The 144,179-nt window shown below is 31.0% G+C and overlaps 18 protein-coding genes across 18 annotated transcripts; 11 read left to right on the forward strand and 7 right to left on the reverse strand.

Moving 5' to 3' along the window:
- Positions 1–26: 26 nt before the first annotated feature.
- On the reverse strand, positions 27–7,416 carry LOC124923858. The gene is made up of 9 exons (XM_047463837.1): positions 6,428–7,416; positions 5,674–5,862; positions 5,231–5,323; positions 4,973–5,155; positions 4,792–4,894; positions 4,517–4,702; positions 2,050–4,343; positions 900–1,495; positions 27–445 (listed from the first exon to the last, which is right to left on the reverse strand). The coding sequence occupies exons 1-9, from the start codon at positions 6,653–6,655 to the stop codon at positions 436–438; spliced, it is 3,882 nt and encodes a 1,293-aa protein (XP_047319793.1). The 5' UTR covers positions 6,656–7,416; the 3' UTR covers positions 27–435.
- A 6,484-nt stretch (positions 7,417–13,900) lies between these two features.
- On the forward strand, positions 13,901–15,358 carry LOC124924884 (50S ribosomal protein L2-B, chloroplastic-like). Its single transcript, XM_047464869.1, has 2 exons — positions 13,901–14,183; positions 15,198–15,358. The coding sequence occupies exons 1-2, from the start codon at positions 13,901–13,903 to the stop codon at positions 15,356–15,358; spliced, it is 444 nt and encodes a 147-aa protein (XP_047320825.1).
- LOC124927905 lies at positions 14,839–22,192 on the reverse strand. Its single transcript, XM_047468410.1, has 9 exons — positions 21,327–22,192; positions 20,651–20,839; positions 20,204–20,296; positions 19,947–20,129; positions 19,766–19,868; positions 19,491–19,676; positions 17,033–19,320; positions 15,844–16,469; positions 14,839–15,397 (listed from the first exon to the last, which is right to left on the reverse strand). Exons 1-9 carry the CDS (start codon positions 21,552–21,554, stop codon positions 15,388–15,390), a joined length of 3,906 nt encoding a protein of 1,301 aa, XP_047324366.1. The 5' UTR covers positions 21,555–22,192; the 3' UTR covers positions 14,839–15,387.
- Positions 22,193–23,648: 1,456 nt separating this feature from the next.
- Positions 23,649–25,970, reverse strand: LOC124924885 (phospholipase A1 PLIP1, chloroplastic). Its single transcript, XM_047464870.1, has 4 exons — positions 25,365–25,970; positions 24,776–25,285; positions 24,284–24,700; positions 23,649–24,200 (listed from the first exon to the last, which is right to left on the reverse strand). The coding sequence occupies exons 1-4, from the start codon at positions 25,968–25,970 to the stop codon at positions 23,790–23,792; spliced, it is 1,944 nt and encodes a 647-aa protein (XP_047320826.1). The 3' UTR covers positions 23,649–23,789.
- An 11,160-nt stretch (positions 25,971–37,130) lies between these two features.
- On the forward strand, positions 37,131–38,593 carry LOC124926125 (abscisic acid receptor PYL9-like). Its single transcript, XM_047466298.1, has 3 exons — positions 37,131–37,360; positions 37,869–38,084; positions 38,168–38,593. Exons 1-3 carry the CDS (start codon positions 37,241–37,243, stop codon positions 38,381–38,383), a joined length of 552 nt encoding a protein of 183 aa, XP_047322254.1. The 5' UTR covers positions 37,131–37,240; the 3' UTR covers positions 38,384–38,593.
- A 1,339-nt stretch (positions 38,594–39,932) lies between these two features.
- LOC124927764 (histone H3-like centromeric protein HTR12) lies at positions 39,933–42,306 on the forward strand. Its single transcript, XM_047468234.1, has 7 exons — positions 39,933–40,076; positions 40,166–40,206; positions 40,301–40,322; positions 40,405–40,526; positions 41,344–41,418; positions 41,801–41,876; positions 41,958–42,306. Exons 1-7 carry the CDS (start codon positions 40,019–40,021, stop codon positions 42,011–42,013), a joined length of 450 nt encoding a protein of 149 aa, XP_047324190.1. The 5' UTR covers positions 39,933–40,018; the 3' UTR covers positions 42,014–42,306.
- A 1,057-nt stretch (positions 42,307–43,363) lies between these two features.
- Positions 43,364–44,017, reverse strand: LOC124924887 (21 kDa protein-like). The gene has a single exon (XM_047464871.1). The coding sequence runs from the start codon at positions 44,015–44,017 to the stop codon at positions 43,364–43,366; it is 654 nt and encodes a 217-aa protein (XP_047320827.1).
- An 8,787-nt stretch (positions 44,018–52,804) lies between these two features.
- Positions 52,805–55,429, forward strand: LOC124927186 (probable tRNA N6-adenosine threonylcarbamoyltransferase, mitochondrial). The gene is made up of 11 exons (XM_047467556.1): positions 52,805–53,089; positions 53,175–53,219; positions 53,425–53,499; positions 53,567–53,663; positions 53,788–53,878; positions 53,979–54,028; positions 54,190–54,380; positions 54,471–54,556; positions 54,631–54,706; positions 54,789–54,872; positions 54,958–55,429. Exons 1-11 carry the CDS (start codon positions 52,817–52,819, stop codon positions 55,309–55,311), a joined length of 1,422 nt encoding a protein of 473 aa, XP_047323512.1. The 5' UTR covers positions 52,805–52,816; the 3' UTR covers positions 55,312–55,429.
- A 113-nt stretch (positions 55,430–55,542) lies between these two features.
- LOC124926100 lies at positions 55,543–58,140 on the reverse strand. Its single transcript, XM_047466266.1, has 7 exons — positions 57,821–58,140; positions 57,616–57,738; positions 57,295–57,539; positions 57,069–57,212; positions 56,720–56,937; positions 55,865–56,123; positions 55,543–55,803 (listed from the first exon to the last, which is right to left on the reverse strand). The coding sequence occupies exons 1-7, from the start codon at positions 57,897–57,899 to the stop codon at positions 55,675–55,677; spliced, it is 1,197 nt and encodes a 398-aa protein (XP_047322222.1). The 5' UTR covers positions 57,900–58,140; the 3' UTR covers positions 55,543–55,674.
- A 3,302-nt stretch (positions 58,141–61,442) lies between these two features.
- On the forward strand, positions 61,443–63,903 carry LOC124926088 (LRR receptor-like serine/threonine-protein kinase GSO1). The gene is made up of 3 exons (XM_047466254.1): positions 61,443–62,049; positions 62,133–63,251; positions 63,333–63,903. Exons 1-3 carry the CDS (start codon positions 61,605–61,607, stop codon positions 63,818–63,820), a joined length of 2,052 nt encoding a protein of 683 aa, XP_047322210.1. The 5' UTR covers positions 61,443–61,604; the 3' UTR covers positions 63,821–63,903.
- Positions 63,869–65,938, reverse strand: LOC124926089 (probable protein S-acyltransferase 14). The gene is made up of 7 exons (XM_047466255.1): positions 65,490–65,938; positions 65,112–65,355; positions 64,949–65,040; positions 64,637–64,760; positions 64,476–64,561; positions 64,321–64,386; positions 63,869–64,214 (listed from the first exon to the last, which is right to left on the reverse strand). Exons 1-7 carry the CDS (start codon positions 65,697–65,699, stop codon positions 64,086–64,088), a joined length of 951 nt encoding a protein of 316 aa, XP_047322211.1. The 5' UTR covers positions 65,700–65,938; the 3' UTR covers positions 63,869–64,085.
- A 9,126-nt stretch (positions 65,939–75,064) lies between these two features.
- Positions 75,065–77,882, reverse strand: LOC124924888 (cytochrome P450 76T24-like). Its single transcript, XM_047464872.1, has 2 exons — positions 77,031–77,882; positions 75,065–75,700 (listed from the first exon to the last, which is right to left on the reverse strand). The coding sequence occupies exons 1-2, from the start codon at positions 77,880–77,882 to the stop codon at positions 75,065–75,067; spliced, it is 1,488 nt and encodes a 495-aa protein (XP_047320828.1).
- A 9,367-nt stretch (positions 77,883–87,249) lies between these two features.
- Positions 87,250–88,704, forward strand: LOC124925779 (vestitone reductase). Its single transcript, XM_047465872.1, has 4 exons — positions 87,250–87,427; positions 87,529–88,056; positions 88,141–88,342; positions 88,432–88,704. The coding sequence occupies exons 1-4, from the start codon at positions 87,298–87,300 to the stop codon at positions 88,571–88,573; spliced, it is 1,002 nt and encodes a 333-aa protein (XP_047321828.1). The 5' UTR covers positions 87,250–87,297; the 3' UTR covers positions 88,574–88,704.
- A 1,139-nt stretch (positions 88,705–89,843) lies between these two features.
- On the forward strand, positions 89,844–97,016 carry LOC124924889 (protein transport Sec1a-like). Its single transcript, XM_047464873.1, has 20 exons — positions 89,844–90,089; positions 90,317–90,372; positions 90,660–90,741; positions 90,956–91,034; positions 91,672–91,722; positions 91,807–92,056; positions 92,271–92,399; positions 93,424–93,603; positions 93,688–93,771; positions 93,868–93,966; positions 94,035–94,105; positions 94,630–94,726; positions 95,392–95,517; positions 95,595–95,690; positions 95,794–95,919; positions 96,014–96,091; positions 96,185–96,390; positions 96,585–96,678; positions 96,777–96,866; positions 96,969–97,016. Exons 1-20 carry the CDS (start codon positions 90,017–90,019, stop codon positions 97,014–97,016), a joined length of 2,115 nt encoding a protein of 704 aa, XP_047320829.1. The 5' UTR covers positions 89,844–90,016.
- A 421-nt stretch (positions 97,017–97,437) lies between these two features.
- On the forward strand, positions 97,438–102,355 carry LOC124927022 (transducin beta-like protein 2). The gene is made up of 10 exons (XM_047467357.1): positions 97,438–97,838; positions 97,924–98,029; positions 98,316–98,376; positions 98,449–98,744; positions 99,452–99,591; positions 100,113–100,187; positions 100,800–100,890; positions 100,987–101,190; positions 101,489–101,533; positions 102,264–102,355. Exons 1-10 carry the CDS (start codon positions 97,632–97,634, stop codon positions 102,338–102,340), a joined length of 1,302 nt encoding a protein of 433 aa, XP_047323313.1. The 5' UTR covers positions 97,438–97,631; the 3' UTR covers positions 102,341–102,355.
- A 1,444-nt stretch (positions 102,356–103,799) lies between these two features.
- Positions 103,800–104,347, forward strand: LOC124924890 (LOB domain-containing protein 18-like). Its single transcript, XM_047464875.1, has 2 exons — positions 103,800–104,099; positions 104,177–104,347. The coding sequence occupies exons 1-2, from the start codon at positions 103,800–103,802 to the stop codon at positions 104,345–104,347; spliced, it is 471 nt and encodes a 156-aa protein (XP_047320831.1).
- A 16,379-nt stretch (positions 104,348–120,726) lies between these two features.
- LOC124926969 (AT-hook motif nuclear-localized protein 22-like) lies at positions 120,727–122,039 on the forward strand. The gene has a single exon (XM_047467303.1). The coding sequence runs from the start codon at positions 121,019–121,021 to the stop codon at positions 121,856–121,858; it is 840 nt and encodes a 279-aa protein (XP_047323259.1). The 5' UTR covers positions 120,727–121,018; the 3' UTR covers positions 121,859–122,039.
- Positions 122,040–140,720: 18,681 nt separating this feature from the next.
- LOC124924891 (cytochrome P450 76T24-like) lies at positions 140,721–142,389 on the forward strand. Its single transcript, XM_047464876.1, has 2 exons — positions 140,721–141,581; positions 141,769–142,389. The coding sequence occupies exons 1-2, from the start codon at positions 140,721–140,723 to the stop codon at positions 142,387–142,389; spliced, it is 1,482 nt and encodes a 493-aa protein (XP_047320832.1).
- Positions 142,390–144,179: the final 1,790 nt, after the last annotated feature.

Raw genomic sequence — 144,179 nt, forward strand, 5'->3', positions numbered from 1 at the left:
TAAACCTCCCTGACTAGAGAACAGTAACAAAAAAATTGGACATAAAATCCTATATATCATCAATCAATCAAATGACCCAAACTTCAACAACAATTGTAGAAAAAACTTAAAGAACAACAAAATTAGTTCTACATTTACTATGATGAGAAATTACAGTTTCACCACCTTCCCTTCCAGTTAAAGGGTAAAATTATTATCATGATTTACTGGTTTCTCCCTTCATGAGGCTCTAATATTGTATGATGTTTTTGATTTTTACTTTACAGGCAAAAGGATTCCAGCCACCCATAGACCCACCATTCTCTTTTTTTTCTTCAGACTGCTTCGTTGTTATCACCCCAGCAGCAATGAGAAGCTCTCACAATTGTGTCATTTTCTTGAAATGCAATAAGCAGGAGAATCCTAATTGCTTTGGCCCTTCGTCTCGCAAAATACTTAAGACTTCCTGTTAACATAAAATAGCAAATAAGAAAGAAACATTACAATTTTGAGGTTTTCCACCATTCCATCAAAAACAGATGGGCAGCTGTGTTGGTTTGAGATGTGGGTTATAATTACAAATAACCTACTATCCAATTAACAATCTACTCCTCAATCATATTATTCCAATCATCAACCAAAATTTAAAAATAAAATATTATTTTTGATTATATATTTATATACCCTTAGATGTCTTTTTACTCAAATAACTTCATTTTCAATAACCCTACGCCAAACAAGTTTATTTGGAAATAACCACTTGGTTATTCAAATAACCGTAGATGAAACAAGGCACTAGATAGTAACATCTAATTTGAATAATAAAACCCATTTTGCGGAATAACCTAGTATGGGGTTTAGTATTGTTTCAAGTAAAGAGGAGCTACCTAATACCTTATCTTCACAAGAAAATAGTTTACCTTTGATTATGGTGTGGTGATGAAGGTTGTTGATCTAATGAAGATCGCTGCTCAGAACCTCCATGAAATCTTTGTCCATCCAGCTGCCCCCTAGTAGCTCGATGATTTCCTTCGTTTTGATCATTCAAATTTGAAACGCCCATTGGTCCAAGAGAGCCGAACTCAAGATGTTCAGGTGGCACACTATATGTACTGCTGTTTGGGTCATAAGGGTACACCATATATTGTCCAGTACTATTTGAAGTCACTACTCCATTCTGGTTCATGGCTGGCAAAGTATACATGTTATATCCTCCAACATCAGAAGGACCACTCTGATTGGAGCTCGAAAATTGAGGACCATTCTGAGACGGGTCATTTCTGTACGAGTTGTTCCAAGGACGATCACCCCTACTACTATCACCTCCACCAATCCGGTCCCCCCTTGAGCTTAATTTTTCAGATTGGTTGCGATTTTGTTGATTGCGGCCAGCACCTCGCGACTTAGAATTACCTTGCCAATGCCCTTCCCTGTAGTCACCGTTGTCACTTCTATCATGGCTGTAGTTCCCCCTCCTGTTGTTCCCAAAAGACTGTCGATCCCTAGGAGAATTTTTCTGCAACAACATATTTTAAGGATTTTATCAAAGTGAAGAAAAGATGGAGATCACAGATAAAAACCCATTGATTTGGGAAGAACAATACCTACAAATTAGATGTGAAGATTTTCTGTGATTTCTCTGATAAAACAGATTTAAAATAATGTCATCATCAAGGCGATGTTTGATGATCGATCTGAATAACCCCTTATCCCATCATCAACAAATTCATCGATCAAATTATCAACTAAAATGCCAAATTAACCTTACTCTTTTGTTTTATAACATTTTAAATATTAATATAAAGGTTATTTTAGTCATTTAAATAAACCAAATGACCTCAACTTATCAACTTTTTCGTCAAACAACTTTCTTTCCAGTGATTCTGTTTATTTAAAGATAAAACCTACATCAAAAAAACTCCTAGTCTCAAATGTTCAAATAATTTTACTGGAGAGAAGAACCTATTATTAGCTTTTCAACAAAACTGGAACAAAGTAACTGCAACTAGATATAGGCACAATCAACAACAATGAGGAATAAAGAGCATGAAAGATTATGAATTATCTTACTGGATTTGGCAAATAAGTTCCAGTCCCAGTACGATATCTTGGCATATCTTCAAAATATCTTTGATAAACATTAGGAGGCCTGTTTGGCATAGACTGCAAAGGAGCCATAGGTAAATAATGTGGACCATAGCCGCGCATAAGCTGAGTGATCAAATTCATGTTTGATGAAACAGGTCTTCCTGGACCATCCCATGGAGAATGCCCTTGCATATACATAGGAGGCACTACAGTTGAATGAGGAAAAACCCCTGGCCCATAATGTGGATTCTGGCAAACACGGCCAAATTGCAAATTCTGCCAATGGCTTTCAAAGTCACTATTCAAGATATCAGGATTGTGCTCAACAGATCGTGTAATAGCAGAAGCAGGCAGAGCCTTCCTGGAAGAACTGCTATTCAATTCCTCAGCATGATTAGGCCCTTCATGAGAATCTAAATTCTGACCAGAGTCTGAAGCATCTACACTATTATCCTCTCCACCGAAATGACTAGTGGATACATTAGAAGTTGTCTCAGACGAAATGCAGGAGAATGGAAGCATAGTAAGGAATGGGACGGGGGGTCCTGTAGCATAAAATGCAAAGGGAAGTTCACTAGAGTTATCAATTCCTCTTTGGCGAGAACCAGGCCCTAAAATCACTGGGGTCATAGGTACCATTTTGTCTGATCCAGTAGTTTGGGATTCATGCCCAACAATGTGGTGCCGCAGATTAGGCAAAGATAGGTAGCCAGAACCATTTTCATTCGCTTCATTTCCTGCAGGTGTCAGATGATACAAATCTCTTCCATCTTCTTCATCCAGAGCACCATGCTTTGTAGATGGTTCGGTAAGAACCATTTTCTTTCCCTTCTTTTCCTTTGAAACCTTTGATAAGCCATCCCAGGAACTCTCGGAAGATGTTCGACTCCTTATACTATCACTATTCGCAGCAGTTGCAAATCTTGAACTAGTGGTTCTATCATCAGAATGATCATTTACTCTATTATCTTGAAGTTGAAAACCATCTAACTGAGTTTCCATCGATATTCCCTCTTTGTTAAGTTTCTGCGGACCCCTTACCAAATTACTGGTACCACTTAACCACGATGAACGAACAAAGTTACTTGAACCTGGTTGTGGATTGACACTTGATTGTAAATTTACACTTTCAGATTCAGGACCACCATTATAGCCAGCATCATGCTCCGGCCAACACCCGTGATCAGTCTCCACAGAAGAAAAGTTTTCATTAACATGTTCAACAGCATCTTCAGAGTTTGCCGTCAATGCCATACCAGGAAAATAATGTGTTAGTGGCTGTGACATCATGCCTTGAGGAAATTGCATATTTGGAAACGAAGGATCAATCATCGGAATATTAGTGGGTAACATTCCACCAAAATTTCTCTGACCCATTGAAGCTAATAAAGAAGGTGGCACTGGAAAAGGTATGTGACCTGAAGCTAAGCTGAATGGCATGTGTATCTGTCCATTATGACCATGTAGCATGGAAGAAGCCATCAAGTTCACAAGATCCTGCTCCTCCTGATGCATCGCATGCATTCCGCTCATAGAAGAGTACTCTTCACCCATTGTTCCTAAGATGAAGTCATGGCGACTACTGTTTGAAATGTTGTCTGAATCAAAGGAAGCATCGTTACTTGGATTAAGAGGAGCATGCTTCATTACTGAAGGATTGTTCCTCCCGACATCATGTCTTGCTGAAGTAGTCTGAGTTTCATAACGTCTATTACGGGAAGAGGAATCAGTAAAAGTGTGAGTGAGCTCAGGACTGGAACGTGTTCTTGCAAAAAGATACCTTGCATTAAGATCATTTGGCAAATGATTGGATTTAACATTTCTCTGTCCTTTGTCTGGATTAATGTCTTTGTTAGAATTAGTTCCTCTTAATATATTATCAGTCATAACAGAGCTGCTTGAATTGACTAAACCTTTTGGAGCCTGAGAATGAATGGATCTAGATACCAAGGGGAAAATATCATGTTGGTGGGGAAGTCTTTGAGGATGGTTTGCATCAGCTACAGTGGCACAACCAGAAGAACTTTCAATCATCTTTTCACTACATGAACTGTTCTTCAGTTTTTCAGACACATTTAAGTTGTCCAAAGGAGTCAATCGCAAATATTCTACATTAACCCTTGGAGCATCTGGACGATTTCCACTGCCATGTCTATCCCATGTATTCATGAAGAATTGGTTTACTTCATAGAACAAATCTTCCTTTGGGCAATCAAGCAACCTGGCCAACCTCTTGGCACCAAAAGCAAATGCACTTCGTATTCTAAAGAAATTACCTGAAAGAAAAAAATGGATAAACCATAAATCCATAGCAAAACAAAGATCTCACAAGACTCCATTCATTAGAACAATTATTTAATTGTTTACACAATAATCATAAACTGGAAAGGTCGTTTACTATATAATGACAGAAAATCTTAACAAGAATCACTAACTAAAACTATTATACCTTTGCTAACACTGCGTCCAAGATTGTTATTCACACGTAAAGGGTCAATAACATTAAAATGTTTTGAAAGAAAAGTTTGTCCTTGATTTTCTTGTCCAACAGGAAAAACAGCATAGACTGAACTACAAGCATCAAGAAACAATTTGCTAAGCAATAACTCCCCACTGTCCTTCCGCGGAGGCTCCGCTGCCAAAATAAAATAACTAAGTATTAAGATCTCCAAATTGGCCAGGGAATTTTCAACTAATTCAGGACAGCATTAAAAGAATCCTTACCAGTTACATCAGGAAGGGAACTAATGGGTACAGGACCCCACAAACTGACACAGAAGTTCTCCCAGTCAAAGTTACTGAAGAACTCAAGGAAACGGTATAGAACCTACAAATATAAACCCAAAATAATGAGATGATAAAATTACTCAAAAAATAAATAAATGAAAGGAATCACGTAACTAACCTCAAGTGGCCCAGTAAAAGTGTTATTATAAACATGGAATATGTAAAGAACCAATGTTTCAAGTGCATAAGTTGAAATAAGTCCATGATGGGCCCCCAATATCCTGCTCTCGTAGTAACACCATGCCTTAATCAATATTATACTACGTTTGAATAAATGATTCTGATCTATCAAATGATCGACCTACAAAAAAAATACGTGTCATGAGTAAATTAGACAAATCAAAATGGTCGTAAATGATTTAGCGAAGGAAATCACCTCCTCCAGGAAACAAAGTGTGCATAGTCCACCAAGCTGATTAAAAGATATGTCAACTACAATGTTCTCCACCAAACATTTTATTAACTTGACCTGCACAAAAGAAGTGTGTAATCAATACTACCATCCAGCAATCATTATCCAAACCAACAAGAAAGTAACAAAAACAAAGGGAGGATTGAGCCTTTGCTCCTCTGGCATCTTAAAAACAATTCATTCTATCTAAAATATCTATTTAAGAATCCAGCAAAAAAATCCAAAAAAAATACCCACAGCTTAGCTATCATTATGGACTTATTTATATAAAATAATATTTGTTGGGTTCATAAACCCTAAGACAATATCAGTATTATAATCAGTCATTGCCCAAATTAGCCATGTGTCATATATATTTCCTAAACTACGATTAAGAAATATAAAAGATGACAAGTTAGAACACATACTTCAGCCTGAATGTACTGAACCTCTTTAACACGAAATTCAGCATTCTCATTCTTCTCCTCTTTCTCCAGCATGTCTCGAACTTGATTAGCCCATGAGTCCTTCATGTTCTGATTGTTACTGAATGATGTTAAGTCAATGTCCCCATCTGGTAGATAAGTCTTAAGTGGTACAGACCCAAAAGTGAACACCTATAATGAATTTAAAAATTAGATATCAATATTGGAATGAACATTATGAGGTGGTGATAGTGCTCTCCATACAGTTGCTTTGGATGATACAGCATAACAAGTTTTGGATTTAGTCGTGTTTTATACAGATAAGACCCAATACCGATAAAGTTTCATGCATTAAATACATTTAGATATAACAAGTAGCTATATCTATCATTGCGGTCTCCAGACCAATCAATGCTACTTTTTTATAATAACAATTAATCTTCAAGGAAACTGTTCAATGTCAAAATTAAACAATTCAATGTATCAGAAACAATGGCACACATTCAATTTGGTTCACACCAATCTTTAGAATGCATCAAACTCATAACTGGTATCAAACCCATCTACAGGTTGACAATGCTATTCAAATCCATCACATTTTAGAAACAAAGACAATGAAATAATTAGTGTGACTATAAGAAATTAAGCAGGTGCATGGCTAAAGATAACTTTTGTTGCTAAAAGTAGACATAAAATGCATCACAGGAAAATAATGAACCGCAAAAGAATTGCAAGAAACATTGGCAAAGAGCTAGACCTGGCATGGAAAACACTCCACAATGAGTCTCTGCACATAATCAGCAACAGCATTTCTGCGCTCTTCTGAAGGCTGATTGGGCTGAATGCAAGCAATAAGCTCTGCAGTCCTCTCTTCGGCCTTCAACCATCTCTCTGAGTCAAGGACTCGGATCAATGGACCAGCATTGGGCAATAAGCCATTTGGCAATAGGCCACTTGGCTGTGCCCAGCTCTCCTGTTCTCCCATGCACGGTTATGATTTGCTAACCTGGGTAGCTTCCTCCAGAGAGAGAGGAGAAACTAATGTATTCTTTCTCCACCCAGCAGCAATAGTAAACTGATAAGATATTATTAAACTTCTTAACCAGATAGTTTTATAGTATCCAAAACTTATCACACAATTAATCCTATACACATATCCATAAACATGAGTACTCAAAACAATGAACACTGGATCGACTTCCAACAAAGTCGGGGATCGAAATGGGAAGGACGGAAAAGAGTCAGATATTCTTCCTGACTCCTGATGAGTAAACACTAGATATCAAAGAAATGAAACCCTAGCAGCGGCAGCAAAAAAAAACCCAAAAAACACCTGAAATTTGGGAAATCCTAGGCAATCGCTGAGATCACCAAAAACCCTAATCGGAATGACTGAATCTTGAAAAAGTAATTCCGGCGAATTAGCGTTAGACACATGTACCGGATTGAAGCACCGGAAATCTGGACCCCGCGTAATCAATTGAAAGTATATCGAAAGATATCAAAGTAGATATCGTACAATCACGAAAGGATGAACTATAAACGCTATCCGAAGGGGTTGATTGGAGGTGATTACAGCAAATGGGAAGAGTTGTGAGAATCGGAAGAGAGAGAGAGAGAGAGAGAGAGATGGGAGACGGAAAGAGGCGGTTGAAGTTGGGATTCTATGGTTTTCTGCAGGAGAAGAAAAGAAAAAAAGAAATAGACAAGGAAAATATAAAGAGGGTCTCTTTTTGAAATTAGAGATCATGTAGTGGCAAACTTTGTATTGGAAAATTAGGGCAAATCTACTCCTAAAGCAATCTAGGGTTTGTGGGTTTCTTAGGTGAATTTTAGACACTTTTCAAGAAAAAAATTATTTAAGAAGAACTCGAATGATTATTGTAACAATTTCATTCACAGCTAAGAAACTTAAAAGATTCTTTTTGAACTAATATGGTATTATCCATTTTTCTTCAACAATTTTGTTCACAACTTGTTATAATAGTGATTCATTTAGTTTTGTTCTTGCATTATCTTGTGCATATAATCACATATACATATATTTGGTTTTCTAAATTTGTATAGCATTTTTCTTTATTGTATATTGAGTTATTGACTTGTGTGTGTGAGGGATGGTTATCTATTACTAGGGTTAAGGTTATAGGTTTCCCCATCGATATTATTTTCTAATAATCATTTGTTTCCAAATAAGAGTTTATATGTGAATAGAGCGAGGAACGCGACACCTCAAACGGAAAGAAATGACAACCTTTAAGAGTCGCTTCTTCACTCACGCGATGTCAAACGGAAAGAAATGACAACCTTTAAGAGTCGCTTCTTCACTCACGCGATGTCAAACGGAAAGAAATGACAACCTTTAAGAGTCGCTTCTTCACTCACACGATGTCAAACGGAAAGAATTGACAACCTTTAAGAGTCGCTTCTTCACTCACGCGATGTCAAATGGAAAGAAATGACAACCTTTAAGAGTCGTTTCTTCACTCACGCGATGTCAAACGGAAAGAAATGACAACCTTTAAGAGTCGTTTCTTCACTCACGCGATGTCAAACGAAAAGAAATGACAACTTTTAAGAGTCGCTCCTTTTGTAAGAGACTAAAGCCTACGCATTGAATACATCTTCACTCACATGATATTACTGGATCGGGCTTGAACCCATTGTTCAAGATTGCCCACTACTGCCCCCGCGAGAGTCGGAGCTTGCTTTTTGCACGTACTCACTTTTTTCACTTTTCAGCTCCCTTGCCTTTGCTCAACCTCTCTTTACTAAGAACTATGTATGTTCCGTTCCAAACCTTCTTTCTCCTTATGTAATATATTTTATAATGTTCAACTGAATAGTAACTCAACTCCAAATCTGTACTCATTTCATGAGTCATATAGATAGATCACATGTCATATGATCCATATTAGCTTTAACTAACTAGTGAGTAATAAGCAAAATTGAGATCTTACTCATTTGATAGGATGAAGTTATGATCCATATTAGCTTTAACTAACTAGTGAGTGAGTAAGCAAAGTTGAGATCTTACTCATTTGATACGGCAAAATTGAGATCTTACTCATTTGATAGGATGAAGTTATGATCCATATTAGCTTTAACTAACTAGTGAGTGAGTAAGCAAAGTTGAGATCTTACTCATTTGATACGCATAGGATGAAGGATAAAGTATGAAACGAGAAATTATTAATTTATCTCTTTTTAGTTAGGCTAAATATAATAACTAATTCATAAGTTTCTTATATTAGTTATCTTTTCTATTATTATTATAAAAAGATAAACTATTATAAAGATTACTAATTCAATCAATAATATTATTTCGATTTTTCTTTTCAAGAATTCAATCAAATAGTTCTTGTTTATATTATCAATTCTAAAAATTAAACTTGGTATCATAGTTTATAAGGAAAAACTTCCGAAAATTATTTCAATGGAAGAACAATATCACTTCTCAGTTCTACCAATAATACCTAGAAACGTAAAATATGATAAAGATAACTATATCTATTAAAAATCATAAGTTACTCACATCATGATAGGTTATAATTTTATGGATATAATAGAAGGGAATCTTGAAACTCCTCTCAAATTTTTTCAAGAAACAGATGATTAAAATAATACAATTCAAAATCAAGAATCCAAAATTTAAGCAATGGTGTATCCAATATCAAAGGGTACTTACATGGCTCTTTTCAACATTGACCGACAAGATTCGTCAACAAGTCTCAAAATCATTTTCGGCGCAAGAACTTTGAGAAATCCTAGAGAAAATCCATGTTTCTCAATCAAAGAACCGACTATTTCAGTTACTGAGTCAACTCTTAAACGCACACAAATGTAGTGACTCTCTTCTTAACTTCATTCAATATATCAGAAACCTGTCAGATGCACTTATCGTTGTCGGACAATATGTTTCTGATCAAAATCTGCAACTAACTTTACTCAATGGACTTGGAGACGAGTTCAAATCAATAATATGTGCTCTAACTTCTGGACAAGATCTATCGTTTAATGAGATGACAGACATCATTCTAAGTCATGAACAACGACTCATATTTAAGAAAAAAAATTAATTATGAAAATATTTCTCCCTCAAACGTTTTGGCGAATGTTGCTTATATTTATGGGTATGGAGACGGAAAGAACTAAAGACAGAACTGAGACAATAATCGTCCGCAATGTAATTTTTGTCATAAAATTGGTCATTGCTCCGAAAGTTGTTTTTATAATTTATCTTGTCAAATATGTAATGTAGAAGAACATAGTGTTCTTAAGTGCTCTCGTTTTAATCATTCTACAAATCCTACGACAATGTTAGTTATATCATCTACTATTATAGATCTAACTTGGTGTCCAGATTCAGATACTACAGGCTAGGCCTGTAAGCAAATCGACCAAACCGCTACGAACCGACCAAACCAGAGTTAACCGAACCGAAGCCAAACCGAACCAATCAAACCGAGAAACCGGTCGTCCAAAATAGCGTGAACCGAACCCATCGGTTCTTTGGTTGCGGAACCGTTCCACCGACCGACCAAACCAATCAGTTATATTTAAGCTTAAATGGAGTCTGGGGATTGAAAATGCCTCTTTATCTTCTTCGTACTCAGCTTCCTTCATCTATAATGCCATCATTAGTTGTTGCTCCATTCCGATACTTTTTTAGATTATGAATGAAAAAAATTCTCCAAATCTCATATGAGAGACTGAATTTCAATGTATTTTATGGCTAAAAAATTAGGGCTGAAGAAAAAATTAAACTTTAAGGTTTGAAGAGGAAGTTTTCACTTTTGAAGTGAGGGAAAACCGTCTAGTACTCTACTATTATAACATTATTATATATATTAGTATGACCCATTTGGGAATTTATTTTATGAGATGTTTATTGTTATTTGTTGCAGATTCTTAAGTATAATAAATTATGTTTATTTTTTATTTTAAATTAGATTAATAAAGTTAATTTTTTTAAATTTAGCTATTTTTTAACAGATTTCTAAAATCGACCAAACCGAATAAACCGACCGAACCGACTATCAAACCAACCAAATCGAACCAACTAGTATATCGAAATTGACGGTTTATGATTTAGGCAACCGACGCCAATGGTTTGGTTGTACATTTCGGTCTATAAACTGATCGAACCGAACCGCTTACAGGCCTACTACCGGCCATATTACTTCTTATATTAATAATCTACACGTACATGCTCCTTATACAAGTACTCAAACTATTAAAATCGGAAACGGTATGCCTCTTAATATTTATAATATTGATACTACTAAAAAATTAAATCAACAAAATCTCTCTACTTACGTAATATCTTACACATTTCGGATATTACTAAAAACTTGATGAGTGTCACGAGATTTTCATCAGATAATAGCGTATTTTTTTAATTTCACCCGAATATTTATCTTATTAAAGACCGAGATACGAAGATAGTGCTTCTTAAGGAATTACTCAAGGACAAACTTTATTGTATTGACCCTACTAAAAGTTCGTTTTAAACATTTTCTAATAAACAAGTGTTTATTGGTATTCGATCTCCGCCTAAATTTGGCATTCACGATTTGGACATCCTTCTAGCGCTGCTACATCTTTAGTTATATCACATTTTAAATTATCAGTTTAATATAGTAATTTTTTTTTGTGAATCATGTCAATATGAAAAACACATAAACTATCTTTTTCGGCTTAAAAATCTACATTTATGGCTCCTTTAGACCTAATTCATTCGGATGTTTAGGGACCTGCTCCTGAATTTTCGTCTACTAAATGTTGTTATTTCGTACATTTTGTGAATGACTTTAGCAAATTCACATGAATATATACGCTAAAGAAAAAGTTAGATGTTTTGAATACATTTATCAACTTTCTTTGACTTGTTGAAAATTTGTTTAGTCGTAAAATCATAATATTGCAAACTGATTGGGGAGGATAATATAGAAATTTTAAATCATTAACGGATAATCATGGTATTTTACATCATTTATCTTGTCCACATACTAGTGAACAAAACGATATTGCTGAACGAAAAATTCGTCATATTACAGAAATTGGTCTCACTTTATTGGCCCATGCATCTATGCCACTACATTATTGGAGTGAAACTTTTAAAACGACCACATATCTTATCAATTGTCTTCCTACTCCAACATTACATCAACGTTCACCATTCAAGACTATATTTAACTATTCTCTTAACTATGGTTTTTTGAAAATATTTGGGTGTTTTTGCTATCCACTCACACGGCCGTACAATCAACACAAACTCGATTTTCATACTACTGAATGTAGTTTTTTTGGTTACAACTCATCTCACAAAGGTTATAAGTATTTTCACATTCCGTCTAGACGAATATTTATCTCTCGACATATCACTTTTGACGAACTCACTTTTCCTTTCAAAAGTAAGGGTTTTGTGCACTTGTCTAAACCACAAGAAGATAATGAGACATCTCTTCCAACAACTATACTTAATTCATTAATATCACTTATATTATCTCATATCACTTCATCGTCTCCACAACATCAGCAAACAATATATCATCTTCTTCTACTACTATTATCGTTTCTTCAACACAACCAATTATCACAACAATTAATGCACATAAATCTTCTACTCATCAAATGATCACACGTAATAAAGTACGATTTATGTCCTCATCAGCTCTCACTGCTACTTCTTCTGCTACTATACCTACATGTTTTACCAAAGCTAATAAAGATCCGCAATGACGTCTTGCCATGACAAATGAATATAATGCTTTTATTCAGAATAAAACATGGTCTTTTATTCCTCGTACACCATCTCATAATCTTGTTGGATATAAATGAGTTTTCAAACTCAGACATAAAGTTGATGGGTCTATTGATCAACATAAAGCATGTCTTGTGGCTAAAGGATTTTATTAACAATAAGGTATTGATTATGAAGAGACATTCAATTCTGTGAAAAAACCCACTATTATTCGTGTTATTCTTTCTTTGACAATATCTTATCAATGGTTCATTCATCAACTTGATATTAGTAATGCATTTCTTCATTAGTGACTACAAGAAGAAGTTTACATGGCACAATCATCCGGTTTTGTTCATCCAGATTTTCTTAATCATATATGCAAACTTGATAAAGCAATCTAAAGTGTTAAACAGTCTCCTCATGCTTGGTATGCTACTCTCCGGATTACTCTATTATCTCTTGATTTCATAAAATCAAAATATGACACGGTTTTATTCACGTATCATGCACCTCAAATAATCGCATACTTTTTAATATATGCGGACGATATTATTCTCACAGGCAACTCTAAATCGTTTCTAAAAAAAAATTATACTTCAATTAAATAAATTATTCCATGTTAAAAATTTTGGTCAATTACATTACTTTCTTGGATTGGAAGTCACTCGTACCAAAGATGACTTATTTCTTTCTCAATCCAAATATATTGACGATATTCTCACTCGGGCTGATATGCTTCAAGCAAAACCATTACACACTTTCGTCTCTGTTGACTCGTCTCTTTCTAAATATGATGATTATCATTTATCTAATTTGTTTCTATATCGGAGTATAGTAGGGGCTCTACAATATCTTACATTAACTCGTCTTGAGTTAGCCTTTGTTGTCAATCGAGTTTGTCATTTCATGCAAACTCACACATTTTCTCATTAGGGAGCGGTTAAACATATTCTTTGATATTTTCGTCATACTCATCGTCATGAGATATTTCTTTGTCCAATTTCAAAATTCACTATTGTTGTCTACTCTGATGTTGACTGGGCAAGATGTCCTAATAATCGTCGTTTAACAACTGGATTTTGTATTTTTCTAGGTGATAACCTCATTTTTGGAATTTTGAAAAACAACAAGTAGTTGCTCGCTCTAATATTGAATCTGAATACCGTGCTCTTGCATATACAACTGTTGATCTTTGTTGGATTCAATCTCTATTTAGTGAACTTCGAGTTTCATTTTCTTCTTCCCTAGTTCTATGGTGTGATAATATTTGTGTCACATTCTTATCAACAAACCCGGTATTTCATTCTCGCACAAAACATATTGAAATTAATTTTTACTTTGTTCGAGAAAAAGTTTTTCGTAAACAACTACTCATCCAGTACATCCCTACTAAATGATATCTTCACCAAATGTCTTGCTTCTTATCGATTTGCTCTTTTACGTAGCAAGCTCGCTGTATGTGGCTTACATTTTTGCTTGAAGGGGATGGAAGAAGCTTGTACAGTTTGGGAAGGGGTTTTGATTGATCAAAAAGAAGAATCTACTTCAACCGATATGCCCTTAGGCACGACCATACATAACATAGAAATCACACTTGGAAAGGGTGGACAATTAGCTAGAGCAGCGGATGTTGTAGCGAAACTGATTGCAAAAGAGTGGAAATTGGCCACATTAAAATTACCTTCTAAGGAGGTCCGTTTGATATCCAAAAACTGCTCAGCAACAGTCGGACAAGTGGGGAATGTTGGGGTGAACCAGAAAAGTTTGGGTAAAGCCGGATCTGATAAAATATTAAACAAATGAGAGAAATTATTAATTTATCTCCTATTAATTAGACTAAATATAATAACTAATTTCTCATAGTTAGATTAATAATTCAATCACTAACTTAAAATATTCTGATTTATATTATCAATTCTAGAAATCAACTCTGGAATCATTTCATTTCATTTCATTCATATAGTTTTTGAAGTCAATACAATTTCAAAACATAACATACTAAATTCAAATAAATTAAAAAGAACAATCTAAGAAGTTAAGATCAACATGAAACTTTGATGGCCTGCACACTTTGAGATCAAATGTCATAGGTGAGTCACCCACTCAAATCAAAATAACTCAATATAAAGTTTTGAAGAAAAAACTATATTCAAACATCAAAGTGACACAAGGCTGAAAAATCTTAAGGCATTCTCTTTATAGGTGGACAACAAAAGATAAAGGATTGGAATTTTGTTATTGAAAGTATGCAGAAAAAACTATAAATCTAGAAATCAATTCCCATCATATAGTATATGAGACAAAACTATTTCCAAAATTTGAATGGAAAGAAGTTGATGCAATATGTTACTTCTTGAAGCTCAAATTGGCAGAGCTAAGAAACCAGCTTATGACAAAAGGGAATAAAAATACCACAAGGGAGCTTTAAGAAAATAATAATAATAATAATAATAAATCTGATAATATCTTATCTAGTAGGTATAACAAGTAAACATCCCTAGCTAGTAGTGCACAGTGACAAAAAAAAAAAAGGAACACAAAATCCTATATCATCCATCATCAATCAAATTACCCAAACTTCAACAACAATTGTAGAAAAAACTTGGAAGAACAACAAAATTAGTTTCTACATTTACCATGATGCGAAATTACAGTTTCACCACCCTTCCCCTTCAGGTTAAAGGGCAAAATTTTATTACCATGATTTTTACTGGTTTCTCCCTTCCTGATATTGATTCCAAGAGGTTCTACTACTGTATGATGGGTTTTTTATACTTTACAGGCAAAATGATTCGGCCAGACATAGACTCCTATCTTTTTCCTGCAAACCGCTTCTTGGTTCTCACCCCAGCAGCAACATCGAATGGACTTTGCAATGAAAAGCTCTCACAATTTGGTGTCATTTTCTTGAAATGCGATAGGAAGGAGGCAGGAAAGTCCTAATTGCTTTGGCCCTTCATCTTGCAAAATACTTAAGGCCTCCTGTTAACATAAGATAGCAGATAAGAAAGAAACATCTCAATTGTTGGTTTTCCACCATTCCATCAAAACATGGGAGGCCTTATTTGATGTGTGGGTTATTTTGATTAATTTCAAATAACCTACTATCCAATCTCATCCATCACATGATTTAAATCATCAACCAAAATTTTAAAATAAAAAATCACCTTTTTTATTATACATGTTAATAAGTTTGATGTCTTTTTACCCAAATAACATAATTTTCAATAACCTACATCAAACAAGTTTATTTGGAAATAACAACTTGGTTATTCAAATAACCGTAGATCAAACAAGGCTGTGGATAATGACATCTAATTAAGAAAAATTATTTTTCCATATTTGCAGAACTTTTACTGAAAAATTCAAACAAGTAAAGATCCTCATGTGGGGGGTAGTGTATTTCAAGACACAGGAAAATAGCATACCTTTGATTATGGTGTGGTGATGAAGGTTGTTGATCTGGTGAAGATCTTTGCTCAGAACCTCCATGAAATCTTTGTGCATCCAGCTGCCCCCTCGTAGCTCGATGATTCCCTTCGTTTTGCTGTGTTTGTTCGTTCAAATTTGAAACGCCCATTGGCCCAAGAGAACCGAACTCGAGATGTTCAGGTGGCACACTATATGTGCTGCTGTTTTGGTCAAAAGGGTACACCATCATATATTGTCCACTACTATTTGAAGTCACTAGTCCGTTATGGTTCATGGTTGGCAAAGTATACATGTTGTATCCTCCGACATCAGAAGGACCACTCTGATTGGAGCTCGAAAATTGAGGACCATTTTGAGAAGGCAAGTCATTTCTGTATGAGTCATTTCTGTACGAGTTGTTCCAAGGACGGTCACCTCTACTACTATCACCTCCACCATTCCGTTCCCCCCTTGAGCTTAATTTATCAGATTGGTTGCGATTTTGTTGATTGCGGCCAGCACCTCGCGACTTAGAATTAGCATGCCAGTGTCCTTCCCTGTAGTCCCCGTTGTCGCTTCTATCATGGCTGTAGTTTCCCCTCCTGTTGTTCCCAAAAGTCTGTCGATCCCTAGAAGAATTTTTCTGCAATAAAATATTTTAAGGATTTTATCAAAATGAAGAAAAGATGGACAACACAAATAAAAACCCATTGATTTGGGAAGAAATTACCAACAAATGAGACGAAGATTTTCTGTGATTTCTCTGATTAAACAGATTTAAAATTAAGCCATCATCTAGGCGATGTTTGATGAACGGTCAACCAACTTCATCAATCAAATCAAGTAAAATCCAAAATTACCCTCACTTTATTTTTTATAATATCTTAAAATATTAAATACAAAGGTTTCAGCAATTTAATCCAAATAACCTCAAATAATCCACTTATACATTTAAGCCATACAAAGTTTAATCAAACATGTTCTTTCTCCAAGATTCAGTTTATTTTAAATAAAAATAAAAACCTACATCAAACAAGCTCCAATTCTCAAATGTTAAAATATTTTTGGTGGAGAGAAGTTATTAGCTTTTTGAGACATTTGCAAAAGAACAATGTCATCAGAAACAGGAACAAAGTATACTGCAACTGGATAACAGAACAATAAACAATGAGAAAGAAGAGCATGAAAGATTATGAATTATCTTACTGGATTTGGCAAATAAGTTCCAGTCCCAGTACGATATCTTGGCATTTCGTCAAAATATCGTTGAAAAACATTAGGAGGCCTGTTTGGCATAGACTGCAAAGGAGCCATAGGTAAATACCGTGGACCATAGCCGCCCATAAGCTGAGAGATCAAATTCATGTTTGATGAAACAGGTCTTCCTGGACCATCCCATGGAGATCTCCCCTGCAGATACATAGGAGGCACTACACCTGAAGGAGGATAAACCGCTGGCCCATGATAATGTGGATTCTGGCAAAGACGGCCAAATTGCAAATTCTGCCAATGGCTTTCAAAGTCACTATTCAAGATATCAGGCTTATGCTCAACAGACGGTGTAATAACAGAAGCTGTCTGTCTTGAAGATCCGTTATTCAATTCCTCAGCATGATTAGGCTCTTCAAAAGAATCTAGATTCTGACCGGAGTCTGAATCATCTAAACTATTATCCTCTCCTCCGAAATGACTAGTGGATACATCCGATGTTCTTGTCTCAGACGGAATGTAGGAGAATGGAAGCATAGTAAGGAATGGGACGGGGGGACCTGTAGCATAAAATGCAAAGGGAAGGACACCAGAGTTATCAATTCCTCTTTGGCGAGGACCAGCCCCTAAAATCACTGAGCTCATAGGTACCATTGTGTCTGATCCAGTAGTTTGGGATTCATGTCCAACCATGTGGTGCCGCGGACTAGGCAAAGATATGTAGCCAGAACCACTTTCAGTCACTTCATTTGCTGCAGCTGACAGATTATACAAATCTATTCCATCTTCCTCATCCTGAGCAGCATGCTTCGTAGATGGTTCAGTGAGAACCATCATTTTCCCCTTTTCATTTGAAACCTTTGATAGTTTCACTGATAAGCCATCCCAGGAACTCTCTGAAGATGTTCTACTCCTAATAGTATCACTAATGGTTCGTTCATCAGAATGAACATCATTTACTCTATTATCTTGATGTTGGAAACCATCTAACTGAGATTCCATCGAACCTCGCTCTTTGTTAAGTTTCTGCTGACCCCTTGCCAAACTACTGGTACCACTTAACCGAGATGAACGAACAAAATTACTTGAATCTGGTTGTGGTATGGAACTTGATTGTAATGACCCTAAAGTACCACTTTCAGATTCAAGACCACCATTATAGCCAGCATCATGGTCTGGCCAAAACCCTTGATCAGCCTCCGCATAAGAAATTTTTTCATTACCATGTTGAACAGCATCTTCAGTGTTTGACGTCAATGCCATGCCAGGAAAATAATGTGCTAGTGGATGTGACATCATGCCTTGAGGAAATTGCATATTTGAAAATGAAGGATCAATCATCGGAATATTTGCGGGTAACATTCCACCAAAATTTCTCTGGCCCATTGAAGCTAATAAAGAAGGTGTAACTGGAAAAGGTACGTGCCCTGAAGCTAAGCTGAATGGCATGTGTATCTGTCCATTATGACCATGTAGCATGGAAGAAGCCATCAAGTTCACAAGATCCTGCTCCTCCTGATGCATCTCATGCATTCCGCTCATAGAAGAGAATTCTTCACCCATTGTTCCTAAGATGAAGTCATGGCGACCACTGTTAGAAATGTTGTCTGAATCAAAGGAAGCATCGTTATTTGGATTAAGAGGAGCATGCTTGATTAATGAAGGATTGTTCCTCCCAACATCATGTCTTGCTGAAGCAGTCTGAGTTTCATAGTGTCTATTACGAGAAGAGGAATCAGTAAAAGTGTGAGTGAGCTCAGGACTGGAACGTGTTCTTGCAAAAAGATACCTTCCATTTAGATCATTTGGCAAATGATTGGATTTAACATTCCTCTGTCCATTGTCTGGATCAATGTCTTTGTTGGAATTAGTTCCTCTTAATATATGATCAGTGATAACAGTGCTGCTTGAATTGAGTAAACCTTTTGGAGCCTGATAATGAATGGATCTAGATACCAAGGGGTAACTATCATGTTGGTGGGGAAGTCTTTGAGGACGGTTTCCATCAGCTACAGTGGCATAACCAGAAGAATTTCCAATCATCTTTTCACTACTTGAACTGTTCTTTAGTTTTTCAGACCCTTTTAAGTTGTCCAAAGGAGTCAATCGCAATTGTTCTAAATTAACCGTAGGAGCATCTGGTCGATTTCCACTGCCATGTCTATCCCATGTATTCATAAAGAACTGGTTTACTTCATAGAACAAATCTTCCTTTGGGCAATCAAGCAACCTGGCCAGCCTCTTGGCACCAAAAGCAAATGCACTTCGTATTCTAAAGAAATTACCTAAAAGAAAAATTGGAAAAAACATAAATACCTAGCAAAACAAATATCTCACAAGACTCCATTCATTGGTACAATTTTTAATTGTTTATGCAATAATTATAAACTGGAAGGAGCATTACTGTATAATGACAGAAGATCATAACAAGAATCACCAACTAAAACTATTATACCTTTGCTAACACTACGTCCAAGATTGTTATTCACGCGTAAAGGGTCAATAACATTAAAATGTTTTGAAAGAAAAGTTTGTCCTTGATTTTCTTGTCCACCAGGGAAAACAGCATAGACTGAACTACAAGCATCAAGAAACAATTTGCTAAGCAATAACTCCCCACTGTCCTTCCGCGGAGGCTCCGCTGCAAAAATAAAATAACTATGTACTAAGATCTCCAAATTGTCCAGGGAATTTTCAACTAATTCAGGACAGAATTATAGGAATCCTTACCAGTTACATCAGGAAGTGAACTAATGGGTACAGGACCCCACAAACTGACACAGAAGTTCTCCCAATCAAAGTTACTGAAGAACTCAAGGAAACGGTATAGAACCTACAAATATAAACCCAAAATAATGAGATGATAGAATTACTCAAAAAAGAAATAAATGAAAGGAATCACGTCACTAACCTCAAGTGGCCCAGTAAAAGTGTTATTATAAACATGGAATATGTAAAGAACCAATGTCTCAAGGGCGTAAGTTGAAATAAGTCCATGATGAGCCCCCAATATCCTGCTCTCGTAGTAACACCATGCTTTAATCAATATAATGCTACGTTTGAATAAATGATTTTGGTCTATCAAATGATCGACCTACAAAAAAAGACTTGTTATAAGTAAATGAGAAAAAGAAAAATGGTCGTAAATAATTTAGCGAAGGAAATCACCTCCTCCAGGAAACAAAGTGTGCATAGTCCACCAAGCTGATTAAAAGATATGTCAACTACAATGTTCTCCACCAAACATTTTATTATCTTGACCTGCACAAAAGAAGTGTGTAATCAAAAATACCATCCAGCAATCATTATTCACAACCAACAAGAAAGTAGCAAAAACGATGGGAGGATTGAGCTTTTGCTCCTTTGGCCTCTCACAAACAATTCAATCCATCTAAAATATTTATTCAACAATCCAGCCGAAAACCCAAATAAAGATACACATGGCTTCGCTATCATTATGGACTTATTTTTATAGTACAAAAAATATTGCTGGGTTCAAAAAAACTAAGACAATATCAGTATTACAATCTGTCAAAGCCCAAATTAGCCATGTGTCATATACATTTCCTAAACTGCAATTAAGAACTATAAAAGATGGCAAATTAGAACACATACTTCAGCTTGAATGTACTGGACCTCCTTAACACGAAATTCAGCATTCTCATTCCTCTCCTCTTTCTCCAGCATATCTCGAACTTGATTAGCCCATGAGTCCTTCATGTTCTGATTGTTACTGAATGATGTCAAGTCAATGTCCCCATCTGGTAGATATGTCTTAAGTGGTACAGACCCAAAAGTGAACACCTGTAAAGAATTTAAAAATTGGATATCAATATTGGAATGAACATATGAGGTAGTGATAATGTGCTCTATACAGTTACTTTGGATGTAGTAATGCTTTTATACATATAAGACTCAATACTGATAAGACTCAATACCAATCAATGCCTTTTTTTATAAGAACAATTATTTTTCAAGGAAACTATTCAATATCTGAATCAATAAAGGCTGAGCTTTTTGTTCTTATAGTTGCCACAATTAAACAATGTCATACATTCAATCTGGACCACACCAATCTTTAGAATACATCAAGCTCAAAATTGGTGTCAAACCCATCTACAGGCTGACAAAACTATTTAAATCCATCACATTTTAGAAACAAAGCCAAGGAAATATGTATTATGACAATAAGAAAGTAAACAGGGGACATGGGTAAAGATCATATTTATTGCTAGAAGTAGACATAAAATGCATCAAAAGTATTGCAAGAAACATTGGCAAAGAGCTAGACCTGGCATGGAAAACACTCCACAATGAGTCTCTGCACATAATCAGCAACAGCATTTCTGCGCTCTTCTGAAGGCTGATTGGGCTGAATGCAAGCAATAAGCTCTGCAGTCCTCTCTTCGGCCTTCAACCATCTCTCTGAGTCAAGGACTCGGATCAATGGACCAGCATTGGGCAATAAGCCATTTGGCAATAGGCCACCTGGCTGTGCCCAGCTCTCCTGTTCTCCCATGCACGGTTATGGTTTGCTAACCTGGGCAGCTTCCTCCAGAAACTAATGTATTCTTAAGTAAACCGATATAGATATTAAACTTCTTAACCAGATAGTTTTATAGTATCCAAAACTTATCTCACAATTAATCCTATACACATATCCATAAACTTGATTACTCAAAGCAATGAACACTGGATCACCAAAAACTAAGGCAGAGAGTCAGATAACCCGTCCTGACTCCTGATGAGCAAACACTAGATATCAAAGAAATGAAATTCCTACCAGCGGCTACAAAAAAACCCTAAAAAAAACACCAGAAAAATGGGAAATCCTAGGCAATCGCTGAGATCACCAAAAACCCTAAACGGAATAACTGAATCTTGCAACAGTAATGCCGGCGAATTAGCGATGAGTAGGAAATCTAGACCCGCTTAATCAATTGGAAGTATTGATAGATATCATAGTGGATATCGTACAATCACGTAAGGATGAAGTATAAGCGCAATCCAAAGCGGATGATTGGGTAGATGATTACAACAAATGATAAGAGTTGTGAGAATCGAAAGAGAGAGAGAGATGGGAGGCGGAAGGAGGCGGTTGAAGTTGGGATTCTTTTGTTTTCTGTAGGAGAAAAAAAAAACAAGAAAACATAAAAGGGTTCTCTTTTTTGAAACGATAGATTGATCAAATTGTGTAGCAAAGAACCAACCATTTCATACAATTCTTAGGCATGTTTGTTTTGCATATTAATAATAGTGGCTAACTTTTTAATGAAAAAAATTTATGTCTTTTTACAAACTTCAAGAATAGTTGCAAATTTATTTCCTATTCCTATTCTTCATGAAAATATGAAAATATTTGTCTCAAATAAGAATATATCAAATTCAAAATAATGTAATAAGGTCATTTGATTCAAAATGATTCATCTTCATAAATTGTGACCAATTTCTTAGATTTTTTTTTAAGTATTTATTGAGAAATTTGAATTAATACGACTAATATTATAGACCTACCTAATTAGGTTATCATCCCAATTATTTTTTGGTGTATTATCTGGTTGGAAAAAATTGTTTAATTTTCACTAATTATAGTTGTTCGATGCGTATCATTCATAATGTTATTATTATGATGTTTTTCTGATATTTAATCCGAAAAATCGATAGAGTCTTTGGGGGAGTTAATTGTTCTTCTTAAGGATTTACGAGTTCGATAACCTATTGAGTAACGTTTTTAATTTATTTTATTTTTCGTGTCATTCTTTTATCGTTGTGCTCAAACGATTTGTATCATTTTTAATATATACATGGACCTTTTAAAAAAAATGGTGACCAATCATGGTATTATATCTTTGTTGTTTTAAAGTTTTTGTTTATTTTTATGTTGGGTTATTTGATTTTTTTTATTAAAATGTTTTAAAAAAATATTGTCAAAACGCTTTTAGACGAAATTGAACTCGTGACATCTTTGTCTATTAAATCGAATTTTATCACTACTACATTAGTGGAGTAAAATATTTTAAGTAATAGTCTTACTCTAACCTAAAACGTTCTTAGTGAAAATCAAATGTAAAATATTTTTGTCTCGAAATCAAAATTCTTTAACTCTTATACTACTTTAATGAATTAGTTTTTGTTTTCAAGCTTGAATGCCTTAACTTAATTAATTAGTTTAGTTTTTATCATGTACATAGAGTTTTCCAACTTTTCAATGTTGTCAACAAATTTTGATACAATTATTATTATTAATAATATACCTAGTTGACAAGAGTTTTAGTTAAGAGATAAAATGTCAAGAGTTTTGTTTTAAAAATACAAATAAATTTAATGTTTTTATTGATAAATTAAGTGATTGAAATGATTAAAAAAATAAGATAGGATAAAGAAGGTTTGTAGTAAAAACAAAACTAATAGTGTAGATGGTGCCAAAATGCCAAAATTTTGCATAAGAGATTAAAAATCTTAAGTTCCATCTCAATACAAATAAAATTTTAAGTTCAAGCATGGAATCAAATACATGATTTGCCGTGAAAGACAAAAAACAATTTCCTAGTGATATTCATTTACATTATGTTCCTTTGCATTGTTTCTCTTTTGTAAAGCACTCAAATTACATTCAACATGTTATAAACAACATAAATTTTATATTAAACAACCTCAATTATTCACATGTTCCATATTCATTCATGCACAATAGTCCAAATCTCAATCTCATACCCTTTTCTTTTTACACACATCATGACCATGCATGTTAGTTTCAACTAGTTGACATTACCTCAGGCAACACCAGCCTTTTGTGTTTGTGGATCCAAATTTGTGGAGATTGTGACGTTATTATCGGTCTCAATGTGCTTCTATGCTTTCTCACTTTCTCGTACGCCTTCCCCGTTTGTTTATTTAGGAACCCGTTGATCGCCTTCAAGTAGTTTCCCGAGTGATGGTCCCTAAGGATCGTTCCATCCGTTCCATAAGCGGTTGGATCACTTAGAGTCTCCAAAGGGTGGGGAAAGTTAAGGAAGTCTCTTAGAGCTTTCTCTGCCAAATTGCACCATTGTGTATGTTCTAAGGCATAGAGTCCACTCTCGGGAGGGAGTAAAGGATGTCGTGGAGACGACTCATCCTCCGGTTGGAGAATGAATATCTTACCCAATGGAGTGTATAGTAGCTTCTACAAAAAGAAAGAAAAACGAGTCCAAATGTGAGAACCAACCCGAACATTTCAGACAAGACTTTTTTCACTTAAGCGCTTACATTCTTGTTAAGGCAAGGGTGTGACCGAAAATTGGAGTTCAACCTCTTGAGGATATGAGCTACATAAGGTGGATAGTTGCATGTGAAAGCCCGGGGAACGATATCTCTATGCATTATCACACAATGGACACAATCCTCGTTCAAGCCTAGCTCCTTGAGGATCCTCTGGCCACCGCAGAACACAAATGGCGAGCCGAAGGTGACTACGGGTCTAAGAACATTTGGCTTGACCACACCTCTTGTCAAAAGCATCAAGTGAACAAGAAGTGATAGACTACCCCCAAGTGAATGACCGGTGAATTGAAGCTTTGCCCTCTCGCCATACCTATTCAAATGATCCATAATATCATCCATGAATTGCTCATATATTCCCTTGGCAGCTTCATATATTCCTCTATGAACAAGAACATCTCTCCCCTGAGAAATCAATCAAAGGAATTATATAACAACTACAATAGCAGTAATATGTTGTATGTTTTGGACTTTGGTTACCTCGAATTGAGTAGGCTCGAAGAAGAGATTGGCCTGCCAAGAAGCTAAAGAGTCGGACCCTTGAATGATAAAGCATCGGGTATACGTGTTTGGATCATCACATACGAACCATTCGCACGGCGAAGAATGAAGAGAACGTAAATCCTTTGCAGCTTCCTGTTTTTCTTTCTCCCCTGCAGCCACCACAACCGTCATAGTTGATGCTGCTGCAAAAGCTGCAACCTCCGATTTGTGCACCCTTGGTTCAACTTCCTCAGTCTGGTTTGTCTGGCATTGCACATAAGACGCTGCTGAAGCAGCAATATTCTCATATGCTAAGGCAGGACGGCCTAAACGCTTTTGTTCCAATTTTACTACTTTCTTTCCATCCAATTTGATTGAATCCGATGAATCTCCATTTAATTCAGATTTAGATTCTACTCCTCCTGCTGCGGCTGCTTCTGCCGCTGCTTTCTTCTCCAACGAAGATGTTACCAATCTCAGGCCATATTTCCTTTTCAAATCTGTAGCCTACAAAGCCAAAACAGAGCAATCCATTCTTAGTAAAATTGAATATTGAGAATAATTCATTTTATGTACAAAAAAGAACCTTGAGATCATGAATAACATAAGCCGAGTTACTGAGGAAGGCCAACCGTGACAAAAACCGAGCATCAGACCAAGAAACAGTCGACAACAACTTAGTAAACGAATCACTATCGATCATAACCATCTTTCCATCCTCTTCAACTAACTCATCACCATAATCAACCTCACAAGTTTTTTCAAGTTCACCATCTTCATCTTCATCTCCTTTCTCATTCTCTTTCCGTTCTATCCATTGACTCCTAATTTCCATGAGCCGTTCAATCCAATTGGCGCGTTTCGTTTCAATCACTTCTTCATCTTCTTCTTCGGTCATCCCCTGGCTTGCCTCTGGATCAGACAGAATAGATCCAAATGTATTGGGAATCATCTGGAAACTAAACATACTAGTGGAATGACTGCTCTTTAGTTTTGCTTCAGCTCGATTACTGTTTATTGAATAACAGAGATGGTTGTCTGAGTAAGACCTCTTGATTCTTCCATGACATTTGAAATCTTTGTGGGAATAAGAATACGAATAGGAACGACATAAACTACGCTGCTGCTGCTGATCGGCGGTTGAATTATTGCCGGGAGAGCTGCTGGTAATAGATAAAGAAGCACACGCCATTGATGATGTAGTTCTTAATAATTAAGGAGCTGAAAAGAAAATCAAACAGACAGATCTTATTATAACAATCTCTGGTTTAATCCTAGAAACATGAATGTTTATTGTTCCTCAAGATTTCTTGAGGACCAGCATTGGAAAGGAGGGTTTAGATCATATAAAGCAGAAACCAAATGTGACAAAAAAAATCTACATAGTTTGTAACGACAACAAGGATATACCATGTTTCAACTTCCAATATTAGATGTTGTTAACATTTAGGACTCAATATTATTATTTTTATTAGGAAGATAAATCTGATCCCATATATATATATTTTTGTAAAAAACTAAGAATGAAAGGGTAAATAGTAATATAAAAATGACTCCATTATATTATTAGGTAAAGACATTATACATACATATAAATAGATAAAGATATAAATAAAGATTGCGATAATTTCTTGGTTGAATTAGGTTGCTTAGGAAATGGCGGTGGCTTTAACATAGGAAGATAAGACGGTTTAAAAGTAAATAAATAGATTTTTTTGTCACTTACTTGAAATAAAAAATAATAATAATAATTTTAATGTGGTCTCTTTTGTGATATGTACAGATAATAACAGTTTTAGATGATTATCAGCTGAGTTATTTTGATGATTTTAAATATGTAAACAAAATTAATTTTAAACTTATCTCTAGATATTTTAGCATATAAAAGTAATAAACAATGTGCTTATTTATTGGAAAGACTGAATGTTGGTAAAAACAAATATATAAATATTATTATTATTTTTAACATGAATTCTCTTTTAAAGTATTATCTTTTAGTTAAAATTTAATTCATGATATTTAATTTCTTATAATTTTTCTTGACACTTGAACTAATTTATTAGGTTATTATTTATTCATATTCTTAATAAAACTAGCATTTAGCCGTGCATTTGCACGAGTAATAATATAAAAACCGTGAAAAAAAAATACGGAAAACATTTTTTATTTTATTTTTAACCGTTTTAAGTTTATGGGTGAGTCAACCCACAATCCGACACAAGTATTCATTTACTCAACATCACTATATATTAGTTAATTAAAAAATTGAACTTATATTAATATAAAAACGTCCCGCGTTTATCAAATTTGGTGTTGAATTTAAAATATAAAGTCTTTGTAGCCTAGTTGGTTAAAGAGTTGTACTTGTTTTGTTAGGTTGCAAATTCGAAACATACCTCTAGCATTTTTAATTTTATTTTTAACCGTTTTAAATTTAAAAACGGGTAAACCCACAATCCGACCCAAGTATCCAAATTAACCACAGCTCTCGACCCGGAAATCCGGACACTTTAAAAATTAAGCATCATTATATATATATAGATTAGTTAGTTAAAAAGTTGAACTTATATTAATATTAAAACGTCCCGCGTTTATCAAATTTGGTGTTTGAATTTAAAATATAAAGTCTTTGTAGCCTAGTTGGTTAAAGAGTTGTACTTGTTTTGTTAGGTTGCAAGTTCGAAACATACCTCTAGCATTTTTAATTTTATTTTTAATCGTTTTAAATTTAAAAACGGGTAAACCCACAATCCGACCCAAGTATCCAAATTAACCACAACTCTCGACCCGGTAATCCGGACACTTTAAAAATTAAGCATCATTATATATATATAGATTTGACTGTTATATACTAATTATTTTTATAAAGTAATTTTGAAATTTAATATATATTTTCAATTATTGGCCCAACTAAAAAAACATTATGAAACCAGGGTGTCACAAGTCAGCAAGCTACCTATAAAGACCCATGTGGGATGGAGTCATGGAAGCCATCAAATTTAACCCAAAACTAATAGTTTATTTATTTTTTTATTATTTTTTTTATAAAATGGATATTTTAATTATTCAAAAATAATTAAATTTGTAATTGTAGATCATGATACCAAAATTTATTTAGAAACACCTACTATACAATGGAAAATTTTATTAAAATTTGTTAATATGTATATAATTAAGATATATATTATATAAATTAATACTTAAATTTTTTTAATAAATTTGTAAATATTTTGTTCACTATTTGGATTTGGGTGTTTTCAAATAAAAACAAGATGTGTATAAAAAAATTGAGATGTTTTAGAATTATTATTATTATGATGAGAATTGTGTTTAGAAAAAGAATTATAATTGTTATGTTTATGAAAAAGATTAATAATCTATAAAATAATATGAATCATCAATCAAATATATAACACTATAAATCGGAATTAGAGAAAGAAATGAGATTAGATTGAGCTGCGTGACTTACATTGTCTGATCGAAGAAGAAGAATGAGTTTCACCACCGTTTCTCTCTCTATAATATGAAGAATAGAAATCTGCATCAAATTATACACAGAAAACTTCACTTTTGAGATCTAAGAGGAGCAATCGAATCGAGTGGACTTAATTGCCCTTAATTTCCTTGCTGGTATATAGGTAGGGAGGGAAGGGTAGTTTTGTCAAATCATTTATAAATATTTCTTAGCATTTTCGAATAAGGCAGGAGTTACAGAGAGAAGGCGCCAAATGGGTGATTGCATGAGGGTTTTATCAGAACCTCTTGCCACCGGCGGCCCAATTGCGGTGGTGGCGTTAAGTGGAAAGGTGGGAAAAGGAAATTGAACACTTCTTTCATTCTTCATGAAACCAAACAAAAAAAAAACATCAATTAGATTCCTGCTTCTATGTTGATGATATATGTTCTTAATTATAAATTCATCTTAAAATATTCTTCTAAAGTTATTTTAATTCATGTATTGTAAATGGTTTATGCGATTAAATGAGACGAGTTCGGTTTGAAATTATTTGAATAGCTTGAAGAAAAAACAAATATAATAATTGATAATGATTTTGAAATTAATCATTTTAATTTTTAATTTTTTTTTTATAAAAAGGCATAGACCTTGTTTCATTAGGTTATTTGGGAATTTTAACTCAAACACAATTAAATCTTCTATCTTTTTATTTAGTTCATTAAATAAAATACTAAATTATCTTTTATTTAAATATATGTTATAATTTTATTATTTATTAAAGATGAGTATTTACTATTTAGGTAATATATACAAAATCTCTAATTATATTAAATTATGTTTTTTTTTATATAAAAAATTCAGTATTTATCTATAAATAATCAAAATCAAACGAACTTTTAGAATATTGATATATATAAATAAAATAAAAAATAATATTTTAAAATAAATAATATTTTAACATTTTAATTAATGAATTGAGTAATATAATAAATGAAAATATAAGTGGAATAATGTTTGAGTTTGTTATTTAACCCTAACCAAATTAGGCCGCTTTCAATTAATAAATACTGTTTTTTTTTCAATGATAAAAATCAATAGTACAATAGTAGTGAACCAGAATTTGGACTATTAATAATAGTCCATATGTTTACATTCCTAAAATTTATAGACTATTTATCTTCAGCCTTAATAAGCCTTAATAATGATGTTTTCACATCTTTCATATTTTGATAAATCTCAATTGGATGTTCTAACATAAAATCAATTTCACGTTAACATTTATAATTCAAAATATCATTTTTATAGTCTTACTCTTTATGAGACGATATTCAAAATATATATATATAATTTAACCAAACTAGATTGAAAAACATGGAACCTTGTTTAATAATGTACTAATAGCTAGGCGTAGAAAAAAATATATACTAAAAGTAAAACAAAAAAGTAGTATATAATTGCTAGCATTATAGATTTTTTTTTTTCTCTTTTTTTCATTTTTATCTTTCATTTTACGATTTGAAAAAGGACCAACCCTATTTTAAAATAAGAGCTGGTTCGGATTTAAGTTTTATAAAATCTAGAGGGAAAAAATAATGGTTAGTGATGATTTTGAGAAGATAGTGATTATTTTTGGTAAAAAAAAATTAAAATGTATTGATATATATATAAATAAAATAAAAAATAAATAATATTTTAGTATTTTGATTAATAAGTTAAGTGATGTGATAAATAAAAGGAGAGTGATGTAATGTTTGATTTTGCCGAACAAGGCTAACAAAATAACTTGTTAGGTTAGAAAACATCTAAAACTAGTTTAAAAGAACACACTATCAAATTTATTAATACATATATAATTAAAAAAAAAAATTAAACATTATTTAATCTAAATTAATAAAAAAATATATATTAAAAACAAATTAATTTTTTGCTTTTTCTCCAGCCCAACTTCAACTCTAGGAGTTAGGGTTTTCGAATAGGGCCATGTATTATATATTATTTGTTTTTTTTAATGAGCGGACTATTAAACAAATCCATGAACCATATTGAAATTTAGGAGAGTAAGGCCCAACTTGAGTTGGCATCTTATATCCAAAGTTTATACTTTACATATCATAAATGGGTTTTTAATCTTAATATTGACGTTTATATTATGAATTGATAATTTTGATGATGCTATTATGAACCATATAATATTTATTAAAAAAAATCACTCTCTAATTATCTAATATTAATTGATCAATCATCAATCACTATCTAAAAGTCAAAAGTATAAATTGTCTAATGCCTTCTATCTTCTTATTTCTGAAAAAAAATGGAGTGATGAGCTAATTTCATGTTGGTTTGATTGACGACACATTTATCCTTCTTATTTTTTTTTTCAATCAATAATTAATTAATTAATATTGAAATATTTTTAAATTATTTTATAAAATTTAAATTTAAATTTTAAATATAAAAATATATTATAATAATTCTAACTAATTAATTTTTTTTTTTTCAAAATACCTAATAAAAGTCTTAAATGATGAAACATCAAACCAGAAGAGAATATTCATTTTGGATATTTTTTTAATACATGTTAAATTATGGGTAAGAAATGTTTGACCTTAATTGTCTTATAAATGACATGTTTTATTTTTGTAATTTCTATATATACATTTGACTATTTGTTATTTAAATGATAAATGTAATTCTAATAATGTAATTTTTTTTTTAAATTTTTTTGAATATAGTATGATACCTTATAACCATGTCCATACTTAAACTTAAATCGCTTGTTTTCAGATTAAATTGACCCCGTGATATTTTTAGTCTTTTAAGTCAACTTTTATCGGTGGACTACATTGATGGTTAAATGTTTTGTTTTTGTTATTTATTTGTTTTTTTTTTTCTGCTTTTACCTTGAGAAGAGGCCCAAGTTTTATTATTTAACAAATTTAAAAGTAGTTTTTATAATCAATCCTAGTTTTTACTTTTATACTTGATTATTTAAATTGTAAATTTTGAAACACTTTAGGTTTATTTTTATGAATATGACATTTAGCTTTCATCATAAAATATCCACGCAGAATACTTTATTATTTATAAAATAAAAATAAATTTAAAAAGTGTCTACATTCTTAGAACCCATCCCTTTCATCCACCCCTTTATTTACCTGTTAGAAAATAACAAAAAAAATCAACTTTCTGTTTGTGGAGAGACAAAATTACATTATTAAATTCTTAAAATTATCTCGCACTAGTTTGTATATAGGATGCTTGTTTGATATGATTTATTTGAAAAAAATGTTTAATAAAATAAATGTTTAATAAAAAAAATGTTATTTGAGTTTTTAATTGTTAAATTATAATAATATTTTTTTATATTTAAATTTTTATAAAAATAAAATAAGAGTTTTATTATTTTTGTTTATAAATTAAGTGAGTGAATGATTTAAAAAATAAGATGATATGGAATAATTAAAAAACTTACAAAATTTAGTTAATTTAAAATTCGAAGTTTAATATTTTTATTAGATGAGGTTGGATTTTAAATTGTGTCATAGAAGTTCAAATTATCATAATTTTAACAATTCGAGACTTTAACTCTATATTTAATTTATCAATCAAAATATCAATTTATACTTTATTTTTTATAAAATTTAAGTACAATATATTATTACATTAGCTTAAAAAATTAAAAATTAAAAAAATTAATATTTTAATTATTTAGAAAAAACCAAGCAATCAAACAAGCTCTATTATATTATTTGCTTTCGGTTTTGGACTAAAGGAAATTGGAAGTTAATTGAATATGGTCTCAAGTCTCAACCAAATCCAAAAGACTTTTTTGTAGTTTTGTTACTTTTTTATTATTATTATTATTATATTACATACGTGTAACCTTTGTTTTTCTTTTAACATGTTCTTACCTAGATTGAGATATTTTTAATTTTGTTGTTTTTGTTTTTTTAAGATTAAACCACATTATTGTCTAATTTCAACTAAAAGTGTTTTAATTGAAATCTAATTTGTCATTGAAATTATACTTGTGACATTTTAATTTTTTAAGTCGAATTATACTATAGGTTACATGTTACATGGGTGAGTTAACCTAAATAATTAGAGTTGAAACTTAGTTTAATGAAAATTATTATTAAATATATGAATATATAATTAAAGTATGTCTAAATTATTATCTTATTAAATTAATATTTAAATTAGATACTTATAAGAAAAAATATCAAATAAATTTGTATGATTATTTTTGTTAAATTTATGTAACCAAAATATTTTGAAAATCGCAACTTTATTTATAAATTTTATAATTTTATGATTTAAAAAAAGATTAACGTGTTTATTGAGATTCTTTGATAAAAAAAAAATTCAATTTCAATTTTATTTAATAAGATTTTACAAGTCTATAAATAATTTTAAATTTATAAAAAATTATAAGAAAAAAAAATGAATTTATATTTATAAATTAAATAAACACAATAGGTCTGTCAAGTTCAATTTGTGACGAGCATGTAAAGTTAGCGTTTCAAGTATGAAAACTAGAAAAGCCTCAAAAATACAATTAAATTGTGGATTTACATGTGAAAAGATAGATTTATAGGTGACGTCTAATAGTGACATTTTGTTTTTATATTTCAACTTTTTCAGTATTTATTATTTAAATAAAAAGTTCAATTATAATTAAATATTATTTTATATTATTATTATTTTTTTAAAAGTCAATCTATATTAAAAATGTAAAAAAAAATAGTTTAAACAAAACCAAAAAACATAACATGAAAGGAAAATAAAAAATAAAAAAACGATATTAAATAAATTATCAAATAAATTCTCGAGAAAAACGATTAACTCTCCGACATAATCTACTACTGATTTTTAATCTAAAAAAATGTTATAATAATATTATTATGAATGATACGCATAGACAACTACAATCATTGAAAATTTGACAATTTCTCTCAAACCAGATAATTGAGATGATAATCCACTAAAAAAATAATTGGAATGATAATCCAGGAAATTTGACGAAATAACCCTAAAGATTGCCTTATTTTCATCCGTGGTCACCGCCTAATTTTAATTACTCTGGTGACCACTTTAACTTTTTTGACAAAAATACCCCCTCCGCGAAACGCGATGGCCTTCGCGTTTCATAAAGGATTTTTTTCTATATAAATACTCAATTTTTTTCATTTTGTTATTTTCTTTCTCTCTTTTCTCTCTTCTCGCGACTGCACGACGACAAAACCCTAAACGAACACATTATACAGATCGACGACGAAAACCCGTTCTAATATCAGGTGATTGGATCGATTTATGTTCTTATTTTCATTATATTCATCTTCAAACCCTAAAGCATGAGTTTTTTTTATTATTCATCTTATTGTTCATCTTGGTTGTTCATCTTGTCGATGATAATGTTTGCAGTTGATGATGCTCTGATTCGGTTCCGTTTCAGGGAAGATTCATTTGATTCTCGCGATTGGAATTCTCGCGAAGCGCCTTCCCTTTTCGCGAAGGACCTTCCCTTTGTTTTCTGAGGAATCGAGTCGAGCAAATTTAAAGAATGGGTTACCTAAATATTTGCCTCAAATGTATCAAATGGTAAGCCTATAGAAGAATTTTACTCTAGAAACTTAGCCTCTTCCATTTTCTTTTCTTGCATCTGAAAGTTCCTGAAACTGTTTTGCTTTCTTATTTGTACTAGCGTGTGCTGCGTTCAGTTCGACAACCAAGATGAACAATAAGAAAAACCTCATGGTTTAGGGTTTGAAATATTATATATTTAAAAATATTTATTTTAACATTATATATTATATATGAATACTCTTTAAACACTTTTTTTATAAATAACTAGGGGTGAGCAAACGGGTAAACCCAACCCGTATTACCCAACCCATATTCAACCCAAATTAAATTTACCCAACCCATAATTCAACCCATATTATTTACTAATATGGGTTGGGTATGGGTTGGGTTGAGTATGGGTTGGGTAACCCAAATTATTTTATTTTTATTTTTTTATTTAACATGTATTTGACTCATTTAACACATTATTATTCGTTTAACACGTTTTCACTTTTTAATATTTTTAATACGTTTTTCACACGTTTAACACGTTTTTGACACGTTTAACACGTTTTTGACACATTTTGACACGTTGAACACGTTTTTCATGTTTTTAGCATGTTTAACACGTTTTTAACACGTTTAACACGTTTTGACACATTTTTTCACGTTTTTGACACGTTTAACACATTTTGACACATTTTTGGCACGTTTAATACATTTTAACACATTTAACACGTTTTGACACATTTAACATGTTTTTCACATTTTTGACACGTTTCACACGTTTTTCACGTTTTTGGCATGTTTTGACACGTTTAACACGTTTTCCACGTTTTTGACACGTTTTGACACGTTTTAGACACGTTTAATACGTTTTTCATATTATTGACACGTTTCACACGTTTTTCACATTTTTGGCACATTTAACACGTTTAACATGTTTTGACACGTTTAACACGTTTTGACACGTTTAACACGTTTTCCACGTTTTGAAATGTTTAACACGTTTTTGATACGTTTTTCACGTTTTCGACACGTTTAATACGTTTTCGACATGTTTAATATGTTTTTCACCCATTCAACACGTTTAACACATTTGACATGTTGGACACTATTTTCATGTTTTGACATGTTTAACACGTTTTTAACACGTTTGACACATTTTTCACGATTACGACACATTTAGACACATTTTTCATGTTTTTGGCACGTTTAACACGTTTTGACATGTTTAACATGTTTTTCACGTTTTTCACATTATTAACACGTTTAACACATTTGTAACATGTTTAACATGTTTTTACACGTTTTTCACGTTTTGGCACATTTAACACGTTTTGACACATATTGCACGTTTTTGGCACGTTTAACACGTTTTCCACGTTTTTGACACATTTTGATACGTTTAACACGTTTTTGACACGTTTAACATGTTTTTCAAATTTTTGACACGTTTAATGTCAAATGTGTCAAAAATATATTAAACGTGTCAAAAACGCCAAAAACGTGTTAAACGTGACAAAAACGTGTTAAAACTTATCAAAATGTGTTAACGTGCAAAAAATATGTTAAACATGTCAAAAATATGTTAAATGTGTAAAACGTGTTAAAATGTCAAAACGTGTTAAACGTGCCAAAAACGTGAAAAACATGTTAAACATCTTACAAACGTATTAAACATGTTACAAACATGTTAAACGTGTTAAGAATATGAAAAACGTGAAAAACATGTTAAACATATCAAAAACGTATTAAACGTACCAAAATGTGAAAAACATGTCAAATATGTCAAAAACTTGTTAAACATGCCAAAAACGTGAAAAATATATTAAATGTGAGAAACACGTGTTAAACGTGTGAAAACGTGTTAAACATATCAAAAACGTGTTATAAAGTTAAAAACGTGTTAAACGTGCCAAAAATGTGAAAATCGTATTAAACTTATCAAAAACGTGTTAACGTGTTAGTTATATTAAAAACGTGTTAAACGTGCTAAAAACGTAAAAAAATGTATTTAATTTGTCAAAAACGCGTTAAATGTATTAAACATGTCAAAAACGTGTTAAACGTGACAAAAACGTGTTATTAATATAAAAACGCGTTAAACATGTCAAAACTTGTTAAACGTGCCAAAAACGTAAAAACGTGTGAAAAACATGTTTTAAGTGTGAAAACGTGATAGAAGTATTAAAAACATGTTAAACGTGTAAAAAATGTATTAAACATATCAAAAACGTATTAAAATGTCAAAAACGTGTTAAACGTGCCAAAAACGTGAAAATCGTGTTAAACTTATCAAAAACGTGTTAAATATGTTTAAAACGTATTAAACGTGCCAAAAACGTGTTAACGAGTTAGATATGTTAAAAACGTGTTAAACATGCCAAAAACGTAAAAACTGTGTTAAACTTGTAAAAAACGCGATAAACGTATTAAACATGTCAAAAACGTGTTCAACGTGACAAAAACGTCAAAAACGTGTTAAACGTGTCAAAAACGTGAAAACGTGTCAAAAACGTGAAAACGTGTCAAAAATGTGAAAACGTGTTAAACGAATGAAAAATGTGTTAAACATGTGAAAAACGTGTTAAACGTGTGAAAAACATATTATAAGTGAAACGTGTTAAAAATATTAAAAACGTGTTAGATGTGTGGGAAACGTGTTAAACGTATGAAAAATATGTTAAACATGTCAAAAACGTGTTCGACTTAAAGTTGGAAGATTATTAGTTTATATTGGATTAATAATATAGAATTAAACTAAATTTATATAATTTGGGTAATTTGGGTAACCCTAACCTAACCCAAATTAAACTCAACCCATACTCAACCCAACCCATATTAACCAACCCAAATTAATATTTTGGGTTTGGGTTAGGGTTGGGTTTGGGTAAACCCATATTATGTTCACCCCTATAAATAACTCCTAACCGAACAAGAGGATTTATTTAAAAACTTTAGAATCTTATTTGATCAATAATTAAAAGTTTCGGGACCTATTTATATATAGTATACTGGTCCATCACTTGGGGAAATTTGACAAAATGACCTGATAATGATAGTTTTTTTTTTTTTAAAATGAAGAAGCCATTGCAAAAATGACATTTTCAATATATGTGTGACACGGATAGACCTGTAATGTTTACAAAAATAACCTTATGTTACTGAATATATTGTATTTTTGTCCCGAAAGAGTTAATTTTACAAACTTTATTTTACTTGAGTGATTTCCCAAAATATGGGTGAATTTGTCAAATTTACCCTTACACTTGGTGGACCCCTTGATAGATCTATCTTTATAACTACTCTCTAACCGTGAAAGGAGTGAACGTTATCTTCACACTAAGAGAAAGAGAGGACCAGAGATCGTGAATTGAAAGCTCTGCTTGACCGGCCGACGAATCACCGATTGATTCCTGTAGTGATTTCTGCTTCCGATGATCGAACTAAGTGGACAAATGGAAGCTCAGTACATTCTCAGGCACCACCAGCATGATCCGAAGGATAATCAATGCTCTTCTTCCCTCGTCAAGCACATCAAAGCTCCCGTCGGCATCGTAATATTCTCTTTCTCTTGCTTTTACGCGTTATTATGCATGTTTATCGATGTTAATCTCTTTCTGTAGTTCCGACACTTGAATTTGCGTTGAAGATTAGGAAGTTGTGTTAGTTTTGCTGTTATCTGATATATTTTCTTACTTTTTTGCTCGGATACGTTGGATTTCTGCAGTGGATTTTATATTTCTTGTCACTTGCTCGGATGATCATTGAATTTGCGTTGATGATTAGGAAGTTACGTTGAATTTCTGCAGTGGATTTTGTATTTCTCGTCGATCACTTGCTTGGATGATGATCATTATATCTATTTTGACCTGATCTCTTAACTCTGATCTCTTAACTCTGATCTCTTAACTCTGTTATCGGTTTGATTGAATTGTGAATTGAGATTAGCGTTTGAATCTAATTAGCCCTAACTTGGTGATGTATTGAGTGAATGAAATATTGAAATAGAAGAAACGAGTGAATTTCGGTTCCCTATTTAATGGTGGTTATGCTATATTGTAGGTTTGGTCATTGGTGAGAAGGTTTGATGAGCCACAAAAGTACAAGCCCTTCGTTAGCCGGTGTACAGTCCAAGGAGATCTGAAGATCGGAAGTTTAAGACATGTCAATGTGAAATCAGGTCTTCCAGCTACAACGAGTACTGAGATGTTATCACTTTTTGATGATAAGGAACACATCCTTGGAATCAGAATCATTGGTGGTGATCACAGACTTAAGGTCTGTTGATCTATTGATCAAATTTGATGTGGTTTTATACTTTTATGTATGTTAATTGATTGTTCGTATTCTTTTTGTGGCAGAACTATTCTTCGATCCTGACTGTGCATCCAGAAACAATTGACGGGGAGGAAGGGACTATGGTGATTGAATCATTCGTAGTTGATGTGCCTGAAGGAAACACGAAAGAGGATACTTGCTACTTTGTGAAGGCGTTTATCAACTATAACCTTGCATCTTTGTGCGCTGTGTCGGAGAGAATGGCGGGGAGGGATCGAGCTGGACTTGGCAATGTTTGAGTAATTGGATTGAATGAATATGCAGGGTCTGCTCTAAGAAGTTTTGTTTTTGGTTAGTTTTACTGCAATTTCCATTATCGCTCTCTTGTTTATGTTACTGCTGTTTCTTCTCTTATAGTTGATGTTGTTTTTGGTATACATGTGAATATGTTTGTTGTTTATGTAGATGGAATTTTCTTTGTTTTTAATTAGGTCTACTTTTTCTCTTTATATGTTGTGAATTGTGGAAAAAATGAACGAGAAGAAAGTGGAATGTGAAAATATGTAGAAATGTCAAGTTTATTTAGGTGGTTGGTTTGAAGACTATATTTATAAGATTTTTATATTGCCCATAGTAGGCTCCTTAATGGAAGAAAGTTAGGAATTCTTTCTTTTAAACCTATCATTTGAATTTTATATTAGGTTAATAATTTATGTCACTAATTTAAATATCAAACTTTAACAAACGAAATTTTTTGATAAGTTTGTTAAAATTTATATTTAAATTAATAACATTAATATTTGTTAACTATAGCTTTGTTCGGATAATGATGGTGAAATTTTTAGGAGCTAAAAATATTTTTGGTAAAATTATTTAAAGGATATTTAAAGGTATTGATATATAATAATAAAATAATAAATAATAATTTAAAATAGATGGTATTTTAATATTTTGAGTAATGAATAAAATGATGTGATTGATGAGAATGGGAGTGAAAATATATTTGAGTGAGTTTGACTTATTTAAATAACTCCAACTGAAGAAGGCCTAAAATGCCTTTAAAGATAAAAACTTATTTTTTATAAATTAAGAAAAATCTAAATTATAAAATTTAAAAGAAAATTTTAAAATTTCAATTATTCTCATAAAGAATCATAGTTTAACATTTGTCCAATAATAAAATAAAGTTCAAAAATAAAATAAAATAAATTTTTATTTTTATAACCTCTCACCAATATATATATATATATATATATATTTTCATTAACTAATTTATATCTAATTAATTTTAAAAAATAATTACAAACAAATAACACTACCACTAATAGCTATAATTATAAAAGTTCATTTATTTGAATAAATAATAATTTATTTTGAATATTTAATATAAATTTAATTTATTTATATAAAATCCTATAAATACTTGAAATAAAATTTTAATATTTAACCTCAAGTTCCTTTCAACACTATTAATATAATATAAAAGGTAATATATTGTTGATTAACTAAATTTAAATTGTTTTAGGAACATAATTAACCGGTTTCCCTTATTCAGTAAATCGGATGGGCCGAATGATCCAACTCTAATAGACATGAGGGCCCAGAATGAATTTTTAATTTAAAATGAGCGCCAATCTTTTCTTCTTCCTCTATTAATGATGAGGAATAAATAATTAAGTTCAAATTAATCATTATTTTAATTAATTATATCTGTTAAATTCCATAACTACATATCATTCATAAATTTAATAAAACATTATTACAATTAAAAAATAAAAATAAAATTCAAAACTTCCAATGTTCTCTCTTCTAACGGTCGGAATATTTTTCTTTGAATTCAGAATTCAGAAGAGCACTAGCGCAGTACTACATTGCAGTTTCTTTTCTCTCTCTTCCACTCTCTTTCTTTCTCTCTCTCTCTCTGGATCAATTTTATGGCTAGGGTTAAACATTCAGCGGCTAGGAAATCTACGCGGAAGCAGCGTCCTACTGGTACAGATTTCTCAACTCTCAATCTTCATCTCTATCAATCTTCTAATGGTAAAAAATCGCACTTATCTCTAAAATTAACGTTGTTTCAGGAGCTTCCCAAACTGCTTCGCCTGGACCGAGCACCAGCACGGTACTCTTCTTTCTCTTCTTTTTTATTTTCTACTTACATTCATTATTTGTTTTCCTTCATGGATTAAGTTTCCTTTCATTTGCTCTCTCTGTAGACACCGAGAAGAAGTCCGATAGGTATGATTGTTTGTTTGTTAGTTATATTAATTAGATTATGATGCTCATGATGATGAATTCCTTCTTCTTTTTTATATATTAGTCAGAAAAGCAGAGACAAAAGGAAAAAGGCGTCTGCGTCCTGGTGTTGGGGCTCTTAGGGAGATTCGTCAGTTACAGAAATCGACTAAACTTCTCATTCCAGTTGCTCCTTTTGTTAGAACTGTAATCTCTCAAACTCTAACTATCTCTTTGCTACAGATTTTTTCATATATTATGTGTCAATCATCAAGCCCTACTGTATAGAGTGTGTAAAGGATTGAATTAGGGGCATTTTTCTATTGAACTTTAGGGTAGAGAATTGTTGTGCTGCTCGACTAAGTGCTTGGTAAAATGCGGATTCAACTTTTTATTATGCTATTCACTTGGAAACACCAAGTGTTTTATCCTGATAAATTCACAATTCACAAATTTATTGACATTTTCTCGTCCCATACCCAAAATATGTTTCCAAATGGGGGGCCCTGATTATCGATGTTTTGATGATTTAGTATATACTCAAGTGACCACATTGGAGGCTCAACAATGTAAGAAATATTTGTCTGTTTTTGTATGTAATGGTGAACTTATCCTAAAGTTTTTCAGCATAAGAAATAATTTAGAAAAGAGTTCATCCCAATTTGATCTTCTTAGAAACCAACCTCACTTTTATATGTTTCTGAACCTTCAATGTGATACTAATTCTCGGTAATTCACACTTTGTCTATAGGGGGGTTAATGTAACAGTAGAAGGAATATATTAGTAAATAGTATATGGTTAATAATGTGGTGTTAGTTGAGGAATTAGGTTAATAATATAAAGCCTGTTATAAATTTGATTTCTCTCATTTAAAGGTGTTAGATCATTTCCTTTCCTTGTTGGTACATTACACTTTTATACCAAATAATATTGTTTCTCTGGTTTTCAAAATATATTGTCATACAAGTTTATTAAAAATGTTTTGAAATTGTCTGATTTGTAGTCAATTTATTTGTTACTTAGGTTAAAGAGATCAGCAACTTTTTTGCTCCAGATATTACTAGATGGACCGCTGAAGCCTTGTTGGCGATTCAAGAGGTAAGAATGACTCATTTCAAAATATGGCAAGTCAAGTGAACTGTTTCTAGTAAAAATGGCTGTAAAGAATACTGGGTTGGTATACATATTACCCACATAGTAGATCTTTCTTATTTAATAAAATCAGAATTGCCAATATTCATCATTCTTGCTCAGCACTTATACTGTATTCTTGTCATGAATTTTACTAAGAGTCTATTATCAATCTCATTCATTTGTCCCAATTTATTAAGTTTTGGTGCTCAAGACTAAAAAAACACTTCTATCAGACCTCACATATTGGCAATTGTTTGTTTTTTGCTTTGTCCAATAATCTGCATCATTAGTATAATTTCTGGGATTTCTAAAGCTAACAATTGGTTGTTACACACTTGGATAATAGGCATCTGAAGACTATTTGATTCGTTTGTTCGAAGAAGCAATGCTATGCGCAATCCACGGGAAGCGAGTCACTCTAAGTATGTTTTAGATCATTATTTGGTTATCCTTTTTCATTTTTCTAGATAATAAAGTTAATATTTTTTTCGGTTATGTCGCAGTGAAAAAGGACTGGGAGCTGGCAAGAAGACTTGGTGGAAAAGGGCAACCGTGGTGAACATAACCTAACCTTTATGTATGAAGCTTAATTATGATCCATATTAATCTTACAATATGTTGTCTGATATCATGACTTATCTAGTATTGATGTAGGTTTGTCAAAGTCCTGTTTTAGTTGTTACCCTAGAGAACCTAATAGAAATATATATATTTATAATTTAGTTGTATGTTTTTAGATTTATCTACAAATTCAGCTCAATTTATTGAGATTAGAAAGATTGGTTTTGTGTATGTTGCTTGTTTGGTTTAAAGAAATAGTTGACTTATTATATCATTAAGTAATGTTAAAATATTATTTAATTTTTTCTTGTAACAATGTGTCCCCTATTGGGTATGCATAAATCTTTGCTTGATTTGCAATTACAAGTTTGGACATTTAGAAGACAGCTGTTGTTATATGTGCCGACTTTAATGACCGACCCATTAGATATTCTTTTGAAGTTTTTGTTTTACTCAATATGTGTTATAAAATAAATTTAATTTAGTTTTAAGCAAATGAATATATATAAAATAAATATAACCCAACATATTAGTTAAGAAAAAGATACCCATTTCTTTAATAGACATAAATATTAAGAGATGAAAATGTTTTAAGTTCAATACTTGTTAAAAACATATTACCAAGATATATTTTATTTTAAAAATATCATCTTTTAAGATTTGAATCAAAATTATTAAGCATATTTGATCATTTTAACAATTAAAATATTTTTATCTCTATTTTTTTAATACAAAAAAAGATTAAAAGTAAATAAAAATTACATAGTATAGCCAACCCTAAATGAGATGTAATTTTATATTAAAAAACAATATGAAGAATCCCTCTTTTGGTTGACTTTTTTTTTAAACTTTAATTAAACATTATTTCAAACATTAATGAGTTTAAGTATATTGTTTGATTAAAAAAAAAATATTTGAGTTTTAATTAGTTGATTATTTATAAAATGATTTGATGGATAAAAGATGATGAGAATGAATTTTATCTTTAATTATTTAAAATTTAAATAAAAATTTTTGAATAACTTAGATAAAATTAGCTCTAAAGTATCGATAATATTTGTTATAAAAAAAATAAAAAGAATGGAAAAAATAACATCATCTAATTGATTAAGTCGTTCAAAATAAATAAGATTAAGTTATTTATTATATAAATAATTAATTACATATGATTTGAGTACATTTGATCACATCAAAACTTCATATATGAACATAAATTAGACCATTCCAACATGTATATATAACAATATTATCAACTTATAGTATAAAACTACAAGGAAAAAAAAGCTAATATATGAATGTCACACACATAATTTAACAACTTAATTTTCAATCATTTGAAAAGTAAATCTTATGGTTTTGCTTCTGCGCCCGTGACACGATGCTTGGAGACAAATCGGTTGAACAATGCTTGTGCATTGCTGATCGACTCACCCACATTCACCACCTTAGCCCTAATAGTAGCCTTCACCTTTCCTCCCATGGCTCGGCTTGGGAAGTTATCCACGCAAGTGGATGTTTCAGTCCAAGCCGAACTGATCCAACTATCGATGTTACTCATGTGCCACATGAAACCGGCCTTTCCACCTCTGTCGATTTTCTCAATCTCTCCAAGTGACATGTGAAGTTGGTACACCCCATCGCTGATCTGATTGTAACATTCCTTCACAGCTAGGTATACATCGGGACGATTGGAACTGGTTTTGTTTACTTGTTCCACGACAAATTTCATATAGGCCATGGCACTACGAGCCTTGAAAAGGCTCACTCTTAGGGCTATGTGGGCTAACTCTTGCGGGCTTTTAGGGGTCTTCTTTACATAGAGCGTAAGAGATTGAACGCATGTTATTGGGAATTGGGTGCCCTCGCATTGGGCTTCCACGTACTCCTTTGCCTTTATGGTTGTAGTCGTGGAATCGTTGAGGCCCGTGATGGGACGAGGCAATAGAACTAGAAATGTCGCGGTTATGATCAAACTCAAGAGGCTTATAGTTAATTGAGCCATGAAATTTTGACAAGTATAATTGAGATGATTAGGGAGAAATAGAGAGATTTGTTTTGTGAGATTGGGAAGAGAGGATTGGTTGGTTATATAGAGGGTGATTACTAATAAATAAATAAATTTGGACTCTCCTTATTACAATAGTGCACGTGAAATGAGCTGCTTCCTGGAAGGAATTGTGACAATAATTAATAATGCTTATTATTATGCATTATTATTACTTCTAAGGAATAAATGATGAGTTGTTCAAATATAGACTTTCAAATAACACTCAACCAAGATAAACCTTTATAGACAATAATTTAATAAATATTAATCAGTAACAAATATATTACTTATCACATAACTTATAAAGTGAAAAAATTATTACAAGATTAAGCATCTTTTATAGTCTATTCTACTACAAAAAAATTGAAAAAAAAGTAACCATTAGCATGTGTATATATATATATATAATTCACTGTTATTAGATCTATTTCGGATCCGTTTGGAATATCTTAATTAATTAAAATATTCAAAGCGAATATTGTGGATCTGGTATCCAAGAAAACCAAGAGTACTGCAATCAAATATGATTCTTCTTTATCTTGTTTTTAATTTTTTATGGTTACCTTTTGATTTGGTATTAGCATGTTCCAACAACAAAGTATTTTTTTTAATATTTTGTTAAGAAAACAAAAACAATAAAATGAAAGATGTGAAATAAGCCCCAAAAATATTAGCCAAAAATATTAGGTGGAAGGTCCGAGATAGGGAAGACTCATACTGATTAGTAAGTGAGCCGGGCTGCCCTTAGAACTTTCTTTTTTTAAACAAGTTTCCCACATTTCTTATTTGAATTTATAAATATATAAATAAACAAAATACTCTTTTAGGTCTAAATATGAGTTATTAATATAGATTTTAAAGTGAATTTTAAAGTTTTTGTTGGGCTGCCTTAGATGATATAGACATGGCTCTATTTGAATTTGAATTTTTGTTGAGTTTAATAAATAAATGTTATTAAATTTATTAATATATATATATATATATATATAATTAAAAATATTCTAAAATTTAAAATCTCGAGTTTGATTCTTATCATTTTATAATTTTAGAGTCTAATTTTAAGTAAATTCTTAAATAGTTAAACTCTTAAAAATATATATAAATTAATTTTTTTTATTTATTCAAATAAATTATTTAATATAATTAATTTTATATTTAAATATATAAATATTTAAAATTGACAAAATATAAAATACTTAATTAAATATACAATTAATTTTGTATTTAAATATATAAATATTTAAAATTGATAAAATATAAAATACTTAATTAAATATATAAATAATAATAATATATAATTAATATTTTTAAGTTAAACTCTTATTATTTCAAGTAAACTCTAAATTTTACGAATTTACAACTAACCAACGATTTTGTGTAAACTTTCGATTTTGACCACTTGCTACGTAACATCATTTCATCTAAATCGACCCCAATAAAATATAATTTTAATTAAATTAAAAAAAATGGCCTAAATCCAACTCGCTCCAAATTCAAATTATTTTTATTATTAGTTTAGTTTTAAAATTTCTAAATAATTGAAATAGTTCTTAATTCTTTAAAATGTTAGATTTTTTTTGGAATTAAAGAAGAACTAACATGACACCCACAAGCATGACTCCCGTTTAAACTCAAAGCGCTTCTAGATAAAATCGAATCTGTGACCTTTTGGTCTTTTAAGCCGACTCTTATCATTGGAGTCTAGAGTACCTTGGTGGAGTTAAATCGTTGAACTTTTTTTTTAGGGAAAACGGTTTATCGTTATTTCATTAAAAATTCCAAAATGGAAAAAATAGGTTGCAAAAACGGGATTAATCCGCGATTAATCGGAAATTGGAAAAAAAACGTCCCGTTTTTTGCTAATCGGTAACCAAAAATCGGTCAACGGTCAACTGAGTATGGTCAACAGTCAACCCGGGTAACATGTAAAAATTATATTATAAAGAATATAAATAATTTTCTCCCAATTTTATTTTCTCACTTTTGTTCTTATTATCCCCTCTCTCTTACTCAAGCCGTCGATCATTTCGTTTAGAGAGCCTGAAATTGGCGTCGCCATTGTTGATCTTCCATTCCAAATCGTGTTCTCACTTGTAAAATTTCTCTCTTAAGTCTTTTATGCCTATTTTTGACACTATTTTCTCCTTTACCGCTTTATTTTTTTAGATCATGTTAATACATCAATCGTAGATATAAAGGTTTCAGGCAGATATGTTTATAGGATCCACTATATAACGAAACATCTTCGTTGTTGCTTCTTTATGCTTGTGCAAAAGTTCACACAAAGATATCACAAGTTTGCTGTTATTCTAGGTTAATTTAACATTTTTGTATAATATATAATTCTCTATGCTATTCTACTTTGATGATTGCGCTTGAGATGCTTCTAAACAAATTTGAAGTTATTATCTACTCTATGCTGTTGAATGATGATACAATTTTGATCTACTTAAATTTGTAAGTTGTATCTCATTAGGGTGGATATACATTATAAAAGAACTTAGGGTGTGTTTGATGATGGGGAATTGAAATTGGAATTGGCATTGGAATTCTAATTCCAATTCCATGAGAATTGGCATTGAATTACAATTCAATTCCTATGTTTGAAAAAATGATAGAATTGTAATTCAATTCCAATTCCTATGTTTGGGAAAATGATAGAATTGTAATTCAATTCTAATTCCAATGTTTGTAAAATAAAATATCGGTTCAAAATGTTAACTTTTAAAATATGTTTTCACGTTTTGGCACGTTTAATACGTTTTTGACATTTTTTCACATTTTCACACGTTTTTCACGTTTTTCACACGTTTTAACACGTTTTCACATTTTTCACGTTTTTCACACGTTTTCACACGTTTTTCACGTTTTTAAACGTTTTTCACGTTTTTCACATGTTTTTCACGTTTTTCACACGTTTTTCACGTTTTCACACGTTTTTTTACACGTTTTAATACGTTTTCATGTTTTTCACACATTACAACACGTTTTTCATGTTTTCACACGTTTTTCACGTTTTTCACACATTATTCACACGTTTTCACACGTTTTTCACGTTTTTCACACATTATTCACACGTTTTCACACGTTTTTCACGTTTTCACGTTTTTCACATGTTTTAACACTTTTTTCACGTTTTTCACGTTTTTCACACGTTTTAACACGTTTTTCACGTTTTCAAACGTTTTCATGTTTTTTACACGTTTTAACACGTTTTTCACGTTCTTCACACGTTTTTCACGTTTTTCACACATATTTACACGTTTTCACACGTTTTTCACGTTTTTAACACGTTTTAACACGTTTTTCACGTGTTAAACGTGTTAAAACGTGTTAAACGTGTTAAATGTGTTAAAAATGTGTCAAACGTGTCAAAAACGTAAAAAATATATGAAACGTGTCAACAACGTGTTAAAAATGTTTTAAACGTGTTAAAAACATGAAAACATGTTAAACGTGTCAAAAACGTAAAAAAATGTGTTAAATGTGTCAAAAACGTGAAAACGTGTTAAACGTGTCAAAAATGTGTTAAACATGTGAAAAACTTGTTAAACGTGCCAAAACGTGTTAAACGTGTCAAAAATGTGGTAAACGTGTCAAAAACGTAAAAAAATGTGTTAAATGTGTCAAAAACGTGAAAACGTGTTAAACGTGTTAAATATGTGAAAAACTTGTTAAACGTGCCAAAACGTGGAAAACGTGTAAAACGTGTCAAAAATGTAGTAAACGTGTCAAAAACGTAAAAAAAACGTGTTAAATGTGTCAAAAATGTGAAAACGCGTTAAACATGTCAAAAACGTAAAAAAACGTGTTACATGTGTCAAAAACGTGTTAAACTCGTCAAAAACGTGTTAAATATGTGAAAAATTTGTTAAACGTGCCAAAACGTGCAAAATGTGCCAAAACACAAAAAACGTGTCAAACGTATCAAAAACGTGTTAAACGTGTTAAACGTGTTAAAAACGTGAAAATCATGTTAAACGTGTTAAACGTGTCAAAGACGTGAAAAATGTGTTAAATGTGTCAAAAACGTGTTAAACATGTCAAGGACGTGAAAAACGTGTTAAATGTGTCAAAACGTGTTAAACGTGACAAAAACGTGTTAAACGTGCCAAAAACGTGTTAAACATGTTAAAAACGTGAAAATCATGTTAAACGTGTCAAAAACGTGTTAGACGTGTCAAGAACGTGTTAGACGTGTCAAGAACGTGAAAAACGTGTGAAATGTGTCAAAAACGTGTTAAACGTGCCAAAAACGTATTAAACGTGCCAAAAACGTGTTAAACGTGCCAAAATATGTTAAACGTGTAAAAAACGTGTTAAAAACGTGTAAAACGTGTTTAATGTGTGAAAAACGTGTTAAACATGTCAAAAACATGAAAAACGTGTTAATTTGGAATTACAATTCCGACCTAAAAAGATAGGAATTGAGAACTATCAAATTACACTATATTGAATTCCATTGGAATTCTAATTCCAATTCCAATTCTTAATATTAAAGTGTCTAACAAACATAAGAATTGGAATTGGACCCTCCAATTCCAATTCCAATGCCAATTCCAGGGCTATCAAACACACCCTTAATGAATTTCCATATTTGTAACTTGTATCTCATTATGTCTTTATTTAAAAAATAATGCAAAAGCTAAAGAAGCTATTGTTTTAATCTAATGCTTAAGTTTTCACATGGAAGATTTTTCATTAAAAGGTAGTTATTTACGGTGAAGTGGAAACCTACGGGTGTTGCTTAGAAATAGGTGTTGCTTTTGTACTCATTGTGCACTCAATGTGTTTGATGAAATGACTCAAAGTGATGTCGAAGCATCATCAGCGGCTTCGAACTCAAGTGCGAGTGGTTCTAATCCTTTCAAACGTGATTCTGATGATGTTGGTTGGAACTACAGAAATATTATTGATCCTAAAGATAAAGAATAGACTAAAGACAAAGAATAGACTTCAGTGCAAGCTTTGCCAAAAAGTGGTCACTTCGGGAATATATCGGCTAAAACAACATATCGCTGGCGTGGGAAACAATGTTAAAGCTTGCCCAAATGTAAGTAAAGAAGCCATAAGGATATGCAAACAGGATGTATAAGACCCAAGTGAAAAAGAAACAAAAATTTAATGAGCTTGTTCAACGTCGAAAAGAAGTCTCTATAGGATCTTCTTCGATGCAGATTTGGATTTAGAGACGCAATATGAGAGATGCACTTTGGATGGTTTCGTGGAGAGTTTGGAGACGAATCCAAAAGATAATTCTAGGTCATCCGACTCTAGTCACCCTTTAAAGATCATAAAACAAGCAAGTTTGAAGATGATGTTTTAAATCGACTTACGACCGAAAAGTTGAACGATTTGGTTTATGTCAAATTTAACTCAAAGTTATTTTGTAAGAAGAAAAAATAATGACATCCTAGAAGCTAGTGATTACAACAAAGCTCAACATATGATGGTTGATGGAGCACAAGATATTGAGTCGGATGTTGATGAGGAGATTGATCCCATTATTGGAGCGACACATATGGAGCTTGGTGACACACTTGCAGATGAAATACTTCAACCTAGAAGGAGCGCAAGATATGCAGATGACGATGATGTCCAATTGAGAGAACCTTGCAAAGAAGGAAATTTTGTATCGGAACAAAAAAACATTAATGAAAATAATGATGATGAGTGTAGATGGGATGAAAATTGATTTGTGTGGATGTGTTTTAGACTTTAGTTTATAACTTTTTATGCTTTTGGGCGATAATTTTAGTATCCAATGCGACTCTATATGAATTTGGGTGTATTTTTAACTTTTTATGAATGAAATTTAGTATTATTCTTCAAAAATAATGTGTTTAGGCTAAAAACGATTAATTTCGATTAATTTCGATTAATCTCGATTAATCCAATTAATCATTAATCTGTATGTGTCGATTAATGTCTGATTACCGATTACTACAACCTTGAAAAAAACGACATGAATTATTTGTATCATGCTAGACAAAACCTAGACATGATTTATAAAGACAACCAAAGTAACATACATCTAAATTACACGCTAATGAATTATTACAACCATATTTTAAAGTTTTATATCGCCTTTGAATTTCTCACTTGAGTGACTATATTATAAGGGGTCTTTCAACTTTGGCATATACTTCAAGCTTGCTCACTTGCGGGAATACACCTCCAAGTCGCATAAGGGAACCGCTATCAAACACAATGTCTTCCCAAACTTCTTCAATACTTCTACTCACTCTTAAAAACACTCTATTATTCATTTCTTTCCAAATGTGATATACAATAAAACCAAATTCACACTTGAACACATTAGAATAGAATATATCACTTTTTGCCTTAAGCATAGCCACTTCCTTAACATCCCCATTCACTTGAAAAGCTAGCCAATGCCATGAATTTAGCATATTTCTTCCAAAGTTCCAAGGTAAATGGGCAGCAACCAAAAAGGTGATCAATGGTTTCATCCATATCATTACAAATCAAACATTTAGAATATAGAATTTCCATATATTTCATAATTCTATCACGAGTATTAAGCTTCCCTCTAAGTAGCGACCATAAAATGAATTGGTGCCTAAGTATAATATTGGGAGACCAAACAATATGCCACCATTGAACATAATCACCGTTATTTTGTATCATATCCCAAACTAATTCAGAAACGTTGGACTTACCTTGTGCCAAAATGACATGACAACATTACATAAAGTCAGTAGAGAAAGAAGACATAAAATGAAAATTTATATATTTTTTTAATGAATAATATATATATATATATATATATATATATATATATTAAAAGGTTAATGTATATTAAAAACGATGAAAATCGTTTAAGTAAAACGACAAAAGTATGACACGGGGAGAAAATAAATAAAAATAAAAAAATAAAAAATAAAAAATAAAATTAATTAATTAAAAAACGTTACTAAATAGGTTATTGAGCTCGTAAGTCTCGAGAAGAACGATTAACTCCCTGACAGACTCTATCGACTTTCCAGAATGAATCACATAAGTCATCATAATAATAACATTATGAATGATACGTATCAGACCATTACGATCAATACAAGTTTGACGATTTCTTTATAACCAGATAGTGTACCAAAAATATTTGACTTTCATAAATGATTTAAGATTATTGAAGAAGAATAAGAAATCAAATTGTTCCAGATAAAATGAAAGTCTCTATATAGAAGATGATTTCAATACTAATTATTTTACAACACAAATTATCTAGATGACTTCCGAAATAAAGTTGAAAAGATTAAAATTATAATTTTTTTTGAATACTATCTAACCTTTATTATGAGTATTTATGGAATAAGCAAAATCATATTAACCCTAAATTATAGGGTAAAAATAAAGATTGGTTGCAAAGTTTAAAAGCCATAAAATGAAAATTAGTACATGGTTATTGAATATTATTGATTAAAAATCTAGTTTTTATTTTTATTCTTATTCCCTCCTTAAAAAAAAAAAACTTCTGATCTTCTCCTTCATCGCTGAAGATCAGACATTTCACTTCTCTGTCGCTGCCAACTTCGTCGTGCTTCAGTCGGCGGAGGTCGGAGCTATCAACGCGAAAAGTAGAGCGAACGAGAAGTAGACCGAGCAACAACGTGCTAGAACAATTCCGAGGTAAGTGGTCCGGTTTCCATGTTTTGTTTGATAACTATGATTTCATCGATTCATATGCTGTTGATTTTGCTGTATTCGTGTTGAAATTTATTTATATTCTTTATCAACACTGATTGAACAGCTCTAGAATTTCCTCTTAGTCATTAGAACAAAGGAAATGAGTGAGATGAGACTGATTGTGCATATCTTAAGGATTTAACATCAAATTAACCTACCATACTGTTAGAATTAATATGCTATGATAATCATAAAAACAAACATACAGAAGCAACTAGACATCAGAAAGAGGAAGAACAAGTAGACAGACTAGAGGATAGAAGAAAGACAGTTACAAAACTAATGAAACTAGACATATTTCTCAAATTGCACACTTCAGAGACATTTTATGCATATCCTGGAAATTCACCAGAATCACAAACACAAGATTGAAATAGAGGTGTCTAGTAGAGACCCAAGAAATTGAACATTCTTCCAGAATTTCATTCTTTTTTTTTCTGCTGCGTAGACACCGCTTAAGATGAAGAAGGGCTAGGGAAGAAAGTGTCAAAAAGACCATGTGGGAACACTTAATGCTTCTCAAATGTGTGTATCTAAGTGAAGCATATATTCTTGTACTCTCGGGATTGTTAGTAATAAATTGCTTTGCCTTCATTTGTCTACAAGCTGGTGCACCATGAGTTTAGGCTATTTAGATTTTCCTTCTCGAGCTGTTTGGTTGCTTACACTATATTCTTGCTTGTTTTTAGTGATTTCCCTCCTATTCTGAAAACAATTGATTATACAGTGAATTGTACGCCTAATCTGAAAATGCTTGTTTTTATTGATTTTGAATAGAAGTTACAAATAAATTTTAGGGGCTTGACTAGAATTTACAAATGAATTTTAGTGATAAGGTTTAGAAGTATGGATACCGATAAATAAAAGGGATAGTTGGTAGTTTTTCCCCTGAACTTTGCCTCAATTCTCAGATTGTTCCTTAAAAAACTATGCAGTGTAGTGTCTTATCAGAATTGATGCGAAGCTCAAGGAGGAAATTAACAATTATCCCTATATAAAATTTGTATAGAGCAGAATTCATTTTTCAGAACACAGCTGCAGGCAGCTATGGTGTTCTTCTCCGCAGTGTCCCGTCTGTGTCTCCTCCCAGCGCCACCATTTGTCCGCCTACTTAGTCCTCACAAACCTCTTCGATTTAGCTCTAAACAATCATTCCTAGGATTGTCTCCATGCAAGTCTTCGTTGAAAGCTCCAACCTTCCGATCTTTCTCATTCAATTCTAAGGGTACCCACTCTATTAGAGAAAACTCAACAGCTGCAGATGATAATTTGATCGTTTTGGGCATTGAAACTAGCTGCGACGACACTGCCGCTGCCGTCGTAAGCCCTATATACTATTATTCGCTAAAAAGAGACAATTATATACTTTCTTATATGGATATTGTTTTGTCCTTCAACTTATTAGGTTCGAAGCAATGGAGAAATTCTTAGCCAAGTTATTTCTTCCCAGGTACTACAGTTTCTTGCAGCAGTAGTAGTAGTAGTAGTGCATTATCTCCGTTTCCATTAGAAGCAAGGAATATGAATACTAAGGTTTTACATCAAATTGTGAATCAAGTCTTCTTGAATGATGCTTAAATGGATATCTGGCGCCATTTTTATCTGAGATTATTAATATTATAGGCATGTTTTTAGAAGTAAACTACTTTGTGAAGTCAGATTTACTTGCCAAGTATGGAGGAGTTGCTCCTAAACAGGCTGAAGAGGCACATTCCTTAGCAATTGATCAGGTAGGTACCCTTGTCTATTTCAAATGTGTACCGATTTCTGCCTTAAACTATATATTGTGGGCTAAAGGTGGTGCAGGAAGCTCTTGCCAATGCCAAAGTAAATGAAACCGACCTTTCTGCAGTTGCTGTCACTATTGGCCCGGGTTTAAGCCTTTGCCTTCGCGGTGAGTTTCTTCCATAATTTTGTGATGTTATGTTTACAAAATCTGTAATTTCTGATTATAATTGTCCAAAATATACTGTAGAATTTTGCCTTAATTTTGTTAATTTTGGCAATTTGTGAGACAGTCGGTGTGCAGAAAGCTCGAAGAATTGCTGGCACTTTCAACCTACCCATTGTAGGCGTTCATCACATGGAAGCACACGCTTTGGTTGCTAGGTAGTTGGAGTTCAAATGTTTTTCATGTTCATGTTCAACCAGTTTAATGTTCATGTACGAAATAGTTTCTTCTGCCATTCTTTTTTTTTTTCTGTTGCAGATTAGTTGATAAGGAGGTTCAATTTCCTTTCATGGCCTTGCTTATCTCAGGTCAAATATACTCTTTTATGTTGCGTTTGGGTTCCTTTCATTGTCAATATAGGCATACAAAAATAAATATTCTGAATTTGACTAAATTTAGTTTCCAAACATTTATGTATCTTGCATGAATCTCAAAATTTTGATAAGCTTTATTTATATATCTTGGTTAGGAGGTCACAATCTTCTAATACTTGCACTAGATCTCGGTCAATACATACAACTTGGTACCACGATCGATGATGCCATTGGCGAAGCATATGACAAGACGGCTAAATGGCTCGGTCTTGATTTGAGGAGGAGCGGTGGTCCAGCTATCGAGGAACTTGCACGAGAGGGTGATCCAGAATCCATTAAATTTTCTGTATAATTCTCTTAAATTTTCGCCTTTGACCCCATTTGCATGATGATTGGATTCCCATGTCGAAAATGAATCTGTTTGTTCGTTAATCAGGTCCCGATGCAACAGCATAAAGATTGCAACTTTTCTTATGCCGGGCTGAAAACTCAAGTGCGACTCGCAATCAAATCCAAAAATATGTATGTAAAAATTAATTAATCCCTTTTCTCGTATACTTGTTATTGTTTAATTAATTGGTATGTATTAACTGCAGCAATGTTGAAGTTCCTATTGCTTTAGCAACTGATGAAGACAGAAAATTGCGAGCTGATCTTGCAGCGTCGTTCCAGGTAACCGCCGCCGACGAAATCTAGTTGACATGTTTCTTAAGGTTTTTAACTGCCTCTGTTTTTTTATGTTTTTATAATGCAGCGAGTAGCAGTACGCCATCTTGAGGAAAGATGTAGACGAGCAATCGAATGGGCATTGGAGATCCAACCTTCGATAAAACATCTGGTAATTTGATCCTTTTTCACCCGTTCCTTTTTAACTTTTTTAACAAAAATGAAAAGAAAAACATGATTAGATTATATATATATAGGTGGTGTGTGGCGGAGTTGCATCTAACGAATATGTTAGGGCTCGATTGAGGTGCGTTTCTGATAAGAGTGGGCTAAAACTTGTGTGCCCTCCGCCTAAGCTTTGTACTGATAATGGAGTAATGGTAGCTTGGACTGGAATAGAGCATTTTAGGGTAGGAAGATTTGATCCTCCACCACCCAAACCCGAACATGAAGACCAAAATGCAATTCTGGACCTTAGGCCGAGATGGCCATTAGGAGATGAGTACGAGAGAGGAAAGAGTGAAGCTCGATCACTCAAAACGGCTAGGGTTCATCCTTCGCTTACTTCACTTATCCGAGCATCTATACTTCAGCAACAATCGTCGTTATAAGTCTCCAAAAACATCTTTTTTGTAAGTGTACAATGTATTTATCTGACTTTTATTTATGTTTTCTGTCAAAATTGTTTCAACTAACAAAGCTTAAATTTAAACAATTTTCCCTCCTTTTTCTGGTGTGAAACTATTTGGGTCACTTATACACTCTTAAAATTGTACAAAATTAATTTAATAAACTAATTATACTAAAAAGAAATCATAATTAACTCGAGAATTTGCAATATAATGATTTTATATCTGTTTTATGGCTATGTGCAACAGGCGATTAATTATACAGAGATAATAGATATAAGGGACATGTAAAATATGAATATGGTCAAACAATAAAAGAAAAATACAGTTCTTGAAAGCCATTGTTCAAAAATCATACTTAGTCCGACCACTTTTCAAGACGAGGCATAACATATCCGAAACATCAGAAGATGAGTTAAGAAAATTCCACGATTCCAGCATCAAACGTTTCCTCGATCCCTTGAAGTGAACCACCTGCAACCCAACCCAATATTAGAAACAAATAGCCACAAAAAAAACAAGCTTTTTACTTTACCTTCACGTCTAATGGCATTCCATGAAATTGACCTGCGCCTTCTGGTGGGGTCCAGTTATAGATCGCACAAGGAAGGAATAGCACCGAGGCATCACCGATCTGTTCTGTGAAGGCTTGTTGTTTCGTAAACCTTTTCACGTCAAAGTTGGGTTGAGATTTTACAACCCAAGCAAGAGCTAATTGATCTCCCAGCATCCTGCTAGCTTTCATGAACTTGGAACCATAAGCTTCTAGTACTGCTTCCAATAACTTCTTCCCCCTGCACCAATTAGTTAAATGTAACATGTTTCCACAGAACTATATATTCTTATTAGGTTTCATTTGATCATAAACCTTCATACCAAAAGTATCTATATTCATATCCATAAATATATTGACGGTTTCTCAGTTAGATCAGGATTCAGATCCAGTTTCCAACATATACTTCTGATGCCACAGTAGAGGAGCATTTACCCATTTGAAAACACTTTCTAGATCTGAAGGAGGTGGATTTAGGTTTCAATGAGAAAAAATCAACAAATTTATTAATATATGTTTAATTACATTATGTTACAAGACCATTATCTTCATCTAAATGACAGAAAAAGTGTTTTCAATGAATTTATAATCCAGACCCAGCTCTAGAAAGTGTTTCCAACAACCTTACTCAAAGACAAAGACCTTGTTTGATGAAGGATTATTTGGATTTAATCTAAATAACCTATTATCATGTAGTCATTTAACCCAAATAATCTACTTTTTTCCAAAAAATAAAACCTACATCAAACAAAGCTCCAAGTTTCATCTTATGTTATTATCTCCATAGACTTGAATTTAGCATGGAATTTAAAACATCAAGAAGAATATCAATCCTACCTAAGGATTCCATCTGTTGTACCTCTCACCGCAATAAATCCAGAGTTAAGAGGTTGCTCCTTATTATTTCTAAAGGTAAGTGCAACTTGAGAATCTGGATAGGCATGGAATATTTGGCTTAGGTTATCAACCACAGCTACATCTGAATCTGTAAATATGTAATGAGTAACATCTCCTTGCGAGTCACGAAGCTCGTGAAGCCTTGTTTCAAGAAATGCCTGCAAACCATGTAAATATATGAGAAATGTAATGAAATCATGGTAATTTATAGCATCAAAACAACAACAAACAATGAAACATAGTTGGAACAAGCTTCTAATTAGAATACTGCTGTGGACTGTGTTCTTACAATGTAAGATCTGATTCTTTGAAGCATCAACTTGTCTCTCGAATAATCACCTTCAATTGGAAAAATAGTGACCCCATTTCTGCTCAATGAAAATTTAGATGCTGGATCCGTGAGGATAATCACATTACTCTCTGGCATTGTCACCTACAAAATTCCCCATTTACAAACACTTTCCGAATTTGTCTCTCACTATTTAAGCCAACTTCAATTCTTACTGAAACGTTACCTGAATGAAATTGATGAAAACATTCAAAATGGCCAACGATCTTTCAACCTTAGTATATGATATGGTTCCAACAGTAACAAGGTCATCCGATTGAGCATTGGTCAGCTTATCAGTAGAATTGTAAGTGGTAAAGACAGTAACAAAAGCAACACTCTCCCTATGCCCTATTTGGTCAGGAAATGCAGGTAAATTTCTTCCCGCAGTTGAAGATGCCAGATGATGGATTTTGCTTAGTGCCTTTGTACCTAAAAGGATGAGTTCAGCAAGCTCAAGAAGCATAAGAAAAAACAATGTCAGTATAATCTTGGAGGAGGCAAACACCTTTACATTGCAGGCGATTTGGGAAACCTTCTCCTGCAGCAGGTCCAAGGACAAGATGATCAAACTTCTTGGCTTGTCTCTTTTGACCATCTTGCTTAATTGAATCTTGGTGCAATTGTGAGACTGAGAACAAGAAGATATCTTTATGTGAAGATAAGTGAAAAAAGAAAGAGACATATTCCATCTAATGAAGACGATCAATTACCTGAAATTATATGAGCAAGTATGAAGAGAAGAGGGAGAAACAAAAGGAATCGACGCCATCCTATACTCGGGACTCTCATTCCAGGTCTTTTTATACAAAAGAACAAATCAATTTGAAAAATTGAAGCGAGAGCTAATGAAGTAAGATGAATAGGGGTGCTTCAAGAAGAAAGACGAATCACGGAAAAATGAAGTTGATCCAAGAAGAAACACTCTTTCCGATGATTATAACGTGAGAAAACAATGTGTGGCGAAATCTCCATGTGATGTAAATGAAGATGTCGGAATCGGTGGTCGGAACTGTTGCCGCCCGATCGGAGAAGAGAGAAGAGTCGAAGAGAACCCGAATTAAGCCAGGAGGACTCTTACAACCGCCCCGACAGGAGGAGGAGGTGCACTTTCCAATCGGGTCGGGTCATATATTTGGATCCATAATTTGTTTTTATAAATTTATATTATTATTATTATTATCGAAACCAATAATACTAAAATTAAATTATAATATTTTTCAATTACACCAAATTTACCAAACAGATACAAATAATGTGAATAAAGTGGGATTGTATTAGTTTTTTTTCAAAAATAATTATTGACGAAAATTCAGTTTTTTTTTTCTTGTAAATACTCAATTCAAAATAAAATCATATAAACTTTTATTTATTTTCAACTGTTTTATTTTTATAAATTTATAAAAACTAAAAATTCATATAAATTATTTTTTATGATCAAATAAATTATTTTTTCAAATAACCCAACATCAAAGGAGCTCTAAACATATATATATTGAATAAATCACTATAATATTGTTTATCATGTAAAACCATAGGTATAATATTATATATAATATTATATATAGAATTTTAATTTAAGAAGTTATCACTGTTACAAAACTACGTAATAGTTTTTCACATTTGCTTAACAAAAAATAAAATAAAAAAAAATAAGTTTAAATGACAACAAGTAAGGCGTTAATTAAACCTTATTGGTTCAAAAAAAGTTTATGCTTTGAAGATTCATTTATCTAATTTTTTTTTTACTATGTAAGTAATAGTAATAAGTAATAATCGATAGTATATAAAAAACTAATAAATATTATTAAATTTATTAAAATATATATGTAATTAAAATATATTTTCAAACATTATTTATCTAAATTAACACCAAAATAAAATATTATAAAAATATATAATTTTTAAATAAAATTTAAAAGAATCTTCCAAACCCTAACTAGAAGTTGAGCAAAATCAAATAGGGTTATTTTTATTATCAAATCACTTCCTTTATTAATTAAATATTATTATTTTATTTTATACCACATTTAAATTTTAAATATAATTTAAACTAAATATTATAAATAATAAATTACAAATTAAGTTAAGTAAATTGTGATAAATGATGAATTGATTTATTCAAAAAAACACATCCAAAACATCCTATAATATTTTCCACAAAGTTAGGCATATAGATAAACCTTAAATATATATATATATATATATATTAAAAAAATAAATTTATTTGTTCAATTCAAATTATAATGAATTTTAAAAAGTTTTACAATATTTATAACAAATTGAGTGTCAGTATTTATTTTGGGTAGAAACCAAAAGGTCTCAATTATTGCCGATTCCATTAACTAACTAATAGTTCTAAGACATCTATATTCCGTTTTAAGTTATTTAAATAATTTTTAAAAATTAAACATTCTTTAACTATGAAATTATCCATTTTGTTAATTAAAGTATCATTTATTTAAAATTATTAAATTTTATTTTATGTATATATATAAATACATTTTAAATCTTTTATAATTCTCATATCTTTAAAATCATTATTAATTATTATTTTTCACTCATTTGATTATTCAAATAACCCCCTACCAAACAAACCAAAGTATCAGTGAATTAATCAAATAAAAAAAATATAAAACATCATAATTAATAATATTTCATTTCCAGAATTATTTGTTTTTATTTTTTCATTTTATGTCACATTTTTTTTTTCATTTTTAATATAAATTGATCTTTTTAAATATACATAAAATAATAATAATATTTCATCTCATTTTTTAAAACTCGTTATTATGGGCTCTATAATATAGTTTCACAGCCTTTTGTTTTTATAAGTTATCCTTAACACCACTATTAGATTATCAATAAAAATGTTCTTCTAATGAGTTTTCCTCTTTATGTAAGGTGGTAAAAATAGTAAAAAAAGAATATATGCACTCTATTTGAATTTTATTTTATCTTATAATTAAAAAACAAACAGACTGAATAGACCATTTCCTAACTTTTCTATTTTCTCTTTAAAACAAATAATATTTTGTCCATGTGTTTGAATATATATCCATCTACTTTGACAAAATTGGGTCTAGTCAGGATAATTTTAAAATTTGCTAGGGCCAATCTACTGATTGATGAGTTTGGTACAAATATTTACCCATAAATGTTGTCACAATTATAGAATAATGCCTTGTTTGATCTCCAGTCATTTCAAAAATAATTGGATTGTCAATATAAAACTGAATTATTTAAGTAAAATAATAAAAATATCATTAGTATTATTACTATTGAATGAACAATAAATTATGGAAGTAAGGCCTAGTTTATGCCCAGAAACATATCTATCACAAAATTAGAATGATGAACACTACCAATATACATAAAACGTGTTTTCAAAGGTAATTTGTGTTTAAAATCTAAGCAACAACAAAATTGTAGTAACCCTTTAAAATGAAATCCAACTAATTAATAACTATGCATGTATTGTAAAGTAATTTATGAGTATATGTATTACTAAGTTTCATCATTTTAATATCTCACTTATCTCGAAACTTAATTTACATCCAAATTTAGGGAGGTAATAGGCAAATTTCGGAGGAGAGTGCATATATAACCTTGGTCACATTTTACTTCGAGAATATTTTTTACTCAGTTCGATTTTAAGAAATTCTTACAGGGCACCGTTTATTTTATATTTTCTTAAAAAAAATAATAATAAAATTATAGTTTTATATAATATATTGAATTTCTTATTATTTAAAAAGAAGGAGAACTATGACATTTCGTTTTCGATCAAAACCCTTCTAATTATAATTGAATCTATTATGTCGACTATTTCTATGGACCTCATTGATGAGTGATATATTGAAAATTATATGTCTATAAAAAAATAAAATTAACTCTTATAAATTATAAATAATAAATAAATATATTAGTAATATATTATATATATTATATATTTAATTATTTTATTAGTGTTAATAGCGAAATCACAATCGAATCAAAGTGGAGATATAAATACAATCTCGATTTATTTCCGATCAACTAACCACAAATTGAGAAAAAAACTACCCGAAACAATTTGAATTGAAAAGCCTAATGAAATATGATTATAATTATTATTCTTAGATCCAATCACAACTTATTTGTCCACAAAAAGTTCAAATTGAGTTTTTTTTTTTTTAAAGTAAGAAATAGGTTATTTGAAAATGGTCTTATTTGAAGAAAATAAATTATAAAAAGAAGCCTAATAATAAAAAAACACTGTAACCAAAATAATATTAATGCTGACAGTGACACCAAGCCCAACGCGCGCCTATTCACGAGGTACTCATTTTTCAAAATAGGGTTTATTTGCCTGTCAAAACTAAGTTCAGGGACTAATTTAATATTTTTCATCTCTCTTCTCTCTCTCCTCCGATTTTTCAAACAAAAGGAAGCTTTTGAAACTTACTTCCATGGAACCCAAAAACTTTCCATTTCAAAAATCACAAACAAACCACCATGGCAGGCCTATTCTTCTTCTTCTTCTCTCTCTACACCTTCCTTTTCCTTCTGTTCTTCCCATCAATCTCTTCTTCTTCTTCTTCTTCTTCTCAGCTCAGCATTCTCCTAAAAATCAAGTCTTTCCTCGACCCACATGATCTCCACCTCAACTCCTGGTCCGCCGACAATGACCCATGTGGCGGCTCCTTCGAAGGAGTCGCCTGCGACGATCAGGGAAGCGTCGCCAACATTTCTTTACAGGGGAAAGGACTCTCCGGTCAAATCCCGCCGGAGATTGGTCAGCTCAAGAGCTTATCAGGTCTCTACCTTCATTTCAATCATCTTACCGGTGTTTTGCCTAGAGAAATTGCAGAGTTAACTCAACTCTCTGACTTGTATTTGAATTTCAACAATCTTTCCGGTGAAATACCTCCAGAGATTGGACATATGACCAATCTTCAAGGTCAGTAAATTCAATTCCTGTAAAGTTGTTTACATACTGATCTTATCACTTATCAGTTAACATTAATCTATTGCATAATACAGTTCTACAGCTTTGTTATAATAAGCTGACTGGTAGACTACCCATTGAGCTTGGATCTCTGAATAAGCTGGATGTATTATCTCTTCAATTCAATAACTTCACCGGAGCAATACCGGCGAGTTGGGGGGATTTAACGTTGTTGAAAAGGTTGGACCTTAGCTTCAACAGTCTATTCGGTTCAATCCCTGTTATGATAGCCAATCTTCCAATACTTCAATTTCTTGACGTTCGAAACAATTCTCTATCAGGGAAAGTCCCAATTGCTTTGAAGAGATTGAACGATGGTTTTCAGTTCAAGAACAACAAAGGGTTGTGTGGGATTGAATTCTCATCTCTTCTTGAACCTTGCAATGCTTCCATTAACGATAACAAACCAGAGCCATTTGGATTTGGAGATTTCCATTCAAAAGAAATCCCTGAATCTGCTAACGTCCATTCAAACTGCACTCATAGGATTCAATGTTCTCATAAACAAGACAGTAATCAGCGGGAATACGTGATAATCGCTGGTTCTTTAGCGACAGTCATTGTGGTAGCAACTGTGTTGATAACATTCTCTTGCTACCGGCGTAAGAAACAGAAAATTTCAAGTGTTCTTCAGCCTTCTGATCCTCATCGGCTTAGTACTAACGATTCTGCTAACATTTCTCCCCTCATTAATCTCGAATATCCCAAGTGGGATCCTATATTATCCAAAGAGTCGAGCAGCAGTTTCGGTTTCACTTACAATGTTGAAGATGTAGAGTCTGCCACTCAACATTTCTCGGAGGCAAATTTATTGGGTAGTAGTAGAACGGGTTCCTCTTCCTTGAGTAGATATAAAGGGATATTGAGAGATGGTTCTTTAGTTGAGGTGAAGTGTATTTCGAAAAGCAGCTGTAAGGCAGATGAGTCGGAGTTTCTTAAAGGGCTAAAGCTAATGACTACACTCGAGCACGATAATATCCTCCGGTTTAGAGGCTTCTGTTGTTCGAGTGGAAGACACGAGTGTTTTCTTCTCCATGATTTCGTTCCCAATGGAAACTTGTTGCAGTATCTTGACGTCAAGAAGAATGTGAACAATGGGTCGAAGGTTTTAGATTGGTCTACTCGAATTTCAATTGTTTTGGGCCTTGCGAAAGGTAAGTTTCATTCAATCCTGGTAAAATTTAAATTTGCTTAAAGAATCAGATTTGTGACGAAATACTGTTTTCAAATGTTAGGCATAAGATATTTGCATGGGAATAAGAAGAAAGGAGGAAACGAACCAGCCTTGGTTCATGAGAACATATCAGCTGACAACGTGTTACTTGACGCCTCGTACAAGCCTTTGATTTCAGGGGCGGGTCTTCACAAGCTGCTGGCGGATGATGTTATCTACTCGGCTATAAAAGCCAGCGCAGGAATGGGTTATTTGGCACCGGAGTATGCTACATTCGGGAGACTCACTGTTATGAGCGATGTTTATGCGTTTGGTGTGATTGTTCTTCAGATCCTTTCTGGGAAAAGAAAAATTACCCATGTAAACCGACGAGGGGTGGATTCTTGCGTGTTTGATGATTTCGTTGATGGGAAATTGGGCGGAGAGTTTTCTGAGAAGGAAGCTGTTGAGGTTGGGAAGATTGCTGTTTTGTGTATGCATGAATCACCTGAATCTAGGCCAGATATGGAAACTGTAGTTCAAAATTTGAGTGATATCTGTATCTGCTGAATTATATTATTATTAATGAATCTTGCTTAGTAGAAATTGAATAGATGTTCAGAGTATGAATGAATGGCACATTATTATACACCAATTGTAACCAACCAGACATTAAGTTCAATATGCTACATTTTCAGTAAACCTACTACAGCAAACTCGGGCTGTGGCTGCCCCTCTTGGCCTAGATACAGATTGAAAAGTTGTATAGTTCATGTGGCAATAGAATCCTATTCTCGCTTGTTTGCTATAGTGTGAAAATGAAATGAAACCCCAGTCAACAAAATTCCTGAGCATCCAAGTCAGGTTTGGACGGAAACTCAAGCCCCTGAAGTGCAGGTATTCGCCGCAAATCTTCTTCAGAGTATGATGGTATGAACCAATATAGCTTGTCTGTCCCAAATACCTAAAACGACAAATTAACAAACTAGGTATAGTTGCCAAAACAATTTGTGAAATGACATTTTTTTTTGGTAATGTCGTCTCTTAAGTAACATATAAAATCAACCAACCTGTTCAAAGTTCCTTTTCCTTCCCAGGTCGTATCGCCATTTGGGCGTTGTCTTCTTCTCATATGCCTGGAAACCGAAACCAAAGATGAACTCAAGAACAACATACAGATTAATTGAAAATTTGCTACAAAATATGATGTAACAAGCATAAATACCTCAATGGTGGTTGTATTACCAGCAACCAATGATACATGCATAATCAAGAACCCCAATACACTCAATGCAAAAGCTAGATTTAACACTGAATAAAGAAAACACGATTAGTAAGAGGAAATTTATTATATTTTAAAACAAAATTCAATCATCGAGACCTCACCAAATGCGAGAAAAGTTGTGGCCAGCATACTCGGTGTCCCTTCTATCTCTTCGTCAGTAAAGAACGCTATAAACTGTGGCAGCAGCGACAAGTACACGAGAGATGTTTCCAGAAATGTGTAGAACTGCGATTTATGAACATGACAATAAAAATATAAGGTAAGAGTGAACTAAGATCACAAAAACCTCACTACCATGATCAAATTGAATCTTATACCAAACCAAGTTTAAACTTTTGCAATTTTTTCAATGGGATTGTAAATGTGACGAAAGCCAGGGCTTTCAATTAGGTTAATCGGTAAGAAAAATATACCAGGAAAAGGAGAAAGTATTTGTAGTTTAATGATCCAACACAATTCACAACCCATACACAATGGTGATCCATCTTCAGCACGCATTTCCCACCTGAAACAATCTATTAAACAAAACCATTCTGAAAAATCTTCAAATAAGAGTTTTTATAAGATGCAACTCACAAACAGAGCAATGGTGGCATCTAGGCGGTTTCAGATGATTGCACTTTCGACAATACCGAATCCTAGGGTTCGTTGCATCTGCAGGGACACTACCCCCATTGTAGTATTCAGAAGCATTCAATGGTTCAGAATCGTCGTCATTGGCGTCGCCTCTCTCCTCATCCAACACAGGCCTCCAATTGGGTGGTACGCTACCCGGATCAGTGAAGACAACAGTGAAATAACTCCATAATAGCATTAACAACTGCAATTATAGCTACAAGATTCTCGTAATCTTATTATTAGCAAGCAAGCAAGCAAGCGATCCTAAATCAAGTTGGAATTTGACAAAATTAAAGAACAGAAATCGGACTAGGGCAAGGAATCTGAGAAACTAACCAGAAAATGGAACAAGATCAAGACAGATAATGCAGTTACAGAACCCAAGCCGCCGTCGTAGAGAGCGGGACCATAATTGGAAAGGACTAGAGCGTAGTAGGTGACTCCGACGACGCCGAGGACTAACAAGATCATGATCGAGCCAAGACCTCGAAGGGCAGTACAAAACCTAAACACGTTCCAAGCCATTATTGCTCCAGATCTATACATTTAGTTAGCAGAATTGAAGGCCGATGATTCCGTAATGTGATCGGGGTTTCTTGTAATGTCTGGTTCTCAATCAGTTTAGCATAATAATGGATTTCTTATGAACAATAAATACAATTGTATCGCAAGCAATGGGGTTTAGGGTTCCAGTCTTCGAAGACGAAATCCACGTCTGCGACCGGAGACGAGAGGTAGTCTAGAGAGAGAAATTGACTTCGAGAAGCAGGTTCCAGCAAACTAGAGAAGAAGTTTATTTTTTCTTACAATAATAAGATAATGTTTGATAAATGAAATCTAAATAGTCTCTTATACACATCATATCTCAAATTAATAATCATCCATTCAAATATAAAATTATTTTGAATTTACTAAGTTAAATATCTGATTAGTAATAGATTGATTTATATGGGTGTGTTTGATGAGAGAATTAAAATTGGAATTGGTATTTGAATTCTAATTCTAATTTGATGGGAATTGACATTTTTAATTCATTTCCAATTCCTATGTTTGGGAAAATGATAAAATTGTAATTCAATTTTAATTTATATGTTGGTAAAATAAAATATTAGTTAAAAATGTTAACTTCTTAAATATGTTTTCACGTTTTTGACACGTTTAATACATTTTTGATATGTTTAACACGTTTTTGACGTATTTAACACGTTTTTGACATGTTTAACACATTCAACACGTTTTTTATACGTTTAACACATTTTTGGCACGTTTAAACTCGTTTTTAACATGTTTAACACGTTTTCACACTTAAAACACATTTTCACACATTTAACATGTTTTTTCACGTTTTTGATATATTTAACACGTTTTTGACATTTTTAATACGTTTAACATGTTTTTCACAAGTTTAACATGTTTTTCACACGTTTAACATGTTTTTCACGTTTTGGCACGTTAAACACGTTTTTGGCATATTTAACACGTTTTTCACACGCTTTACATATTTTTGACACGTTTAACATGTTTTTTCACGTTTTGGCACGTTTTTTTACGTTTTTCACGTTTAACAAATTTTTCACGTTTTTGGCACATTTAACACGTTTTTGACATTTTTAATACATTTAACATGTTTTTCATGTTTTTGGCATGTTTAACATGTTTTTCACACGTTTTATACATTTTTGACATGTTTAACATGTTTTTTACGTTTTGACACGTTTTTCATGTTTAACACATTTTTCACGTTGTTGACACATTTAACACGTTTTTGACATTTTTAATACGTTTAACATGTTTTTCACGTTTTTGGCACGTTAAACACGTTTTTGACATGTTTAACACGTTTTTCACACGTTTGACACATTTTTTACACGTTTAACACATTTTTCAAATTATGGCACGTTTTTCACGTTTAACACATTTTTCACATTTTTGACACATTTAACACATTTTTGACATTTTTAATACGTTTAACATGTTTTTCACACGTTTTGATAAGATTAACACATTCTTCACGTTTTTGGCACGTTTAACATGTTTTTGACATGTTTTAAAAGTGTTTTTTACACGTTTGATATATTTAACACGTTTTTGGCATGGTTTTACACATTTTGGCATGTTTAACACATTTTTAACATGTTTAACATGTTTAACACGTTTTTGGTATGTTTAACACATTTTGACAAGTTTAACACATTTTTGACACGTTTGACACGTTTTACACATTTTTGGCATATTTAACACATTTTTGGCATATTTAACACATTTTAAACATGTCACAAGTGTGTTAAACGGGCCAAAACATATTAAACATGTCAAAATGTGGTAAATGTGCCAAAATTTATCAAACGTGTTAAACGTGGCAAAAATCTGTTAAACATACCAAAACGTGTTAAACGTGTCAAAAACGTGTCAAAACGTGTTTAACGTGCCAAAAACATGTTAACGCGTTTAATGTGTTAAAAACATGTTAAACATGTCAAAAATGTAAAAACGTGTTAAACATATCAAAAATGTGTTAAACGTGTCAAAAACGTAAAAACGTAAAAACGTATTACACGTATCAAAAATGTGTAAACGTGCCAAATAAGTGAAAAACTTGTTAAATGTTCCATAACGTAAAAAACGTGTTAAACGTGTTAAACGTGTCAAAAACACGTTAAATGTATTAAAAATGTGTCAAACGTGTCAAAAATGTAAAAAAAACATGTAAACGTGTCAACAACGTGTTAAACGTGTTTAATGTATTAAAAATGTTTTAAAATGTTAAAAACATGAAAATGTGTCAAAAACGTGTTAAACGTGCCAAAAACATGATAGACGTGTTTAATGTGTTAAAAATATGTTAAATGTGTCAAAAACGTATTAAACGTGTCAAAAACGTGTTAAACGTGTCAAATATGTGAAAAATTTGTTAAACATGTCAAAACGTGCAAAATGTGTTAAACGTGTCAAAAACGTGTTAAAAATGTGAAAATCGTGTTAAACGTGTCAAAAACATGTCAAAAACGTGTTAAAAACATGAAAATCATGTTAAACGTGTCAAAAACGTGTTAAACGTGTCAAGGACGTGAAAAACGTGTTATATGTGTCAAAAACGTGTTAAACGTGCCAAAAACGTATTAAACGTGCCAAAACATGAAATCATGTTAAACGTGTTAAATGTGTTTAATGTGTGAAAAACGTGATGTTAAGAATGTGAAAAACGTGTTAATTTAGAATTAAAATTCCGACCTAAAAAGATTAAAATTGAGAACTATCAAATTACACTATATTGAATTCCATTGGAATTCCAATTCCAATCTGAATATTAAAGTGTTTAACAAACATAAGAATTAGAATTGGACCCTCCAATTTCAATTCCAAGATTATCAAACACACCTTACTCACTTTTCCAATTTTAGTAACGATATTCAAATCATAAATCATAACAAATATGACAATTAACTACACTATCACTAGACTATAATTCAAATAGATTTATTTTTATGATTGCTATTAACATTAAGACTAAATGCACCAGTGATATTGTGATTAGAATGTTTATAAAAAAATCATACCTTCATAGTAGCAGTCTTTTCCTGATATTTTTAATCATCTCCTTAAAGGCCCTTAAAGGCAGCAGTAAATGTGTTTTTGGCACAATTAGTATCCCACATCGGAAGATAATGAGAGTGAAAGAAGTTTCTTAGTATATAAAATAAACTATATTCACAATTAGCATAAATCCCACATCGAAAGATGATGGGAGTTGGGGAAGTTTCTTAGTGTATAAAAGAAACTCTCCCCTCTTTGGTTTATTGCACCCAAATTTGTATCTCTTCTTCCTTATTAATTGATAGCCTTAATACTCGGAGACGTAGGCAACATTTTGGTCGAACTCCGTTATCAAATTCTGTTAGTGTTCTTTCAGTTTGTTTTTTCTTCTTTTGTGGTTCTGTCAGGGTTTTCCCCAAAAAGTGGTATCAGAGTCGAAGGTTCGTCATTGGCATGATGGAGTCTTCAAAAGGGGCGTTAACTCCTTCGTCATCCTAGACGAGGACACCGATGTCGAATTTGAAGTTTGCGGTGGAGATCTTTGATGGAATTGGGCATTTCGGCATGTGGCAAGGTGAAGTTCTAGATTGTCTTTTCAGCAGAGTCTAGATGTTGCTATTGAGGTCGGAAAGCCAGATGGTATAGAAGAAAAAGAGTGGAGTATCATGAATCGGTTGGCGTGCGGAACAATTCGGTCGTGCATGTCCAAAGAGCAGAAGTATGTTGTGAAGAATGAAACTTCTGCACAGAAACTGTGGCAAGCATTGGAGGACAAGTTTCTGAAGAAGAGTGGTCAAAATAAGCTCCTTATGAAGAAGCGACTGTTCCGGTTTGAATACCAATCAGGTACTACGATGAATGAGCATATAACTAAGTTTAATTAGTTAGTAGCGGATTTGTTAAACCTTGACGTTAGGTTTGAGGATGAAGATTTGGCTTTGATGTTGCTATCGTCCCTTCCTTGATGAATTTGAACACTTAGAAACAACGTTACTTCATGGGAAGGGAAATGTTTCTCTTGATGTTGTAAGTTCTGCTTTATATAGTTATGAATTGAGAAAGCAGGATAAAAGGAAAAGCAAAGTAGGTACAACAGATGAAGCATTGATGGTTAGGGGCCGTCAGCAGAGCAAATCAAAAGGGAAATGAAGAAGATCTGAAAGTAGAGTTGCCAAAGATGAATGTGCTTTCTGTCGTGAGAAAGGACATTGGAAGATTAATTGCCCAAAGTTGAAGAAGAAAGAGAGAGATTCTGAAGATGCGAATGTTGCAGAAAACAAAGGTGATGCAGATTCAGAATACTCTTTATCGATGTCACACACAACATCACATCCTGATCCGTGGATATTGGACTCAGCCTGCACTTATCATATGACACCAGTTCGAAAGTGGTTCTTTGACTTTAAGGATCTAGATGGTGGAGTTGTTTACATGGGAGATGCTAATACATGTAAAATAAAGGGGATAGGTTCAATCAAGCTGAGGAATGATGACGGATCCACCAGAATTATTAGAGATGTTTGGTACATACCGAATATGAAAAAGAATCTCATTTCTTTGGGGGGCTTGGAGTCGAAAGGCCTACATGTGAAATTGGAAAATGGAGTTTTAAGGTAATATCTAGAGCGCTAGTGATGTTGAAAGCTATCAAGAAGAGTAATAATTTGTATTACTATCAAGGTAGTACAGTTAATGGGACATCACGTGTATCAACTTCCGGGAGCAGTAAGGAATTAGAGGCAACAAAGTTATGGCATATGCGATTGGGGCACGCTGGTGAGAAATATATGCAAACTCTTGTCAAGCAAGGATTATTGAAAGGTACAAAAGTTTGTAAGTTAGATTTTTGTGAACATTGTATTCTGGGAAAACAAAGGCGAGTAAAATTTGGCACTGCTATGCATAAAACCAAGGGTATTTTGGATTATGTGCACTCAGATGTCTGGGGACCTGCCAAGACTCCTTCCTTTGGAGGTAGGCATTATTTTGTTACTTTTATTGATGATTTTTCCAGAAGAGTTTGAGTGTTTACTATGAAGAACAAAGGTGAAGTGTTTGAGATTTTTCTTAAATGGAAAACTCAAGTTGAAGACGAGACAGGAAGAAAGATCAAAGTTCTCCGGACTGATAACGGTGGAGAATACAAGAATGATCCATTCCAGAAGTTATGCCAAGAGTGTGGCATAGTTCGACACTTCACAGTTAGAAAAACACCACAGCAGAATGGAGTATCGGAACGTATGAACAGGACATTGGTGGAGAAAGTTCGATGTATGTTGTCTAATGCTGGGTTAGACAGGAAATTTTGGGCAGAAACAGTGTCATACGCTCAACATTTGGTAAATCGCCTACTATCATATGCACTTGGTGGCAAAACTCCATTAGAGGTATGGTCTGGAAAACCTGCAACTGATTATGATTCTTTGCATATTTTTGGTTCTACTACATATTATCATGTAGTTGAATCAAATTTGGATCCACGAGAAAAGAAGGCTCTTTTTATGGGATTTACTACAAGAGTTAAAGAATATCGTCTCTGGTGTTTGGATGCAAAGAAAACCATTATCAGTAGAGATGTTACTTTTGATGATTATTCAATGTTGAATAAGGTAACACCAGACAATATTGATTGTACTCTACAACAGGTGGAGTTTGAGCAGATAAAGATAAGCCCAATAATAAGTGACTCTCCGACGACAGACGAAGAGTTAAATGAGGAAGAGGTTCCGACCCAAGAACATTCAGAACAAAGTGAATCAATTGCTGTGAATAGGCCAAGACGAGTTATTCAAAAACCAGGTCGGTTTGTTGACATGGCGGCCTATGCACTTCTAGTCGTAGATGATGTTCCATCCATTTTTCCAGATGTCAGTCGAAGTACTGAAAATGGAAAAAGGAGAGGTGTTATGGAAGATGAGATGCAATCTATTCAGAACAATGAGACATGCAAGTTGACGCATCTACAAAAAGGGAAGAAGGCTATTGGTGGTAAATAGATCTTTGCTAAGAAAGAAGGATTTTCCGAAAATTTTGATGTTCGCTACAAGACAAAATTGGTAGCTAAAAACTACGCTCAGAAGGAAGGAGGTGATTATAATGAGGTACTTTCTCCTATTTTTAAACACTCTTTTATTGGAATTTTGTTGTCCTTGGTAGCGCAGATGAATTTGGAGCTAGCTCAACCAGATGTGAAGACCGCAGACATACACGGTCATTTGAACGAGGAAATCTACATTTATCAACCAGATGGATTCAATGTTGCTGATAAAGAAAATTGGGTTTGCAAGTTGTATAGATCATTGTACAAGTTGAAGCAATCGTCGAGACAATGATACAAGCAACTTGACAAATTTATGATGGAGCACAAGTACACAAGAAGCAAATTCAGTTCATGTGTGTATTTGCGCAAATTGCAAGATGAGTCTTACATCTATCTACTCTTGTACGTTGATGATATGTTGATAGCATCAAAGAGCCAATATGAAGTTGACAAGTTGAAGGCTCAATTGGGTAAAGAGTTCGAGATGAAAGACATGGGGAAAACCAAATCTAATTGTTTAGATTTGGTAAACATCTTCTGCGTTTGAGTCGGCGCTGAAGAGCGCCAATTGGAAGCATTGAAGGACTATTTTTAATATTGAAGATTAGTATTTGGATATTGTGCCAAGGTGGAGATTTGTTGTTTTTGGCACAATTAGAATCTCACATCGGAAGATAATGGGAGTGAAAGAAGTTTCTTAGTATATAAAAGAAACTATATTCACAATTAGCATAAATCCCACATCGGAAGATGATGGGAGTTGGGGAAGTTTCTTAGTGTATAAAAGAAACTCTCCCCTCTTTGGTTTATTGCACCCAAATTTGTATTTCTTCTTCCTTATTAATTGATAGCCTTAGTGCTCGGAGACGTAGGCAACATTTTGGCCGAACTCCGTTATCAAATTCTGTTAGTGTTCTTTCAGTTTGTTTTTTCTTCTTTTGTGGTTCTGTCAGGGTTTTCCCCACAGTAAATTCAATATTGCTCATGTTTTGTTTTAAGAGGGTGTGTTTTTTAATTTTTTTATCTCAATTGCCTCTCCACCAGTCTGGATAGTCGATTATTTTACAACATCCATCTTGAGGGGCATGACTGTTCTATATTCATTCTATAGTGAATGCAATATAAAGAACACTTTTTGTTGTTACCCTCTCAGATGATTGCCTTTCTCCCCTTTCTCTACTAATTTGTCATTTTTGTTGTTACAGATTTCCCTCGTGAACCTAGAAAAATTATAATTTTGGCTCCGGATCCATTTAAAATATTATTGTCATTGTCATAATACTCATTTAGACACGTTAAGAATTGAGCAAATTTACTTGATAAATGTTCTTGAACAACTCACCTCGTCATCTTGCAACATGTTCTTGAATCACAAATCACAATACACATTAGAGGTTTCAGAATTGCGAGCTCATCCTACAACTTCTTAATTTATCAAGAGTTAGGATTCCAAATGCTTATGGTCCATTGGTTTCTTGGTACCTTTCTGAATATTTTCCGCAAATCAAGTGATGTAGTTGTGGATTCACGGATGGTTTCCCAAAGTAACCTTGTTTGACGTTCACTTTCCTAAACTAACCTAGTTTATTCATTCATTCCCGAACTAACCTATTTTACTATTCAAACTCAATTATTTTTTTTACATTTAAAATTCATTATATATAAACTAAATTATTTATATTTTGATATATATTTTAAATTATTATTTTTATAAATTTAATTATTTATATTTTAATTATTATTTATATAGTGTAATAAATATTCTTTTTAGTATTCTAATAAATAATTGATAAATAATTAGTATTTATTAATTATTTATTAGAATTATTTAATATTTATTACACTATATAAATAATAATTGAAATGTAAATATATATATATATATATTAAAATATAAATAATCAAATTTATAAAAAATAATTAAATTTAAATTATATATCAAAATATAAATAATCAAATTTATAAAAATAATAATTTAAAATATATATCAAAATATAAATAATTTAGTTTATATATAATGAATTTTAAAGGTAAAAATCAGAAATAAAAAAAAAATTACTGAGTTTGAATATTAAACTAGGTTAGTTTAGAAAAGTGAACGCAAAACAATGTTACTTTGAGAAACCATTCTGATTTCACCGATTTCACCGGTAATTGTATATAAAAATCTATGATCGAATCAACCAATCAATCTTTCTCCAACGACTTAAAGCTTCAGTTGGAAAGACACATGTTCCATCCGAGTTTCGATTTAATTTCAAGTGTCAAACGAATACCACTACTCCAACCGATGTAGTTCACACTGTTGAAAAAATTGTTGAACAAATTATAGCGCTTGTGTTGTCCGAGTTGTGTATAGTCATTTAATCATTGTTGTGTTTCGTAGTTGAACCTTCTCTTCGTTCGAACTACTGTGTGATGAAGATGAAGAAGATTCACTTTTTTGATAAACAATTTCTTCTTTGAATTACTTTGTGACGATGATAAAGAATCACTTTCCAAACTAGTCGATTTCGTATTTAATCTTTCGAATTCATCTTGATCTTCAGATCTATCGATACAATTGTATAGATCAAAATAATTTATGATTCAGAAAAGAGAATATTTAAAAATGTTATTACCCTTTTGTTCTATGGGATCTTTTATATATCTCCTAAACTGCAATAACTACAAGTTAGTTCTTAGACTTTTGAGTGTTTACAAATCAGTATTTAAATAATTATTACTTATCAATTTTTCAATACATTATATTCTTTCAGTAGTATACATGTGGTTGCCATTTGTCTTGCACATATATTTTTTTTTCAAACCCACTACAAAATCAAACATAACCTTCATCACCCACTTCCAAGTTCCAACTCCAGTGGACAATTTCCGATGGATCGGTATTGCAACCGTAACTCATTAGGACCTGCACAACCCTAAACCGAGTAATTATCACCCCTCCCAATAAGATACGAATTCAAATTATGATTGATCATTCTTTTACACCTCAATTTCACTCAAGATACTAATATTAATAGAAGTCACTCAAATTTTCTTTTTCTGAATCTAGATATGAGAATTAAATGATTTATGATCTAGATCATGATGTTTTGAAATGGAGAATAATGAGATATTCAGTCTTAAATTTTCAGTACATGTTAATAATATCAAATTAGACTGCAACTGAAACATATTTAAAAAAACTAATTTATTAAAATGAAGGAAACAGAAAATATTACAAAAATATTTTCAAATTTATTTGCACAAGCATTTATTAAAAACAAAATACAACTTCAAAAGAGAGGAAGGGATATATGTAGTTTAATTGCATATCCATGACGATGATATATAATCAAGATTTGATGGGAATGGGAATGGGAATAGCCCTAAGAGGTATAGCCTTTTCCATTGTAATACCAAATTTATCATCCATATCAATATCTTGAGGGTTAATTCCCTCTTCAAGTTTCCAATCGAAAGAGAGCAACAAAGAGATCAATAGCATATGCACCATCTTCTCTCCCAAAACCATACCAAGGCAGCTCCTTCTTCCGGACCCAAATGGGAAGAACCTAAAATCTTGACCATTAAAGTCAAATTCACTTTTCAAAAATCTCTCCGGTATAAACGCATGTGGATCTTCCCACACTTTTGGGTCACGACCAATTTCCCAAATGTTTACTAAAATTTTAGCATCTTTCGGAACACGAAACAAATACTTCCCCTCCATGTCTACTATCTCAAACTCGGCTTCGGCCCTGTGAGGAACCATGAAAGGACTGGGAGGATGAAGTCTTAACGTTTCTTTCACAACTAATTGTATATAAGGTAATTTTGATATATCTGATTCTTCAATTATTAGTTTATCGCCTGCAAATGCTCTCAGCTCTCCTTGAGCTTTTTTCAGTTTATCAGGATTACGAAGTAATTCTGTCATCGCCCATTCTACCGTGCTCGATATTGTGTCTGTCCCTGCACCGAACAACTCCTGTATGTATACACTCCATTTATTATATTATTAAAAGTAAATCATACCATATATATATATATATTGAACTAGCTAAAGTCATTGAATATATTTATTTACTATAAATATTTTATTGGGAAGAATGTCAATTTTATTTATAAAGTTGGAGGGAGGTGTTAAATTTATTTACAAAGTTGTAAAATTCTATTTATATATACAAACTTGTCAAAATGTGTCAAAATTATTTGACATAACGGAATGTTTCAAACGGAGTTAATTTTTTATCCACGTGGATATTTATTTTATATTTTGTTTTAACCTATTTTTTTCATTTCAAACAGACTTTTTCTTTACATTTAATAAATAAATAAATAATAATTTCATTCTCTCTCCTTTTTCACCCGATTCATATTCTTCTCATTTAAATCTTAATCTCCAAAATCTCATCCACCACTTCTAAGACCCACTTTGTCTTCTCTCTCCGAATTTCACCCTATGTTCTTCTTAATTGATGTCAAAGTAATAGGTTATATATTCAATACGAAACATCAAACTAGAAATTCTGGATTTCATTTGAATAATTTGCCTGCAACTAGGGGATTAGAACAATAAGTTTTAGAATTTTGAAAAATAAAATTGAGATTTTGATAAGTTAAATGTGATATGTCAGTTGTTTGTCATTGTTTCTGATTGTTCTTCGTGAAGGAAAAACTAGTTACAAGATCGCTTCAGCTAGGGTTTTTAAACTCATTTAGTTAGATCCTCAATCACAGAGTTCAATCGCAGATAAACAAGGTTTATTACAGATATTATATTGTTTGATCGAAACTGGTCCATTCGATGAAAACAAGTCTGTATTATCAGGCCTAACAGTAATATCAAAGTCTATGAATGATCTAGTTAAAAAAGAAATAGCAAAAACAGTTTGCGACGGCTAAGAGAGGGGATGAAGATAATGGTGGGCTGCCTGCTAGTGAAGAGAGGGGATGAAGATGATGGTAGGTAGAAGAAAGAAAATTTTATTTATTTAATTTTATATATTAAATAGAAAAAGAAGGTCTGTTTGAAACCTAAAAAATAGGTTAAAAAAATATAAAAAAATAAATATCCACGTGGATAAAAACTTAACACAGTTTGAGACATTCTGTTATGTTAAATAATTTTGACACATTTTGACAAGTTTATATACATAAATAGAATTTTGCAACTTTGTAAATAAATTTGATACCTCCTTCCAACTTTATAAATAAAATTGACATTCTTCCCCTATTTTATTCTATGATGATGAATGAGTTTACTTTATATATATTTATCATTTTGCAGGAAAAGAAGAAGAAATTTTATCACTCACGATAAACAAATGGGATATGCCGTTGATGGTGAGAGTTGAGTCATGAGTCTCTTGGGAGAGATTGATGAGCGCGTCTAGAAAATCATTCTTGGTTTCCTTCGATTCTATCCTATGTTGGATGATCTCCTCAAATATACAAATCAATCTTGATAAATGAAATCTGCCACGCCGCCTTAGGCCTTGTACATCAACGAACCTAAATATAGGGAAGTAATCCGCTAAATTACGAGACCCTCCGATTTCCAGCGCCATCCTCAAATGATCCTTGAACTCCCGAGAAAAATTCGAATCGTAGTGAGCTAAATTCATCGAGAAGAACAAGTCCGACAGCAAATTCAGCGTCGTGGTGAAGGCGGCGTCACCTATTTTCACGACGGAGCTCCGACGCACGAAGGCTATGAGTTCTTCCACCTTTTTTAGCCTGAAGCCCTGTTTTGCGTCCATCTGCGGCTGCGAAAACATGTTTTCTTTGATGATTTTACGAAGGGTTCGCCATTGGCTATTCGCGGGGCCGAAAACAAAAGTGTACTTGTTGTGGTCGAGGACTTTGAAGATGTCAGGGAGATGTCGGCCGGAGCATATCCGGTCATTTTTTTGGAGTATATTTTGGGCAGTGTCCGGCGATGACACCACAATAGTGGTCATGTTTCCCAAGTTGAGGGACATGACTGGGCCATGGATTTTGGAGAGGGATGCTAAGGAAATGTGTGGGCTTGAGCCTAGTGACAGGATGTTTCCCATTACCGGAAATGGGTACGGCCCCGGCGGCAGTCTGGAGGCGGGACGACGACGGATGTTAAAGTATAGGAATAAGATGGAGAGTAAGGCCATGAAAATCATGACAGAATCCATTATTACTTATCAATACAATAGAAGCCAAAACAAGTATCCTATATATAACCAAATAAAAGTAAACGGAAAAGCTTGTGATCACTTGCATTCACCAGCCACAAATTATATATTACTATAACACTGATAAATACAAATAATATTATACTCTCCCGCCTTTGCCCAGCTTCCATTATTCGGAGTGTTTTTAATTGAAATTAAACTCATAATATGTGATAGGAAATTTGAGGAAATGACCATAATAATAGCCTAGATGCATATGGTGTGAGGCATAATTTAAATAATGCTGGTAACCTTTTTTTTAATGATAATTATACCCTTGTGTAACGCAACTCCAGTTGCGCGACGCAACCGAAACCCTATAAAGTCATAATTTATTTTTTCATTTTTAATTCATTTTCTCTCTCATTTAGGTCTTCTCCGCCGTAAACCCTAATGACGGAGAAGACTTTCTCTTCTTTTCATCGGCGAAGAACAAATCGAAGAGGAACCATTCCACTACATTCAATGGCGTAGAGCGACGAAGAAACTTCCAACGACGAACTGCGGCTCCAACGGCGAACAACGACGCCAAAGATAAAATTTCCTCTATATTCGTTATATTTGTTTATATTTTGTGTTGATTTCGTTTACATATGATTGTTTGTGTTTATTTCGTTTATAGAACATCATTGATTCGCCCTAATTCGTTGAATGCAGGTTGGTTGGTTGCGTCACGCAGGGTTAAATTTATTTGGATTTTATAAAACCCAAATAAGCCTCGACGACTATTCCTTCTCTCTCTCTCTCTCACACCTTCCTCGACGACGCACCTGCCTCGACGACGTACCTGCCTCGACGACGCACCTGCCTCGACGATGCACCTGCCTCGACGACGCACATGCCTCGACGACGCACCTGCCTCGACGACGCACCTGCCTCGACGACTCTAACTACTCGTCTTCGTCTTCTCGTTCATTCATCGACTTCATCAGGTTAGTTTTAGTTATGTTGGTTTTTTGTTTTAGGGTTGTTTGCTTGCAAATGGTTCATGCATGATTTATGTTAGGGTTTAGGGTTGCGTCTTGTTTGCAAATGGTTCATGCATGGTTTATGTTAGGTTTTAGGGTTGCGTCTTGCTTTGCAAATGGTTCATGCATGGTTGATGTTAGGTTTTAGGGTTGCGTCTTGCTTGCAAATGATTATTGCATGATTTATGTTAGGTTTTAGAGTTGCGTCTTGCTTGCAAATGGTTCATGCATGATTTATGTTAGGATTTAGGGTTGCGTCACGCAGGGTGCGTCACACAGGGTGACGGTTGTTTCTAGCTATTGATGGTTGCTTCTTTGTTTATATTCGTTGTAAAAGGTTTTCACAAACATTGTTGTTTTTGTTTTCCCTTTTGTAGATGGCAAACTCCATGGTTTCTGATTTTCCTAGTAGAATTTTATTGAAATCTGTCATAGCCCTAAAAAAATATCTGATAGGTTTGAAGCGATGGATTTTATGGAGAGGGCTCTAAATTCCCAATTTCAGTATTTATTGAAAGGAGTCACAGACTTGTTGTTCTCAGTAACAATTTAAATCAGTTGCTACTTCGGAAGGTTAAGTCCAATTCGAATAGGATGATTTTTAACTTGAATGGGGAGGAACATACTTTTGGTATGAAAGAGTACGCCTTGATTACAGGCCTCAACTTCGACAGATTGTCTGAATATAAAGATGAATGCCGAGGTTGTCCACCCTTGCTGATAAAATATTTCAAAAGGAATATGGCAGTTCGAATGTAGGAGTTGGAATCTTGTTTTATGAAATGCACCGATAAGGAAGACGCATGGAAGATCAGGCTAATACAGTTGAGATGATGGCTCGTACAGTTGAGATGATGGCTCGTACAGTTGAGATGATGGCTCGTACAATTGAGATGATGGCTCGTACAGTTGAGATGATGGCTCATGCTACTGAGATGATGATGCTCTTGCTCTTGTAGTAGATGGTGTATGTATCACTACTTTGCATGTTGCCATATTGTGTCCTAGACCTGCACATGAGCTGCATCGTCTCGGGACCTTACGGACCTCACCTTGGGATGTCCTACGCTTAGTTTGTGGTCTCCCTTTCTTAACCTTTACAGGTGGTTTTAGACACACGCGTTGTTTGATAATATCGGAAACATCCCAATTCTCTTCATCACCAACTAGATAACATGTCTCCGCATATGCATTCAACCAAGATACAGTTGTGTAATGTCTATGAGAAGGAAAATAAAACGATTAAAAAATAGGTTAAATAAATATGTTAAAAATGATTAAATACCTTGAGCATAAGTCATAAGAAACCACATTCTGGTGACGGGCAACAGTCAGTGCATGCGTACAAGGAAGACTGAAGACTTCAAATACCCTACAAGTGCAGTCATTGTCCTTCTAATTGACTTTAAAATGGGACTCATTGTCATGCACATATAACTCGAATCGGTTAAGGGATGATACAGTATAGAATTTGACCTTCTCAAAATCCTTACATAATAACTTTTCATACGTTGGAGATAAAAATTCTTGATGGTTGGACGCTTTTTCTCTTCTATCATTAAACCATACTTGTAATGTTGTTCTTAAAGACTCAGTCATTGCTGAAATGGGATACTTTATGGCTTCCCTATACTAACTATTAAAACTCTCAGCATAATTGTTTGTCAGTTGATTGTATCGCTTACCGGGGAAATATGCTCTACTTCATCTTTGAAACTCAATTTCTTCCAAATATGCAGCAATCCTATGATCATTAACCCCGATCTTGTCAAAAAATCGATTAAAGTGGGGGATAAGTGTACGCACGAGAAGCCAAATCAAACTCCACATAACAATTATCAGTTTTGAATTTGGCCATAATATTCATCTTTTTGTGATATGTGCACGCACCGTGGTCTGCTTCTGGAAAAACAGCACACAAGGCATTGACGATGCTTGGGTGTCTATCGGATACGAAGACGAGATCGTCAACTAATCCAATTGCTTCTCTAAGTTTGTGCATAAAATAAGTCCAAGAGTTATTATTCTTTGAATCAACACCGCCGAATGCAACAAGATATAGTTGCTCATTCGCATCCAATGCAACAGCCACCAATAGTTGACCTTCCACCTTGTGCTTGAGAAAACTAGTATCGACGCACAATACGGGACAACAAAAGGCTTTGAAACCCCTAATTGAGAGACCTAGAGACATTAACATATATTTGAAGTGTCCGAGCTCGTCTGTCTGGATATTTGTTATGGTACCCGGATTATTCTTCTCCAACATGTATAGGTATGAAGGCAATTTTCCATAGAAATCCTCCACCGTTCCTCGTACTGCCATTAAAGTTGTTTCCCTTGCCCTCCAAGTCTTATTATAAGTCAAAAACATCTCATAAGTTGACTGCATGTCTTCAATTATTTTCTCAGGCAAGTGGTTATGATGATGGTCCATATACTTACTCTTCATGCAATGCCCAATAACCCATGCCAGTGTTTGATTTTTTTCTCCGGCCCATGCCAATGTTTGTATTTTTTTTCTCTGGCCTCTCATGAATTGAAATTAATCTATTAAACATTCATATTATTATTAATATATAAATAAATAATATTTATAAAATATTTAATATAAATAAATATATTAATAATATTATATATAAGGAGGACGGAAATAACGTGATAAAATTAGAGGAGAGAGAACAGAGCAAATTTTTATTATTTTTTCAATAAAATTATTATTCTCTCTTTCATTTCTCAAATTCCCTGGTCATTTCTCATTATTATATATTTATGTGTTTTTATTAATCAAATAAATATTAATCCCAACCTTTCTCAAGTCATTTGTCACATTAAATTTAAATGGATTATAAAACTATTTTAAGATAATAAGTTTTTTTAAGAATTAAAGGAGAACTAGTATTACATTACATTGTATATGCATAGTCCCTACTTACTTTAAGATATAATAGAATCACCGTAATATTTTGATCTCTTAAGTCGGTTCTTAACACTGTACTACTTTGGTGGGGTTTTTAAAAATAATAAGTTATAATATATAAAAAAAATTAATAATTATGAAAGAATAATTTTTAAATAACTATTATTTTAATAAAATTAATTATAAATGTACTCATTAGATGTAAAATTAATTTTTTTTTATTTTAACATTTTCTTAATTTATTCTGTAGATATATTTAGGACTTGTTTGGATAAGGGTGTTTAAGAAAATTTGGTTTATTTAATTTGTAAACTAATGATTGATGTTAATTTTAAGGAGAAGATAATATTTTGGGTAAATTTTAAAAGTATTAATATATAATGATCAAATAAATAATAATAATTTAAAATAAAAGTATTTTAATATTTTAATTAATTAATTGAGTTATAGATAGTAATTAAAAAAGGTTAGTGAAATGATATTTTTTTTTAAATTTAAATTATTTCTATAATTCAAACATAATGCAAACAATATTAATCAACCACTTAAAACAAGCTCATATTAAATAGATTAATTGTTTTTAAAATTTTGTTTTACTTTATACTAATTCTTTTTCAAAATAATAATTTAACTATTTCAATTATTATTATTTTTAACATGATGTGATATTTTATATAAATATATAAACTTGTACAATAATATTTTAAATTAATTATTTAAAATATTAAAATAAAAGATTAATATTTTAATATATATAAACTATTAACTATTTATATATATAAATAAATTTATAAAATATAATCAATAAATAATATATATTCAAACTTCAAAATACAAATAATTAATCTTTTTTTTGTTATAATTTAACCTGTTTTAAATTATTAATAAATATTTATTATTTTAATTTATATTAAATATTATATTATTACTTTTAAATAAAAATAATATACTATATTTTGAAAATAAATATTATTATTAAAAAATATTTAAATTAAAACTAAATTTAACATTATCCTTATAATAAATGAATCGGTGCCTAATTAGTCAGATTACTGCCCACATCAAGCAATGATTTTTCAAAACATTCGGCTTATGCAAGAAAAAGAAAATACTCTCTCCTCCACGCATTTTAGCGACATTGAGGAAGGTTGATCACCAACCTACCTAGGGTTAGCAATGAGGACACTTATCTACCAATCTATCCCAATTGTTTTGGAAAATTATACCGTGATCTTTGAAAATAATATATATATATATATATATATATATATATATATATATATATATATATATATTAAAATTATATGTTAGAAAAATTAAGTAGATTAATTTTAACCGGCCAAAGAACTTAATCAATCTCAATATTCTTGTGCAGGTACAGATCAAGCCGCATCAATACCGACTGATGTACACGATTAAATAATCCTGTAATAAGTCTATAAAACCAGCTGAACTTCTCAACCGGATCGGCTAGCAAAAGCTAATTCATCCGGCTGAACTTTTCAACCGGATCGACTAGCAAAAGTTAATTCATCCGGCTGACACACTCTCATTGAAGATCATAAAAGTTCCACGGAAAATATGAAAAGTGGCGAATCTGAGAAAATGACGTAATATGACGACATAGAAGATTTCTCGAAGATACAAAAGAAGATAAGATCCGGATCAGAAGCATGCAATGAAAACAATGATGAAACTGTTCATCTATCTCTACAAGCAACATCAAATTTAGGCGGCTGACATGGTGCATGCATGCCATGTGTCAAAAATGCAAATCGGCCTAAGTGCATGATTGCCGAGTGTCCAATATGACAAAACGTGCACGCAACCTCTGAACCGGATCGGCGTGACTTCAAACGACCAATCAAGCGGAGAGAGAAAATATGAACGTTGTCATATTTTCTCTATAAATAGAAGCGGACGGTGCCGAAGAAACATACGCATGAGATCATTTTACGAAAAGCATATACAAGAGAGAAGTAACAGCAACTTGAGATCTCACGTACAACCTCGAATAGTGATTTGAAATTCCTGAAAGTGTTTGTGTATTTTACTATTAAGTAAAAGTGTTGTATTACATCATTGTGAGTGGTGTAACCGACGAGCCGTTACTCGTTCGGATTGTGTGTTGTGGTTGTGTAATATTCCTTAGTGAATATCCTTCTCACTGTTTGAGAAGAAGGGGTGACGTAGGAGATTAAACTCCGAACATTCATAAAATATTGTCTCGTGTTCTTTACTTTCATATTTCGGCTTACTCACTCAAACCTAACCGAAACATCTAAACCGAACCGAAATAAGTAATAACTTCCTAAACCAAACCGGCTTTCTCCTTAAACCGATATCTCCTAAATACCTTCCAAACCGAACTGTGTGTGTTTCTTCAAGATGAAACAAACCATTTCTGCACTTGAACCCAGTTCAAGAGGTTTGTGACAGCTTGTGTAGTGTTAAGAAACGAGTTTAGTATATAACCGGACTATTACCAATATTGTGTGTTGTTGTGTAAGTGTTCACCCTTAAGAAACCGGAACCCAGGTCCTCCAAGGGCGATCCCGATCCTAACAGATACAATCAAATGACAAACAATTATGCCGAAAGCTTTAATAGTCAGAGTAGGGAAGTTAGAAAGTATCTCATATCAACCTTAACTAACTATTTAAGATTCACAATACAACACTGGTTTTATAATAGAATAGAAATGACGGATAATCACAAAGAACGTTTATCTCAATATTATGAAAAGTTTTTACGTGAGCAAACTAAGAAGGTCAGACTGTATAACGTCAATCCACTTAATCGATTTGAGTTTTATGTGCATGACGGTGAATCTCATTTTAAAGCTAACTTGCATTAAATGAATTGTAGTTGTAGGGTATTTGATGTATCTGGTCTTCCTTGTACTCATGCCATGGCTACTGCCCGTACACGAAATTGGATCCATATGACTTCTGCTCAAGGTAACAATTTTATCTTTAATTTATCTAACCAATTGCTCACATGTTTAATCGTTATCTTTTTCAAGATTACTCAACTGAAATGTGGTTGAATGCATATGCGGAGACATGTTATATTGTTGGTGATGAAGAAGAATGAGATATTCCATAAATTATCAAACAACGCGTCTGCCTAAACCCACCTATTAAGGTGACGAAAGGGCGGCGAACAACAAATCGTAGGTCATCCCAATGTGAGACTCGTAAGGTCCGAAGACGATGTAGTTCATGTGGTGGTCAATGTCATAACAGGACAACATGCAAATTAGTGATGCCTACACCATCTACTGCAAGAGCATCATCTCAGCATCAGTCATCAACTCAGCATCATGTTGAATAATTCTATTTTCACGTGTGACATTTCCCTCGTTAAGATAATGTTGTATGAATAATTGTATTGTATGAAACATAATGTTCTAAGTTTACTTCAAACAGTGGCTCTTAGTTTGGTGAAAACCTTTCTATGGATGATAAGCATATTATTACAGTGTTATTATTTTGCCTTTCAGTGTTCAAAGAACAAACAGTGACTCACGCATATTACAATATGCGTGAGTTATGTTGTAGAATGGTGTATCATAACCCACGCATATTACAACATAACTCACACATATTGTAATATGCGTGAGTTATGTTGTAGAATGGTGTATCATAACTCACGCATATTACAATATAACTAACGTATATTGTAATATGCATGAGTTATGTTGTAAAATGGTGTATTATAACTCACGTATATTGTAATATGCGTGAGTTATGTTATAGAATGGTGTATCATATAACTCACGCATATTACAACATAACTCACGTATATTGTAGTATGCGTGAGTTATGTTGTAGAATGATGTATCATAACTCACACATATTACAACATAACTCACGTATATTGTAATATGCGTGAGTTATGTTGTAGAATGGTGTATCAATATTCACGCATGTTAAGAATAAGCCAACACACATATTGTAATATTCGTGAGTCACGGTTTATCTCTTTACCAATAAAAATAAGTACACTGTAATATGCATATAGCCAAACTAAGAGCCATTGTTTGAAGTAAACTTAGAAAATAGAATTATTCAAACAATACAATTATACAATACAATAGAATAGAATTATTTATACAACATTATCTTAGGGAAATGTCATGCCACACATGAAAATCCAATGAAGCATGACCGAGGAAAAGTTTGTTGGTAGAGTTTCATGAAAATCCAATAAAGTAACTTGCCCACAAGTTTGGGGGACTTACCGATGAGTAAACCAACAAGAGAGTTTTTCCTTCTTTGTCGCTAAATTTTCTTAAAACAAACATAAATCAAAGTTATCTAAAACCAAAAACAATAATTATAAAACAAATAAAAATAAATTTTAATTACCTGTAGACTTTTTGTGAATGAATGAGAGAAAAAAATGATAAAGACTAAAAGAAGAAAAGGAGATGAAGAGTGAAAAAAATTGTAAAGACTTAAGAAGAAGAGACAAAAGTAAAATAAATTTTGTGAAGAAAAATAGATAAAGAGGTAGGATTTTACTTTAGGGTAATAAAATATAATAATATTGATTTTGAGCCTTCACAATATTCATATGGGCTTTAAGGAGAGAGAGAAAACCAAATATGGTTATAAATGTTAAGTTTTAATATTAGATAATTAAAAAATATATTATATATTATGAGGCTCGAAAAAGTTAGACAAATCATAAAACAAGCATTATATGAACTCGAGTTCGACTCGAATATTAAATGAGATCGGCTCGAACTTAGTCAAAGTCAAAGCTCAAGTCGAGCAGCTCGAGCTCATCAACCCTACTTTTAACCAATTAAATGGCTATCATTTTAAATATATAACTCATTCAACTTTTTTTTAATAATACTTTTATATATATAATTAAGTATAAAATTAATTTAAAAATAATAATAATAATGTATTAAAAAGACATTACAAAATTAATTATATTATTTTTTTTAAATAAGTTATAATTTTGTTTTTGAATTTATAACTTTATTAATGCAAAATCTTATAAAATTAAAAAATTAAAAATTTAACTTTAATTGATTGAAAATACATTTTTTTTAATATATAAAGTTAACTTAGTAATAATGATTTATAATTTGAGACATTCGTCTCTTTAAACACTTTCATATATATATATATTTCTTTTTGAACTGAGGATTTTAACAATTTGAGATGTTTTAAGTATGAATGGAATATGTGATATTTATTCTTTTAAAAATTATTTTTATTACTTAAATTATTGATTTTTTAAAGATTATAATGAGTTAAAAATAGATGAATTATTATTATAACTCCAAATAATAATATTTTATAGCAAAAACAAGAAAGAAAAATATAATGATGATATCCTCACAAGAGAAGGCCAAATAATATAAGGTGAATTAATGCAAACCACACAAAAAAATATCTTGTAGCTACTCACATTTCTCATATGGTGCACCAAACAAACATCATATTGAGAAAGAAATAGAGAAAGAATGGATCAAGCAAAAGAAGACAAGGGCACCGTAAGTGTGATCGGAGGAACAGGTTATGTAGCATCATGGCTGATCATGAGGTTACTTCATCACGGCTACAAAGTTAGAACTTCAATTAGACTCACCCATGGTAAAACTTCTCTTCATCTCCCCCAACCCCCAACATGTTCAATGGAATTCTTATACAATCAATTATCTGATTCCCTTCCCTTGTGTCAAATTCCTTTCTAGGCAGCAAAAAAGATGTTAGTTACCTCAGAAACCTTCCCTGCACATCAGAGAATCAGCTAGAAATCTTCAATGCAGATATGGATAATCCAGAAAGCTTTAATGAAGTCATCCAAGGATCCATTGCTGTCTTCCATGTAGCCCATCCTGGAGATTTCGAGGATAAAGAACCAGAAGAAATCATAACTAAAAGAGCCATAAATGGAACTCTAGGAATCCTGAAAGCATGTTTGAGATCAAAGACAGTGAAAAGAGTTGTTTATACTTCAAGTGCATTTACAGTTCTTTATAGTGAAAAGGATATTGACATGATAGATGAAACTAATTGGACTAATGAAGATTATGTTAGGACTACTAAACCATTTGGAGCTTCATATATAATTTCAAAGACATTGACTGAAAAGGCTGTTATTGATTTTGGAGAGAAATATGGTCTTGATGTTGTTACTATAATCCCTCCTATGATTAATGGCCCTTTCATTTGCCCACGATTGCCCGGTTCAGTTTACACCTCCTTAGCTTTGGTTTTCGGTATGAATATATTTTTAGTAATACCCAAGAGTCTCATTTGCTGGATTCATTCGATTCAATTTGTGTCTGTTTTTGTGTTTACAGGGGATGTGGAATTGTATAAGCATTTAGTGAGATCACCAATGATACATATTGACGATGTAGCGAGTGCACATATCTTCCTTCTTGAATATCCAGATGCAAATGGAAGATACATTTGTTCATCTGGGGAAGTAACAATTGATAAGATATCAGAATTCATTAGAGATAAATACCCGGAATATGATCAAGTAGTTCCAACACCTGAGTTAGTAATTCAGAAGAATTCTTCATCTTTTTATTATTATTATTATTATTTGAAAAATGTTTAATTGTTCGTGTTTGCGATTTCTGTAGCTCTTTGAAGGAGGTTGAAATGGTGAAATATCCGAAGCTTTCGTCGAAGAAACTATTGGAGACGGGTTTCAAGTTTAGGTTTGGGCTGGAGGAAATGTATGATGGGGCAATACAATCATGTAAAGAAAAGGGTTTTCTTTAGCTTATAAGATTTAAGTTTTGCTCAAATTTGCCTTTGTTATCGGTCTTGTATAGAACTGTCACAACTTCATTCATCTCTTTCAGGCTCAAGATCATTCATTCTAGTGAATATATTTTACAACAATTGTACTATATATATATATATATATATATATATTTTGATATCTGTTATAATGAAGCATGTATATTATTGCTAGTAAAATACATTAGTATAAAGATACAATAGCGACAGGAAATACTGTTGTTATTGATCGTCATCCTGTCAGCAGTAAATTTGGTTTATTTTATATCAGATAAATTTTGTAAAATATTTTTTAGTCCAATTTAGATTCCAAATCCTAACGCCGCACATATTCTTGACATAAATAAAAAAAAGCTCAAACAGTCAAACAAATAAATTATTATTCAATATTCTTAATGCTTATAATTCTAGATACAAGGAGAATTATATTGGCTTCTCAATTATTAGTATATTATATTAATATAATTTTTTTTATAACTTTTATTAATCTAAAATTTAACAATTAAAACACTTGACATATTTGATAAAAAAATAACTATATTAATATATAACAAATAAAAAATGATTAAATACTTTCCTCATTCTTTACAAATTATTATTTTTTCTTTCAAAAACTAGTAATTTTTTTATTTTCTTGTCACTTCTTTATAATTGTCACGTTTATTTTTTATAATTCAAATTTAAGTTGGTTTTGTGTTTTGGTTGGTTGTGGTATTTTCTTCACAAACTTTTTCATTTTAATAATACTAACACTATTTAGTGGATTATTTGTTGTATCTGATTGTGTTGTTAATTTTTTTTAATTATTTTTATTTGTCAATAAAATTTATATTTAACATTGAGGCCATAAAATATGTGTACTATTATCATTTGTACGAGCTTCTCAATATTTTAATTATATACTTAGATGGTACATTATCATTTGACGAAATATTTTATTTAACCATCTTTGAGTAAGAATCATTTTTATTTTTCAAACAATATTGATTGATTCATTCTATGTGCTCTTCTTATTCACTTATGATTGTATAATTTCAAATGAGTTCATTTTAGAGTTAGATTGTATGATTGTTGCAAAATTATTTTTATATAAATAGTTGTAATTTAATTTTTCATATACAATTATTTAATAAAATTAAAGAAATCTTCTTAAGAAAAAAAAAGAAGAGAAAAGGATAATAATGTAAATGAAAAAAAGATTCAGTTTCTAACTCGAAATGCGCGGGAGCGCGCGAACGTTCATTGTAGCATGGAGTAACAAACTTTTTTCAGACCGTCAGCCATCTTTATCGGTTTCTCTCCCATCTTCAACATAGGGCTTACTACAATTCTCTCCAAAATTGCTTCTCTCAAGATCATTCTTCGATTTTCAAAAAATACAGTTTGATTTAGAGGCGGAGATCAGATCGAACGCTGTCAAAAATGTCATTCTCAGACTCCGAGTGCTCCTCAAATAGTGGAGACTACAAAACGTTTCGCCAGACTAGCCGTGCAAGTTCGTCTTCTCATTCTATTCCTAATCATGTATTTCTTTGTTTTTCTTTCTCACTACTTAATCTGATGATCTTACCTGTGTTAATAATCTTCATGTAGCTGCTATTTATATATATATGTATTCATAAGCCGAACAGATGAACCTTCTTAATTCGTGAACATGATTGCATATAAGCATAGATTTGGCAGAACATTTTATTTAACTTTTGTTCTTTGTTTATTCATCAGGACTGTTATACGAAATGCTTCGAGCATCCAAAACAGGAGATTCAAAGGCTTGGAAGGTATTTGTTCTCTTATTTGATTATCTAAACTAGCCTAAGTAATTTTTTCAAATTGTTTTAACAGAGCTGTTTTGGTTATCGCACTTCTTCATTTTTTTTGTACATTTTATCAGCTGATAGTAACTTTATAGGATGAGTTCATTCACTTGGTGAACAAAAACAATCATTCACTCACACCATTAGCACTTTGTATTATCTAGTTTTATTTTTATTAGTATCTATTTAGGCTTTCAATGCTATCCAGGTCTTTGTATACGGATCACTAATATATGGAGAAACTTATACAGGTACTAATCATGGACAAAGTTACTGTGAAGGTCATGTCTGCCTCATGCAAAATGGCAGATATTACTGATGAAGGAGTTTCACGTAAGTATATAATCAGTTAGAGATTGAATGAATTTAGATGTGAAGTGTGAAATTTGGATTATCCATATCAAATGTTAAACCTTAATTTTGGTGTTTCTGATTTTTTTTGGAGAACATTAATGAAAGACAAATTGTAAGATGGTTAAAGACATTTGATCTTCCTTATCCAGACATATAAATGTAGACTTACATAATTCTTTATTTTTGTTTGCAGTGGTGGAAGACCTTTTCAGGAGAAGGCAACCCTTACCCTCAATGGATGCTATATATTTCATCCAACCAAGCAAAGAGAAGTAAATCTGACCTCTGATTTCATTAACATATAAATGTATTTGAAGCTATAGAGCATTTATGCGTGTGTTTGATTTCATAACTATAATTAGATTTTTAGTGCATTAGTGAGGAAAAAACAACTTGAACTGTCTATTTCATGATTAACTTTTTTGAGTTATCATATTCCCTGTCTGTTTTTTTGTTGCTAAAATTCTATTCTTTGACTGATCATGTCAAATGTTGAATTTAATACTCGATATTAAGTCAAGGAACTTGAAGTTGTCTGCCTCCTTTTAAAGCATAATTGGGAGGCCATGAACATAAATAGGCTATTAAAACTGGGGAAAGGTGTTGTTCTTTTTTTAAATGGGATACCATGAAAATGGTAACTTCACAAATTTAATTACTTTTATTTGCTGTTTCATTGTAATGTAAGTTAGTGACCTTAATCTGTGGTTTTCTTTTATCTGGGCTAATTTCACGTAGGTTCTTGGTTTCTCCCTTTGTTTTCTTTATGCATTTGGGCTTTTCTTGAAATTTTCATCATACAAACAACTCACATTTCAGGAAGTATTGCTTAGTAATTTATTTTCCAACCACAATGACAATATTGAAGACAATTGGCTAGTTTTGATCTTTATATTTTCTGTAATGCAGCGTTGTCATGCTTTTGTCTGACATGTCTGGAAGAGAACCCTTATACAGGAAGTACGTATTATGTGATATATATATAGTACTGGCCTCCTTGAATTTGTAGTTCCTAGCCCCTTACATTTTATCTTCTTGCTGTAGAGCATTTATATACTTCTGTTCGCCCATTCCAAAGGACTTGCTTGGTCGAATTAAGAATGACACCAGCATTGTGCCACGAATTGGTGCACTAAGAGAGGTCACAATAATTATATGCTTTACTTTGAAATTTATCCTTTTCCAGTTCTTTTTTCCTCTTTTTACCATTGTTCCTGTTGTCATAGAGTTGCAATACAAATTTATTACTTTGTGGATGCAGATGAATCTCGAGTATTTTTCTATGGACAGCCAGGTATTATTAACAGACTATTTATGTTGATCTTGTAACTATGAACTATTTTATGATGGATTCCCACCCTGACTAATTACAAAATATATACCTGAAAACTATATCTAATATTATTTGAGAAGAAATATTATTATTGTGAATTTCATCTTTTGTTTGGAAGCATGTCACACATCCACTTTTGAGATATATTTGATACTTAACCATTTTAAATTCACAGGGATATACCACCGACCAAGAAACGGCTCTAGGTGAACTCTTTCGTGTAGATGCTGAAAAGTCTTACAAATATAAAATTTGCATGACTACAATGGCTACTCGAATTGCCACAGTTTTTGCATCCTTGAAGGTATTAAATTTTCTATGAATATTTCCTTTATAAAGAAAAACATACACCTTGTATCTAATAGTTGGATGGTCATCATCAAGTGAAAAGGTGCTTCCAGCATTAGCAGTTTAAACCACAATTATATGAATAGAGAATTGGTTGAACAATTGGAAGCATCAATTCAGATAATCTCTATGTTGAGATCTTGTTCCTTTAAAATAAATATGTATAATGGTATTCTAAATGCTGCTTGTCTTAAGTACATTCTTCTCTGTAGAGACCCAATTGTTCCTGATTTATCTTTTCCTAGCGTTTTTAGAGGAATTGTCCATTGTACTTCAAGTGTAATAGTGGAAATATCAATCTAGGCAAGTCTAACAAGTTAACTTGTTGGAACACACCTTGAACTCTTATCATTTTGTAGAAAAAGTAAAGAATTCCATTGTATTTGAGATTTTTTAGTTTAAATCATCCATGAAAGGGACTGACGCTCATGTGTCCTGTGTCCTTCCCAACCCCCACAGAGTTCAGTAAAACGAGTCGATCACACTCGTTTCCTAATGAAAGTAGAAAGGGACGTTCATTCATTAATTTTATTGCTGAGGGAGAGTATCTGTCGTATATCACATATGTTTGGTTATATCGTACTGCACAAATGTTCAACAAGTTTTAGGATGTTTATGTTTGTTCAGATAAAAGTCATCTATAATGTGCCTTTGCATCTATCATGGCACTGAAGATGTATTCCTTTTTTTCAAAGTGGTCATTTTATAGAAAGTTGCAAAGTAGATTACTAATTTTGGTGTTATTTAGTGATATTACAAAAATACTGTAAATAATAAAACAGAAAAAGAAAAACAAACCCAGTATACTTCTATTTATGTCTTTCGTCTAATTTCTTGAACAAGGTCCACAATATCAACCTCATTCGAAACTAGAGTGCCCATGTTAATCTCAGTCAAATAATAAGTATTGACTTCTGTAATAGCCTTGGCACCCACAACATTGATTACTACTTTACAATTCATTGTTTAATATTCCCCAGGAACATCCTGTTGTGAGGTATCGTGCAGCCAAATCTGATGCAGCACCAAACCATCACTTACTTTCAACAAAGGTGGCTGCATCTGTTTGGGAATGTATTCAGACATACAAAACCACGATTCCTAATTATCCCCAATCACCCACTTGTGATCTTCTCATATTAGACAGATCTTTTGACCAGGTACATTATCAAATTTTGAATTGACTTAAAATCCCTAAACTGTTGAGTTTAATTTTATTCAATTTGATAATTTTGCTTGTGTAGATTGCTCCAATCATTCACGAATGGACATATGATGCAATGTGCCATGATCTACTGGAGTTAGAGGGAAACAAATATATTTATGAGGTTACATCACTGATTTTTTGTTTTTTTAGTTCTTATACTTTCATGAATTTTTTCTCAGCAGTTTATCGCAGAAGTAATCGATGATTATTCATCTAGGTTCCTAGCAAACATGGTGGTGATCCTGAGAAAAAGGAGTTTCTTCTGGAAGATCATGATGCTGTCTGGCTTGAGCTTCGTCATACACATATAGCAGATGTTTGTGCAAATTTATATTTAGTTTTAACTTCAATCTGGAAGTCATTGATAACTGACTACTTTATCAGGCTAGTGAGAGGTTGCATGACAAGATGACAAACTTCGTATCGAAGAATAAAGCTGCACAGCTACAAAACAAGTATGTTTTCCTGAACTAGATGCATGAAATTTATTTAGGGGTTGATCACAGAAGGATTCGTGATAATTTAAAATTCATTATATATTTGTTTGATTGACAGTTTTTTTTTCCTTTCCTTTCCCACTCCATCCACTGTGAAACTGAAGAATATTCACTTATTAGATCAATTAGTATTTTAGCAAATATATGGAACATCTTCTATCAGAATTGTGTCTGGAGTTAAAGATTTCTTATCCAAAATGGCATCTATGATCTGAATTGAGACATGGAAACTTATTGACCATGCCAGATGGCCTTAACAATACATGTTAGCTAAGGTCTGATTGTTTAATTAACATGAACTCTAGGATCCATGGATGTTTATATCTTGTGTATATATACATGCTCTCATCTGCACAGGAAAGGAAATCTGTTCTGTTTATATATTATTTTATCCATTCTATTATGCATCTATGTTTGATTTATATCTTGGTTGGTTCCTCCCTTCTGATACATGGGCCTCATAAAATATAATCTTCATACAGAGATAGTAGTGAAATGTCTACAAGGGACTTGCAAAAAATGGTGCAGGATTTGCCACAGTACAACGAACAAATGGAGAAACTTTCTCTTCATGTCCAGGTAAACTTATTTTTTCATTTACTTATTTTTCTTTTCATTTCCTTTGAAAACTTAAAGCTTGTATTATAAAGTTGTTGTGAATTGCAACTTGTCACAAAAAAGAACAACCCAAACAAGATACCATCTGGAGCTCCTCCCACAAAGACGGGTACCTTTGATAATACCATTAAGAACCAAAACTTGGACATGAAACCTTTATTGCAACATACTCCAATTGATATTATGCAAGTCATATTCCAGTTTGGACGTTGCCTTTTTTTCCTGTCTCCTTCTTTGTTTTGTTAATCCACATCTGGCATAATAACTCCTTCATGACTACCCTTCAAAGAAAATCTATTTACATCAGTGATCTTTGCTATTTATTGCTTTTTTGTTGTTGAAGAAGTTCTTCTGTATTCTAATTCATCATTATTTGATGTAATGAAACATCACCATTCAGTTTACGCATGAGAACACATACTAAATACTCAAAATGAATAACATTGTCTTCTAAGAAATTCTATTATCACATTTAGACAAATTCAACGGGTTCAAAACCTTGTAGAAACATTGTATGTATTTGTTAAAAATCGTATTTGTGACTGCTAATACAAACTATCATTTAAAAAAGATAAATCATATTCCACTAGTGGATAAAAATATTGGTTTTATGGTGGTTTATACAGATTGCTGGGAAATTGAACAGACAAATCAAGGAAATGGATCTTCGGGAGCTTGGGCAACTAGAACAAGATATTGTTTTTGGAGATGCTGGAACAAAGGAAGTCATTAACTTCTTAAGGGCGAAGCAGGTGATAATTTGTAAGTTTTATAGTTAGGTAACAAATGAATTTGTTCATTCAGTTTTACACCTTCAAGTGACATGCAGGATGCAAGTACCGCAAATAAACTACGCTTGGTGATGATTTATGCATTCGTTAACCCTGACAAGTTTGAAGGAGACAAAGCTACAAAACTCATGCAGGTAGCTGAAAATAGAGTGGATTGAGCCGTCCTACATCAGTTGATTACTTTATTTCAGTGCTATACAAGAATGTTGACTTGCTTTAATTTCCCGCCTCTTTCAGTTGGCCAATCTGACAAATGACGATATGAAGGCTGTGAAGAACATGATAATGCTGGAAGGAGCAGATGCTAGGAAGGCAACAACATCTGGTGGGGGATTCTCACTGAAGTTTGACAATAAGAAGCAGGTAAAGAAAACTGCAGATAATACTGAAATGAGATATATCTTATAAGTGATTGTTTCTGGTACATTGCAAATTTATCTTCTCCAAATGTTTAAAGACCAATCTAGCAGCTAGAAAAGATCGCGCGGGTGAAGAAGAAACATGGCAACTTTTTCGATTTTTCCCAGTGTTAGAGGTAAAATAATATTCACCTCTAGCCATTTTAGGACATATTTCTGTCTTATGGTTTATCTATTTTTATTTATTTAGGCAAGCTATACCTTTGTAGGAACTGATTGAAAAACTTAACAAAGGTGAATTACCAAAGGATGAGTTTCAATGCATGAATGAGGGAGATTCATCTTCCAACATGAGCAATGGGAGTGGTGCTCCCAATTCATCAGCAAAACCAAATCAACCTCCTGCTCCACATTCAATGAGATCAAGAAGGACTCCTGGATGGGCTAAACGTAATTCTGATGATGGATATTCAAGGTACCAATTCATAAAACTGAAACTTAGTTGAGTGACTGAAAAATAAAATTGAATAAACCAAATAAAAATATCTGAATTTTGAATACTTTTGATGGTTTGATAAAATGCAGAAATACTTAAAAGTCTATTTTACACTTAGTTAGTTCTCTATTCAATATAATTGCTTAGAGTTTTTTCCTGCTGTCTTTCTATAGTGATTCAGCTCTGAAGGCCGCAGCAACCAATGACTTCAAAAGGATGGGGAAACGCATTTTCATATTCATCATTGGTGGAGCCACCCGATCCGAGGTGAAACCAAACATCTTTACTCCAAATTACAAGTTCAAGATATTATACTATTTGGTTTGGCTGAAAGTGTGCATTCTTTTCCCCTTGTTTTTACGCAGTTACGAGTGTGTCATAAACTTACAACAAAATTGAAAAGGGAAGTTGTCCTGGGTACAACTAACATGGAAGATCCACCACAATATCTTCCGGTATAGTTTCAATTACACACAATATGAATATGAAAAGAAACAAATCATTGAATACAATCTTCTTCTGTTCCTTATGAATGACATGGTTTTTACATTATACAGAAGCTGAAAGTGCTTTCGGATAAAGAACCTGAGCCTCAGTACTATTAGAAGCTGGCAATTCATTATATTGGATGACATTTTCAGCAGCTGCTGCCCCCTCCAAGACAAGGAAACTTTTAATTTTATTTACGATACAGTGCTTAGGACTCGAGTTCGTTTAATCGAGGGGTTAAATCTTGTTGCTTATATTATTGTTACACACTGACCATTTATTAAACACAAAATGTGGTTTATACCATTTGTAATATTAAGGATTCTTCTTAAATTATTTTTTGTTGTATTGGATAAAAAAATAAATTTTAGTTTATTACCTCACAAACATGAACTTTTTAATGATATTGACAAATGACAAACTTTACTCACAAATAAATAAAGGTTAATATAATTATTAAAAATCCAAAATTACATTTTACTAATATAGTAAAATGTTTTTATTAAATAAAAATTCAAAAGGAGAAGGCGTATGTTATTTTCCAAATTCTAGTAATCGGAGGCGGTGGGGCGATCAGAATACATCGAATCGGCGCAGGCGGATTTCAAACATCTCTTACTGTTTCATCTCAGATCCGATCCGATCCGATCTGATCTGATCTGATCTATAGTAGTGATAATCATATTAATATCATCGTAACTCAAGCACAGTTCGATTCGTTATCAACGAAAATGGATTCTACTCTTCTCATTGGAGCTTTCTCACTCATCGTCGGAGCTCTTATCGCCTTGGTTCTCTTCCGAAGCTATTTCAGTCAAAGAAAATCGGAAATTCAATCGATCGCTCCGTTGGAATCTCTTCAGAAGCCTACCACAAAGGCTCCGCCGCCTTCTTCCAAAAAGTCTCACGCTAAATCTCAATCTCACTCATCTGATAAGGTATTGACTAGTTCTCACTGCATCGAAGTATTGTGGTTTGTACATGGCGCTTTCTTTTATAATGATTGATTGTATCTATATGCAGGATGCGAGCAAGCGACATCATCCACTGGATTTGAATACATTGAAGGGACATGGAGATTCTGTTACGGGCATATGCTTCTCAAATGACAGCAAAAATTTGGCAACTTGTAATTATTAATTTTAATTATCATACTAGTATTGGTTTTAAGCTTTTTGTAGTCTTTCATGAATACTTGTAGATTTTTCACATATTCATGCTTCTAAAAATTGAAAATCTTGTTAGAACAACCACCCTAGATGTTTATTTGGGACATGTATGGTTCTAAATTCTATAAACATATTTTTATCTTTCTGAAATAGTAGTTTTCTATGCTGTTGGTGATGCCTATCAGACACTAAACCTATTACTATTGTGAAGTAAATCGTTTGTTTTTTACTCTCTTATTTTTGCAGCATGTGCTGATGGAGTGGTCAGGATCTTTAAGCTGGATGATGCTTCCAGCAAAAGCTTCAAGTATGTCACTAATATTTGATGTTTGTCTCTCTGGCTCCTTTATTCTAATGATTTTCAAGTTTTTCTGCTCAGGTTTTTAAGGATTAACTTGCCAGCTGGTTCTCATCCAACTGCAATTGCATTTTCTGATGATGCAAGTTCTGTGGTTGTGGCATCACAGATGTTGTCTGGGTCTTCTTTATACATGTATGGAGAAGAAAAGGCTAAAGCATCTGATGACAGTAAGCAGCAAGGTAAGCTTCCACTTCCAGAAATTAAGTGGGAGCATCATAAGGTGCATGACAAAAGAGCTATTATCACCCTATTTGGGACAAAGGCTACTTATGGGACTGCTGATGGGAGTGCAATCTTTGCATCGTGTTCAGAAGGTAATTACCCATGCTGTCCATTTTATGCAATCATGTTACTTCAATACTAGTTCATGGTATAGGCATCAAGTCACTTGACCAATTTATGTGATAGACGTTGGTCATTTCATTATTTTTAAGGTCAATTTATAACTTTCATTGAACTATTTCATTACTTCTGTAATTTCACTAATATCCAAAATCCTGGCAAAAGACAAAGTTGTAATGTAAAATGTAATGGAGGGAGTACACTATATACTATGTAAATCATTGGGTTGCTAAGTTATCATGAAAATCATATTCACATGGACTTGTTGAATGCAATCACATAATCTGTTTGTGATACAAAATGGCTGGTTCTGATTTTTGTCTTGCATTGCATGAAGGCTTAAAATGGAAATAGGCCCTGGAAATTCCAGGGTGGAATTGAGCTATTCCACGTTCTGTGGAAATCATTGATACCATTTTCAGCGGAGACCACGAAGCATCTCTATGTTATCATCTCTTATCCATTCATAATAGCTCCATTTTGCATGTCACATAGATTAGTTTGATTATCCTTCCTTGGTTCATTTTCTACAGAAAGGGAATAGGCATGTGTTGATTGAGTTTGTTGAAGTTTCCGATCATTGTAGGCTAATTGTTTGGTTGAACAAACCTTTGTCTTCTCAAACCATGTTAACTTATTCAAGGAAATATATATACTCCTTTTTTTTTTACTTTTCCAGAGACTGACATCATACTTTGGCATGGAAAAACTGGGAAGAACTTGGGGCATGTTGATACAAATCAGCTAAAAAACAATATGGCCACAATATCTCCTAATGGACGCTTTATTGCTGCTGCTGCTTTTACAGCTGATGTTAAGGTAATAATAACCTTTTAGTTCAAGATACCTAAACCACAAATTTTGCAATTTTGTAAGCCATGTAGAAGCAAACCAAGTTATGACAGTGTAATGTTGGAATTTCAGCCTCAGCTCTCATAAAAAAAACTTCCACTTAAACAGAATGTGCTCATATTTCATGTTTGATTTCAATTTATCTGCTTGTTCCATGTTCCCAGATTTCATTGCTTTGAGTTAACTAGCAACTTATCATGGGTGTATCTGATCCTTTACAGAACCATGTTGAGGGAGCTTAGTACATGCTTTGTCTTTCTAGTAGGGATAGTATATGTAGTTGATACATGAACTTTCCAACTTCTATGTTTTGAACCTTTAGACAACATTAAAAATAAGATAGAATCATGAGAATGATAATTGGCTTAATTGGCCCTTTCTTGTTTTGTTAGGTGCTATATGATTTGGGCTAGGTAATATATTTGTTATTATTGTCATTGCTTCATGCTTGGTGAACTAATTGACATTGTATGGCACAAAACTGCCAGGTTTGGGAGATTATTTACTTAAAAGATGGTTCAGTTAAGGAAGTGTCAAGAGTTATGCAGCTCAAGGGGCATAAGGTAAATTCTATTTAGGTTTACTGCAAATAAGTAAGCTCATCTTTTGATCACTTGCGTATTGCACTTTAGTAAGAATTGGGACTCTCGAAATTCCTCCACTAAACCGGATTTTGAAAACAGTATATATTATCATTGAGATTAGTTGGAGTTTGTTTGATCTTGTGGATTATTTAGAGAAAAAAAAACTTGTTTGATGTAAAATGGTTTATTTGGATAAAATGACCAAAATATCCTTGGTATTTAATATTTTAAAATGTTATAAAAAAAAATAAAGTATGTGTATTTTTAGTTGATGATTTGAATGATGGGATTGAAAAAGTATGTTTGATGGATGGTGGATTATTGGAAATAATCCCAATTTTAATCCACACCAACAATCTCTTGTTCTAATATGTCTAGTCATATTTGGTGGTGGATGAAATGATGTCGGAATTTGTATCGCAATTATTTTCTTAATTTTGTATGTACAGCAGTAAAAGTAAAGTTCAAATTTGCTTTTTATTCCCCAAAATTTCTGTACATTCTAATTAGTACTCATAGGTCCCTACTCCCTAGTAATCTATTATTTTTGCTCATTTTGTATACTGGATATCTGATTTGGCTTATGTTCAGAGTGCCGTAACTTGGCTATGCTTTACTTCAAATTCTGAACAAATCATAACAGCTTCTAAGGATGGAACTATAAGAATATGGAACATCAATGGTATGTGAAGCTTTCTTGCTTTGGAACAACTTTTATTATACACTACTATCATCTTTATCTTTTGCTGATCCTGTTTTTATTTTATTTATGTTTAAGTTCGATATCAGCTTGATGAAGATCCAAAGACTCTGAAGGTGTTTCCGATTCCACTTCATGATTCAAAAGGATCTACATTGCACTATGACCGCCTCTCTGTATCTCCTGATGGGAGAATATTGGTTGCCACCCATGGTTCAACTTTACAATGGCTATGTGTGGAAACCGGAAAAGTTTTGGACACAGCTGAAAAAGCCCATGATGGTAGCATTTTCTACTTTTCACTATGTTGGCATCTTTCTTTTTTAACATCAGGAGAAAGCTACTAGCTAGATTATCTTATCATCCTCTGTTTAAATCCTCTATATGAGAGTTTTGTTTATCTTTCATCCCATTTCCCTTATTTATTTTATGCCTGTCTTTGTGATATAAGAACCTCATGTTTTACCAACATTCTAGAAACGCAATCTTTCTTGGACTCCTTTCTGTCCCATTTGTTTTTACTTCTATTGGATCAAGTGGATGTATTCCCAATTAATTGGTGTTTAAATATTTTGTGCAGGTGACATAACAGACATCAAATGGGCACCTACCTCTGTCCTAGTAGGTAATGTCATCTATCTGCCTTTCACAAATTTAATTCTATTGTTCTATGTCTCTTTTGATAGCTTGGAGATCTTGATTTCGGGAGTAAATGTTAATAACCTTTCGTTACCCAAAACAAACTAAAGCCCATCTTATAGATTCACCCTCAACCCAAGCCTTTAATGAAAGCCCAAATTCTATTTTTACTTTCTATCATTTTCAGACTATTAGTTTATAACTAACTAAGTGACTATTAATAGAGGGATGCATGGTCCTTAAGTTAGATTTGCACCACTTTAATAAAAATTAGTGGGTCAAAAGCTTGGACAACAAAAATATCATGGCCGACACTGGTTACACTTGTTATATTTAGGTTAGGGTTTTTAATGAATTGAGATAGATTCAAAGGAATGACCTAAACTCTAGGTCACACTATTTATATAACTATAGGATGCCACCTATTCTAACAAGTAACAATTTGGGGGGACTAATATTAACTAAATATAATAAAACCTAAGGGCCTCTTCACTATTTAGAGCCCATACACCTTTCTAACGACAGTTTGATTTCCTTTACTTTCCCTGTTTCATGTTTACTTGACTATTATCTGTTTCAACTGCGTTCATTTGTATGCAAATGAAAGTAAAAGTAAAAGTAGAACATCCAAATCTAGCTGAGCCTTGTTTCATTTTGTCTGCTGGTTGGATCAATCTGTTCTTGACCATATCTATTTATTGTTGTCATAATATCAGGAGGTAAGAATGAAATGGTCCTAGCAACGGCAAGTGTGGACAAAAAAGTAAAGTTGTGGTCAGCTCCTCATCTGTGAACAACAAAACAACAAAAAGAGAGTAAAATTGTCAATTGGGTTTGAAACCCTTTTGTTTTTCCTTCAAAGAGGGGATGTGGGCTAAAGCCTCAGTGGACATGATCACCACCAAGTTTGAACAACTAACCACTGGTCAAAGGACACTACAGGAGGATGATTAAAAGTTTAATGATGAGATAGACAAAACCACTAAACCTCATTTTTTTTTGGCTGTTAAAAAGTATAACAATGTTCTTTTTTATTATTAAGCTAATTTGTGAGAAAAATATAAAATAAAACTTACAATTTTATTTATAATAGTGTCTGTCAACTGAGAGAATTTATGTTATGTTTTCATTTATCTAGTTATTGTCTCATTCCAGTAGTTTGGTTGCTTGTTATAATGGGGAATGTTGGGGGCACAGACTCGTAGATGTTAGATGGTGGATTTGACTATTGACTGGAGAAAACTGTTTTCACATCCGACGGTAGAAATGACTATATCATTACACGTGTCGGTCAAGTAAAACGATAATTGCACATTTACTCAATTTATATTTCTTTCTAACATCTAATTTTTCAATTTAACAACTAAATAATTAAAATATTCTTAATTTACATTTTATAAATTTTAAATATTATACTAATTAAAAACAAGTGACCTATTTTTACATCAACAATTAAAAAAAAAAAACTAATAAACCTTGGAAATAACTAATATCAAACAAGTAATTGGAGTCTTAGAGATAGTTTGATTTTGATTTTTCGAGTTTTTTTTACTTGTTAAAAGACATTTATATGTTATATCATTATCATTTTAACTATCAATTAAAATATCAAAATACTCATATTTAATTTTAATTAAATTTAAATATAAAAAGATATTTATCTTAAACAAATTTCAAATATTTTTTAAAAAAAAAAACATAAAAATGTAAAAAAAAAAACAAATATCCTAGTGAGATGGTTTGTTGTTTGCTGTATAATTTTACATAAATTCAAAATATAAAGTCTCTCTATATATAAAATTTCCTACAAAATCTGATCTAAAAAAAATCTAATTTAATAAAAAAAATAATAAATATATATTCACCGTTTGTAAAAGAAAGCTAGGATGCATGTTTCCTTCACGCAACCACTAAACAACTAAACGGGTGTTTTGATTTCATCACACTTGGCCTCAAAAGTCATACTTATTTAGTCACACTCATCCCAACCAACCCATAATAATAATAATATTAATTTCTAAACAAAAAAAATTAATTTAAACACCGTATAAAAGATATAGTCAAACCCTTCAACTAACAACCTTTATTATTATAAAATTTTATTAATTAAAAATACAAATTAAATAATAAAAAATGGTCATCTCTCTCCAAACAAACCAGTATTAATACTAACCCTACAACAACACACGTGCGGTGCGGGGACCAGAAAAGGATGGCATGAATCCTTCACCTTCTCCTTCTCGAGCTAGAAAATGAGCTTAATTAATCGTGGCAGCAGAAGTTCCGGCGGCGGCGGTGGACCGTGCGGGGCTTGTAAGTTCTTGAGAAGAAAGTGCTTATCGGGTTGCATATTCGCACCTTATTATTTGGATTCCGACCATTTTGCTGCCGTCCATAAAGTCTTCGGAGCCAGCAACGTTTCCAAACTGCTACATCACATTCCTATTCACAACCGTTCCTACGCCGCCCTTACCTTAACCTATCAAGCTCAGGCCCGTCTTACAGACCCCGTCTATGGCTGTGTCGCTCATATCTTCGCTCTCCAACAACAGGTTTTCTAATTAATTCATTAATTCACAACGTACATTATGATTATTAATTAATTTGGACATTGATAATTGATCAACAGGTAGTAAATCTACAATCCGAGGTCACATATTTGCAATCTCGATTAGCAACGGCGACGCTTCCACAAACACAACATGAACGAGCATATAATTCACTGGCAATGAAACATGGGTCGTCTCAATATCTCCACAATGAACTAGCAGAAGCACTACAACAACATATGTCACCGTAATTATTCCAATGTCATGTTGTAATATGCTAGCTATATATGATCTATATATATATCTTCATGTTTTGTTACTAGCTAGCTAGGTTTAATTAATATGACTTTTGAGATTAATATTTTGAAGTGGGTCAAGGTACCCATATTTTGAATGGGAATTGGAGCTTGGAAATCTTAAGTAGTTGTTTAAAATAAAAACAATCTAGTTGTAAAACTAATTCAAACAATTTACATTAATATATAACTGGATTGTAGTAAGTATTTTCATTGTAGGGGTTGTTAGGCTAGTTAATTATAATAATCATTTCGTATTAATTTGATTGATCATTGATTTTGTAGTAGTGATTTTATGGTTGAGTTATTTAACTTCTAAACATATTCAATTTTTTTGTATTTACAGTTTTACCCTACTATTATAGTAATAATAATAATAATGTCAACATGTAATACGGTTGTTATGTTTTTTTTTTTTTTCTATATACACGTTTTCGTTGGTGTTGTTGTTAATACAAAAATTCAAATTTTCAACAAAAATATTAGTTAAAGCCAATACATTTATTTAATGAATATTAATAATCGAAATAAGTTTATACACAACTGAAGTCTTGGGTAGGGCAGTAACGCAGTAGGTACTAGAGCGTCGGTTCTAGAATTGGGCTTCCTAATCTGATCCCAATTTTTTTTTTTTTAAATAGTAATAATATTAAAAATTATATATTAAAAGGGATAGAAGAATGATGGTGTTATAAATGTGTTGGGGTTTAGAATTGATGATTTTTTATCCAAATACTTTGGTTTGTCATTGAGTGCTAAATTACGATCTAAAATTTTTTGAGTCTTGATTATCAATAAAATGGAATATAAACTGTTTAGATAGAAAAATAAAATAATCTTGAAAAGGGTTCGATTAATCCTTTTTAAGAGTGTGTTGTCATCTATTCATACATATATGATATTTTTATTCATTGTTCTCAAGAGTGTGACGGTAAAAATGAAGAGAATAATGCATAAATTTCTATGGGATCCTCTAACTCATCGTTTTGTCATTTAATTAGTTGAGATAATGTTAAATGTTTTAAAGATCAAAGAGGTTTGGATATTCGAGATCTTATTTCCTTTAATAAGGTTTTTCTATCAAAATTGTGGTGTAGATTTGTAATGGAACGGAATAGTCTTTGGACATCGATGATCAAATGTAAGTATGGTTACGATTGGTCTGGTTGGTTTACAAAAATATCTAATTATTCAGCGGGGTGTAGCATTTGGAAGGGAATTTATTCTATGTGGAGAAGTTTTCGTGAACAGTCTAGATTTATTGTAAGGGATGATTCTTCGATCAGTTTTTGAGACGACATTTGATGTAGTGTCAAATGTCTAGTTACGACGTATCATGAGCTTGCTTCCATTGATATATGCAGAAATGTCACAGTTAAGGACATAAGGACATGTTTGATCTTTGATCTAATGATTTCGCTAGTCGAATTAGATATAGAAGAAAATTAAACATTATGGAGAGTTCGTCTTATAATAGAATTTTACTTTTGGTAGGACGCAAACAAGTGTCTCCGTCTGAACAAGACGTTATGCGTTAGTAAGACATATATAGTTTTCATGTGGGGGCATTGCTACAAGTTGTTTGATCGCTCAGATGAGTTCATATAATTTTTGTTGGGAGAAACTTTGGGATTCAAGGATTCCATCCAAGATCTCGTTCTTTCGATGAGGCGTTATTTACGGTGAAATTCTTCAGATGATATGTGCATGAAAAATGTTGTATTATGGTTAGTCGTTGTTGTATGTGTTACGAGAAAGTTGAATCAACAATTCACTTACCTTTGCATTGTCGAGGGGTGACTAGTATCTGAAGTCTTTTGTGAAGTATCACTAAGATTGATTGGGTGATGCCCGGGTCTTTGGGTAGTTGTTGAGAAATTTGAGTTGATGCGGCTAATATGTCAAACTTACATAATTGAGTTATCATCCCAATTATTTTTTGATGAATTATCTGGTTTGAGATAAATCGTCGAACTTTCACTAATCATAGTCGTTCGATGCGTATCATTCATAATGTTATATTATAATGTTTTCTGAGATTCATTTTGGAAAGTTGGTAGAGTCCGTTACGGAGTTAATTGTTTTTTCTCGAAAACTTACGAGCTCGATAACCTATTGAGTAACATTTTTTTTATTTTTTAGTTTTATTTATTCTCTCTTCCGTGCATTTGTTGTTGTGCTTAAACGATTTTCACTATTTTTAATATAAATCGACATTTTTCAAAAAAAAATAATAAAAAAATATTAAAATTGTGAAGTTTAAGAATTGAACTAGTGAAAATACACAATTATTATATAAACAAGTTTTTTTTAAATGGTCTAAAGATTTAATAAATTTTTGTTTTTTTGAGGGATGGGGCTGCTCTGAGCCGGGACTTATATAATGTGATCTGCCCAAGCCCCAAGGCAATGGGTTTAAGCCTTGACCACTTATTTTTCAAAAAAAAATTGAGCCATCATCATCATGACCAGGATCTCCCAGACAACTTTTGATATTGTTTGATCTTGTGTTTTTGGATTTTTTCTAAAGAAAAATCTTAATGGATAAAAAATAGATTTTTTTGATTTTTAATTGATTTATTTATTAAAATATATTTTATATAAATTTCAAAATAAAATAAGAATATTTTAGTATTTTAATTAATTAAATTATTAATTTAATAATTAAAATGATAGTGATATAATAAAGAGAAAATTACATAATATAGTATCATGCTAATTCTCTACTTAAAAAAATTAGAGAGAAAATTATTAAAAAATAAATGAAATTAAAAGGAAAAAAATCACAACAAACAACTCTTAGAACTCCTTTGATATTCTTTTATATTTTTTTATATTTTATTTACCTATTTTTATAAATTATGACATTATTGTCATTATAATTAACAAACGAGGGGAGAGAATGACGTGGCATCACTTTATTAATTGAAAAAAAATGATGAAAAAAAAGAGAAAAGAGATAAATTATTTTATTTTTTCAATTAATCCAATTGCCTATAATTCTTCCTCTTATCCATCACCCAAATTACTCGATCAATCATTCTTCATAATATAATATTCATCACTTGTTTCATCTAAAATATTAAAAGAGAAATGATTAGGTGAGGGAATTTGGTGAGGGAATGATGTGGCATAATCTTATTCGCTGAAAAAATCAAATAATTTCTCTTTTTCCTCTTACATTTACATTTTCCAACAAATGAAGGTGATGCCACGTCATTCCCTCACCAAATTCCCTCACTCTATCACTCCTCATATTAAAATATTTTTGTTTTATTATAATTAAATTTGAATATTAAATACTAAAGAATTATTTAATAATTAAAAAAAATTAAATAACATATTTTTTATCAAATAAGATTTTGTAGACCGTTCGAAAAGAAAATTTTCAAAAAATTAAGATCAAACATGTTTTAGTCTATAATAAAATTAGACTAAACAACTCACTAAATAAGTTGAACTAACTAGAGCGGTGGTAAAAGAACAAATGTAACTAATTCGATTTTCACATAAAATATTTTAAATGAATTACAAAGTAGTATTGTTAACTACGTTAAATAATAATAAATAAAACTAATAATCTTAGACTGAATAGTGAATATGGTGTTTACTATTCCTATCTTAGATGTATGTAATAGTGTAACCAGCTTCATATACATTCAATTTCCAAAATAGTATGCAGACCCAGATGTTACTTAATTTATATTATTATGTATGTTGGGTAAGTTTTCAAATGAAACATTTGTAGACTTATTTTCGGAAAAAGAAAAAAAAGTACAGAGCAAAATAAGGTAAAGTACACATGATAGGTAAGTTTATTTAAATATCTTTTCAATAATCCACCTTTTTTTTCAATTCTAATTCATCAAACAAATTAATTAATTTATCAACTTAAATATAAAAATATTTTCAAATTTTTTTTTACACCCAATATGCTGTCAACTTTTTATAATCCAAATCAATCAAGGTTATTTAAATAAGATACGATTGATATTTCTTAAACTATATAACACTAACATTTTAGTTCATGTATTAATAATAAATAAATCTAAAATTAATAAATAAAAGTATAATGAATTTATTAGTACATGTATATATTTGAAGGAGTAATTTGATAATTAATACAAATACCAATTATCCATTTAAATAATTCAAATAGGAACAAGGATTAAGGTAATAATTTAATTTTACAACCACGTGACCAAAAAACATGTTGTCGGGAATTGAGTGCTGATGAGATTCTCAATCCAAAACAACTTGCATTATAATAATTCAAAAAACAATATCATTAGAATTAAGTAGACAAATTATATATTAACTTCTTTTTCTTTTTTTAAAATATGATTTTTTCACTAAACATTCTTTCAATAAATTATATAATTAAAGACATAAATTTAAGTATATATACTTGTATAACACTTCAAGGGTTAGCTAGTTTGATTCTAGCTTAATTAGCACGACATTTAACAGACCTTATTGGATTATGTTATTTAAATAATGTAATATTGTTCGGTTGAAATATTTAAAAAGTGGGTTTTAAGAATGATGTGTTTTAATATTTTAATTAATTAATGATAAATGAAAAAATTAGAATTTATTTAAGAGAATAATGTGAACCAAATAAGGCATTGAAATTGAGCAATATTTTGATTGACAGCCGATCAAACGCTCTACTACCTTTTTCTAATGGAACCCACAATTATTAAATAAGATGCAAAGTCACATAAAGAACAGGAACCTCGGATTTAATTGTGAGAATTATTTGAAAAAAAATTAAAATTAAAGAAGGGATGAAAGAACATGGGACCAAACAGTATGCAAAAAGATTCGAAAAAGTGAAATGCTCCTCACATGAAAGTACAGCCTCATTTCTCTTTCTCAATTAAAGTGGACAGAGGGACTAGTTTGATTTAAATGCTATAAAATGTACCTAAACAAACTAATAAACTATTAATAGACTGAATCAAACTATGATAAGCAGGATGAATCCTGCTGAATTTGATTTAAGTGTCTCCCAACTAAATTTAAATTTAGGATGCACTTACAAAAATAATAGGAAAGTTATAGATTAAATGTTTTTTTTATGAATTATTAAAACAAATAATTAATTAAATTAAAAAAATTAAGAAATTAAGGATCATGTTACATTTCTACCCTGAAATATTTATGTTAAACTAACATAGAATTGGCCTGATATAAGTTAGTTGCCTCATTTTACTTTGGAATTGTATTTTATAAGTTATTTTTAGAAATATTTAACTTATTTGAAAATTAAATTCATATCTATTTTAAAAAATGTTTTATTTTTACGAAATTAAAGTGATGCAACAAAAGTATAAGAAAATACAAATTAATATGTTCAATTGTCAAACAAAATTGTTCAGTTCAGCATCGAATCGAGAATCCTACTTTGCTTTAACAATTCATATATCTAATATTCTTTTTACTTTTACGATATAACGGGTTCTTAATAAAATGAGTAAATATTTAAAAATAACAATATTAAAAAATGTCGAGATAGCATTGATGGTAAAAGTACAGACAAAAAAAAAGTATAGCATATATAATTAAGTTGGTTAAGCTCGTGCTAATTAAAAAACAAGGCATCAAATCAAACCCCAAATCTAACTAATTGATATTCATCTCTAGATTTACTATTTCTTTTACATACCTAAAGATTGCATTATTTTTTTTATTATGAAAATCACCCCCCAATTATCTCAATAATGATTTACATAAGCACTTAATTTATTAAGGATTAATCAGAGTTGATGGTTTAGTGGATTTTGGCAAGTTTGACATCACCAACAAGAACTTGGAGTTTTTCTTATCCTTTTTTCTATTTTTGGATGAGAATAAAAAAAGTCCATGTGTCACAAATTTCTAATTTTAATTAGTTTAATGATAAGAATGAAAATTAACTAAATAATTTAAGGGATGATTTTTTTTTAAAGTTCTTACTAAAAACACCATAAATTGAAGTGATTCTAATGATTATTATTGTGAGTTGGGCTGGTTTATTATATTAAAAATAAATAATAATAAACAAATAAATAATAATAAATATTAATTAACAACTGTATATCCATTTATTAAGTGATGGCCAGAGCTCATTTATATTCACTCCTATTATCTGTCTCAAATTCTCAATCAAAGCTTGTTCTAATACATGCATATGTTTTAGCCAATTAAATGCCATATCATTTTAAATATACAACTCATTGAACTTTTTTTTTTTTTGTAATAATATGGCATTTCCTCTAAAAATAAATAAATATGACATTAATAGATAAATTATAATTGTTCTCTTCTATTATAGTTACGTAATTGTAGGCTTGTAGCCTTCAATTTCTCTAAAGATAAATGGATTTTAGAAAGTGTTACATATTTTTTTGCTGAGAAGGAGATACATCTCCATATTAAAATAAAATTTCAAGACTTATATAATATATATAATTTTTAGAGCCCTTTAAATGGAGGTAGAAATCATGATGGTGGGATGTATTGCTAACTTCTTACCTTTTAGAAATGTTAAAATATAATTTATTATAATTCATTATAATATATATATATATATATATATATATATATATATATATATATTTATATTACCTTTTAAAAAAGTGTTAAACGATAGTAAAATTAAATTTAAAACGATAATATTTTATATTTTCCTTTATTTAGATTTAAATAGCATACCTTATCTTCAAAATTTAATAAGGACAGGCTTTACCATTTAATAACATGATGAACAAGTTTGACTTAATTATGGTTTTTATTTAACGTGGGTGACAATTGAGATCGAACTGGATATTATTCTATAGCAAAAAAGGATTACATTGGTGATGGTTTCAATCAATTTTTTTAGAACTACTATAAATAAATATTGCTAATATAATAATTTTAATTCATTTTTATTTGAAAATTTAATGGTTATAAATAGACCGATGGAACTTTTGACACAGTGGTTTTGGTTTAAAAAATCTTTAGAGAAAAGTTTGAATGTGTACAATCTTTTGAAGTTTGGTTAGTAGGGGCTGATAGATAGAAGTGAAAGATCTTAGTAATTTAGATATTGCTGGAACAAATGGATCTTCTTTCGATACACCAAAGATTTAGGTGTTAAATCAAATGATCGAAATTCAATGGAATATAACAACAAATTAAATGATATTCAGACTATAATCGAGAATGTAGGTTATCGCTCTTAGAAGAATGAAAACCTCCTGAGTAATCGCTCTCTGAAAAATGAAAACTTGTAGTAATAATTAATGGAATGAAGCGTTTACAAAACTTTTGAGGCTGAATGATGTAAATCTAGATAGTCATGAGTTTTCTCAACAAACTTAATTAGATTATTAATTTTGGTGAATATAAATAACTTAAGAAATCAAAAATATTGTGATTAACCTCTTTTTGATCGTAATAAAGGAGTCTAATTTAAATAAAATTATTTTTGAGAAATTTGATTTGATTTTTGAATATAATTATATCTTATTTAAATTTGAATCTTTTAATGAAAGCATTTATGAGACATTTAACCCTTAAGTTAGATACGATGGGTTAACTTTTAAATAATGGTCATTTATGTAATTGAGAAATGATAGACAATAATATAACAAAAAATAAATTAAAAAATTAACAAGAATGATTTCTTATTGTTTAGGTGGATTAAAAATTAAAAAAAAAATAATTCTATACTAACAAAAAAATTCACTAAAAATGACTATTAAAGATTAATTATAATACATTTTGTTTTTATAAAGAATTAATTCAAAAAGTGAGTTACATATTCTTCTTTTGCTTTTATATTTTTATGTTTTTGCAAATAATTATATAATATAATATCTACGTTCACACAATCAAAACGATTAATGTAGATATTAAATAATATATTAAATTTGTAAAAATTACAATTATAATTGAAATTATCCAACAATCTTATGTTTTTTTTAGCGTCTTCGAAAACGAACTCGTTTGAGTTTCATAAGGATGAGTAAGGAAGTAAAACAAGCAGAACAAACCAATTAAACGGTGTCAAAAAAATTTCTAACAAATATTCTGAACGATATTGAAATTTGTCTTTTGTTGGTAACCAACCAAAAAGATTCTGCCAAATAATAACTGAGAATCTATATAAATGATCAAAATAATGATAAACTTATAAAAAAAAATGTGAGAATACATGTAAGAGGTTCTACAAATAGAATATTATTTCAAATAACTCATTGTTGAAACAAATGAGAAATAACTTCAATATTGAAACTTTATTAATTACTCTACAAAGATGATGAATACACACTCAATAAAAAAAATTACCAGAATAATCGACAAGTATGAGGAGTACACGACCCATAAATATAATCTGACTAAGCATAATGCCAAATCGAAAAAAATACTACACCAATCCAAATTTGAATGATAAAAAGAAGAGTTAAGATTTTTTTTTTTTTCTAAATAATAAAAGAAAAAGGTTTTATAGTGATATAAATTGTAATAATTGAAAGAGAAATATCAAAAGAGATGGGAATCGCCCGAGAGACAGGGACTGATTCCTTGGCCAACCCCAATGTATTCCTCCTCCTCCTTTAAAGTGCCTCCAATTTCCCATGTCATCTCAGACTCTACATCTTAGGCTTTGTTTGTTTGTTTGATTCACCCTTATTTATCATTTTATTTATTTATTTATTTATTACAACTTTTTTATTAATAGCACTGATTCTCTCTCTCTCTATATATATATATAAATTGAATGTGTTTGATTTGATCTAACTTATTAGTAGTAAAAATCAATGAACTTTTTGTAATTAAAATTATTTGTACAATAATAAATAAATTTGTAATGAATAAAATGAATGATCAAACAAGCACTAAACCGCCATTAATATTTGGCTGCTGGCGCAGGTTCGCTGTTTCATTGCAAACGAATGCAGTGCTTTTATGACAGTCTGGTTTCCAATCCTTTTACTTTTCAAAAGTAACTCTATTTATTTGATAATACATTAATTGATATTGAGGTTCATCATGATATATACAAAACCAAACATTTTGATTTTATTCAATGACCTAAATTATTAAATTTTGATTTTTAGTTGAAAAGATCAAACCATCACACATTATTAGTCTTTATTTTGATTAAGATAAATATTTATAACATAAAATTGATTGGTGTACAGATTGAACAGATTAAGTTATTTACATAATCTAATTAAATAACCTAATAATCTCACTTTATTATTTTGATAATAACATTATTGAATTTATAAACCATAATATTAAAATGCTTTTTTTTTTTTATTAAATATTAATACTTTTCACAAATAACTCAATTTTTATAATTCGAATCTGAACAAAGTTATTTAAATATTTTAAAATTTCAATCCTGAACCAGGCCTAATTTTGATATGGGTTGTCTAGTTTAAAAAATAAACAATTTGATAAGATTTGAAAAAAATTTATTTTTTAAATATACATCACCTAAACACCCTATCATTCATAAATATTATTTAATTATAAAATATTTCAAGACATAATATTTGATATTTTGTTACATGACCATGTTAAAAATGGAGTCATAATTAAATGGGTTCATCAAACTGAAGGAATCACCTGATCTAACCCTACAAATTGGTTACGCAATCTTTTAGTTTTACTTTTTATTTTATAAATAAAATTTAAATCTAAAATTAAAAGCATCTTTTGTAATGGATAATGTGATTAACTTTTTTTTCCTTTAAGAACACTAACTTAAATTAGAGTAAGTGATAATTATGCTACCTCCAGAAGAAAAAAAAACAATTTTTTAATATATATGTTATTCAACTTGTTACAAAAGTTATGAGATAATTAAGTTAAATGAAATATAAATTATTTAAACACAATAATAAAAAGTAAATAAAAAATAGAGCTCAAAATAAAAAAATAATAACACAATTAATTAGCTCAAAAGACTTCTTATAACATAACGAGGTTCACAAACGAATCAACAATGTTTTCCGATCTAACATCCGACATGGTTATGATAATTACATCGTTAATGATTCTTAATTGCTACATATTTTGGATGTTGTACGATATTTTTATTTTTTTCAATCACGAGAAAATAATAGATATATATCAATCTTGTAATAGTAAGTCTCACTCTTTTGCCGCTTCAATTCATGACTCTCAATATATAACTACCAACCATTTTGAGCGTACTTTTGAAAAAAAAAAACTACATAATAACAATGACAGAATAATTGTTTATTTTCTTTTTTTTTTATGTCAAAATGAGATAATAAAGAAAACTAAACCAAATAACAAGTAATAAAATCAATCACATATATACACATCAATTTTAGTCAATTTTAGTGTGTAACATTCAACAAGAATAACAAAAACATTGGATTTGTAAGCCTTTTAAAAGTACCTTCACTATATTATAGTGAATTACACTAAAATATTTTCTAACACCCTATAGATTCACTAATACAATATTTCCACCAAATTGGAATACTCGAATGAGTCTTTGATAGAAGTTTAAACAAATATCTAGACTAATTAGATGGTAAAGAACATCACGATGATTCATCACATGTGATTTGAGCAAAATTCAATACTGTTAACTGTCAGATCGTGTCTTGTCGAAATTCAAAATATCTATCCCTTACTTTTGTTTTTGTTTACGCTATCTCCCTTCTCAACTTAATTTCTTTTTATTCTTATTGTATATTTACAACTATACACCTCTTTAGACAAATATTTGTTTAAAAATGCAATTTTCAGCTCATATTGTTAAGTCCATAGAGGAGTTGAACCCAATCCATACCCGATAAATTTCAATTAAAACTCTAAATAGTAGGCACTGTTAGATTTATTGGACTAATAAATATAAATAATGTGTTTGGGCTATTTTTATTTGGAATTCAATAAAAATAAAGTGATCATTAAGTATTTTTTATTTTTTATTGAATAAGTTACATAATTAATAGTACGGAACGGTTATGTGTAGAAACCGTCAATTTATTTATTATTTATGATGGTTAAATAATAAATAAATAAAGAAATATAACATAAAAGGTTGTGGTTCCCCGATTCACAAGTCGCTAGTTTTCATTTTCTCATTAACCTCCATCGTAAGAGAGAAGAAGGGAAAAAATCGCTTGAAGAATCGGAAGAGCAAACCCAAACTCAAAGATCTTCATCATGAATTCAGGTACGCTTCCGCTTGTTTAATCAACTTATGGACATAGAGAAATTTATGTATTAGGATTGTGATTCATGCATGTTAGATATTATCGATATATAGGATTATAGATTAAAGTCTAAAAAAAAATTTAATATGTATTTGTTTAAAATAATGAATTTAGGACTAAAGAAAATTTCTACAGGCACAACATTAATTACTTAATTTCATCAATTAAACAAAACATAAATAAATTATTACATCAATCAATTAATTTTTGTTAGGTTACACCTAAGTTTAATTTGACAAAGAAATTACAAATAAATTGAATCAAACTTGCCTTTTAACTAATTAAATTTCCGATAATCTCCACTAACCACAAATTACATTTAGATCCATCAATCTTTAAAGGAGCAATAGAAAAACTCATTAATTCACTTATTTGTTTTAGTTTTATTTTTCTCAGATATTTGTGTTTTGTTTACATGTTAGTAATTTATAAGTTTAAATTCGGTAACATGAACAATTATTTATGTTATAAAAATAAATAAATCAAAAGTACATTAAAAATATTCAAATAATACATATGCTATATGCTGTCATGTCTATTAATGAATTAGTTTCAATTTTAAAACAGACAACTACATTAATTAATAGACATGACAACAAATGTCCTATTTTCATGAATTTAATTTATGGACTTATAATTAATTTTAAACATAAATAATTATAACCATATTATATATACAACTATCCATTTATAAATTAATATTTATGTAAATATTCAAATAGAAATTCAAAAATATTGGTATCTCTTGGTATACAAATTCACAATGCTATCATGTATAGTAGGTTTAATGTCAAGTTCTTCGTGTTTGATTCACTAGTAACACAAATTCATTACTATTTTTTTTTTACTTTATTCAGAAAACAATTAACTTCTTTTATTTACAATTGAATAAATGTGTTTTATCTTCTTTAATGTTTTTCGTGTTAAATTTTCTTTTTCATGCACTTGTGTGTTGAATTGTTTTTTTTATCAACAGGGTTGTGTATCTTGTTCGACTCGTAACTCGAGTAAAAATAAGGTAGGATGTTGGCATGTTGCTTATTCTCTTTCAATTACATTTTATTTAATGAGTTGCTATTTTCGTTTGTTTAGGATCTCTCAAACTCTTATTATGATTGGTTAAGGGTCATTATATGTTGTTAGCTTCATCTAAATAATTGAATTGAGCTGGTTTAGAAAAAATGCATTTCGTTTTTGTTTTGCAAAATTGATAAGTTTTTTTCATCCTCTCTAGAGATCTTGTGTAGACATGTGAATAAAACCAAATAACCACAATAACCAAAACCAAATAGCCACAATAACCAATAATTATTCAACTTACATTTAAACCAAAATTACATAAAAATATCAACCAAAAAGCCTATAAAAAGAAGAACCAAAAGATTAATTTCTATTGAGATCGATCACCCATACATTGTGAGCTCATTTCCGGGTTTACAAGCTATCTCAAAATAAATATTAGTTGCTGTAAACAAAATAAAATCATAATTTTTTTTTCTAACTTTTCACAAATTAATATTTATTTGTTTCTATCTAGAAATATACGGAAAACCGTTCAGTTATTCAAATCACTCAAACCAATAAAATATTATTTTATTTTCTTTCTTATTTGTTACATCAAATAACTCATTTAATCACAATAATAAAATATATTTTATTTTATTATTATATTTTAATACCAGTTAACTTGTTTTTATCAAACAAATTTCAAAAATCTCATAATCACTGTACATCATTACTTACTTTACTTAGGATATTTAAAAAAAATGCATTAGCAAAATAAAAATTCAGTTAATGTCATAATTTACGGTACAATTATCTAATTTAAGTGAAGTAATAAAAGTTCATTTAGTCTGAGTTCTTTGAATTTAAATTATTTAAACAAGTTTGTTTTTGTACAAGATTAATATTTAATAAAAAAACATTTTATTTTAAAAAATAAATAAATAATATTTTAATATTTGATTAATAAATTAATTAATAAAAAATTAGATTTAAGCTATTTGAATAATCAAAACTAAAAAAATATCATTTTACTCTCTTTTATACATCATATCACTTTATTCATAGTTAAAATATCAAAATAACTTTAAATTATTAATTTTTATTTTATCATTATATTAATATTCTATAATATTTTCATCTTAAAAAATCTACAACATTGTTTTATATTTTTTAACTAATAAAGTTTTCTGAAAATTCCAGTCCACGCCAGACATATACGAAAGTTTTCTGGAAATAGATTATTCAAATAATCCGATAACTTAAGACTAGTTTAATTTCAGTTTACAAGCTTAAATAAGTCATATTGTGTATTTATTTACTACACTAATTTTGACAAATACATTATCTCATAATATGTGTTTGATTTGAATTATAAGAGATTGTTTAGTATTTTTATAATAATCTGTTATAGTAAATTTAAGTTAAAAATTATAATTAAACATATTTTAGATTTAAACATAATTTTCTCACTGTCTCATCTCTTTTTTTAAACTTACAATCTTACACTTTTCTCTCTCTCACAATCTTTTAATAATTTTTATTCATTCTTTCATTTTTATTTATTATTTATTTTAATATTTATTTTAATATTATTTTAAATATTTATATAAAATTAACTAAAATAATAAAATATAAATTTAAACATATATATATTTAATTTTTATTTTTGATTATAATGTCACATGATAAATTTATTATATGTATATATTTTCTTCACTTTATTTTTATTTATTATTTAAAATAATATAATATTATTTTTAAAAATAGTAATTATATTTTTAGAAAACACATAATAACAAAATATTAAAAAAATGATGTGATATTTACAGTCTTATTATAATATTTTATATTTTAATAATATATTTGGTAGGTTAAATTAATTATTGTTAAATAAGTAAATGACATAAATTATAAATGAGATATTATTAGCTTTAATATATATTTAAAAATAAAATATAATATATTTTTTAAATATAAACAAAAATGATAAGATATATTAATATAACTTTAATAATAACATATAAATAAATATATTAAAAAAAATGGATTAGCTTAAACTCTACTTAAAAAAATAATAACAATATAAATAAATAAATATATTTAAAAATGAGATATTGTATTAACTAATTTCATGTGGGACATTATTACCTCTTGTATAATAAAATTATCTTGATTGTATAATAAAATTATCTTGATTGATCTTTGTTGGGAAAATTTATAAGAGTTTAAAATGTCTATAAAAATCTCATTTTTTGATTGGAGTGTTATTCACGGTAGAATTCTTACTTACGATAAATGTATAAAAAATGCATGATTATTGTGAGTCGTTGTTTGTATTACAAAGAGGATGAAACGATTCTTATCTAATTTTATATGTCACGTTGATGTAAGTATATAAAGTTTTTTTTTTTGTAAAATTTGAGTGTAAAATAATAGATTAATATACCGAAAAATGTTAGTGACTATTGAGAAGCATGGATTTGGGTGACTAAAAATTAGAGACTTAAAAGATGAGTCTCTATCCTATAATCTTCCGGTGAACTATCTAATTGAAAAAAAAAACGGAAAACTTTTAACAACCAAAATATGTTGTTAATGATTATTTACAATGACATTATCATGACGTTGCAAAAAATTAGATCCGGAAAATTCGTGAATTCGTGTATAAATTTTATTATCTTATCGGAAATATTCGAGTTAATTAATTATTCTAATGTATTTAATTTATACTTAACATTTTTTTCATATATATTTTACTTTTGTTCTTAAGCGATTTTTTATTAAATGAACTGTTTAAAAAAAATAAAATATCATTTTAATAATATTAATATAAATTAATAATTATATTTAATTAAAATATATAATGTATAATATTTTAATAATATGAATTAATAACTATATTTAAATATGAAAATTATAGAAAGGAAAATTATATAACAAAAAGAAATTAAGAAAATATTGAATTGAAAATTGAAAATCGAAAATTGAAAATTATCTATTATATTATATTTTTCATTAAAAAATGTGATATCATTACTATCAATTTTCTTTAAAATGATATTGAGCTGGTATTATATAATAAAATAAAAAATTTACAATAATGCTTGTGTCATTCTTTATGAATTTTGAAATTCTAAAAACACAATTCTTTTTAAATATTTTAATTAATAAATTAAGTAATGTGATTAATAAGTACAAGAATGAGACGATATTTTTTTTTATAAAGGAGTGATATGAGAAAAAAATTAGGGATTAATTCGATGCTACTCGTATAAACACTACATGTATTCGACTCATGGAGTGACACTTATACACAAAAATAAAACATGATCTATCATTTGATAATTTTTTTTCTTTGTTCATATGTCAATTTCTTAATGGATACATGCACTATATGTACGTAAACATCAAATTAACAAAATTAAAAAAAAAATGAGGGATGGAATGACTGTCACCCATCATTGACTGGAAAATGATAAAGGGTGAAGAGAGAGTGAAAGAGAGAAAAAATTTATTATTTTTTCAATCATTTCTTTTTTTTTTATATTGAGTTATTTAAATAATTTAAACGGAACAAACATTAAGTTAATAGAAATATATATTTAAATATATATAATATTAATTATTAAATATTATTAAAAATAAAAAAATAATATAAAATAAATAAGTTGAACACATAAACTAAATCAAACCTATCCAACATTATGAATTAAAATAACTTAAATCTATCAAACATACCTACAATTTTTTAATTTTATTTTTTTAGTGAAAATTAATAAGTTACAAGAACCAAAATTTATAATTATCTAATTATTAGTTTAATTGTAAATAGAAAATTTTATCTGAATTTTACAAATATAAAGAATAAATTTAAATAGAAAAGATTGTATAATTATCCGTTAGTGGGACCTAGTAGGATGGTGGTGTAGGAGACATAGGAGAGTGAAAGAAGGGAGGCGCGGGACCCACCCACCGCCCATTGGCACACCCTCCTATGAAAAACTAAAACCCCCCTTCCCTCCTTCTTCAAAGCATCATCATAATCATCTTATCTCTCCCTCTCTCCTCTCTCCTCTCTCTTATCTTCTTCTTCTCTCTCTTCTGAAAGTGCTAACCCTAATCCCAGGCCCAGTCTCGTCTCTCTCTCCGTCCTTCAACAACTAGTACTGATCATCTATCAATCCGATCCAAGGACAAAAACTGAAACTAATCAGCTTCTCGTTCGTGACCCAATTATAGAAAGATATCACCAATAAATAGCTCTCTCCTAGCTTAGCTTCGTCCCTTTCAACACAAAAGTAAATGGAACAAGATCTGTTCTAACTTCTTTATTATATATATAAGCTTCCTAAATCCTTATTATTATTATTATTATTCATTACAAATGGATAACAACCGTGGTCTCCCACCACCCTTCCGGGATCTTCAACTTCATCACTCCCCTTTCCACTTCCAATCCCAAACCCAAACCCAACAACAACCACAACCCACATCGGAGGATGAACTCAGCGGCGGAAAAACCAACGAAACCGGTTCAGGAGACCTTACAAGGCGGCGACCAAGGGGCCGTCCATCCGGTTCCAAAAACAAACCCAAGCCACCCATCATAGTAACTCGAGACAGCCCAAACGCACTACGTTCACACGTCATGGAAGTCGGCAACGGATGCGACATCATGGATTGCGTCTCCACATTCGCCACGCGCCGCCAGAGAGGCGTATGTGTCCTAAGCGGCGGAGGAACAGTCGCTAACGTTACCCTTAAGCAACCGGCGACGCCTGGAGCCGTCGTTACATTATCAGGAAGGTTTGAGATTCTTTCTCTCTCCGGTTCGTTTCTCCCTCCGCCGGCTCCGCCGGCTGCATCTAGTCTTACGGTTTATTTATCCGGCGGACAAGGGCAGGTTCTTGGGGGAACTGTTGTAGGACCTTTAGTGGCTGCTGGTCCGGTTTTGATAATGGCGGCTTCTTTTGGTAACGCTGCCTATGAGAGGTTACCTTTGGAGGATGAAGCTGAACCCTCGACACCTCCTGTTTCAATGACGGCGAACGGAGCTCTGACGTCGTCTCCTACTAGAGCAACAGACCAACAACAACTAATTACGACTCCTGCGGAAACGAATGGATCATCATCAACACTGTTTCATGGATTGTCTCAAAATCTACTAAATACATGTCAATTGCCAACCGATGCATATTGGGCAACAGGTCGATCTTCCTTTTGATCTAACAACAACACAAATATTTTACTTGATTTCTTAATTATGTTTGTTTAATTAGCTAATTCTCATATCCTTTTGTTCAATAATGACTCCCCCTACCATTGATGAACTGATCTTCTTTGTTTGTTGTGAACTTTAAGAACCCGAAGGAGTGCAGTTATTTTGTTTCTACAACTCATTTTTATTGCCCTTTCATGACTTATATAAAGAATGTGTTTACTTTCTTCTTTGACAATTGTGTCATCACCAAAGTTTTATATTCTCATAATCTCATCCACAACACCAAAAAAATCCTGATCTTATCTCCTTGTCACATTATTTTTTTTTAATATCTTATACCAAATTATCATCATGATAATAATTCCATATATATATGGGATTGTGTTTATCTTTTATCTTTAACCTTGAAGATTTATATAGCCCATTAAATGAGCTCAAGTGATAAAGGTAAAGGTTGATAAATGAAAATATTATATTGATTATAGAAGAACTTTCAACTAATTTTGAAGAAGTTTGATATGAATTTCCATTAGTTACATATACAATATGTTTGATTTTATGATTTTATTTATTCGCTGTAATTTAATGATTAAGTAACAGACTATTATAGTGTTTGATTTTATTAAATTTCAATAGTTTATTGGTTAAAAAACTACCCTAAGGGCAGCCTAGTGTTTTAAGAAATTTTCAGGTGGGATACGAGTCATCTGCTTAGTAAAGTTTAGATAGATCTTTAGTAGAATATTTGTTATTAGTAAAGTTTAGATAGATCTTTAGGGGAGTTTTTTTAAGGGTATAAATGAAATAAAGAATTGGAAGACTTGTTTTAAATTGAATTGAGGTTTTAATTTGTGTTGGACTAGAGGTTGGGATGCTTAGCTCCGTGACTTTTTGTTGGGCTGTCCTGGCTCCGCGACTTGTTGGGCTGTCCTGGCTCCGCGACTTGTTAGGATGTTCTCCTAGCTCCGCGACTTGATGGGCTGTCCTAGTTTGGGGCTTGTTGGGCTGCCCTAGTTTAGCGGCTTGTTGGGTTTACCGGTGTTCAATTATGCATCCCTATCCCGGGCAAATGTTGCTTCACATTGCATGTCGTCCCATTGCCATTCATGCCCCCTAGGTCTAGTGTGAGTCCCAAATTTGAGATAATATATATGAAGATATGATATAATTTCAAGGGTAACATCCGAAAAAAGAAGTTGCAATATCGGATGGGGCAAACCTTATTTGATTTGAATATTAGGGAAATTAAAAACGATTGGTCAAATCAAAGATAAAATTATGATTACTCTAGATATGTTGTAAATGTTTTGATCCCTTAATTTCCTTACAACCATTATTTTTTGTCCATGGTTGTTGAGATTTGAAGAAGAAACTTTCCATGAATCATTTGAGGTAATTTCCTAGTTAATGACAATTTATTTTAAAGGGAATAATTAAGGTTGACTGACCGAACTGAGAAAGCAAAAATAATTATGTTTGTTTTCCCTTAATTTTCTTTTAGCTTGATTCATTGTTTTATCTTTTGTTATAAACTAAGTATATTTTATTATTTTAGTTCATCTTTTAATATAAACAGTTTAGTTAAAATCAGAGTTGAAGAGCAATAGGTATTTTAATTGATTACAAGGTCCGTTATCTAAGAAAATATTCAAATTGCTTTACAAGGTCCGTTATGAAGGATCAACGACTTAATGGCTTTATCTTATATTGTAAAGTGACTTCTTTTTGTTAGATTGGCCATAACCTTCTCATTAAAATAGATTGGCCATAACCTTCTCATTAAAATAGATTGGCCATAAGCCCATAACATCAAAACATTAATTCCATATAAATCCACAATTAATAACTTATACAAGTAGGGACTATAATGAGATTAAATATTTTTAATTCATATTTTTGTGGATAGTGTAAATTTAGGATTGAAATCACATAGAAACAACTTCAATAAAAAATTTTGATCAACTGTATATTGCAAATGCATAAATTCCATTTATAGTCTAAAATATATTTATTTATAGTCTAAAATATATTTATCCAAATATAAATTATTATTTAAAAAAAAAAGGTTAATGTATATTGAAAATGATGAAAATTGTTTAAGTAAACAAAAAAAATTACATTAAAAAAAGAAAAAAAAAAGTTACTGAATATTTTATGGAGTTCTGAGTTCTGAGAACTTCTGACAGACTCTAACTCATTAATTTTTCAAATTGAATAACAGAAAGCTTCATTAATAATAATAATGCATTCATACGAATCAGACAACTCCGATTATTCTAACTAGATAATTTAGATAATAACTCAAATATGTATGTTTGCTATATCATTCGCATCAATCCAAATTTTTCAGTAACTATTTGAATATCATTTAATGAATGTCAGCAATTCATTTACTATATTCTTTTTTTATAAAACATTTAACTCAATCATGGATATTATTTTTTGTTACATTTTGTTGTAATTAATTATATTTATATTAAAGCCTTTAATTTTTTGCAATTATAAAAGTATATTTTTAATATTCAAATTATTTAATTGACTACAAAAAAAATTTGATGGTCACAAAAAAAACAAAAATATAAAAAATAAAAACTGACTGGTCTATTTTATGCAGAAGGTATAGAAAAATAATATATTTTTAGTGAAAAACAATTTAGTAACAAATAATTGGAATATATATATATATATGAATTTGCTCTTTAATATATCTCAAAAGTAAGATCCTAGGTGTTTCCATATTTTTTCAGCTAAGCATTCTAGTTATATTCTATAGGTGTTTCTACTCTTTATCATTATTTTTTAAAATTGTTTTTAACGTAGAAAACTTGCTGACTTATTGAAGTCTTTCAAACTTATAACTTTTGTTCTATTAGGGAACACTATTTTCAATTTATATTATTCTTTCCTTAATTTCTAATTCTATATGAGGTAAGAAGAGTGCCATTGTTGTCCAATGTTGCAACTAAGGGTGGATAAGCTAACCAAAAAAACGGATGAAATCAACACCCACATAATCAAACCAACTCAACCAACTAGAATTCGATATATGCTACATTCACAAGTGAAGAAGTTCGAAGATAACCAAACCAAACCGTTGACTATAACCAAACATAATTTTATATACTTAACATTTAAAAATAATTAGATTATTAAAAGAATCTAATTATTGTTTTTAAAAATAATATTTACGTTATTGTGTTGGATCATAAGATTGATATGATTTAATTATTTTTAAAAATTAATTGGTGAGGAGGAGTGATTAGGTTGTTGCACTTCAACAATTAAACAATACGCAAACCAACCAAATTTGCGACATCTTGACACACACAATCTCTTCAAAGAGATAATACTTTAAAAATAAAAGAATATACCATGAAAATTATTTTAAATTTTATTTTTAACCGTTTTAAGTTTATGAGCGGGTCAATCCACAATTCAACCCAAATATTCATTTACTCTCACATAGTCACGTATATATCCAAATTACCAAAACTCTCAACCCGACAATATATCAGGACACTTTGAAAATTAAGCATCATTTTATATATATATATATATTAGTTACTTAAAAATTAAACTTATATTGTTAAAATGTTTTACGTTTCATTAATACTAAATTACATAGAGCTATTTCAACAATAATATACTTTTATTTAATTCTTTTATTTTAAGTTTTTTAAGGTTTTTTATTTAATAATATATATTTTCTAAAATTATTATATATATATATATATATAAGTAATTAATAGTTGTAAAATATTTATATAAAAATGTTTTTTTTAAGTAGTTTATTTATTTATTACATTAGATATTATTTAGTATGCGTATTATTTATATAAAAAAATGTGGGCAAAGGGGTTAAGCAAATAACCCGTAAATATCTTAACAATTTAATTAGACATAGAATTTGTCGTTTGTCAGACTTGAACCTTAGACCTCTTACGAATGCTGTAGATATCCATATTTTGTTGTTGCTAGGCTAAAAGTGGGGATGATATTAATTATATAAGTATAAGCTCTAAATAGTATAAATTGTCGATATATTATGACTTATAAATTATATAGGTTATTAGTATTTTTTTAAAAGTATAAATTAGATATAAATTATATAGGTTTTATTATTTTATATTTGATTGAATAAAAAGTAGTGATAGAAGTAAAAGATTAATTTGTCCATATATTTATATTAAATATTTAAATATTGATTATATATATATATATATATATATATATATGAAAGTTTATATTATTAATTATATCGAAGTTAATAAAAAAATAATATCTAATAATCATATAAATGTATTTTTTAAAATAAATAATGTTATTATATCGATTTACATTATTTTATATACAATTCCTTATCATTTAATTTATATAAATATATAAATAAAATTTATTAAATATTAATTAATAAATAGACAATATTTTTTAAATTTATGTAATATTAAAAATATTAGGAAGATTCTCATACGATACACATATAAAAATATAAATAAAATAAATCTAATATAATAATAATAATAATATGTATTAAATTTTAAAATTCTTAATAAATCACGAATAATATATATAAAAAAAAAATATAACACTCTCCTTCCATATTTTATTCACTTAGGTAAAACATCTTATCTTCTCACATATCTCATTGCATATTTTTTCCGAATGAACTTCTCGTCTCGTGACTTTACACTTTTACTTTGGTCAATCAAATATTTGATTTATATTTTTTAACATTTAACATCTTGACCTAACACTTTGATCAATCAAATATTTGATTCATATTTTTTAGCCACTTTAAACTGATACAAGCATATTATCTCTTGACAAATCATATGTCAATCACACTTGGTTAAAGGGTTGTATTTCTTTTGTTAGGTTGCAAGTTCGAAACATACGTATAACATTTTTTATTTTATTTTTAACAGTTTGAAGTTTATGGGCGAGTCAACCCACAATCCGACCCAAGTATCCATTTACTCTCACATATATATCCAAATTAATCATAGCTCTCAACCCGACAATCCGAACACTTTGAAAGTTAAGCATCATTATATATATATATATATATATATATATATATATATATATATATATATATATATTAGTTAATTAAAAATTTGAACTTATATTGTTAAAATGTCTCATGTTCATCAAATTTGGTGTTAAATTTAAAATATAAAGTCTTATTAGTCTAGTTGGTTAAAGGGTTGTATTTGTTTTGTTAGGTTGCAAGTTTAAAATATACATATAACATTTTTAATTTTATTTTTAACCGTTTGAAGTTTATAGGCGGGTCAACTCACAATCCGACCCAAGTATCCATTTATTCTCACATATATATCCAAATTAACCACAACTCTTGACCAGACAATCTGGATACTTTGAAAATTAAGCATCATTATAGATTTATTTTTGTTAGGTTGCAAGTTTGAAACATACTTATATCATTTTTATTTTATATTTAACCGCTTGAAGTTTATTGTTGGGTCAACCCACAATTCGACCCAAATATCCATTCACTCTCACATATATATCAAAATTAACCACAACTCTTGACCCGGAAATCCGGACACTTTGAAAATTAAGCATCATTATATATATATATATTAGTTAGTTAAAAAGTTGAACTTATATTGTTAAAATGTCTCACGTTCATCGAATTTGGTGTTGAATTTAAAATATAAAGTTTTATTAGTCTAGTTGGTTAAAAAGTTACTTGTTTTGTTAGGTTGCAAGTTTAAAACATTTTTAATTTTATTTTTAACCGTTCGAAGTTATGGGCCGGTCAACCCACAATCCATCCCAAGTATCCATTTACTCTCACATATATATCTAAATTAATCACAACTCTCGACCCAACAATATACCCAAACACTTTGAAAATTAAGCATCATTATATATATAAATATATATATATATATATATATATATATATATATATATATAGATATTAGTTAGTTAAAAAATTGAACTTATATTTCTAAAATGTCTCACGTTCATTAAATTTAAAATCTTATTAGTCTTGGTTAAAAGGTTGTACTTGTTTTGTTAGATTGCAAGTTCGAAACATACATATAGCATTTTTAATTTTATTTTTAACCATTTTAAGTTTATTGTCGGGTCAACCCATAATCCGACCCAAATATCCATTTACTCTCACATATGTATCTAAATTAACCACAACTCTCGACTCGACAATCCGGACTCTTTGAAAATTAAAAATCATTATATATAGATTAGTTAGTTAAAAAATTGAACTTACGTTTATCAAATTTGGTGTTGAATTTAAAATATAAAGTCTTATTAACTTAGTTGTTTGAAGGGTTGTACTTGTTTTGTTATGTTACTATTTCGAAACATACATATAATATTTTTAATTTTATTTTTAACCATTTAAGTTTATTGTCGGGTCAACCCAGTGCCGGCCTCAAGTTTTAGGATGCCCTAGCCCCGATAAAAAAAGTAAAAAAAAGTTCATTTTTTGGTGGGATTTGAACTCCTAACCCCGATATAATAAATATTTATTAAATTAATATAATATAATTAAAATTGTATTTATAAAATTTATTAATTCTTAGATTGTTAGTGTAAGAAAAAAATTAATTAAGAAAGAGAATTTAAGAGAGAAAAATATATATATTAGGAGAGATTAAAAATAATTAAGATAAATAAATTAAGAAATAGAAATTATATGATGATGCGGAGGGGAGGGTTAACACATTTTTACTATTTTAAATTAAGAGTTATTAATTATATATATGGATTAATAATTAATATAATTAAATTTATTTTTTATTCTTAAAATTTATTAATTTTTGCATGGTTAATGTTGAATATAAACTTTTATATTATTAATTATTTAAATATATATATTTATATTTTAAAATTATATAATAAACATTTATTATATTAATATAATATAAATAAAATTGTATTTAGAGAAAAATTTAATTAAGAGTTATTATTTATATATTTAAATTAGTTATTTAAAAAATTGAACTTGTATAGTTAAAATGTCGTGATAATTAAATTTTGTATTGAATTTAAAATATTAAGTCTTATTAACCTAATTAAATAACTGATTGTAATTGTTTTTGTTAGGTTCTAATTTTGAAATATACCTATAACATTTTTAAGCATCAACTTGTATGAAGTTGTCAAATTTACTCATTAAGTTTCTAAATTTTATTTTTACTTATGAACTTGACTAATTGTGTCAATTTTATTCAAGTTTGACAGAAATTTTAAACGGAGTTATCATTTTGTCACGTTGTCCTGCCACATCATATTTACATGTCTCTTTTAACTTGGCGTTAAATCATTTTCAAACAAGACATAAGAAAAATAACCCTTCCCTACCTGTAAACCCATCCCCTTTTCATCTCCCCAATACTGCAACCCCCATCCCCTTCATTTCTTCAGCAAAACTTTTACAGTCAAAGCCCTCAACGGAATTTTCCTCCGATCGAAGCATCCCAGCCGAAGTCTAAACCATCAAAGCCTAACTTATGTTGGTAATGGTTCTAGACCATTTTAAAAAATACATATACCCACCCTAGAACAAGCTCAAGAAGTTGAGGTTGCAGTTCAATATCTCTTAAAACTTCAATTATTTTGTAAATTTTCAATTGAACCAATTGTATAGTTTCTTCTCCCAAGCGTATAATTTGTCCCGAGCATTGATTGATGACTTCCAGTTAAGCTGCTGCTGAATTCTTAAATATGAATAGATCAAGACTACTAGATTCAACATTTTCATACCTACACAGGTTATAAGAATTAAGAACCATTGATTGATTAAAGAGTGTAAAAACTGAAATAAAAATAGAAAAGAAATTTGTGAATTGCTTAAACTAAGGGTTTATTTCAGTTTAGGCTGGGGCTGAGACCTTTTGTGCTCTAGAACAGCTAGCTGCTTTCGATTATATCAATTATGAACTGATTTTCAAAATCTTTAATAAATTCATTTATGTTTGTTGGTCTTCGATTTACATAAACAGTGAATCTTGGTGTTGGTTTTCAAGAGTTCAGCTTTGAAGGTTCCGGTAAACGACTGCGAAGATGAAAAGATAAAAAGTGGAAGGAAGAAATAGGGTTATAGGTTAGAAAAAAAATAATATTTTATTATATTTTGTTTGAACGTAATAATATGAGATAAAATATAAAATATCACGTGAATATGACTTAGAGTAATAGTATGACAAAAGATAACTTCGTTTAAAATTTCTGTCAACCTAAATAAAATTGACACAATTAGTCAAGTTCATAGGTAAAAATAAAGTTTAGAAACTTAATGAGTAAATTTGACACTTTTATACAAGTTGATGCTTAAAATTGACATTCTTCCCTTATTTTAATATTTTGAAGTTTATGGACAGGTTAACCCACAATCAATTTACTCACATATATTTCCAAATTAACCACAACTCTTAACTCGGAAATTTAGACACTTTAAAAATTAAACACCATATAATATAATATATATATATATATATATTTGTATATTAAAAAAATATTAATTATTTGCATAAAATAAAATATTAATAATTAATAAAATAGTATTTGAAATTAGAATGTTATAATTATAATTTAGTTATAAAAAATAAATTTTATACATATAAGAATTATTAATTAATTATAATAATATCACTAATTTATATAATTATAAATTAGATGTAAATACCATTTAATAATGAAATACAATTTTATTTTATAAATTAATTATATATATGACTATTATTTTTTAATTAACATTATTAGTTTTTTAAAATAATTATTATATTAAATTATGTATGAAATTATCACATTTATATTTTTAAAATTTAAAATAATATAATTTTGTAATCTGTGATAAAAAAGTAAAAATTAATTAAAAATAAGTAATTACCGTATATGTTATTATTATTTAAATTAGAAAATAAATACAATGAAATATAAATAAATATTTAGTTCTAGTTTATTATAATAATTATAATTTAAATATAATAAAGAAATTAAAATTTTAATAATTTTATAAAAATAAGAATATTAAATTTTATAAAAACTTATGCTTCTTACAATAGTATATATGTAATGTACTATACCGATTTTAAAGGTACAATTTATACCTAAATAATAATATTGATTTAAAATTAATCGACCTAACCATCATTTTATTTTCTAGTATGTATAGTTATATTGTATCTACAATATTGTACCACGTACCAAATTTTGCCTAAATATTAAATTTATTAATGACAAGAGCCTTGAATTTACATGGAAATAAATTCTTTTATTAAATAAATAAATATAGATGTTAATATTTTACATGGTTACAAATATAGAGTCGTCAATTAATAAACTAAAAAAACAATTTCTATACAAGTGAGAGGGTGATAAGAGTTTGAGAAAAGAATTTTAATTAAAAAACCATTAATATTTAGTAAAAAATATTTTTCATGTTATTTAATTAAACATTTATTAATTGATTTTATATCATAATTGAAACTTAATTTAACATGGAACACAAGGGTATATTAAAACAAATATAAGTATAATTTTATAATTCATAATTTAAATTAAAAAGAATAAATAATTTAGGATAGATGAGTTAAGATAATTCATCTTTTTTCAATGAGCTTAAAATATGTATTTAAATTTTTAACTATTAAAAGTCTCGCATTTATATAAATTAATCATACACACAAACTATACTTAATTGTTTCCTCGCTTATCAACTAAGTGATTTCAATGTATGTTTTACATTTTGTTTTATCAATTGATTTAAAAATTAAAATATGTATAATTTGTGTAGATGAACTTTTTATATTATATTCTTATAATTTTTTAGATAGAGGTGCAATATTTTTAATTAATATATATATATAATCAAAAAAGTTAAATTTTAAAAAATAAATGTGGAAGATTGTTGAGAGGGTGCCAAAATATTAACTACACTTAATTAATATAAACTAGCACGAATAAGAATATTTATAAAAATTTATTTATTTACTAATATTTTAGATAAAATTAATATTATTTAAATTTAATTAATTTAAAATTAGTTTTAATTGATAAAAAATAAGTTTAATTTAAACTTGATATTAACATATATTTTATTCCATATATTTTATTCCATCGACACTAGGGGTGGCAATTTGAAACCGCCCCGCTGAAATCGAGCCGAACCGAACCGATTGGTATGGTTTTTCCCCGCTTTGACTGGGGATCGGGGCGGATCGGGGAAAACCCGAAATATGTTGACCAGGGTTCGGGGCGAGGATGGTATTTACATGCACCGAACCGATCCCCGAACCGAACCGAACCGATAAAATATAATTATATTTATTTAATAAAAATATATTAATTAATGAAATCATTAATTAATGTCATCATTACTTTTCTCTTTTTCATTGAAAATCTTTTTATCTTCCATCCTCTACACGTTATCTTTAATACACAATGTCTCTAATTATTTTTTACTTTTTATCTCTTTATCTTCCTCTCCTCTTCCTCAATCCTCATTACCATTTCTCTCTCTAGAATTTATTTTAATTTTAGTTACATCTTCTTTATTCTACATACATGATCCAAGATTCTCTCTTTAATCTTGAAGGTGTTTTCAGTTTGAAGGTTAGTTAAACTCTTTGCTAATATTATTTTACTGTTTTTTACTAATCAATATAAACAAAATGGCATCACGTCTTTTTGTAGGGTGTTTTCTATATTCGTCTTTGTCTTTCACAATCTTTGTTACGTCTTCTCTCGACTTGACGATGATATTTTCGATTTTATTTAAATATGTAATATATATAATAATACTTCATTTTATTTATTAATATTTTTTTTTTATTAATACAGAATGTGATCCTAACCATAACCATTGAAGAATGAAGATGAAGAATGAAGATGAAGAATGGAGATTTAATTGGATTGAAGAATAAAGAAGAAAAATGGAGATTTAGTCCAATTAGAATATTTGTTATATTTTGAAACATTATTATTATTGGAAGTTTATTTGTTTTGGTATATAATACTTTAAAATTATTATTATTGAATGTTATTTTTGTTTGGTATTTAATATTTTGATAACTTATAACTCTAAATATATGAATTATTTTATTTTATTTTATTATTTATATTTTAAATTTAAATTGTTATTCGGTTTCGGTGCACCGCGGGGAAACCCCGTACCCGATCGGGGCGGGGATGGTTTATATTTAAAAACCAAATTGGGAATCGGGGCGGGGATCGGGGCAGGGTGGGTAAATTCGGGGCGGGGATGGTATTGTCATTCACCGAACCGAACCGCCCCATTGCCATCCCTAATCGACACCACTTAACACTCAGTTGACCATTATCTTTTGACTCGCACTCATTATATATATATATATATATAATATTAGTTAGTTAAAAAGTTGAACTTATATGGTTAAAATGTCTCGCGTTCATCAAATTTAGTGTTGAATTTAAAATATAAAATCTTATTAGCCTAGTTGGTTAAAATGTTGTATTTGTTTTGTTAGGTTGTAAGTTCGAAACATACCTATAACATTTTTAATTTTATTTTTAACCGTTTTAAATTTATGGGCGGGTCAACCCACAATTCAACCCAAATATCCATTTACTCTCACATATATATCCAAATTAACCACAACTCTCGACCCGACAATCTGAACACTTTGAAAATTAAGCATTATATATATATTAGTTAGTTAAAAAATTGAACTTATATTGTTAAAATGTCCCGCGTTTATTAAATTTGGTATTGAATTTAAAATATAATCTTATTAACCTAATTGGTTAAAGTGTTGTATTTGTTTTTGTTAGGTTGCAAATTTGAAACATACTCATAATATTTTAATTTTATTTTTATCCGTCTTAAGTTTATGGACGGGTCAACCCATAATTCGACTCAAATATCCATTACTATCACATATTATACAAATTAACTAAAGTTCTGACCCGACAATTCGAACAATTTGAAAATTAAGTATCATTATACATATATAGATAGTTAGAAAATTAAACTTATATTGTTAAAATGTCCCGCGTTAATCAAATTTGGTGTTGAATTTAAAATATAAAATCTTATTAGCCTAATTGGTTAAAGCGTTGTACTTATTTTGTTAGGTTGCAAGTTCAAAACATAATCTATAGTATTTTTAATTTTATTTTTAATCGTTTTAAATTTATGGGCGGGTCAACCCACATTCCGACCCAATTATCCATTTACTCTCACATATATATTCAAATTAACCACAATTCTCGACCCGAAAATCCAAACACTTTGAAAATTAAGCATCATTATATATATATATATTATATATATATATAGATGTCATATCTCTCCATAGAAAAACACTTTATATTTTTACAAATCTTATTGGCATCTTATTTTTTAATCAATAAATTCAATAATTAAAATATCAAAATATTTCAACTTTTTTTTTATAAATTTTAAATATAAATAATAATTAGAATAATTAACCAATTAAAACCTAATCAACCTACTTTTTTTTATCAAACAATTTATTTTCTAAAACCCAAATATTTTTTTAAATAAACAATACATCAAACAAGTCTAATAGTTAATGATATATGAGGAAATTTGTTAGTTTATAATATATAGTTAATGATATTGAGGAAATTTGTTACTTTTATAAATAAATTTATTACATATTACTAATTAAGTAATCAGTATATAAATTATTATTTCAAATAAATATAAAATAATTAATTTAGACATATGTATTTATATAATTATCTTATTTACACATATTAATTTATTATTGATTCATTTACACTTTCAGCTCATTTTAATTCATTAATAGTATTAACTTATATATATATATTATGATTTTCTATCTTCTTTCTTAATTTTATTAAAATATATTTATAGTTAGCATTATTTAGAAAACCCAAACCCCATTTAAATACATATTTGATTGGATTTTATTTAAAAACCTGCTTAACTAGAGGAGACAACCTAACTTTATACCCATTAGATGAAGAATGAAGAACAAAAGCTCGACTCTGAGAAAAAAGAAATGTAGGCTCCACTCACATTTATGTTTAGTTTAATTCAGCTTATACTAGTAGATTATTTATAAGCGTTATAATCTTACATATAATGTTACATTAATTATGGATCCCTTATAATTGTTGAAATTAGTTTCGATATAAGAAAATTTATACATTGATTTCGGTATTATATCGTTGTTATCGAAAATATCATATTACTTACACAAAAAACAATTCAACAAAAAAAATCAATATAGTAGGTTACTACATAAATATTAGACAAAACAAAAAATTAAATATATTTATCATAAAATAAAATATTTATGGTAAAAATTCAACATTTGTATAAAGTTAAAAATTAAATTTAATTACAAAAATGAGAAATAACATTAATATATATATATATATATATATTCTTAGCCTAAATGGATGCGGGAGATCTAAAACAATTGTCAATAACATATGCTTATGGAATTGTTTTTTTTTTTATAAATTAGTAATATACTCATGGTTAAATAATAATAATAAATATTAATTAATGGCAGCCCAGTGAAGACTTAACTTTAAAGAATGAGATTGTTTATGTCAAATCAACTTTAAACTGGCTGAAACCCTAGAAGGAAGCAGCCAACGAGTCTGACAAAACAAAACTTGACAGGAAGTCATGGAGTTTTAAACAAAAACCATCCTCTAAGGTTAACAGATCAGCTGCTAGTAGAAAAAAGTCTGTTAAACCTAAGTCATATGCATTAGTCACAACACAACATGAGAAATTCATCAGGATAACTCAAATATGAATTCCTAAGGAACTGATTGACCGAGGACCCAAGTGATTGTGGGTACCAAAAGTTGTAAATATGTATTTTGTAGGTACAACAGATCAGCTGCATGAAGGAATTCGGAAGCATACTCTTCTAAGGATATGTTCTAACAAAATCAACAAGTGGTAGACGTGTTCACGAAGTCACTCCTCAGACTAAGTTTTCTTCCCTTAAAATGTTTTTGGTCTTGTAGACCTCAAAATTATTTAGTTTTTAAAACATGCACAAATTGAAGGGAAAATTACTGATGTTTAAAATAATCAGACAGACGTATGAAGACGAAGGTCCTAATTGGTCTGATTAGATCAGTCGTCTAAAGGAGCTATGTATTTAGACGAATATTCGCTTAAGCAACTTGCAAATTAAGTCTGGTTAAACGTATATTTGTTAGACAGACGTCTAAAGAGCCTGTAGACGAGCGTAGTTAGACGTCGTCTGAACTATACATCTACCCAACTTAGACGCAAGGTATGTAGATGGCATGTTAGACGTTTAACTACGTGTGCCTTTGGACGTCTCATCCTCGGACCAATAAAAGACAATTGTCACTTTAATATGCGATGTCATTCAATTTTCCCGCTCAAACAATAAAAGTCATATTCTAAATTCGAATAATTTTAAGACACGTGTCTTTCAATGTTAAAAATATGACTAATATACCCCTTAGTTAATTACTTCACGACTTTGCAGTTACTAGGAATTTGGTAAAATACAGTTAATGATGACTATTTTTGGGAAAATGTCTTTAAATTAATGACGGATTTTATTTCAAATGATGTCTTTTGAACTCGTGACTGTTCATTCTCTATTTAAGGACAACCTGCATGCCTAAAGGGTTTTACGCTATTTGCAATCTTAAAACCCTAGTTTGATCTTTGCTTTCTCTCTAAAAGAAATCTCAATCTTGTTCGTCTACTCTCATTCTCTAGAATGTCTGCTAAGAAAATTACATCTCTCTCACAATATTTTGCAGGTAGATTTTGATTCGGTCTATACTCTTGAACAACAAGCTATTGTGGAGATGTTCAAATCTCTGGAAGCATTTGCCCTTAGAAAATTTCTCAACGGTTCTTTTATTCTATATGAAGAAGAAGTCCATGAGTTCTTCAAAATAGAGAAAGTGGTTGGAGACTCTGTCAAGGCAACGATGAACGATGCAAATATTTTCTTCTCTAAATCTATCTTCGCAGAGTTCTTTGAACTTCCTTCTGAGGGTCATACCTTTGACGTTGCGATTATGACCGAGATCGTCTTAGAAATGCAAATCTTTTTCTCGAACACCGAAAGTCCAATCAACATCAATGGGAAGAAAAAAGCCTTGAAGTCCCATTTTTCCCTTTTGAACGACGTTGTCGCGAAGTCGCTTCAGGCAAGGGCAGGGTCCTTCGATCTTTACACCCAAGACAAGTTTGAATACATGGTGGCTATAACTAGAGGGATTCCAATCAATTGGGTGTCCACCCTGTTCTCAACCCTCTGTTAGATGATTTCTCCATCGAGCAAGCAGAGTGCGGACTTCTCTGTCCAACTCGGCTGGATCTTGGAGCATCTGGGAGTTCCTATGGGTAGGAGTGTGGTTTTAACCCTAGTTTAATATTTACTGACATCTCAGTAAAGGGATCATTTGAAAGGATGAAACTCACTAAGGAGTTGAATCCTGAATCCTTTAGTCAACAGACGAGTGGTCAATCGATTACTCAGTCCAAACGTCCAACTATTTCTAGCCGCAAGACGACTTCAAAGAGGGCCAAATCTTCAGTCATGGATTCCACTACAAGTTCTAATATCCAAAAGAGGGCACCTATTAGGGACTTAGGAGAAGTTGACTCCATCCTTAAAAAGGCGAGACAAGAGAAAACCCCATTTGTCGTTGTCCCTCTATCATCTTTCTCGCCATCACCATCAGCCAGCCCAATGAAGAGGCGGGATGAGTCGTCTGCTAATGTTGATGATCAGATGGAGGCATCGAAAGCCGCCAAAACTTCATCTAAGATAACCTCCTCTACTCCTACGGCTGTAGTGCCCAATATTGAAGTTTTAGTGGTGTAACAAGCCGAAAGACCAACTGTTGGTCCAGTTGGTCAAAATGATGAATGTATTAACAGAGAAAACATGTTTAATTTCCTTGATGAACTAGTAGCTGCAGATGCTGCTGGTAATATTTACATTACAAAGTATGTAACGGTTTCTCACGTCTAATACTACTGTCACTACCGAACAAGCACCCATTCAGACGGATGATACGATGTCCGTAGTTGAGATGATCAAAGAACCACCTATTCAGAAAGTAACTAGAACTGTAACTAAGCTTTCAGAAGGTGCGTTTCAAAAAGCCCCCTCTTCATTCGAAATATTAAGAGCAGTTAGAGGGGCTCAAGCATTTTTTTAGAGAACTAGTGCTTACTCCCAAACCAGCTGATGTTCCAAGAAAAGGAAAAGATGTTGCTGAGGATGTTTTGGAAAACACATCCGAAGCCAATGTAATCTTCGACCTCATCCCCTCTTCTAGCCTAGTGACAACAAGAGGTGGATATCCCCCAGGCTTCCATGAGGTCCTGGGTTTGAGCCCGTCAGGCGGTAAGTTCTGTGCCTAGTTAAATGGTTAAGTATGTTTGCAGGTTATGTACTTAACCCGCGGAGATTAGTTGCACTCCATAAGAGCGGCGAAACCCAACAGAGATTTAACTAGCTCAGTGAGTTGTATTTGATTCAAAGTATTTAGTGGATATCCTTCCGGTTGTGGAAGAAGGGGTGACGTAAAAGTTTTATCTCCATACATCCATAAAACTCCTTGTGTTCTTTACCTTCTGTCATTTACATTCAGTTGTCTAAAACTTCAAATCCAACAAACAGTTCCGCACTTGAATCTGTTTCAAGAGTTTGAAGGATTTGCGAATAATAGAAACAAATACTAATCCATCACATTATTATTATCGAATCATTTATTGCAAGCTCTTCATAATAGTTAGACCCTAGTCTCTATTATCATTTTCGATCCTAACACTGTTCTATACTAATCAAAGCCTTCTAGTGAAAAACTTTCTGGAAATAGAAGAAGGGGTGACGTAGAAGTTTTATCTCTGAACATCCATACAACTTTGTGTGTTATTTCCTTTTCACTCATTGTATTCATTTACCTGACGCTTCAAATCTAGCAAGTAGTTCCGCACTTGAATTCGTTCAAAAGTTTGCGAATATTTGTGAAGAATAGAAACATATTTTAATTCCTCACAGGGTTAACATCGAATTGAAAGTTGTTAACTATATTCAGAACCCCTCTTTATAGTTGACACTTATCCTAACACATAAGAAAACATTAGTCATTTATTTAAATATTTAATTAAAAATATTATTGTAAAATCTAATTTATAATTATAAAATATCACCTCATGTTAGAAATAATAATATTTTTGAAAAAAATAGAATTACGTAAAATAAATTTACAAAATAAGTAATCTATTTAATATGAGCGTGATTGAAGTAGTTGATAAATATTTATTACATTCAATATTGAGTTTATTAATGACAATACCCTCAAGAAACAAATTGTAGTGACTCATTTAAGAAATAAAATACAAAAAGTACATTAAATCATAGCAAGTACTCAAATTTAGGTAAGAAATAAATTATAGTGAGTGAATAAATAAATAAATAAATAAATAACACTTATACGAAAATTAATATAATATAATAATATAATATTGATATTAATATTAATATAATTTATAATATTATGATAATATCTTATAGATATATTATCTTTATATTATAACATCTCTCTTCAAATTTAAGGAAAAGATTTGAACAACTTGAGGTTATCTTGAGATTGAAAACAAGATATTGAAATGTTGATGATATATTTTTCAAACTTCAGAAACTCGTAAGTGTTGAAATCTATTCAATTACATGATGACAATGTGTTGACTAATAAACCAACGAAGATGTAAAATCTTATGGGCATCAAATGTTGTGGTGAAATAACAAACGAATAAATTCTAAAGTTACTCGTGAGTCTCGGGATTCATCCAACAACGGGATGATAATGTATTACATAAAAATATAACGAAGAAGGTAGAATCTCATGGAAATAAAATGCCGGGAAAAAATAACAACCAAATAAACAACTTAGAGGAATAATATATAAAAAATATCAACATAAACATTTAAATAGAAAAAATATAACAATAAATAATTATAGTCCTCCATCAATGGTTAAAATAACCATTGATGGAGACACTAGAAGACTATGATTGTATATTAAAAAAACAAAACGTGACTCTGATACAATGTTAGAATAAAGAAAAATTGTATAAGAATATATATTGAATTACATTTAGGCCTAATTAAGTTTATAAGGAAACTAATATAATAATATAATATAATAATGATATTATCACAATTTATAATATTGTAATAATATCTTATATATATATATTATCTTATATTATAACGTTTATATAATAACTATATCAAATTGATTTTTTTTAAAACTAATATGTTTTTTAGGTATACATGTTATAATATCGAAATTGTACCGAAATTAAGGTATACCAAAATCAAGATATGATAAATGTATAAATTTATCTATACCGAAATTTTAGGTAAGATATAAGTATGAATACAAAATTAAGGTATACCGTACCAACCCACCTTATGTATGATACAAGTAACATACCGAATATTGACGGTATACCACGATTTAAATACGGAATCGATATTATAACATTCATAACGAAAAATATTAAAGTTTAATTATATTTTAGTTTGATTTTTAAATTCTAGGTTCTCATAAATAATTTAATATTTAGAGAATGAAATAAATTTATTAAAATGAGTGAATTTTTTTTTTTGTAGTGTTGAACTTAAATCTGTTTAGAAAAAAATATATATTAATATAGTTTTTTATAAAAATAAAATATTTTCGCTTTCTCAAAAATTAGTTATTAAATAACCAACATTGTTTTAAATCTCAATTCTTTACTTTTATTTGGTTATATATAGGATAGTTGTTTTGGTTTATATTATATTGATAAGTTATAATAATGGATTCTGTCATGATTTTCACGTCCTTACTCTCCTCCTCCGTCCTATTCTTATTCCTATACTTCAACATCCGTCGTCCCTCCTCCAGACTGCCGCCGGGGCCGTACCCCTTTCCGGTAATCGGAAACATTCTCTCACTAGGCTCAAAGCCACACATTTCACTAGCATCCCTCTCCAAAATCCATGGCCCGGTGATGTCCCTCAAATTGGGAAGCTTGACCACTATTGTGGTGTCATCGCCGGAAACTGCCCAAATTATACTCCAAAAAAATGACCGGATATGCTCCGGCCGACATGTCCCTGACATCTTCCGAATCCTCGACCACAACAAGTACTCTGTTATTTTCAGTTCCCCGAATAGCCAATGGCGAAGCCTTCGTAAAATCAGCAAAGAAAACATATTCTCGCAGGCGCAGATGGACGCAAAACAGGGCCTGAGGCTAAAAAAGGTGGAAGAACTCATAGCCTTCGTGCGGAGGAGCTCCGTCGTGAAAATAGGTGACGCCGCCTTCACGACGACGCTGAATTTGCTGTCGGACATGTTCTTCTCGATGAATTTAGCTCACTACGATTCGAATTATTCTCGGGAGTTCAAGGATCATTTGAGGATTACGCTGGAAACGGCGGGGTCTCGTAATTTAGCGGATTACTTCCCGATATTTAGGTTCGTTGATGTACAAGGCTTAAGGCGGCGTGGCAGATATCATTTTACGAGATTGATTTGTATATTTGAGGAGATCATCCAACGTAGGATAGAATCGAAGGAAACCAAGAATGATTTTCTAGACGCGCTCATCAATCTCTCCCAAGAGACTCATGACTCAACTCTCACCATCAACGGCATATCCCATTTGTTTATCGTGAGTGATAAAATTTCTTCTTCTTTTCCTGCAAAATGATAAATATATATAAAGTAAACTCATTCATCATCATAGAATAAAATATTTATAGTAAATAAATATATTCAATGACTTTAGCTAGTTCAATATATATATATATGGTATTCTTTACTTTTAATAATATAATAAATGGAGTGTATACATACAGGAGTTGTTCGGTGCAGGTACAGACACAATATCGAGCACGGTAGAATGGGCGATGACAGAGTTACTTCGTAATCCTGATAAACTGAAAAAAGCTCAAGGTGAGCTTAGAGCATTTGCAGGCGATAAACTAATAATTGAAGAATCAGATATATCAAAATTACCTTATATACAATTAGTTGTGAAAGAAACGTTAAGACTTCATCCTCCCAGTCCTTTCATGGTTCCTCACAGGGCCGAAGCCGAGTTTGAGATAGACATGGAGGGGAAGTATTTGTTTCGTGTTCCGAAAGATGCTAAAATTTTAGTAAACATATGGGAAATTGGTCGTGACCCAAAAGTGTGGGAAGATCCACATGCGTTTATACCGGAGAGATTTCTGAAAAGTGAATTTGACTTTAATGGTCAAGATTTTAGGTTCTTCCCATTTGGGTCCGGAAGAAGGAGCTGCCTTGGTATGGTTTTGGGAGAGAAGATGGTGCACATGCTATTGATCTCTTTGTTGCTATCATTCGATTGGAAACTTGAAGAGGGAATTAACCCTCAAGATATTGATATGGATGATAAATTTGGTGTTACAATGGAAAAGGCTATACCTCTTAGACTACCCACAGCAGGGTGTTAAATTTTTTCATTTAACACCCTGCCACGTCAGCTTAACACTTCTTTTAACACCCACTTTTTAACATGTCATACAGCAGCGTGTTATTCAAAGTATCAAAATTACTTTTTCACTTTCTCTCACTTCCACATCATTTAAACATATACATAATTTCATTTTTTTTAACCACAAACAATATTATTCATCACTTGATAAATCAAACATACAAATATTATTTAAAACGAAGAAGAAAACAAACACTCTAAACAAGGATGAAAGAGTTTGAAGATTTTAAAAGAAATGTGATACAAACAAGGATGATAATATGGTAGAAAATTTCTGAAATTTTTTGGTGTCCAAATGACACAAACCAAGTCTCTATTTATAGATCGTGAAAAATAAAAAATATTGATATAATTTTTTTATTTTTTTTATTGATCAATCATTATTAAAATGTATTTTTAAAATAAGAAAAGTAAAATCAAAAGCCTGCCACATGGCAGGATCTCATTGGCCAAACAAAATTTGACACCCGTGTCAAATTTTGACACCCAAAATTTGACACCCAAAATTGCTCCCCTGCTGCCTCCCACCCTCCTCTTTTGACACCCAAATAACCCTTCAAATACTCCCCTGCTGCGGCTGGTCTTAGGGCTATTCCCATTCCCATTCCCATCAAATCTTGATTATATATGATCATCATGGATATGCAAACTACACAGATCCCTTCCTCTCTTTTGATGTTGGTTTTTGTTTTTAATAAAAAGTTTGTGCAAATAAATTTGAAAATATTTTGTAATATTTTCTTTGTTTCCTTCATTTTAATAAATTAGTTTTTTTTAAATATGTTTCAATTGCAGTCTAATTTGATATTATTAACATGTACTGAAAATTTAAGACTGAATATCTCATTCTCCATTTCAAAACATCATGATCTAGCTATATCATAAATCATTTAATTCTCATATCTAGATTCAGAAAAATAAAATTTGAGTGACTGCTATTAATATTAGTGCCTAAACAAATTTTGTATTTTACATTAACACTGTATGCATTAGCTTCTTGACAAAAATAAGTGAACACAAATGAAATTTGGACAAGATAGATAAAACACCAACAACCCAACCCTAGTTTTAGTACTAAGAAAAGGTAATATATATATATATTAGCTCCTACAATAGGTTGAGTGAAATGGAGGTAAAAGATCTGTTTGAATTGATTCTAGAGAAATATGTAAGCATCATATTCATAGGTTTAATCCATTCTAGTTGTAAAAACATCACTCTCTTTGAAATTCTGAGAGATCGAGATTTTAATCCCTCTAAAATTGATGGCAAAAATGATGATGAACATGAAGATTTTAATAAATTAGTAAGAATAATACTAAGTACCGTTTTGAGGACCGTCTCAAAATGAAACTGTTTGTTTCATAAAAAAAACTCGAAGAAAAGATATTTAGTTGAACTCGTTTTCGTATTTCTCTAAATTCTAGAAAATATTAACTCTCGAAGGAAATATGCAAACAGAAAAAAAAGGACGAAGCCTAAACCAAAGCCACAAATTGAGAGAGGACGTTTTATCTCTCAAGTTGCCTAAAAGAGATGTTTAAATTCAAGACTTAAAAATATTAGAAAACAACAAGAAAAAATACTTGTTGTGGTTGAGATATTAAAATCACCACTTATTGTTTTGCGAGAACGCAAATGTATCGATACTATTAGATATACCCGTTGTTCTAAAAAACAAACAAAAGCTCATGTGTTGGTTGAGGTATTGAAATCATCACTTTCTGTTTTCTCCAGAACGTAAGTGTA

Source organism: Impatiens glandulifera, chromosome 2 (genome assembly GCF_907164915.1).
Source record: "Impatiens glandulifera chromosome 2, dImpGla2.1, whole genome shotgun sequence".
In the NCBI taxonomy this organism is placed as follows: Eukaryota; Viridiplantae; Streptophyta; class Magnoliopsida; order Ericales; family Balsaminaceae; genus Impatiens; species Impatiens glandulifera.

Bases quoted from the DNA above. Each gene is read 5' to 3' on its own strand.
- LOC124924884 (XM_047464869.1), top strand. From the start codon at position 13,901: ATGGAAGAAGCTTGTACAGTTTGGGAAGGGGTTTTGATTGATCAAAAA. The intron at 14,184-15,197 runs GTAAAGCCGGAT...TATACTTTACAG, and splicing joins GGTGAACCAGAAAAGTTTGG to GCAAAATGATTCGGCCAGAC.
- LOC124926100 (XM_047466266.1), bottom strand. From the start codon at position 57,899: ATGAGAGTCCCGAGTATAGGATGGCGTCGATTCCTTTTGTTTCTCCCT. The intron at 56,124-56,719 runs GTAGGATTGATA...TAATTGGTGCAG, and splicing joins ACAACAGATGGAATCCTTAG to GGGGAAGAAGTTATTGGAAG. The intron at 55,804-55,864 runs GTAAAGTAAAAA...GTTGGGTTGCAG, and splicing joins GAATGCCATTAGACGTGAAG to GTGGTTCACTTCAAGGGATC.
- LOC124926089 (XM_047466255.1), bottom strand. From the start codon at position 65,699: ATGTATAGATCTGGAGCAATAATGGCTTGGAACGTGTTTAGGTTTTGT. The intron at 64,761-64,948 runs GTATATTTTTCT...CATAAATCGCAG, and splicing joins AATACTTTCTCCTTTTCCTG to TTCTACACATTTCTGGAAAC. The intron at 64,387-64,475 runs GTATTTATGCTT...TTCGGTTTCCAG, and splicing joins GTAATACAACCACCATTGAG to GCATATGAGAAGAAGACAAC.
- LOC124927905 (XM_047468410.1), bottom strand. From the start codon at position 21,554: ATGGGAGAACAGGAGAGCTGGGCACAGCCAGGTGGCCTATTGCCAAAT. The intron at 20,840-21,326 runs GTCTAGCTCTTT...AATTCTTTACAG, and splicing joins TGGAGTGTTTTCCATGCCAG to GTGTTCACTTTTGGGTCTGT. The intron at 20,130-20,203 runs GTGATTTCCTTC...CTTTTTTTGTAG, and splicing joins CACTTTGTTTCCTGGAGGAG to GTCGATCATTTGATAGACCA.
- LOC124926969 (XM_047467303.1), top strand. From the start codon at position 121,019: ATGGATAACAACCGTGGTCTCCCACCACCCTTCCGGGATCTTCAACTT.
- LOC124924888 (XM_047464872.1), bottom strand. From the start codon at position 77,882: ATGGATTCTGTCATGATTTTCATGGCCTTACTCTCCATCTTATTCCTA. The intron at 75,701-77,030 runs GTGAGTGATAAA...GTATACATACAG, and splicing joins GCATATCCCATTTGTTTATC to GAGTTGTTCGGTGCAGGGAC.
- LOC124926125 (XM_047466298.1), top strand. From the start codon at position 37,241: ATGATCGAACTAAGTGGACAAATGGAAGCTCAGTACATTCTCAGGCAC. The intron at 37,361-37,868 runs GTAATATTCTCT...GCTATATTGTAG, and splicing joins TCAAAGCTCCCGTCGGCATC to GTTTGGTCATTGGTGAGAAG. The intron at 38,085-38,167 runs GTCTGTTGATCT...TTTTTGTGGCAG, and splicing joins GTGGTGATCACAGACTTAAG to AACTATTCTTCGATCCTGAC.
- LOC124923858 (XM_047463837.1), bottom strand. From the start codon at position 6,655: ATGGGAGAACAGGAGAGCTGGGCACAGCCAAGTGGCCTATTGCCAAAT. The intron at 5,324-5,673 runs GTATGTGTTCTA...TCTTTTGTGCAG, and splicing joins TTCAGTACATTCAGGCTGAA to GTCAAGTTAATAAAATGTTT. The intron at 1,496-2,049 runs GTAAGATAATTC...ATGTTGTTGCAG, and splicing joins GAACTTATTTGCCAAATCCA to AAAAATTCTCCTAGGGATCG.
- LOC124924891 (XM_047464876.1), top strand. From the start codon at position 140,721: ATGGATTCTGTCATGATTTTCACGTCCTTACTCTCCTCCTCCGTCCTA. The intron at 141,582-141,768 runs GTGAGTGATAAA...GTATACATACAG, and splicing joins GCATATCCCATTTGTTTATC to GAGTTGTTCGGTGCAGGTAC.
- LOC124924889 (XM_047464873.1), top strand. From the start codon at position 90,017: ATGTCATTCTCAGACTCCGAGTGCTCCTCAAATAGTGGAGACTACAAA. The intron at 92,057-92,270 runs GTATTATTAACA...TTAAATTCACAG, and splicing joins ATTTTTCTATGGACAGCCAG to GGATATACCACCGACCAAGA. The intron at 96,867-96,968 runs GTATAGTTTCAA...TACATTATACAG, and splicing joins ATCCACCACAATATCTTCCG to AAGCTGAAAGTGCTTTCGGA.
- LOC124925779 (XM_047465872.1), top strand. From the start codon at position 87,298: ATGGATCAAGCAAAAGAAGACAAGGGCACCGTAAGTGTGATCGGAGGA. The intron at 87,428-87,528 runs GTAAAACTTCTC...ATTCCTTTCTAG, and splicing joins TTCAATTAGACTCACCCATG to GCAGCAAAAAAGATGTTAGT. The intron at 88,343-88,431 runs GTTAGTAATTCA...CGATTTCTGTAG, and splicing joins CAAGTAGTTCCAACACCTGA to CTCTTTGAAGGAGGTTGAAA.
- LOC124926088 (XM_047466254.1), top strand. From the start codon at position 61,605: ATGGCAGGCCTATTCTTCTTCTTCTTCTCTCTCTACACCTTCCTTTTC. The intron at 62,050-62,132 runs GTCAGTAAATTC...TGCATAATACAG, and splicing joins ACATATGACCAATCTTCAAG to TTCTACAGCTTTGTTATAAT. The intron at 63,252-63,332 runs GTAAGTTTCATT...TTCAAATGTTAG, and splicing joins TGTTTTGGGCCTTGCGAAAG to GCATAAGATATTTGCATGGG.
- LOC124927764 (XM_047468234.1), top strand. From the start codon at position 40,019: ATGGCTAGGGTTAAACATTCAGCGGCTAGGAAATCTACGCGGAAGCAG. The intron at 40,207-40,300 runs GTACTCTTCTTT...CTCTCTCTGTAG, and splicing joins CTGGACCGAGCACCAGCACG to ACACCGAGAAGAAGTCCGAT. The intron at 41,877-41,957 runs GTATGTTTTAGA...GTTATGTCGCAG, and splicing joins CGGGAAGCGAGTCACTCTAA to TGAAAAAGGACTGGGAGCTG.
- LOC124927022 (XM_047467357.1), top strand. From the start codon at position 97,632: ATGGATTCTACTCTTCTCATTGGAGCTTTCTCACTCATCGTCGGAGCT. The intron at 97,839-97,923 runs GTATTGACTAGT...ATCTATATGCAG, and splicing joins AATCTCACTCATCTGATAAG to GATGCGAGCAAGCGACATCA. The intron at 100,891-100,986 runs GTATGTGAAGCT...TTTATGTTTAAG, and splicing joins AAGAATATGGAACATCAATG to TTCGATATCAGCTTGATGAA.
- LOC124924885 (XM_047464870.1), bottom strand. From the start codon at position 25,970: ATGGCGTGTGCTTCTTTATCTATTACCAGCAGCTCTCCCGGCAATAAT. The intron at 24,701-24,775 runs GTAACCAAAGTC...TTGATTTCTCAG, and splicing joins TCGAGCCTACTCAATTCGAG to GGGAGAGATGTTCTTGTTCA. The intron at 24,201-24,283 runs GTAAGCGCTTAA...TTCTTTTTGTAG, and splicing joins ACCCTTGCCTTAACAAGAAT to AAGCTACTATACACTCCATT.
- LOC124924887 (XM_047464871.1), bottom strand. From the start codon at position 44,017: ATGGCTCAATTAACTATAAGCCTCTTGAGTTTGATCATAACCGCGACA.
- LOC124924890 (XM_047464875.1), top strand. From the start codon at position 103,800: ATGAGCTTAATTAATCGTGGCAGCAGAAGTTCCGGCGGCGGCGGTGGA. The intron at 104,100-104,176 runs GTTTTCTAATTA...ATTGATCAACAG, and splicing joins TCTTCGCTCTCCAACAACAG to GTAGTAAATCTACAATCCGA.
- LOC124927186 (XM_047467556.1), top strand. From the start codon at position 52,817: ATGGTGTTCTTCTCCGCAGTGTCCCGTCTGTGTCTCCTCCCAGCGCCA. The intron at 53,879-53,978 runs GTAGTTGGAGTT...TTTCTGTTGCAG, and splicing joins GCACACGCTTTGGTTGCTAG to ATTAGTTGATAAGGAGGTTC. The intron at 54,381-54,470 runs GTATAATTCTCT...TTCGTTAATCAG, and splicing joins CAGAATCCATTAAATTTTCT to GTCCCGATGCAACAGCATAA.